The sequence below is a fragment of the Mytilus trossulus genome, unplaced genomic scaffold (assembly GCF_036588685.1).
Source record: "Mytilus trossulus isolate FHL-02 unplaced genomic scaffold, PNRI_Mtr1.1.1.hap1 h1tg000247l__unscaffolded, whole genome shotgun sequence".
Taxonomy (NCBI): domain Eukaryota; kingdom Metazoa; phylum Mollusca; class Bivalvia; order Mytilida; family Mytilidae; genus Mytilus; species Mytilus trossulus.
The window spans coordinates 2484365-2628543 of NW_026963318.1; the positions used below are offsets into that span (position 1 = coordinate 2484365).

The following is a 144179-nucleotide window of genomic DNA, read 5'->3' on the forward strand; positions in this document are numbered from 1 at the left end:
GGATTTCGGGACGAGGACCCCTCAAACCCTCATCCCCCTTTTTAACTATACATGTTTGAACAATATTATTTTTTTTATTTTAAACTAACATGGTTACAATGTCCTCATAGTTTTCCTATTTTATAAGTTTTCAAAAGAGATCAAGACTAACACATTTTGTTCCAGGAAAACGAAAAATATTTTAACGCAGAGCTGAGACTATCCTGGGAACTGTACAGCAGACTATATCAATATACTCTGTATCTGTATGGGTACGTCGTAGCTAACCAATTCTGGCTTTTATACAACTGAAGTGAAGGCGCCGTCAATTTATTGACGTTTCACGAGAGCATATTTAAAGCTCTCTACACTTGTTGCGTGAACAATAGTGTCTTCTAGATGGTTCCAATTTACTATTGTGGACACAAAAAATGAATTTGAAAGTTGCGGTGTTTTACTAGTAGGAATGTCAAAACACCTAGTATTGTTCCTCCATGATTTGTTTTTTCAACAATATTTGTGGCTTGATAGTTGTCAAACTTTTTAGCTGTGATGTTTCGTCTCGGTCTTGCTGATTTAAGAAAATCGTCTGGATCAATAGCAGGTACCAGCCCCTCAGCCACCTTGTACAAAAATATAAGCTTTTGGCTCGTGCGTCTCAATTGTAGTTCCTGTAGCTCTAATTTTGTTAGCATGTTTGTTATCTCTAGTTTTGTAATCGCCTGTTATAAAGCGTACTGCTTGTCTTTAAATTCGTTCTAGCTTGTTTGAGTCTGCAATACTGTAGGGGTCCCATACTGTTCCATTGTATAGATCTTACTAAGGAAATGTAAGCAGTTTTCTTACATTCCTGTGGGCAGTATCGTAAATTTCTTCTGAGGAAGCTTAGGGTTGAGTTTGCCCTTTTTGGCAACGTTTGTTATATGCGTGCTCCCCTTCAGATATCTGCACTCCTAGGTATGGGTTGCTCTGAACTTGTTGGAGTATGTGGCCATTGAGAGGATAGAATCTCAGGCTTTTGTTCTTAATCGTAGTATGCTTAGTATGCTCTGAGTTAGTATTATATCATACGTTAGCATTTCTTTGCGTTAAACGAGTTGATCGCATACCCCATTTATTTGCACAATCTTCTAGGCTAGCTAGGTCTTCTTGTAGAAGTGTGTGATCTTTCTCTGTTTTGAAGGTTCTGTATAATAAACATCAATCGGCGAACAGCCGTACTAATGATTTGACAGTGTCCAGGAGGTCATTTATATGAGAAAAGTAACGGTTCCCTGTGGAATTTGTATGTATACTTTTTGTTTTGTCAATCCAAGGATTTTTATAGTAGTCTAACTATAAAACTACTTGGTCGTGTTTTTAAGCCATCAGCACCCCTCATTTGTATGTATATGTAACGGTTTATTTCTTCCTCTGTGATATTTTCTCCTGAGGATAATTTGTCACGGTAAATTTTTTCCAGGCATGGTATTTCATAGGTAGAATTTTTCCAGAGGAGTGAAAATCTATCTGTGTTATGCGGATAGTATGTACCGGTATATCTTTGTCGTATCATATTTCACAGAACCTTGTGAAATATAGTCCCACTAACTAGTATGTAACTTACCCGCAATCAATATATACCTGACATTAATTATAAAATGTTTCACAAAGGTAAAACAAATTTGCATAATTTATCAAAGGGAGGTAATTATGAGCAATTTATATCTTAAAGATATTACAATGTAATATAATATATTCCTGAATCTTTTTCATAGTGAAATTTTTCCTTGAATCATATTTTTTATATATTCATTTATATAACAAGATGACTTACATGTACAACATGATTTTTTAATAAGACAGATAACATTTCACAGGTAAGTATACTATCCAGCTGTTAAAATTGCTTTTGTTCCAATATATTGTTATGCTATAATTTATCTGATTTCCATATAATCAGCAACAACATCTTTGTCTCCAGACTATTTAAATATTAAAAATATTATCATAATCAAATTCTTCCATTACTGTTAACAGTAGTAATGCAAGATCATGCAACTATATTTCTTTAGCACATACTCACAACTTCTCGTCCAATCAAATTGCTTGAATTTGCCTTCTAATTTTCATAGTACATACTTTTTCCGTGTACTAAGTAACTACGCATGAATGACCATAAGGGTAAGATTTCATTGTATTGTAATCAAGATATTAGAACAAAAATTGCTACTGGCTATTTTGAAATAAATTCTGTGTTCCAAATTAACTAAATAGTTTTCAAACAGATTTTTAACATCCTACTGATCAATCTTTTGATCTAAATTTTGTTTTGACGATTAAAAAAAGTTTCTTACATTAAAATAAAGAGTAATAACTATGGTGCTTTATACCTTGATTAAAGTACAACTCAATCTAAAATTTGTAATCCTTTATCTTCCATGCAATTACTTTGTACACAAAAAGAGTCAACCATGAATGTTTTGAAGGGAAATTATTAATAAAGCAATTTGATATATTTAGTCATAAATTGGTCGATAATTGCATGAATTAGTTGCCTAATGTCTAGTGACAAATATTTCATGCATATAAACTATTAACTAGACAACCTATGGGTACATACCAGGGGCAGATCCAGCCATTTTTAAAAGGTGTTTCAACCAAAGATGTGGGAGGGGGGAGGGGGTCCAACTGTTTGTACTCATTCAAAAGCATTTTCAAGATAGTTTTAGGTTTTATGTGAAATTTAAAAAAAAATCAAGAATGTAAAGCTTTCACTGCAATTTAAGAATTGTCTGCTCTTGGTCAATTCATTTTGTCATCTTTCCAAGTAAATAAGTTCCTGTATAGTAAAACAACGCTTTATATCAATAAACATACTTACACCAGCAGCTACCTTCTTTACATTCTAAAGTCAAGGGCCTTTTGAAATCCTATTTTTACAATGATATTAAAGTGAGTAGATTTACAAAACTATGTAAATGAGCTACATCCAGTCAGCCAAAAAATGCCAATAGACTAATTACAGGATTACTCAAGTTGTAAATATGTGCTAAATTGGATATTGTATAGAAAGGTATATACTATGAAAATAAGAGCTTGGGGCAAAGCCCCGCGCTCTAATTTTCATAGTATATACCTTTCTATACAATAACCGAGACTTAATCTTTGAAATTATTTCTGGTTTTCTTTCTTATGTTTAATGATAATTTTCTTTTTAAACGAATGATATTTACTAGATTTTTTTCAGGATTTTTTTCAATGATAATTGTGAAATAATTCCCATTATAATACATTTTTTTTTACAAAATAGGTTTAATTCAAATACACTATTATTATTTCATAGTATTTGTAAAGGATACGTCGTTTTTTCTAACAACTATTCAATAAGTGAACTACCCAGATGAATTTCACGGCAAAGGAAAAAATATCCCAGGGAAATATTTTCCTCCGGATAAAAAAATAACAACAACTACTGTGACATTTTTTCATCCGGATCAAATTTCACCCCGATATAATTAAGAAATAATTCATGGAAGCCATAGATTTGTTGGAAATTTACACATGGCCTGGGCCGTGATATTCGAATTTTATCCTGAGCGTTAGCGAGGGATAAAATTAACGAATATCACGGCCCAGGCCATGTGTAAATTTACAACAAATCTATGGCTTCCATGAATTATTTCGATTCTAATAGGACAAATAAGTTAATTTAAATACTGAAGCGAGGGTTGGTATGCCGTGTGTGGCGCTGTTATTTTTTACTCCTTGTTAGATAAAGCTCAAATATTCTCATACATCTTTAACTTGCATTAATTATTTCGTTAATAACCGCTAAAAAAAATATGTTTAATTCTCAAACCCAATATTTCCGATTTTTAATTTACATGTTTTCTCGTAAGCTACCGTCATATCCAAAATTGACATTTCATAAAGAAGGAGCTGCCATGTTGACTCGCTGAATCAAAGGCAATAGAATAGAAAACCTCAGAATTACATTTTAATACAATATTATACGAACTTCGTTGGTTACAAAAAAGTTTTTATTTTTGTGATATTGGCTAAATATTGTTTTTATACTGTAACTTAAATTAGTATATTGATATTTTTTTTAAATCGTGAATATCAAGCTTATTTCATCCCTTAATGAACCCCTCATTGTAGAGAAAGTGTTCCATGATGAAATTGACATTGCACAAAATATGTAGTGTTACTATATTTAGGAAATAAACAAAACTAGTTGCAATACATTAATTCTTTTTATTATGCATCTGAATAAGAATAAAAGTTCTGTAATGTTTTTTGTTTAATTAAAATTAGTAATACAATAAATTTGGCAAAGCGTTTGCAATATAGGTTCAAATACATGTGGATTTACGTGGGAGGTATATTGTAACATCCATTATTATGTATATCTCTGAGTCTGCGCTAAGTATAGATATATCGAGAATTTTCACACAGTGTTGTTTACAAAGCGAAAGAAGCACGTCATATTAGAATTTTGCTTTACATATACATGTATGATGTATAGCAGTACGTTTGGGTACAGGGGCACTTTTATTTTGTAAGCATGCGTCACCGGAAGTGAACTGTTTTGTTTACCGAAAGTACTTTGAACCGTTGTTTCAATGTGTTTATAACCAGCTTTAACGTTAATCTGATAAAGACAGTTATTACTAGTGGCCCACAGATATAAAATATGGAAAGTTTAACACCGACACAGCTGAAAAAGTTGAAAGAGCACAAGTATAGTGCCACTGGAACGTCCTTAGTGGAACCGTACATGCAGATCTTCTGGCGATGGCTCGTAGAACAAATTCCAACAACCTGGGCACCAAACACGTTGACAGTTGTTGGATTGATACTTAACATTGCCACATCTACGCTGTTGTTCATGTACAGTCCAGATGGGAAATCGGAGGTAAGTAAAATCGAAGTTATTACCAAAATTAAAAAGGGGCGGTTTCAAAATACATAAACAAATTTAACGATAAAATCATATGAGTAACGAAAGAGATATTAAACATTTCTTTGTGTGAACTGTTTATGCCTGGGTTTTTATTTCATATTCATATTATTTCATATAACAGAGGTTGTTAATATTGCTATAATACATTGATTGTCCACCTTGAAGAAACCTTTGAAAACTGCCCCAAGTCATGTTGTCATCTGATATATGACTTCCGGTTTCACTTTCCTTTAGCAATATTTGTTGATATCTTAATTATTAATATTTGTTACATTTGTAAATGATTTATTATAATTTTCCATTAAAACACAAAACAGGAATCCAGATCAAGTTTTAAGTTAGTCTAAATAATTATGCATCTTGAAAGGCTATAATTATATTTCTTTTCTTTGTCTTTGACGCATTACATCAACTGTCGCAGGAAAGCGTCAAAGCAAAAGATAAAAATAGCCTCCCAAGGCATAAAAATATTTTGACTACTATAAAGTATACTCCAATCTGTGATATTTTTTTTTAATGAGTTATTGACCCCAGGTCAATAGACATATTTACACAGCAAATTTGTTCGACATAGGCATTACGTAAAATCTCACAAGTTCCTGTAAACTTTGACATCACAATTCAGAATATTTGAAGTCACTATTTAAGAGTGATTGTTGCTTGACGTCAGAGGGTTATTTAGAGACGATCTAAGGTTATTCAGTGGCAAAATTTAGCTAAATACCAAAAAGTTTAAATACCTTTTTTGCTTAAGGATTGATTGTTAGTTATTTAAAGTCAAGTATCAAATATTCCATGCATTTTCAGGATGAGCAATCTGTGACATAATAACACAAGCTTGTGACATACATGAAAAGTATAATCATAAAAATACTGAACTGCGAGGAAAATTCAAAACGGAAAGACTCCCTTATCAAATTGCAAAATCAAATAATAAAAAACATCAAACGAATAGACAACAACTGTCATATTCCTGACTTGGTACAGGCATTTTCAAATGTAGTAAATGGTGGATTGAACCTGGTTTTATAGCACTAAACCTCTTAACTTGTATGACAGTCCCATCAAATTCCATTATATTGACAACCATGCGTGAACAAAATGTCACAAATAGGGGTACAACAACAACACGAACCCCATGGGAAAATTTTCCACTACAAAAGTCAAACATCGTGACACAACTTCACATGAAAAGGTTCATCATTGACTCAAAGATATATTTTTATTTTTCATGTTTTTCCTATTTCCCTGGTTTGAACGATCACTTTTTTTGCATCATAGTTTGACATCACACATGTTCCCATTAAATTTTGAGATCAAAAGAGAAATGTTTTTGCACTACAATGTACTAACAATAGATATAGGAAGATGTGGTGTGAGTGCTAATGAGACAACTCTCCATCCAAATAACAATTTAAAAATTAAACCATTATAGGTTAAAGTACGGCCTTCAACACGGAGCCTTGGCTCACACCGAACAACAAGCTATAAAGGGCCCCAAAATTACTAGTGTAAAACCATTCAAACGGGAAAAAAACAAGAATGCCATCATTATATATATAATTTATTTTTGCTTCAAATACTACTACATGTATGGTAATGAAAAGTTTGACCTTAAATCATGTCAATGGGATGGCAAAACTGATAAGACTTACATTTGGACACATACACAGACCTGAAATAAAATACCCCTTCTAACGAGGCTGGACATTAAAAGAAAAAAGACCTTAAACAATGAGCAAAGCTAAAGCCAATAAAAAGCTCATGAAAGATTTCAAAGGCAAGACATAATTGACATATTTTAACTGAATGGTCTTGTGTTTACATGTATTTTGAATTAACAACATATTTTACACAATCTTTTTACAGGCTCCAAGATTTGTTTACTTGCTTTGTGCAATAGGTTTATTTTTATACCAGTCCTTAGATGCTATTGACGGAAAGCAAGCAAGGAGAACAAACACAAGCTCACCTCTTGGTGAACTCTTTGATCATGGTTGTGACTCAGTTTCTACAGGTAAAATATTATGACAATAGACCACTCTCAATTATGTTCTTCACTTGAAAAGTTTATCAATTTATAACTTATGAAGGCCTTTGTGATATCATTTACCAGATAGTAAAAATTGCCTATATTCCTGCACTATTTTAATAAAATTCATCAAGCCTTTTTGTGATTGTCATTTTGCAGAATAAACTAGCAATTATCTAATGAAAGTAGTGCTGATTATCAATTATAAGAATTTAAATTGCCTAATACTTCTTGCAAAGATTACATACTAGCTTAAAAATATAAAATATATAATTTGTTAAGCTCTCAGTTTTCAAGAATTCCATAGAAACTGGAACTCCATGAATAATAGTGAATCCTCAGCATACATGTATATGTTTAAACAATAACAACAAAAGAAATTTGCTCTAGTCATATTTCTGTCTCTGTAATTTGGATTAAATCCTCATAGATACCAGGATTGATATTTTGTATGCCAGATGCTTAGGCAGATACTTTTTTTTCGGCTCCAGCGAAAGACAATCTATTTTTAGGCGACAAGTCGAAAACAGTTTTTTTCTTTCAATTTTAGCATTACATATAGTGGCAGCTGGGGGTGAAACAAACAATTTTTTTTTCTCAGGGTCAAAAACAAATTATTTTTTTTTCTCCTAAAACTGGAAACAAACTTTTTTTCCCAAAAAAAATCCATAGCCCCCCCCCCCCCCCCCCCCCCCCCCCCGAAAATCAAATGGTTGCTGCTTTATTTCATCTACGTAATACTCATTAGTGATGCTCGAATAAAAAAGTCTTAAAGGTAAAATAAAAAATGGAGTTGAAAATATTCCTAAAAGTTTTGCAAAACACAGCTAAGGTTATCTTTTTCTGATGTTGAAATTTAAGGTGATCTATATATTCCTGTGCTAGAAAATCCTTTAAAAGTATTTCAAAAATTCAAAGTTTTATAATTGTAAACAGTTTATTTATAATAATTACTACATCAATGGTAAATTCAGGTCAACAAAGAAGTGCTGACTTCCAGGCTGGTGACAAATTATTTCGTCCTGTTCTCTCTCATGCCATAAGTGTTTCTAACAATGTAAGCTACAAGGAATATGTTCTTTTTGTAAGAAAACCAAAATCAGCTTTTTGAAGGTCAATGCTCAATTGATATTTACAAGTCCATTTTATGTAAACAAATCAATATATAAAATATGATAGCTGTGTAACAGATGCTGACCTTAAATTGAAATTTGTACAAAATTGCTGAGTGATGTTATCAGGTCTTAAATGTCATTTACATCATGATTGTCATCAGAAACTACATAAACTAATGGATAAAACTTGAAAAGGCCACAGGAAGGGAGGGGACATGTTCTTAGGTTCAACATTTGGAAATCTTCTTAAACATGATAAAAGGGTGTATGTTCCTCTGTGGGTCCCAGTGCAAATTCCTTGTTTGTTATTTTCAATGTTAATATCTGAAAATTTCAGATAAAGTTTAAAAAAAGATTTTATTGTTTTAATGAAAAAAAATCAAATAAAGTACAACAGTAGATTTATTAAAATGATTACTATGAAAAGAATGGAAATTATATCATTTATATTATGTAATTTGATAACTTAAAATGCAAATAAACAATCAACTTTATTGTATATACCTGTATATGAGCTGATTAGGATAGAAATCGTAGTCTCAACCAAAAATATTTGTTAAGACTAGACAAATTACTTATAAAAAGAATGATGGCTTTTGTTTTTGATGCTGATTTTGTCAGCTTGCATGTCAGCTTGCATGCCAGCTTAATTACCTTTATGGGATCGCTTGATATTCTTGCTGATATCAGAAAAGTCAGAATCAAAAACAACTATGCATTTATCATATAATATTCCCTGCCCTACCCAGGGTAATGTGTTGTTATTTCACTTGAATATGATGCTCTCTGAAATGATTTGGTTATAGATTTATTGTATATTAGATGTGATATTATAACTACTAAAAACAAGATAGTATCTTAAAATTTCCTGTTTACATTGTCAATGTATATTTGTTCCACCTAACAGAAGTTCCAGTGGACACTTTGTTATAAACAATGCTATAATACCTGTACCTGATGGAACAAATATTCTATACTATTTATTCCGTTAGGAACATCTACTGTAATAGTTATTCCTGTGGAAATAATATTCTAGAATATTTGTTCCATTTGGAAATTATATTATAAAGGAACTTCTGTTCCGTGACAAATGCAATCTGATACACCTGTTGAACCCTTCAATACATGTATAATGAGGGGGGGATAGGACCTTTATTGGGACTCCTGGATCAGTTGTTTTTAAGCTCAGGATTTCGGGATTGACCCTTTCGGGATCCAGGAATTATTTTTTCGACTTCCGGAATGTCAGGATTTCAATTTATTCAAATAGGGGACCTCCGGATTGCGTGTTTTTAAGCCTGGGATTTCGGGATCAGGACCCCTCCTACCCTCCCTCTTTAATATATATTAAAAAGGGCCAGATTTAATTTTATTGCTTGTAATACAATGTAATATATATGTTAGATTAAGAAGTACATATTACATGTTATATTTTTGTCCTTTGGTGTACATAGTTTCAAGTGGACACGAGGATGTACGTAAGTCAGGAAGGGACTTATTCATGTTATTATCTATGTGTAATTGTCATAAGACTTAATGTTTACAAAATAAATATGTAAGAGCCTTAGGCTATGATAAAAATATTCCTGGTTTCACTTCCAAAATTTGTACAGATGTTTTGGCATGTCAATGTTCTATGTAATCTATAAATGATCTTGAAATGAGCTATTTTCAGTTCTTCTATAAATTGCAAATATTAAAATTAAACATGGAAAGCTTTGGTGTGTTGATTATTTACTCGAACACATATTACATGTGTATTAAGAATAAACAAAGTGTTTGTTAGTTCTAAGTTTCTATATTCATGATGTTGATATTACTGTGTATTGCATGTTTTGACAATTTGATTTTCTAAACATCAGATAAAATGTTTTAAAAATCTCCCCCCTTTTTTCCAGACTACTATTAAAGATTTATTTTCACAGGCTGGGTGAAGCTTAGCAAAAAGTAAAACAGCAATCAATATAATTAAAATTAAATCCTTTAATTGCTCCCGGTCTGTGTCCCTATGTCACATAACACATGTAACAACTGTAACTAAGAAGATGTGATAACATTACAACATAAAAAGACACACTATAAAATATGAATTGAAAAGGTTTAACTTGATCAAATAGACATTTAAACAAAAACAAGTAAACATACACTGAACTAATAAGTTTGATCTATGACACAATACTAACATTGATAAATACAATATTAATAAAAAAAAGGTGTTGGAACAGTGACAATAAGCATGATAACACAACTCACACCTGCAAGTCTGTAACCGTGAAATAAAATATATATTTTGTAATCTGCATGAAGCTACAAATTATTATTGTAATGGTGTCACTGGTTTCCTTATTATAGTTTTTTTGCTTTTCCAGTCTTTGTAGGCTTGGCAACTGTGGTGGCATTAAACATGGGAAAAGATTTAGACTGGATGATGTATGAATTATTTGCAGCTATATTTTTATTTTATATGGCCCACTGGCAGACATATGTAACAGGAACACTTAGATTTGGACAGTAAGTACTGGTATTCTGTTCTGTAATAATCCCAGGTAAAAAGTATTTTACAAATATAATGTTTCAAATACTCAACCATCAAACAAGAAGATTAAAATGGCATTTTAAGATAAAGGTGAAAAATACCAAAGGAACTTTCAAACTCATAAGTTGAAAATAAACTACCAACACCATGGCAAAAAACAAAAAAGATTTGAAGACGACAAACATATACAAAACACAAGATGAAAAACTGAAGACTATTATACAAACAAATTGACAACTTTCGAGTTCGATGCATTTCTGTTAAAAACTTTGGGAAATTTTGCTTTTTTGGGTTCTTATCTTGAATATTATTATAGATAGAGATAAACTGTAAAAAACAATAAATGTCGGCAAAGTTAGATCTACAAGTAAGTAAACATGACCGAAATTGTCAGTTGACCCCTTTAGGAGTAATTTCCCTATATAGTCAATTTTTAACCATTTTTTCGTAAATCTTAGTAATCTTTTACAAAAATCTTCTCCTCTGAAACTACTGGGCCAAGTTAATTATAGATAGAGATAATTGTAAGCAGCAAGGATGTTCAGTAAATTAAGATGTACAAACTCATCACCATCTCCAAAACACAATTTTGTCATGAATCCATCTGTGTCCTTAAAGGCTTTGTTTCATATTCACATAGACCAACGTGAGCGACACAAGCTTTTTAGAGCCTCTAGTTTGTTATATTAATCCAAAGATCTGTACATGTATACCTTTTGGTTTTGATTCAAAATTTTATTTCAGTGATATTTAGTTTTTTGTGAAAAAAAAAAAACAGGGTGGGGGGTTTCACATGTCTTGCCGTGTCTCAAAAACAATATATTGTTACATGTATTGCTTAAAACTTTCTCAAACTTTTTATGATTATTGCATAAAACTTCCTCAGACGTTGGGCGTATCATGGGCTCATGGCGCAGCTGTTTATTATTGGACAGTTTCATTCATTTTCAGTATTAAATTTATGAAATGTTTTTTTCTTATTTTCAGGTTTGATGTTACAGAATCCCAGTTAATGATAATAGCTGTTTATTTAACAAATTTTATATTTGGATCGACATTGTGGGATCTAACGGTAAGGTTGCAAATATATAGGTAAATGGTAGTTGTTGTAAACAGCAAGAAATTTGTAATGTATAAATTTGTGAATAATTGTCAGTGTGTTTACATAAGTACAAAAGCAATGAAAAAAAAATCAAAAAATCATCAAATACACAAATAAGATCTTTAAACATAATGTAAAAATCCTAATGTAAATGTTTTCAAAATATTTTTTCAAATTTGTTAATTTGTTTTTATATGATGTATATAAGAACTAGAGGCTCTAAAGAGCCTGTGTTGCTCACCTTGGTCTATGTGAATATTAAACAAAGGAAGCAGATTGATTCATGACAAAATTGTGTTTTGGTGATGGTGATTTGTTTGTAAATATTACTTTACTAAACAGTCTTGCTGCTTACAATTATCTCTATCTATAATGAACTTGGCCCAGTAGTTTTTACAAATTTTATGAAAATTGTTAAAAATTGACTATAAAGGACAATAATTCCTAAACGGGTCAACTGACCATTTCGGTGATATTGCCTTATTACTTTGCTGAACATTATCGCTGTAACAGTTTATCTCTATCTATAATAATATTCAAGATAAAACCAAAAACAGCAAAATTTCCTTAAAATTACAAATTCAGGGGCAGTGGAGAAGATTTTTGTAAAAGTTAATGACAGACCACGACAGACGACGGACGCCAAGTGATTGGAAAAGCTCACTTGGCCCTTCGGGCTAGGTGAGCTAAAAAGGTGACAGTACTTGTGTTAATTCACTGTTGCTACAATAACATTTTGACAACAAAATGTAGTCAAAATATAAACAGATTATAAGGGAAACCAAAATAGACATACCCTTATATTTTACAGTTAGGTTTTTTTTTGCTTGTGAGAGAGCTGTCTACTTATTATATTATCATGATTAATGATCTATTTCTTATACCATAATTTTCATTTTGGTCTTTTGTGGATAGTTGTCTCATTGGCAATCATACCACGTCTTCTTTTTAATAGATCTGCAAGTTAATCTGAACAAGTGAAGCAGAATATACTCAATGGAAATTCAAACTCTTTAGTCAGAGATAGACTGACAAACTCCTGAGAAAAAACCAATAGACAAACAACAGTCTATAAAACATAAACCATATAACATAGAAAATCAAAACTTAGAAAAACAAACCTAACAAAAATATTCCTGGGTGATCCTGCTCCACATTTTGTACCCTTTGTGTTGTTCCTGTAAGTTTATATAAAAAAGAAGATGTGGTATGATTGCCAATGAGACAACTATCCACAAAAGACCAAACTGACACAGACATAAACAATTATAGGTCACCGTACGGCCTTCAACAATCCGCATATAGTCAGCTATGAAAGGCCCCAATAAGACAATGTAAAAAAAATAAAATTTATCCATATAATATAATTGCAGATTATGTTCATTTGTTGGTGGGGTTCGTGGTGTTTATTCTTTAGTTTTCTATGTTGTGTCGTGTGTACTATTGTTTTTCTGTTTTTCTTTTTCATTTTTAGCCTTGGCGTTGTCAGTTTGTTTTTGATTTATGAGTTTGACTGTCCCTTTGGTAAATTTGCCAAATTTAATTTATTTTCTGTGAACAGGCTTTATTATTATTTTATTTTCTGTGAACAGGCTTTATTATTATTTAATTTCTGTGAACAGGCTTTATTATTATTTTATTTTCTGTGAACAGGCTTTATTATTATTTTATTTTCTGTGAACAGGCTTTATTATTATTTTATTTTCTGTGAACAGGCTTTATTATTATTGTCTGTGAACAGGCTTTATTATTATTTTTTTGATTGATGTTTGCTTAAACAGATTCTACTTGCACCAGATAATGAAAGCTGTCAGATTTAATGCTGTTTTCTGTATTTTTCAGATTCCCATTATAGGAATGACATTAAGAAAAGCAGTAATTTTATTAAGTATTTTGCCACAGATTGTACAGTTCGGATCAAATTTTTCCGTCATTATGCAGGGAGGAAGTGGTAAAAATAAATCAACAATAGCTGTAAGTCAAAGTTGTATGCTGTTTTTAACGCTGTTAACATACACTGCACTCAGAAAAGGTGCTTTAAAAATGGTGAAACCACTTGTAGAATAAATTTGAGAATTTTCCTTACAATTTAATTGTACCTGTACCAACTGGACAAATGTTTGACCCCCCACCTTTATATGAAATTTTGAAGTATTTTCCCTCTGTCCTATGTATGTTTTAACAGTTGTTTATTAACATTGATAATATTTATTTTAGAAAACATTATGAATCAAAGAAGATTGGAGTCTACATCAATGGAAATGCAACCCAACGACTTGAAATAAAAAAAAAAACCCAATTCAATATATATAGGAGATGTGGTATGATTGCCAATGAGACAACTCTTCACAAGAGAGCAAATGACACAGAAATTTTACTGTTTTGTCATGATATGGTCTCTGTCAATAAGCAAAGCCCATATTGCATAGTCCAGCAATGGACGTTTGCACTTTTTCATAGGACATTAGCGCTTTTTGTTTTGGACACTTGCAATTCAAATCATAAGACATTTGTGCTTTGAAAAAGGACATTTCACTTTTTAATAGTTTTTACATTAGGACATTTGCGCTTTTGCAATATTTGTTTTTTTATGACTTCCCTCGTGTATACACAGCTAAAGGTAAACATTATAAAGACATAAATCATGTACAGTCATTACAGGTCAGTAGTTTCCACTAGATAACTGAAGCCTAAGGAGTGAAATGATTTAGCTCTTGTTATCTGTTCCGACTGGTATTTGTCCACATTTTAAATACAAAAATCAGTTTCTTTTCTAAATTCTTGACTGGGGTGCCTGTTTATCAATAACAAATCTTAAATATAATATACCGACTGTTGTTCAATGATACTCTTTAAAAAGATGAAAATAGCAGGATGAGTCAAATAAAACTTCATTATAGTGGGCATGGAAGGATTCATGACCAATTGTTGTACGCTTACTGTTTGATGGCTGGAAATCGTGTTTCAATTGTCACATAATTTTCTGTCAAGTAGTCTGCAAATTTGGAACATCTATGTTCACTTATACATAGGTAAAAAGCGCAAATGTCCGATCACTTTATTACAGGTGAATTAAAATCTAAAGCACAAATGTCCTAACATTTTACAGGTAAAAAAAACAAACGTCCTGTGCCCGCATAGTCAACACCATTTCAAGTATACATGTTACAATCAGATGATTTGCTACATTGTCATGCTTCACTGAACATTTGTATGATTCCTTCTTTATTATGGTCTTTTCAAATATTTACAGATAACATTCCATTTATAACATAATAATTATACAAATCATTTTACTTTTTCAGGGAACAAGCACTATATTTCCAGGACTACCTATAGTGTTAGTTCTAGCACTAGGTGTAATAATATCACAGAAGTCAGAAACACAAATATATGAAAATCATCCATGTTTCTTTCTTCTCTGTTTTGGATTAGTAGCTGCTAAAATAACAAACAAGTTAGTCGTAAGTATACAGATTTATCGCTATTTTATGAAATATTTCTTTGATCTTACCGACTTATAATTTCCTTTTTCAGCACAGTAGAGGGATATGAAAAATTATTCCTGGAAACTATTAATGGGAGCATGTGCCATTGTCAATGAAATAAACATCTTAGGCCAAAATTAAAAATATATTTGTTTCCCCTCCCCCACCCGGGTAATAAATAAGCCCCCGGGTCAAAAAGTTATTTTCCACCAAAAAATCAAAATTAATTTTTTCCTGAACATAATTTGTTTCCATTTTTTGAAAGTGCTTGATAGCAGAAGGATTGATAATCTAAATAAATACACTCAAATTGAGCACAAACAACTGATAAGTGGCCTGGAATGGACAAATCAAACCATTCATGTGACCATGCAATGACAATCACATCCAGTAAAAAAAAAAAAAAAAAAAAAAAAAAAAAACTGCCTTCCTGGTCTGTTTAAAAGGGTAGATCCGGGGGAGGGGAAACAGACATTCTTTAAAATGTGGCCTTAGTCATAGCTAAAATAGCAATAAACAGACTAACATTGGTCATCTCAACTCGATTGCTTTTCTGGTTCAGATGACAATCGATTATCTGTAATTATCATACGTTTCTTTGCTTACATGTCTTGGGTCAGTTGATCTGTAATTTTTCTTATCACATTTTTTAAACTCAAGGATGTTTTTGTCTCTGTTTCAAAATAGGAAGTTTTTAAAGATTCTTATAAAGTATAAAAATAACAAAATTTAAAAATTTAAAAGACAGAAAAAATGAATGGGCTCTGTCTTTAATTTTGAGATATAAGCCTTTTTATATGACTGCAAAAATTATTTTGGGATCGTAAAATGGTATGATGTCGACTTCTGAAGACACTTTTGGTTTCTGGACTAAACTTTTTTTTAAGTGAGTGGATCTCTATGAAATTAAATAAGATGGTTCAATACCACAAAGGGAAGGTTGGGATTGATTTTTTGGGATGATGGATCCAACCATTTAGGAATAAGGGGCCTGAAAGGGGCCCAAAATAAGCATTTTTCTACTTTCAGGGACAAAAATTTGTGTATAAGTATTTCAATTGCTCTGAAATTATACAACAATGTTTAATACAACAAGTAGACGGTTTTGATTCATTTTGGGGGCTATGGTGCCAACAGTTTTGGAATTAAGGACCAAAAAGGGGCCAAAAACAAGTATTTTTGTAGTTTCTGGCCAATAACTTGTGTATAAGTGTATGGATCACTCTGACATTATACCACAAGATTCTAAATCACAAAAAGAAGGCTGGGATTGAGTTTGGGGTAATTGCCCAATTTATGCAGGAATAAGGGGCCCAAAAGGGCAAAAAACAAGCATTTTTATTCTAGTTTCCAGACACTAAATTGTTTAAGAGTATGGATCTCTCTGAAATTGTACTACAAGGTTCCATATTACAAAGGAAAGGCTGGGATTGAGTATGGGGGTCATTTCTCACAGGGGGGATTAAAAAAGTTTGGAGGGGTTCTTATTTTTGTAAGGAGTGAAACAAAATTTTTTAAATTTCTAATTTTTGAAAAATTTCAAGAAGAATCTTTAATTGCACGGTATTGTGCAATATATTTGTAAGATCTTGACATTTATTTTGTGTCACAAACCCATACTATGTAAAAAATTTGATCACAATCCAAATTCAGACACAATCAAGCTTGAATATTGTGTCCAAATTTGCCCCAGCTGTTCAGGGTTCAACCTCTGTGGTCGTTTCAGGCTGCGCTCAGCAAAGCAATTTATTTAAAATTTGGCAGGAAATTATTCTCTTTAGATTTTTCATAACTTTAACATTGGCACCTTTTTCTTTCAAATAATCTGAACTTATCAGGCTGTATTTTGATAGAAGTTACAAGCTTAAAAAATGTCAATTTTAAGAGGAAGAATGAACAAATATGTAAAACATATAGTCATGTTTTCTGTCAAATAGTAGTTATATATCTGCCACTTTACTTTACAAATGCTTTATGTCACTATGTAATTGAAGTACAATAAATATTTTTTCAGACTTGAAGACTGAGTAATTTTTGAACTTTTTTTGTAGGTAGCACAGATGACAAAAAGTGAAATGGATTTATTTGACACAGCATTATTGGGTCCTGGAATGTTGTTTCTTAATCAATATTTCAACTGCATATTAAATGAATATTTGGTTTTATGGCTTATGTTTGTGAGTATTTCTATTTTCCTATGTGAATATAGATAAGAGGATGTGGTACAAGTGCCAATGAGACAAGTCTAATTACAAGTCACAATGTTTAAAAAGTTGACACTTATAAGTCAAAGTATGGCCTTCAACACAAAGCCTTGTCTCACAACAAACAGCAAGCTAAAAAGAGCATTACAAATGACTAGTGTAAACAAATTCAAACAAGAAAACCAACATTCTAATCTATGAATCAGACTGGTTTGTGCAAGCATTTTTTTCAACCAAATGTTTAATCAAGAATTAAAGCAAACTTTTTATTTCAAATATATATAACATGAAACAAAATTAATTGTTTTGAATGTAGTTTTACAATTGGTTAAACAAGTGATTTACTAACACAAAACTTTCGGAGCAGAGAAAAGAAAATCTCAATACATAGAAATTGGTGAAAAATACCAGGTCTCTCATCCAATCAAAATACAGCATTATTACATAAAGGTGGAATTATAAACAGATGTTAAGGAGGGGTATTTGTGAAAAATACCAGTCGAGAGAATATTAAATTTCGCGAGCAGTAAGGCCAGAGAGATTCATTCTCAAGACTGGTATTTTTCTCAAATACCCCTCAAGAACATGTTATATCTGTTTAATTACACCGAATGTTAATGTTTCAAAACGCATTGATGATTGTGATGTGACAAACGTCCATTCGGATAGAGTATTTTTTGTCAAATACCACGGCAGAGAGGGTAAAGAAGGCAAATACTTTTGGCAAATACCCCGGCGGCGTTAAAGATAGACGATATTCATTAACAGTCAATTGGTGAAAAATACACTGGCAACAACCAATCAAAATCCAGGATTCTTACATAAGGTGTAATTATAACGAAAATACATATTTATTTTTACCACACCTAGGGTATTATGTTTTCCGTTAAAAGTATAAAAACATGGTATACATACCATGTTTTTATTATACCATGTTTTATGCTTTTACATTTTAATTTTCTCACTGATACACATAGTTAAAATGGCTTCTACTAACGAAAGCTTCATTTGGAGTTAATGTGTTTAGAGACTTCTTATGTCCCTACACCTTTCCTATATTGCCTATTATGTTTTTCTGTCTCAGCATGTGTTCATTTATCCGTTCAACTTTTTTCAGCCATCAATCCCAGGAAATGATAGTGCAAATGGGACATGCATGTACTATGGACACATTCTTGTTATTTAAATTATAGTATTAGGCACTTTCACATCTGTAAATATTAAATAATGTTTGAATAAAAAAAAACTTGATATTAATCATACATTTTTTTCTGTTTTCAGATATATGTAACACAAGATTTAATAAGATACTCCTCATCAGTGTGCCAACAGATTTGTCAATTCTTGGGAATTTATTGTTTTGATATCACTTCATCTCCAAAGAACGGAAAGGCATCATGAATTGTACCCGCTGCTTATTGCTCAACATTTTGTCTATCATATATTATTTATTTTAAGAGATGTTTTATTGGTATGAATGCTTAATCCACATTGTTTAGGAAATCAGCAATATTTTACATTCTCTCAAATTTTAGTTAGTGTTATTTGGTTAAACCAGTACATTAAGTAAAGAGTCCACAATTAATATTTTTTTATGAAAGTTGGCAAAGCATATAATTTTTGTCGTTGCAGAATGTTAGATAAAGGAATGCTAATTCAGCTGCAATGGTATTGATTGTTTATATGTCAGTTGGTAGGAAAGTCGTATAATCTATATTTAATTCAATGCATATGCTTAATGTTAAGTTTGCTATAGGTATTTTTTCTGAAAGAACCACTGTATATCAGTAACAGGTCTTCATGTCAGTCTGACGGGGATCATCTAACCTTTACCTCTTTTCGTGGTCGATAAGTGATTTATTTTGTAATAAGGTCTTTTTCATAGATACTATAGGTACAACTATATTTGGTTTATAGAATGGTTGTATATTGTTATCTTTTTCTGAGTGTTCATCTGACCTTGACATTGTTCAGATACTTTTACAAGAGGTCAATTACATTAGTTATATGAAATGATTGTAAGGTGTACATGTCATTGATGTCAATCTGACTGTTCATCTTTCCTTGACCTCATTTTTATTGATCGTTGATCAGTATTAGGTTTCGTGATGAGGTCTGGTTTAAGAGAGCTATAAGAAATAGATCAAATTTACTGTGTATGTTTGTAAGATGTATATGTCTGTTTGACATGGTCAACTGACCTCGACCTCATGTTCATGGACTGACCTCGACCTCATGTTCATGGTTGGTTGGTCATAGTTAGTTTTCATGATATTAGAAGTTATAGGTCAACTACATTTGGTGTATATAATGATTGTAAGGTGAACATTTCTGTTGGATAGGGTTTCTATGACATTGACCTATTTTTCATGGATCATTAATAATGTTTATAGGGTTTTGGGATACCTGTAGTAAACCTTGAAGACTTTCAGCATAAAATGTAATCATTAAAGCAGGTGGGCCATTTCTCTGCACTCTGCTAGAAAATCTTTCCTCCCTTCCAAATTCAGCAATGTCTTTTTAGTTTCTAAACTTTAGATGATTTTTGATTGAGACTGACAAATGTGTGTTTACAGTCTGTTAATGCTGCATACCCTTATTTTTTAAATGAAGATAAGGCGATGTTGTATGATTGCCAATGAGAGAACTATCTTTCAAAAATGAAAAAGACTAAAAGTCTGTTTTACATTAATTTTTGCAAGCACTTGCAAAATAATATCAAAGAGTCATGCTCAAACACAAGCAAACACATCCCTTATTCTTAAGTTCGTGCCAAGCATATCTGTAGAAATATTTAAAAAAAAAAAACATGGGTTAAAGATTGTGTAGTCATGACATTATTCATAAATAATCAGTTGTGTGCTTTAGGAATTCATTGTCCAAAACATGTATTAATTACTTCAGAAAAATTTAGTTGCAGAGATATTTTTATAAATATTTATGATAAACAAGATATTGCTATTCCTTTACATATGAATAATTGTAAATTATGCTATTTTTGTTTCTTTCCTTGATGGAAGTATGGCTTCATATGAAAATCCATTTCACTTTGTTATTTTGTAAAATCTTTTCATGTCAAAGACCTAGGCCATTTTACTTATGGTTAAAAATGTTTTTTTTGAAATATTTCAAGTATTCTGTCTATTTTAATTTTTCTTTATATGCAAAAAACAGGTTTTAATATTTTGTGGTTATTGTTTTAACGCAAAAGTTTTTTAATTCAAGTTTGTAAAAGTTACTTGAAAAAGAATATATACTGTAAATTCAAAAATTTTTGCCAGGTTTTTATCGTAAAAAATTAAAATCACATTGAAGTCTCAAATGACAAAATCGCAATAATAAATGCATGCAATAATGTCTGAATTTACAGTATTGCAAAGACCATGATGGTCTCACTATAAAAAAGATCATTAATAGAATATTTGAAAAAGAAAATTGTGTTGTAAGTTGCAGTATATAAGCATATAAACTGAATTTTAATAAAAAAAAAAAAAAAAAAGTGTTGCAAGATTATTATGAAAGTAAAATTTAAAAGTAAATTAGTGGATATTTAAAAACCAAACATCATTTTGAAACAACAATTTCACAGATATATTTCTTTTTAACACAATCAAAAGATGTTGTTCAGCATACCCTAATTTCCTTTTCATTTAAGAATTGCTAAGCTTGAGCCAGGTTGGTTTTGCTTGTAACTTATTGATTTACATTTTGATTAGTCGGCCATAAATTTATGCTTTTCCTTTTTCATTCCAATTTGCTAAGCTTCAGCCACATATTTTATGCTTTAACTTATTGCTACATGCTTTAAATATGTTTATTTCATGCTAAACTGCTGTACAGTTGTATATTATAATCATTTGCCCTTGTTTATGCAGTCTATATTATTTTAGAATAATAATGTGCCATAATTTTGAAGTTTGTGTGGTTACTTTACAATTATTTAAATTGATATTATTTTATTTTTTAACTTTAAATTCATTCAATTAGTATAAGACACCATTTGGATTTTTATATTGAACTCTTTGGCACTTAAAGCCTACAGTCATAAAACTTATCCAGAACTCCCACGTGCTTGAAACACCAAATCCAATATTTTGATTAGTTGAATTTGTAGTTGTGAGTACAATAATCATACTTACAAATTTTTCTGACCACAAAGCCTGGTTTTAAAAACCAGTATACTTATTTGTAAAAATGTAAACAAAGTTTCATTGAACCATCATTTATATAAACAAAAACAAAAACAAGTTTTGACTCATTAACATATGTGACATGTAAATTTTAATACAAACAATAGCAGATTTTGGGGGTATTTGGTTTTCATAGTGATCATGACACATTAAGGAAATTTACAGTGAGTTAATGGTTATTTTGTTTTTGGGAAAATCTTTTCCTCCTAATGCAAAACCCAAAAACCTTATCTCCATGCCTTCATACTGACTAAATTAGATTTTAATTTGAAACAGCAAGGAATAATTTCTGAAGTGTTGAGCAACAGTAAAAGCAGAAATATTACTTTATATTATAGTTTAAAGCAGATACTTTAAAGTGTATGAATTTACAAAAAGGTTTTGTACAGATATGTATTTGAGATGCATCAATTAAAATATATTGAGAGATGCAAATGTTGCTGGGCAATTTTTATAAATGATTGCATAGAGAATCGGTAGAGGGTATAGTCTTGTGATTTGAATATTTTACATGTATCTGTGTGTTTTCTATAATATATATGGAGCATAAGCATTGTACACATGCAGCAAAGGATTGCACATAAACCATTGCTAGGGCTTGTGTTGACTTTCAGTAAGGTGTTGGCTTTTGTTCTGTGTTGAAAGTCATGCTGTGACTAGGAAAAACAATACATGTATGTAGTTTGTGTTATGAATAATAAACAATATTTCGTCTTTTCTGTGACATTTTTCTTTGAAAATATTATGTTAAAGAACTGTAAAAGGAGGAGGGTGCATTCAAAACAATGACATCAAATTTAAAGCACAAATTTTATTTTTGGGGGGAAATTTCAGATATTACAGTACACTGTACTTTGATTTGGTACATGGTCTCTTGAAAAATATTGATTAAGTTAAAATCAAAATTTTGAATATGTCTCATTAAAAATGTATGCATATATTGTGACAGCATTTTATTGTTTTTATCTAAGAGTATATATTTTGTTACCAGTCATCGTTGTTAATTTTGATGTTTTCTGTTTTTCTGTTAAATTTTGTTTCTTTTGTGATATATTCTACGATATGTAATTGAAAATTTTGTAAAACTGATAATACATGTATTTTATATGATGACATCAAAATAAAATTATTCATCTTGTATTCCATTTGAAAAAGAACATATATTAAATCAGGATTTCAGTTATTCTTGCTTGTCGCTATTTCTCAAATTTTCTTTATTTACGAAAATTTTCAGTGAGTAATATGGCTTTTTCTCAGTCAATTTTCAGCATTCATATTTAACATATGTTGAATTTAATTATCCTATTGTATAAGAATAAGCTCAGGTTTATACAAGCTGATCAATGCAACACATTAGTTTTTTTTTCATACATCATCATGCGTTTTAAATGATATTTAATGATATTGTCAAATGCACAATTGTGGCTCTGTCTATTTAAGCTTTATCCATAAAGTCTTAAAGTTTTTATTTTTCGCCATGATATTTAATTATATTAGGTGTCAAAGATGAAAATGCCATGCAGTGTTAAAAACAAAATATATATAAACATATATTTGCATTTTATCCACTGATTGAAAACAAATCATTTAATTTTGGATTAAACACATCTTCTGATTGGCTGAAAGCTTATTGTCTATCAGCTCATAGACATAATTTTGTCATGTGACTGTAACGTCATTAATGGTGTATTTTTTACAATGTACTCCTTAAAAAATTATAAATAAATGGATTTCAAAGTTAAAACTATTATTATTTTGACAACTGTGAAATTTAATATCCTAAAAGACTTGTTTGTACATTTTGTTATGCTAGTGTTATGGTAAATGGGCATCATTATGAAATGTGGCAAAAAAGTATACCTCACATCTCTATTCATGTTTGTATGATAAAACTTTTGCTTTTTGTAATTGGATGGCCAGTCTGTTGCAGTAGGTGTTTGTTTCAAAGCTACTTAATACTCCATTTTCTTTATGACACAGTTCCCTATTTAAATATACTGTAAATTCAGAAATTATTGCGAGGTTTTTATTATTGCGAATTATGCGACTGAGTTGTTAACGCAATAATTAAAACTGCATTTTGTAATATTTTAACTGAATTAAGCATGACTTTTCTCAAAATCGTAAAAATTTAAATCGCATTCAAGTGTAAAAGGACAAAATCGCAATAATAAATGCACGCAATAATTACTGAATTTACAGTAATTAGGGAAACAATGTGAATTGGTTTTTTTTTGCATAAATTTAGTAAAATATTCATTGCTTAAATATATCATTGAGTGAGATGATGTAAATTCATTGGGAAGCAGGTCCTTTTCTTCAACTCATCTTGCCCTTTTCATTGACAGGATTTCTTCATAAAAAGTTTCAGCTCAAAATCTACTTCAGGTTTATTTTAACAAGATATATCTCGTTGGTATATTATGTTTTTAGGTGCGAAAAGAAGATCAAGAAAGAGAAGATAAAGAAAGATCTTCTCACTAAGCTTCATACAAATACTTATTCATCTTCTTACAAGGAAGCTGTTTCAGCGAAAAGAATGATCTCATTATGATTATTGCATGAAATTCAAATAACAAATTCATTTACATTGTTTTAACAAAAATCTGACCAAAATTCACCTTTTCTTCCCATTTAATATGAAGTTGGAATGAAAATTGATATTTTGTTGTTAATTTTTTCCCAGTATTTTGTGATGTGTTCAGAGTTGTTTGAAATTTGACCAAAAATCACCATTCAAATTCATCCAATTAGACATTTGGATTGAAATGTATTTTTTAATTCTCATATGTTGAGAAGTTTATAGTAATATGATAATATTACATAGTTGCTAGGTTTGGGATTCTAAAATATGCACAGTGATAGTAAATTCTCTTCAAAAAATGGCTTCCAAAATGGTTGATTTGTCTGAAAATCCCTGGAAATGATAGTCTCGACCAGTTTTACAATTCCCTTAACCTGATATCAAACAAAGTTTGCTATTTAAAAATAATTCAGAAAAAGAAAAAAAATACAGGACAAATAAAAAATAGAGCAATACAAGAATTTTCTTCTCCTTTGAATTGAACAGGATTTTTCTTTTTTGCTTTTTTGGATAATTTACTTTACACAAATATGATGATATTAAGCTGCAGTAGTCCATGTCTGTTTTCTTCAGTGCAGTAGTTTGTTTCAATGTTTGTGATCAACTGTATAATGTCACTATTAAACAAGATGCAAATAATATTTCTTCTTTTACAAGATAATTTCAAGCATTAGATTTCACAAGTGAAGCATTATGGAGTCTAAAACTTAGAAGAAATATGTGACTCTAAGTAAAGTATAGAGTCTTAATACTTGACAGATATATGTTAATTGCCTTTGAAATAAATTGCATTGATTTATATTTTTAATCTGTAGTTTGTATGGTATACTTACAGTATTAATCTTGTTAGACCCAGCTAGGGTGTTATGGTGTTTAGACAGATGAGGGCCCTCATGGGGTTTTTGATTATGTGATCACTTGGCCTATTTTTTAATGATTATTTGATTATTAAGCCAAATATTTCATGATTATTTGATTACCTAGGACTGTATTTTTAGTTTATGATTATTTGATTACTAAAGATAAGCAAATATTTAATGATTATGTGATTATATTGGCAAAAAAATGGTGATTATGTGATTACTAGGACCCCCCCATGAGGGGCCTCTCTTATGCTAGGCAGGGTACTGATATTTGCTTTCATTTCCGTGCTCTTTTTTTTTGTCTAGTGGATAATTGGTGTAATATTGTTTTATTTATTGTGATATTCCTTTTAAATTATGTCTTGATTTTAAAATAAAGAAATCATGAAATGTAAATGGATGATTATGTGTAACTGTGATTTAATATAAAAGTCATATTTACTGGTAGTTGGTTTTATGAATTTTGCCATTTATATAGAAATAAGTAGATGTGGTAGGATCACCAATGAGGCAACTCTTTATCCTCAGTGTTCAAATGATTTGGATATAGACAATTATAGGTCACCACACAGCCTTCCAAAATGAGAAAAAAAACATAATTATAAAACATTTGTTGATGACCTTTAGGGAGCTACCATTTGATTTTTATGGGGGGGGGGGGGGGGGGGGGGGGGTGGGGGCTAGGATGAAAAATTTTGTCCTGCCTTTTTTTTTTAGCTGAAATCTCTGTCCTGCCTTTTTATTTTTCACTCTATTCGGTCCTGCCTTTTTTTACCTAAATTGTCGTCCTGACTTTTTTTTTTTTGCAAGTGTCTCATCCTGCCTTTTTTTTTACTCAAAACTACTGTCCTGCCTATTTTTTTCAAATTTCATCCTAGCCCCCCCATAAAAATCAAATGGTAGCTCCCTTACTCATGATTCTGATTCTTTTGATTTTGTTAATTTTACAAAGCTATTAGTTCCAAGACAAGTATGGATGAAAGTTAATGAAACTAATTGCCAAGCAACTCTTATGTTTCTCAAAATATCTTTAAATGGATATAGGAAGATGTGGTGTGACCATGTGAGTGCCAATGAAACAACTCTCTATCCAAATAACAATTTATAAAAGTAGACCATTATAGGTCAATGTACGGCCTTCAACACAGAGCCTTGGCTCACACTGAATAACAAGCTATAACGGGCCCCCAAATTACTAGTGTAAAACCATTCAAACGGGAAAACCAACGGTCTTATCTATTTTAACTAGAGGCTCTAAAGAGCCGGTGTCGCTCACCTTGGTCTATGTGAATATTAAACAAAGGACTCGGATGGATTCATGACAAAATTGTGTTTTGGTGATGGTGATGTGTTTGTACATATTAATTTACTGAACATTCTAGCTGCTTACAATTATCTCTATCTATAATTAATTTGGCCCAGTAGTTTCAGAGGAGAAGATTTTTGTAAAAGATTACTAAGATTTACGAAAAAATGGTTAAACATGACAATAAAGGGCAATAACTCCTAAAGGGGTCAACTGACAATTTCGGTCATGTTGACTTATTTGTAGATCTTACTTTGCCAACATTTATTGTTTTTTACAGTTTATCTCTATAATAATATTCAAGATAATAACCAAAAACAGCAAAATTTCCTTAAAATTACCTGTTCAGGGGCAGCAGCCCAACAACGAGTTGTCTGATTCATCTGAAAATTTTCCTGGCAGATATATTTTGACCTGATGAAATTTTTTACTTCTTGTCAGATTTGCTTTAAATGCTTTGGTTTTTGAGTTATAAGCCAAAAACTGAATTTTACCCCTATGTTCTATTTTTAGCTTTGGCGGCCATCTTGGTTGGTTGACCGGGTCCCGCAACACATTTTTTAGACTAGATACCCAAATGATGATTGTAGCCAATTTTGGTTTAATTTGGCAATGTAGTATCAGAGGAGAAGATTTTTGTAAAAGATTACTAAGATTTAAAAAAAATTGTTAAAAATTGACTATAAAGGTCAATAACTCCTAAAGGGGTCAACTGACCGTTTCGGTCATGTTGACTTATTTGTAAATCTTACTTTGCTGAACATTATAGCTGTTTTACAGTTTATCTCTATCTATAATAATATTCAAGATAATAACCAAAAACTGCAAAATTTCCTTAAAATTACCTGTTCAGGGGCAGAAAAAATTGTTAGAGGACCCCTTAAGGAGTTATTGCCCTTTATAGTCAATATTGAACAACTTTTCGTCATTTTTGTAACTTGTAAAAAAATCTTCTTTTCTTAAACTACTTGGCCACATTCATAATACTAGGGTATCTATTTGACAAAAAGTGTCTAATGACCCAGCCTACCAACCAACATGGCAAACATCAGTAAATACAGTAACAGGTGAGCGAAACAGGCTCTTGAGAGCCTCTAGTTGTATTTGGCTACAAAAGGCCATACATAAAAAAACAACATAACAAGTTAGTCAACATGGAAAAATTGGTATATTTCCATTTGGTATGACTCATATAAAATGTTATTTAAGTGTAAGAGATGTAGGTATACAGATCTGATTTTCGTTTTTGCCATGGTATTTGCATTGTAAATTTACTTTACTTTCAATATAAGTAATAATTTCTCCATGGTATCTTCAATTTCTTTTTAGCCTAATTGACAATACGATCATGTGATCTATTCCCCTCATTTGGTCCCTGGTTTCATCTGAGACTACTATAACACAATACTGTGTTATAGTAGTCTCAGGTTTCATCAGGTCAGATTTGAATAATGTAAATAATAGAAAATCTGAAAGTGGCAAAAAAGCTTGGAAAAACTATCTATTGCACCAAAATCATCAAATGAATTCTTCAGGAGGTATTGCTCTTAAAGGGGTATTGGCTATGAGATATATACAAAAAAATGAATATTATTTTGTTTGGTTTAAAATGTTTAATAAAAGTAAAATAATGAAATAATAATTCGCTTTTAGCTGCCAAATTTGATATATCGCTGGTGAATCATTTATTTGCAAGAGAATAATTTGACCTCATTAAATCTGTATTAATGTGACCTGTAACTTAACCCAATAGCTATAAGGATTGATTATTCAGGAATTAGTCGTGGTCAGCAATTGGAAGGAAACATTTTTACACAGGTAAAAACGAAATTTAACTTAAATATGTTTTTAACCTAAACATGAAAGCAAACAAACCTGGAAAAATCCAATTGCATGAATTCGTTTCCTAATCATGTTTGTGTTTATCCCGGATATGTGACCTTCGGCAGTCTTTGGAGGTCATCAACCTCGATGGTGACATCCCATTAGTCCGACAACCATTATTCCGACAGCCCATTACTCCGACAGCCCACTATTCCGACAGCCCATTACTCCGACAGCCCACTATTCCGACAACCCATTACTCCGACGGCCCATTACTCCGACAATGCATTTTTCTAAATTTGTGTATGGACAAATTTTCCCTAAAAAGACCAACTCCGTTCTCTGTAATATTTGTGGTTGTCCGTTTTGATCCCAATTATTCTTTCCATGCGGGATATAAGTCTCAGTATATTGGAGTTGATACAAATGCTTATTGCAACTGCCCAGTCCTTACCCTAGTCCCTCTTTCGTTTCACGTGTCTGGGTATTTTATTTTTCTTTACATTTCGTCGTTTGTGTGTCGTCCACTGTCAGTCTGTGCTGTTCTAGTTCGCTGTGTTTTTTGTGTGTGTCTTGCTCTACCTTATTTCATTAGATCGTCGGTTATCCCCTTTCGCGTATCAGGGGAGTGAGGTTTCATGCCGTCAGTCAAATTGAGAAAAACAAAGAGACAAATACATACCCAGATCCTTAAAAAATAAGATAACAAATAGGACGAAATATGTGCTCAGAAAAGATTAGCAATTCCAATTACGAAGACGGTATCATGTTCGGGAATGTGAATCCACGACATACGGTGCCAGTGCACAGCACTTCTAATAGCGATCTATCAGACATAGTCTGAGATATGACACTCAATTTATTTGTAGTGGTACCAATTTTATATCCCGAGCTTATTTCAAAATCTAGAAAAATATGCCTCTTTTATAATGGTTGAAGGAAGTGCAGGACTGATTATTTACAACAAAACGTATTACGAAAAACAAAATTTAATATGACGGACATGAACATTTCGGCAATTTCTATTTTCAAAAATATTCATGAGGAAAAGTGATATCGGGTCGGTGACTGTTTATGACACAGAAATATACAGTCAACGTATTTTGACTGCTTAAATATAATGAGTGCCGTATAAAAGCCAATAACAATAAGAAATCTAAGACAATGTGTGACATTCTTGTCCTGCTTGTGTCTTTCTCAAAATTGTCTAATTGTAAAAACTTACTACATAATGTGTTTTGTGGCAAACTTGACACATATTTTTCATTTAAAGATTGTTTTCAAGGAGAACAAATATTTAGATATCATTGATTTTAAGAAAGGAAGTTCATATGTTAATTAAGAATCGGTGCTCACCCATTACAATATTCAAAAATCGTATTATACAGCTGATAAAGTTGAGGATGAGCGTCATTTTTCAATCGAATGCTCACATTATCAAAATTTGTGGGAGGAACTCTTTCAGCATATTCAGTCTAGCACATGTCAGAACTTTGAAAAGTTAGATAAATATGATAAATATGCTAGTTGTTTTTTTTCTATTTTGTTTTGGCTCCGATTGTGACTGAGGCTTACGGTGTTATAAAGATAATTATATCATATTACTATGATTTTAGTATTGTAAAGTCTTAATGTCTTAATCATTATACCGCCGCTTCGCAAAAGTGGGAACATACGGTTTTACCTCTGTCTGTCCGTCCATTCAACCGTCCTCCCGTCAGTTCGTCCGTCCGTCCCATGAATATTTTCGTTGCATCTTTTTCAGGAACGACATTACAAGTATTTCTGAAAGGTTTATTGAAGTCGGCTACATCGTGTGATACGTTTTCAGATTCATTACTCAACAAATCCTGTTCACCGAACACTTTTAACATGACAGCCAAGTTGAAAATTTTCGTCACCATATTTCGCAGGAACTACTAAAATGATTTCTGAAATTTTGTTTCAAGGTTTATTTAAGTCATCTATACGGTGTGAGGCTTTTTCAGATCACAACTCAACAACATAATATTTTCTGTTCTTTTCTATATACAGATTTCGAATTGAGTGTATAGAAAGTATTCGAACTACCTCAGCTTTATGTTATACATTTGTACGGAGTTATTTCTTAAAATATTTTATTACATATCTAAACGTAAGAATACAGACAGACAAGTTGTATTTTACCCTGATACCCTAATACTTGACTTTATAAGTGTCGGACTTATGGGTTGTCGAAGTATTGGGCTGTCGGAGCATTGGGTCGTCGGACTATTGGGTTGTCGGACTAATGGGTTGTCGGACTAATGGGTTGTCGGATCAATGGGCTGTCGGACTAATGGGCTGTCGGAATAATGGTGTGTAACCATGCATATTTGTATAGAGGCCAGCTAAAGGACGGCATTATGTGCGGGAGTTTCTCGCTACATTGAAGACCTATTAGTGGACTTCGGTCTGCTCTATGTTCAAGTTGTTGTCGCTTTAACTCATTCCCCCATTGCATTCTCAATTTTATTTAGTCTTGATGCCATCGTATTAACTATCGAGGTTACACACCATTTGCATACTAGTTCAGTGATAATGGACGTCATACTTTTCTCAAAAATATACACACGAAAGTAAAATTAAAAATCATACCAGACTAGCAAATGCCAGAGGCTCCTGACTTGGGACAGGTGCAAAATTGCGGCAGGGTTAAACATGTTTTTTGAGATCTCAACCCACCCCTATACCTCTAGCCAATTTAGAAAAACAAACGCAAAACAATACACATAGTAAAGCTCAGTTTAAGAGAAGTCATATTCCGATGTCGGAATATGAGGCTTAATTAAACTGATTGAAAGATTATGTCTACACGAAATTTTGATATATATAGTCTCGAGTACCTACATTGTTTACTGGTTTTTTTTCCAGACTGGTTGTATTTGGATATACGTATGTGTATGTTATAATTTTAATCTAATATCAGAATTTGAGGCAAATCGATGGACATGATTTGTTTCTGCAATAGAAGCAACCAATAATAACTTTGTTTCTATGTTGGAAATAACTATTCAAAGAACTGATTATGGTCCCACATAAAAGTCACAGATTCGGTGGATATTATATTGGATCATTATGTCTCTTCTATAGATGAACAGCTTACACCAATCTAAGAGTCATCTAATATAGTAATATATGTCTACATGTCTGTCACGGTCACGTTGCTTTTATACTATTCAACTTACGTTAACCCAACTTGGTATGGAGTTGCATCATGGGCTTCAAGGATGTGTCATATCCAAAAGTCAGTTTATTTGTACCATAGAACTTAGGTAGACCGTCCAATTCTGTGATGCTGATACTACATGGGATTGGGGTGTATCATACCAATTTTTGGAAGTAAGGTCACCATGACATTGAAATTGTCGTATGACCCCCATGATAGTGAAACGTTTTCTGTTTTGTGTTTGGTGTATAATATTCTTCTGTATCACTAAGAATGACAAAACTTTGTATGCAGGAACATTATTCTGATCTTAATATTGTTTTGTGAATTTTCAGTAAACAACAATGAGCTTTTGTCATCACTTGGAGTCTCTTGTTGTCTGATATCCTTTACACAAATGATCGGATTAATCTTTTCCTCTGGATGCTTAAACAAACATTTTAACAAACGAAGCAAGCAAGCAAGCCAACAAACCTTTAAACTAGATGCATAAGAAAAATAGCTGTAAAATATGCTGAATCTACTCTTGTATTCAGATTTTTTACCCTGTTTAAAATTGGACCAGTCATTGGGGTCTTAAGTGTCATCATTCAAACATTGCATTGTTAAAGTTTTTTTTAGCTGCGTTTTACCATGGGTAAACAAAAGGGACCAAAGGGGCCAAAATTAACTTTGTTCATATTGTAAAAAATTTGTAAGGGTTCCGCAGAACCAAGTGTCTCGCCTACTTTTGCTGTAAATCGCAGGCTCAACAAAAATGAGGAAAAAAATCAATAAAAATATTCCTCTTGATACTATCTTTTGCTTGTAAGAAGCTTCTGTCCAAGTTTGGTAAAAATCTAGGATAGTTAATGAATCTTATAAATGTTTTGAAAACTTTAACTGCAGACTGTATGTTATGTTAACTGGAAGAAAATCTAAGTCCATTTAAAAGTAAAATACAGAAAAAATGGAGTAATTTTTTTACAAAATTTACTTCTGGATACTATCTTATGACCAAAAATAAGCTTTTGTCCAAGATTGGTACAAACCCAGGATAGTTTAAGAAAGGTATTAAAATTTTAAAAACTTTAACCACAAAGTGAATGTTATGTTTCCCTGCAGAAAAACTAAGTCCATTTAAAAGTAAAATACAGAAAAAATGGATTTTTTTTTTACAAAATTTACTTCTGGATACTATCTTATGATCATAAACAAGCTTCTGTCCAAGTTTGGTACAAACCCAGGATAGTTTAAGAAAGTTATTAAAATTTTAAAAACTTTAACCACAGAGTGAATGTGATGTTTCCCCGCAGAAAAACTAAGTCCATTTAACTGTAAAATACGAAAAAAATGGATTTTTTTTTTTACAAAATTTACAGCTGGATACTACCTTATGATCATAAACAAGCTTCTGTTCAAGTTTGGTAGAAATGCAGTATTGGTTAAGAAAGTTATTAAAATTTCAAAAACTTTAACCACAGAGTGAATATTTGTGGACGCCGCCGACGACGACACCGACGACGACGGAATGTAGGATCGCTTAGTCTGGCTTTTTCGACAAAAGTCGAAGGCTCGACAAAAACGTTTTTATTTAACTTCAAGTTAACCAAATTATCAGTGTTTTATAGATATGTATTCATGTAAATGCAGTAGACAATATCATTCAATTTTTTCCAAAATTAGGCAGGTTATTGGAGTGGTCCAATTTTACTGTCCATTTGCCCTTTAGGCAGCAACCATTTGATTTTCTGGGGGGGGGGGGCTATGGTTTTTTTTTGGAAAAAAAAAAGTTTGTTTCAAGTTTTTGGAGGAAAAAAATAATTTGTTTTTGATTCTGAGAAAAAGAAATTGTTTGTTTCACCCTCAGCTGCCACTATATGTAATGCTAAAATTGAAAGAAAAAAATTGTTTTCGACTTGTCGCGAAAAAAACCAGATTGTTTTTTCGCAATAGGTGAAGAAAAAAAAATTCCAGAAAAAAACCCCATAGCCCCCCCCCCGAAATCTAATGGTTGCTGCCTTAGTGGAATACTTTATCATCTGAGCAAATTTCTGTTACATATTTTGTGAAACACCTTGTGTAAGGTTTCATTTTAGATTTCAAGTTAAAAGATTTTTACCTGTAGGTATGATCATGTGACTTACATGTTAGAATTTGAATTCAAATTAGTTTGATCTTTACATGGACAAAGACTTGCATTAGTTCCTAAAAAATTTTGAAGACATAAAAAAGTTTAAAGTTTCATGACAAGTTTAAGGTATTTAATGTAGTAAAAATTATTTTTTTAATGTATTCTGTTCTTGATTTCAAACTTTAGTTCAAGAAAAATTAGGAATTAAAGATTTCACAAATTTTTCATACATAAGGTTAGATGGAAACACAATGATAACTCAACCATTTCTTCATGTTGGTTTATTTATTTGAGAAGTGTAACATTTTTTACTTGTTTTAATATTAAATGTTCCTTTTCAGTTCTCTGATTCTAGGAACTTGGAGTCATTCTAATTGGTATTAGATGGGAAAACTATATAGCCATTATATAGATTTTCAACAATGCCAGACTCAGAGTATATACAGTCAGGACAAAAGTGAGTTCCCACTAAAAAAAAGTTATCATTTCAACTATTTAAAGTCGATATTTTCTAAAAGAAATTGTACCTTCAGTAGCTATTTAAAATGCCACAATGGTCAGTAAAAGACATTTAATTATATAAACAAGGTTATAAACATCATCTCCTCGAGTTTACTACTAGTATAATTAATTGGGACCATGGTATCGATTGTGAAAGCTTATTATATGTTATTTCCTTTGGTTTTATATAAAAAAATAAAGGAAGATGTGGTTTCATTGCAAATGAGACAACTCTCCACAAGAGACCAAATGACACACAAATTTTACCTATAGGTCCCCGTATTAGTTAATCATTTGGCAAAGTTGGCTGTGTTTACGTAACAAATGTAATTTTCATTTTCAGAATCTAAGGACTATGGGTAATCTGAGATCACCCCTTGTTTTTTGTGGGGTTCATGTTGCTTATTCAGTTTTCTATGTTGTGTCATGTGTACTATTGTTTTTCTGTTTGTCTTTTTCATTTTTAGCCATGGCGTTGTCATTTTATTTTAGATTTATGAGTTTGACTGTCCCTCTGGTATCTTTTGTCCCTCTTTTGTACACCAAAAAAACAACAACATTATATTATTGATTAATTTCCATTTTTAAGATTTTTTTATGGTAACCAATCATAATAATGTTTTTGTGTATGATTTTGAAAATATTACAAATTGATCACAGAAAAACCATTGCAGTTGAAAAAGGCATCTATATATGTATGGAAAAGTAAATTTAATTTTGTATTTCAGAGAATTTACAAGACTATCCACAACCCTCTCATCTTGATGAATTGTTAAACCACAGAAACTTAAAGAAGACCTACAGATAACCTAGGATGTACAGTATAAAGAACACCTACAGAAACCTAGGCTGCATAGTATATACCACAATGTAAAAGGATCGGCAAGTTGCGTTCATCTATTAGGTATATATTGGTTGAATAATACATTTCCTATCTTCACTTTTCAAAAATTGAAGATTTTTTTTTAAGTACAATATTAATTACCTTGCTTATTAAAAAGGCTTTGAAAGGCATAAACATGTTGAAAATATGTTGCACAGCCCTATGATATGAACTTTGTAAAGAATAATAGTGCATATGAACTTAAGAATCCAGGATATGATTTTTGTTGTCTCGTTTGACAGAGTAAAAAAGTGAGACTCCTTAAAAGGAGTTCCTTTTGGAAATTGCATTGTCTATATTATCAGAGGTTGGACCTATAAGCTATCAAATCTGAACAGAAAGAAAAAACAAATGTATAAACAATACTGGTATTAATAAGGTTATGTGGTATGATTGCTATTGAGACAATTTCCGTTTATCAACAGCCATTGGTCTTGAAACAATAACCATAATCAAAGTTAATGATACTTGCATGCACATTTTTTTTATCAGTTATGTTTACAGGACAATATTAATATCTTTTTGAGATAAATATAAATGTACTTTAAATTCAGAAATTGTTGCATGCATTTATTATTGCGAATTTGCCATTTTAGACAAAAATGCAATTTTATTTTTTGTGACATTGAGAAAATCCCAATACTTTCTTAATTTACAGTGAATTTAAGTGAAAAATAGCAATGATTAAAGGAGATGCATCAAAGAAAACATAGGACCATGATGACTGTCTTAGATTGAACTATTTTTTAAAGAACCAGAAATAATATATTAGTTTCCACTCTTTCAAATATTATATACAAAAACGATATTTTTCAGGAACCCAAAAATTGAGCAATGACCTTAAAGAGTAAGCCATGTGTACAGTAAGATATCCATCTTTGTAGTTACCAAAGAGTGGGGGTAAGAACCTAGTCTATCATTATACATGGTAAGTAATTTTTTGTTGGTTAAAAATTATGCATCAGGACACTATAATTTTTTTCTTTGATCCTCATTTGGAAAAAAAGGGGGATGCAGGTATACAACAATGAAGCAGCAACCCAACAAAAGTATTTTTTCATATCTGAAATCCCACCCTTAGAAATGAATTGAAGAATGCTGAAATATTTAGACCTGCTGATATTAAAACTAGTGCAATGCCTAAATCAAACATAATTTCAAGCAGAATTATTTTTTTGAACAGCTTCAAAGTTTAGATTTGTCTAAACAAAACTACCAGATGCAACTTAACATTTTTTAAAAATCTATGAGAGGACACCAAGAGAAAACTCTTTATCATTGGCCTTTAACTTTGTTAATTTTTCAATTGCTCTGGTACTTTAATTTATTTAAATTTTTACAAGTGAATGGAAGTTGTTTTGATGAAAATCACCTTTTATAAATGGGAGGTAACTTTGATATCTTTTTCTTATGTGTTTTTAAATGAAGCAAAATTTCATTTTTAAAAGAAACTGAATTTCTTCTCTCAGTTGTTCCTATTGGTAATGTCTTTTATATTCATAATTAATAACTGAAGAGTAAAATTACAGAAATTGGTTATAAAACAGAGGAGGTTTAGGGGTGGAAAAAAATTGGTTGGTTATATAGGGAATCACTGAAGTGTGGCTGGAGTGGGCCCCCTCATAGACAGTCAATGGGCCCCCACTTATGAAAATTTCTGGATTCGCCGCTGTATAACATGATCCTTTGCCTTGCTTTAATACTTCTACACTTTTTTTCTTTATTTTCCACAAAATTAAGGCAATGATGTAGGATACTATTCTAACAAAACATCACAGCATGGTGACCCTCATCATCACACTAACATGTCAAATATGTATCCTACTTCATAATATCATTTAATAATGTTAATATTCAAGTTTTAAAAAAGAATTTTTATTTAAAAAGAGATTTTACTTATTTCTATTCTGCAGAGACTATTTCACCAGCACTTTGACTGATGTACAGAGACTTCTGACAAATAATTACTGGTACTCAATAGAGTTTAATGCACCATTGGCGACCAGGTTTGAAGACGTGGAAAGCACTCTATCATTGTTGGTAGTTTTAAGTGCTTTGACCTCTTATATGAGGTCTCACATAGAAACTTATATTCCTATGTTTCATATAAATGTTCAGTGCTTTATAACTGTCAGACATCTGATTGACTTTGACTGAAGACTTATTTTTAGTGTCTGCAGAGTTAAAATGAGTTTGATCAAAACCCAGCTTATATTTCAATTTCCCATTAAGTTAATGTTTTTACTTTTGATAGCAAGGCTGAGGGTTTATGTTCTAGAGTAAACTTTTTGGACAAAGAGGTTGTCACTGTTTCTCAACAAAATTAACGAACAAATTAAAAATCTAAGCTATTATGACACCCTGAGGAAAGAATATCTGTTTCTTTGAGGTTGAACAGGTTATAAAAAAACAATTCATTATATTGTTTATTTTAGCCAGCTTCCACTCTTTTTTAAAGTTTGAAAAAAATATACATTTAAAATATCTATCCCTTAAAGGGTAACAGGATTTTTTTTTAACATTAACGAAAATGAAATTATGAAGTAATATTAATTTGATTTAAGCAGCCACTTAAGTAAATTTTGTAAGATTGAGGTAAAAAAACATGGCTGATATATTATTGTTTTCCAAGTAAAAAATTGAACCTCATTTTGGTCTGTATTGCATGCAACATTTAAATTGATCGAAAGTAGTGGATGGTTGTACATATATACAGCATGGTCAGATCTTTAAAGGAAAGAAAGGTCAAAATTTAATATAAAAAAGAAGTAACCACAAAAATCAGCATCCCTTACTAATTTGGTCCCTATAAAATATTCTTTCACAGGCAAAATCTAAAATTTTTATGCTTTCATTTTTCACAAGCTTAAGAGTTCCTCCAATCACGTAGCTGCATTTAAAATTCCGCAAAACATAATGAGGCTTGTGGTCAAATAGTTTCACCAAGGATTTGTATAGTTAGACTTACTATACAAATCCTTGGTTTCACCAGGTCCAATAGTTGGAAATATTTGACAAGTCCAATAGTTCAAAGCTTGTAATTTGAAAAATGGTGAAAATATTGTGTACTTATTTTATATAGAAAATGATAACTGAGGTATAAGAATGTATACTTATTAACTGTATAAAAATGTATACTTATTAACTGTGTATGAATGGAGAAAAGTAAGTTTATTGTTCCTCATGATGCAACTATTGTCCTGAGGCGTAGCCGAGGGCTGAGTAGTTGTATCTGAGGGGACAATAAACTTACTTTTCCACAAATTTCCAGTCTGTAAGTGTTTTGTTATATTGAAAAAGACAACAGACAACAAATGGCTGTGATAAATCAACTATCGCAATGGCAGAAACCCAACAATAACATTTACTTCATAAATATTCTGAAATTCTAAGGCTACGTCTTGCACTGATGTCAACCCTAGATACAATGGGTAAAAATTACTCCCGCTGGTATTTTCAAAATCCTCCATTATTGCTGCATCAGAAATCCAGCAAAATATGATGAAGCTTGCAGTCAAATAGTTTCAACGAGGTCCAATAGTTGGAAACTTTTGACTAGTCCAAGTGTTCAAAGCTTGTAAGTCAAAATATTGTGTACTTATTTTTATATAGAAAATGATAACTAAGGTAAAACAAATATTTATTTTTCATTTCAGGGGGTAAAGTGACTTCAAAGAATTGAAATAAGGTTGGTTGGTCCATTTTATTTTTTGTTTTCAACATGTAATGTTTTATATGTATTTCTATTTCATTTTAAGGTTAACCACAGACATTTAATTTATAAAGTTTCTTTTTGTTGCAGATGGAGCTAGGAGGATGTTTCAGTCACAGACCTTAGATGGACTCCGTTGTAGCAGACTAGGGAGGGTAGCGCATAGTTCTCGCAACGCTATACAATAGTAACAAGCTCATTCTACTCTGAGATTGTTAAAGGGCCTGTTTGATGGAAGTGACACCAACGTTCTCCAATTTTATTTTTGTTACAGATGCAGCCGGGAGGATGTTTCAGTCACAGACCTTGGATGGACTCCGTTGTAGCAGACTAGGGAGGGTAGCGCATAGTTCTCGCAACGCTATACAATAGTAACAAGCTCATTCTACTCTGAGATTGTTAAAGGGCCTGTTTGATGGAAGTGACACCAACGTTCTCCAATTTTATTTTTGTTACAGATGCAGCCGGGAGGATGTTTCAGTCACAGACCTTGGATGGACTCCGTTGTAGCAGACTAGGGAGGGTAGCGCATAGTTCTCGCAACGCTATACAATAGTAACAAACTCATTCTACTCTGAGATTGTTAAAGGGCCTGTTTGATGGAAGTGACACCAACGTTCTCCAAAACTACTAATTTATAAATTTTCTTTCTATTACAGATGGGGGCCAGAGGCAGATTCAGTCATAAACCTTGAATATGACTGATTAGAGATCTGCTCCAATTGAATTGACAAAAATTTCCTCTAACATATTACTAATCTTTATTATCTGTTTCCATTACAGAGTTTTTACAGAGGATATAGGTATACCGTATTTTTAATTTTTTTTGGTCCTGTTTGTAAGTTTGTCATAAAGAAGTGGGATGTGGTATTAATGTCAATGGGATAAAACACACAGATAAAAATAAGTTAAATACCTTTTTAAGTATGGATGAAGAAAGACAGACTACCCTATAACCAAAAGAAAGGACAGACAAAAGTATGCCAAACAATACACACACTAAAAAATGAACAACACCAATCAAATCAAAGACCAAGGATGAACTCAGGTGATCCAGGAAGTCGGCACCAAAAGAAAGGACAGACAAAAGTATACCAAACAATACACAAACTAAAAAATGTACAACACCAACCCAATCAAATACCAAGGATGAACTCAGTTGATCTAGGAAGTCGGAACCAAAAGAAATGACACACAAAAGTAACTAAAAAACGTACAACACCAACCCAATCAAAGAATAAGGATGAACTCAGGTGATCCATAAAGTTGGAACCACAAGAAATGACAAGACAAAATTTAACAAAACACTAAACTGATAACTAAAAATGTACAACACTTACACCCAACCAGAGGCCAGGGATGAACTTGGGTGACCCAGGACAGAAGTACTACAAGGATTGTTTTATTTACTACCAGGACAGGACAGAAGTGGGTGAGTAATTGATATGTTAACAAATTTACAAATTGATAAAGTTAAGGGTGTTTTTTTGTTCATTGTTTCTTCAATTTTAAATTTTAAATGTGACAAGATAAAGATGGCACATAATTTTCAAATATAGTTTTTGAAAAATATTTTTCTTTGTTTGTTATTTTGAAGTATCTTCATGTTTGGCAAAATTTTACTTGAAATAAATATACTCCAAAATTTATTAAATTGATAGACCTTTTTTCACGGAAAATATTGGTTATTTGACAATCATGTGAGTCAGGTTAAGACAATGATGACTCAGTCTTACTCAATGAAACACTGGTATCTTGCATTATGAGGGGCTTTAGCAAGGCATGCTACATTGTGTAAAAGAATAGAGCTTTCAATCACTATGTTAGAAACATTACTCATTAATTCCAGAGTTCTGATCAGGATAAATCAAATTCCCACAAAAAAATAGTCCTTATACTGAAATCCCTGTGGCTTAAAAAATAATTAACCTTGCGGTCTGTAAAAAATCCTTATGCCCCTTAATCATGATGATAAAAAAAATAATAATTTCAGAGTGAAGGGGAGGTAACTCAGATAAAATGAATTTACTAATTTGAAAGAACTTAAAAACTATATGATCCAATTGAGCTATACATTTGTAAAGTAAGACCCAGGGACCATGCTCAGAGAAGTCATTTGTATACATATTATTTTACATTAGGGAAGTTGAGTCCGTACAATGTGTGGTACACCCAAGTTAAAAATACTTTCTGAATTAGTTATCCTAATATGAAAAAGTCTTCTTTAATATTTCTTATAAATATTCACCATTAAAATTTCTAATATTTCTGCAGGGTTATGATGAGCAATTTTTAATTGTGAAAGTTTTCATATTATTTATTACAACAGTGGCCAACCCAATAATCATTTGCAGGCACGGATCCAGCCATTTTAAAAAGGGGGGTTCCCAACCCAGAGTAAAAGGGGAGGGGGGTCCAACTGTTTGCTCCCATTCAAATGCATTGACTGTCCAAAAAAAGGGGGGTTCCAACCCCTGGAATCGCCCCCCCCCCCCCCCCCTGGATCAGCCACTGATCCATGATAGCCAAGCACCTGTACTCAAAACATGTCTAACTTTTCTGTATGATTGCACTAAAAGATTTGTCCATAATTTTCAATAGTTAAATCTATTTATGTGCAACAACATAAGAAGCAAAATATAGAAGTTAGAGATTAACCCAGGGTATAACGCCTTCTTTATATTTTGGGTGTTAATTTAATATTAAAAGTTATCAATACAGAGATGATGATAGTTGCAATAACTTGAGATGAGGTTTATCCATCTTCGCTAGCCAAGGGTTACGATCTACTTCCGCTCTCTAGCGGAAGTGGATCGTAACCCTTGGCTAGCGAAGATGAGGTTTATCCTGGTTAAGATTATTTTCTCTGTATTTTCACCACTACAAACTGTCATTTGATCGAACGACTAAAATGTTTTTTTAACATTGTCTTAAACTTAAAGGTCTATCAGTACTTTTTTTGTGGTGAAAAAAAAGTAAACTCACAAAAAAAAAATTAAACGCTGAGGGAAAGTCAAAACGGGAAGTCCCTAATCAAATGGCAAAATCAAAAGATAATGGGTTTTAAAGTAAATGCATTTTTTTTTGTCCCTGTTTAAAAAAAAAGAATGTCAGTTAAATTAAAATTTCAGATTTATAAAGAAATAACTTTCCTAAGACATTTAAATTAAAATTTAAGATTTATAGTAAAATAATAATTTTCCTAAAATTTTTACATTTTCAATGCATTGTAGTTGTCCGATTATAGAATTACATTATTACTTGAAATTGATTTAAACTCATAGTCTAGAACATGCAAAGTTCAGAAGCAAAATATTTTTTTCTTCAGAGTTTTGGCGTAGACTTAACAAATATCAAATGATCATTTCAGAAATACATTATGCTTGGAGCGCTGCGTGTCTTTACTAACATATAACAAAGTTGCTTATTGGTGTTTTAGGAGTATGGTTGGTTATGTCTTCTGTTTGTTTCAGTTGTTCTTTGGATTGTTCTTTGGTTTTGAGGTGTTTAGGATGGTGTGTTTACCTTTCAATGGAATCTATATATGTAATTCTGAAATGAAAAATATTTGATATTTCTAGTCATAAAAACAAATAATTTAATGTTTGAGAATAAAGCTGATTGAACTTTGCATCTGTACAATTTTCATACTTTCTTTAATTTCTGATTTTCAAAATTTAGAAAAAATGAATATCTTCAATCAAAATCTAAATTGTAATTGACATACTATGATATATTGGAAATGGAAAACTAGAATAACATATTCTCATAAATCAATGGAAAATGATCCCAAATTTTTTTTTAAATAAACTTAATCTTCTTAAAAAAAATTTCTGGTTATCTTCATCTTAAACTTTAAAGCACTGATCGCTATCAAGATAATAAAGAAGTAAAAATACATTTTTATAACAGCCAAGCCATAACTAAATTCGGCCATACAAAAAAGAATTTGGAGGTTTTATCAACACTTATTATAGAGCTATAAACATAATCGCAGGGGTAATTAATTCTTAAAAAAGGGAAAGCTTGGACAAGTCTTAATATTTTGTGAACAATAATAAATTTCTATGATATATAGATTATTATCATAATTTTACTGAATTACTGATAATTTCCTTTCTCAGCTTAGTAGAAAGATATGGAAAGTATCTCTAGAAACTAAGGCTACACTTGCCATTGTCAATGTAAATTTCAAAGTCATCATAAGCAAAATAGCAATAAACAGATTATCATGGGTCATCTCAACTTGATAGTTTTTCTCACTTTTGCGGTACCAGCTCAAGGGAGATAATCAATCTCGTTGAGATAACCAACTAAATTTATGATGAATTTATTTTGAGTTATCTGAAAGTATCATCATCTCAAAGTGAAGAGTCATTTCCTATATCTTACAGTAGTTAATTCCCTTTGCTTCAAGCTTCTCAACCTTGGGTTAATTTTCATCTCTCACCTTCAACACTTAGTTTTCATTCACAGTTCCAGATATTTAGTGATAACTTCATTATTATGAGACCATAATTGACAACTGGTATCAATGTTTTAATTTTACTTGTTAGTCCCGTTTAACAATTGCTCATCGTAATTTGTAAAATAAAATTGTCTTGAGTTTAAGCATTTCTTTGTCCAGACAAAGAGTAATAGTGAGAGCTTTACTCTCTAACTGGGATCCAACTTGCCTCATTAGTTCAAAAGAGTTTTCCATTAGTCCATAATTGTTGCAAGCTATACTTTATTGTAGTTTTAACATGGGTAGGCATTATATATGTGATTATTTTTGCCTAAGCGACAGCATACAATCATTTCTGTTAACCAAGCAGTTTTAGATTTATATAAGACCCTGTTTCAGACTTTGGGGATTTAATCACTAAAAGTTAAAGATAATCAGACTACTTTAGATTTAACTAGTAATCTGTTTTCTTTTAATCCAAGTAGCACAAAAGAGCTGATTCCTGTAAGTCTGTTTATTGCCTGCTTCTGGTTTTTATCCATTTAAGGAACCACAGGGGCAGATCCAGCCATTAAATTATAATGCATTAAGGAACCAGTGATTCCGTAGGTGCAGTAACATTTATTGCCATTATTGCTTTAAGATATCAGTGTTTTTTTCTTTTTCTTTTTCTCTCACAAAAGTCATTGGAAGTAATCAAAATTACTCTCATAAATAATCCTAGAACAAAAAAAAATACTCTTCAATTGTACATTTTGCTACTATTTTTCTTTCAAGTATAAAACTTAAATAAAAAGTAAAAATCTATTTTATTGAAGTATTACGTGCCATTTGAATTTTGAAATTAATTTTAATAAATTATAAAGTATTAATTAATTTGAATTATAAAGTATTGAAATTAATTTTTATTATAAAGAATCAGTATTTATATCATTTTTTTTAGTTCTAAATTCTTTCTTTCTAATATTTTTATTAGATGTAAAGTTTTCATACTTGATGCATGTAATATCATTTTACATCATATTTGTATTTTTTCATTTCAGCTTCTTTTTCTTGTACCACTGAAACTTCACAGAATAATTGCGTCTATTTTGAAGTTGTGTACCTGCTTATATGGAATTGTTTGAGGAATTTCCCCCCATTTTTCCTTTAATTCTGATCTTGAAAACTGTTTTCCGAAATTTTTAAATATGGTACTGATTTTGTGTAATCAACTGCTGCAGTTTTCAATCTCATTATTTTTAACTTCACACAATGATTGTTCAAATATTTTAAAAGTTGTCCACTTTTTTCCCCGACTTGGGAACTAAGTAATTTTTCTTCAAAGGTAAAATAAATAATTGTTAACCCATACCTTTTGGAATTCACATCGAGTTTGCAAATTTATAGAGGCTTTTACAAATTTTGGCTACTATGTACATGAGTTAAGTAAACCTTAAAATGAGATATTATTGATTAAATATGCTTCAAATTCAAAATATTATAAAAATGTAGATTCAATGTGTTTGCTATTTTACTACACTGTACTTTTTTTCCTACATTTGTATAAATATTACTACACTGTACTTTTTTTCTGACATTTGTATAAATATTACTACACTGTACTTTTTTTCTTACATTTGTATAAATATTACTACACTGTACTTTTTTTCTGACATTTGTATAAATATTCCTACACTGTACTTTTTTCTGACATTTGTATAAATTTAAAAAAAAAAATGCATGTCTGGTACTTTTTAAATGAATTTCATAAATAATTTGTATTTTAAATTGAGAATTTCTCCAGTTTCCACCATTGTAAAAATAATGTGAGATGCCTTGGAACATTCTGGTGACTAATAATGATGTACAATGGAAATGACATTTCATTACTTAGATAAAATGGATTCAATGGACTGATTAGCATAAATAACTATGATGGAAAACCTTTGAAGGCAGGCAGGATAGCAGGTCTTGAAGGAAGATGGTCAAATAAATCTTCAACCAAGTCTGAGGCTTTACCAAGAAATTAAGAAGGTAAGTTTATTTAAGCCAAATATTTGTATACATTTTCTGGTAACATTTGACAAGAAGTGCATATTAAGACAACATGACAGCACCAGTCTGATCTTCTGCACGCAGAACACCATTGATGTATTAATTTTAACAAGTTTTATAATTTGAATTGCCATTTCTTGAACAAGATTTTCGATCAATATTTAAAATTTCTAGGGGAGACAAGTACAATAAACAGCAAGATTTGTTCATTCAATGGATAATTAACTGTTTAATTTGCACATCACTTTTGTATAGTTAAATTCCAAACAAAAAACTATGACTTGTTTTATTTTTTTTTGTCAAGTTATCTGCTTTATTGTCGAGCCTTCGCGATCCTACATTTCGGTGTCGTCCTTGTAGGCGGCGTCCACAAATATTCACTCTGTGGTTAAAGTTTTTGAAAATTTAATAACTTTCTTAAACTATACTGGATTTCTACCAAACTTGGACAGAAGCTTGTTTATGATCATAAGATAGTATCCAGAAGTAAATTTTGTAAAAATAAAATTCCATTTTTTCTGTATTATATTTATAAATGGACTTAGTTTTTTCTGCGGGGAAACATTACATTCACTCTGTGGTTAAAGTTTTTAAAATTTGAATATCTTTCTTAAACTATACTGGATTTCTACCAAACTTGGACAGAAGCTTGTTTATGATCATAAGATAGTATCCAGAAGTAAAGTTTACAGAAATAAAATTCCATTTTTTCTGTTTTTTACTTATAAATGGACTTAGTTTTTCTGCTGGGAAACATAATACATTCACTTTGTGGTTAAAGTTTTTAAAATTTTAATAATTTTCATTAACTATCCTGGGTTTGTACCAAACTTGAACAGAAGCTTGTTTATGGTCATAAGATCTAGATAGAATCCAGTAGTAAATTTTATAAAAAAATAAATTCGTTTTTTCCGTATTATACTTTTAAATGGACGTAGGTTTAATGCCAGGAAACAGTGGTTAAATTTAAAAAAAAATTAATGACTTTCTTTGACAATTTTAAATTTGTACCAAACTTCGACAGAAGCTTTTTTATGATCAAAAGCTAGTATCTAGAAAGGAAATTTTGTTAATATTTGGTACCTGTGTATCTGTATTTTACTTATACATGGACTTAGTTTTTCTTCCAGTTACATTTATACAGTCTGGAGTTAAAGTTTTTAAAAAATTTATTCCATTCATAAACTATCCTAGATTTTTACTAAACTTGGATAGAAGCTTCTTACAATCAAAAGATAGTATCAAGAGGAATATTTTTATTGATTGTTTTCCTCATTTTTGTTGAGCCTGGGAGTTACAGCAAAGTAGGCGAGACACTGGGTTCCATGGAACCCTTACAAATTTTTCATAGAGAACAATGACATTTTGTATTTATCTGGGTAACTAACAAATTATTGATTTAATTAGCAATGTTGCTAATCATCAGCTTTTTTCATTTTCCACTGCTAGGCGAGACATCTGTGTCAACAGTTTATCTTACAAGGTTGTGTTAATACTTATAATTTTGTACATTTTGTAAGAAATCATAAAGTCTTTTTAATTCTTTTTAGGTTCTTCTGTGATATGTGTTCATTGTGTGGGAATAAGACTTGGTGGTCTAATACAACTAATACGAAGGTATGAACCAGTATTTTAGTCCTGTTTTTAAAAAAGAAAAAGTATTATAAAATGTATTTGAGCATGTGCTCTAAGCATAAAGGTGTGTCAGAGTTTGGTTAGAATCTTTGCTTTCTTTAATTGCCTTTTTTAAAAGGAGTAAATTTAAATATCTGATTTGATTATGTAAACGTTTGTTGGGATGCTGGTTTGCTGTTTCCAACTTCTGTTACATTTTTATGCCCCACCTACGATAGTAGAGGGGCATTATGTTTTCTGGTCTGTGCCTCCGTTCGTTCGTCCGTTCGTCCGTTTGTTCGTCCCACTCCAGGTTAAAGTTTTTGGTCGAGGTAGTTTTTGATGAAGCTGAAGTCCAATCAATTTGAAACTTAGTACACTTGTTGCTTATGATATGATCTTTCTAATTTTAAAGCCAAATTGGACATTTGACCCCAATTTCACGGTCCACTGAACATAGAAAATGAAAGTGTGAGTTTCAGGTTAAAGTTTTTGGTCAAGGTAGTTTTTGATGAAGTTGAAGACCTAACAACTTGAAACTTAGTACACATGTTCCATACGGTATTATCTTTCTAATTTTGATGCCAAATTAGATTTTACCCAATTTCACGGTCCATTGAACATGGAAAATGATAGTGCGAGTGGGCATCCGTGTACTTAGAACACATTCTTGTTATAGACTTAATTTAATTTGCCACTGGACATTTATCAACCAAAAATCAAATGAATCAATCATTCAAAATATGGAATATACATACAGTATACCAAAAATTATCCTTTTAAACAATCTTGAATGACTAATTATTTTATTTTTCAGGTTAGCATCACACCTTGTCTGTAAGGATTGAAGCTGGGAGTGGGCATTAGAGCTGACTTTTATGGTAAGAACCAATACAAATATAACAAAATTCAAAATAAGAAATATGTTAGACATAAATCATTGACTTGTTTTTCATCCTTTTCTGCTAATAAAGACTGGAATTTAAATATTTCAGCAAATCACTTTAAGGGTGCTCGCGAGTCTAAATCAACTTTTTTTTCTTATATAGGATTTTGCTATTTCTTCTATGATTAAACTTTATATATCTTATACCTAATATAAATATAAAATAAAAAATGGGGTCACCATTCATTTAAGCTCACAATCTGCCTCCGTAAGAAGCATACATTTTTGTTAATGTCCTTTTAGTTCTGTTGAACTAAGAAATATTGGTAATATCGAAATAAAAAAAGAACTAAATTACAGAAATCGCTTAAATTTTACAATTATTTAGTTTATGTACAGCTTGTTTGAAAACAATAATAAAAATATAGGTCACTGATGAGTTAGATATTAAAGATATTTTAATTTAAACATAAAAAAATGACATGTTGGCACCAAAGGGAGATAATTTGGAGCTTTGTCAATGAAGTTAACATTTTTAAAGTCATCTGTGGCCAAACAAAATTTATTTTTCTGGGTGATTTTTGTACCAAATTATAAAGTAATAACTAATAGTGTAATAAATAAAAAATTTAATGAAAAAAATGTTTAATTTTTGCTGAATTTTTTATACCCGCAAGCCTCCTTAAACAAAGAGAAATGTTTTATGAATCATGATTTTAATGACCAGTTATTTATTATTTTACATTTGATATTGTTTCAAATTTTAGATATTACGATTAATTCTGTATATTTCTTTTTCAGGTAACTGTGACTGCATAAAAGGGCTATGTGATTTTACTGTAACAGCATAGAATGTAATTCAGACTATTTTTTGTATGTTTGAGAAAATGTATATAATTTTTACCATATAAAGAAAAAAAATATGTACAGGTTCTCCATTTTCAAAAAGATTGGAAGTTGTTGGTTGATAAATCTTTGAAATTTAAAAAAATACTATTTTTTGTTCATACTCATATCTGGAGAAAACACTTCAAGTAGTTTAAGAATGGAGAATCTAAAAAAAAAAAGAAAAAATGTTCAATTATTGAAAGGTTTTTGTTCAGCCTTCGACTTTAGTCCAAAAAGAGAGACATAGGGATCCTGCATTCTGTTATTGGCTTGGTATGCCGGCGTCAACATAGGAGGGGTCCTGATCCTGAAACCCATGATGCTTAAAAACATGGTCCTGAGGTCCCAAAATTGGAAAAAAATAATTCTTGGATGCTGAAAGGGTCAATCCCGAAATCCTTAGCTTAAAAACACCCGATCCCGTAGTCCTGATAAAGATTCTATCCCCCCTCAAATATATTTAGTAATTTACTTGCATAAGCTTGACTTAAGCTTTTTCCTCATTTTTGTTGAGTCTGCATTTAACAGCAAAAGTAGGAGAGACACTGGGTTCTGTGGAACCCTTACAAATTTATCAAGATTCAAAATATCTAAACATTTTTTTTCTGGTGTAATTTGAAAAGTCCCTCCTTCCCCTGGACAACCAATTATTTATTGCTTAAATTATTTGGAGGAATTTACTTTAAAAGGTTAAAAAAAAAATGATAGTAGTTAATACTGTATGCAGAGTGTGTGATATATTTTTCTGGTTCGTCAGGTCTATAAATGCATTTTTTTTCAATTTTCAGATCACACAAACATAAGCTAAAGGAACCTGCAAAATAAGATTTTTCTTTGTTTAATTTGTAATAATATGTTAAAGTGGAAAATGTGCCCTTCTTTGTCTTCCATCCAAAACTCCAATTACATATAGTAATCTGTAAAGTGGATCCAGGGATCATGTATGCAGGGAAGGGTTTCGATAAAACACAGAGTTAAATGTTTTATAAGAACAAGACTTTAGGGATTGCTACAGTGATTTAATAAGACATATTTTGGTTTGTATGGCACCTTCATCAGGATTGAAAATACAGGAGAGTACAGAATTCTGTAGTGATAATTTATATTTCACAATGTCACCACCAGAACAAATTATAAATAGGGTGTGAAGGTAGTTGTGAAAATTAACTAATCAAGAATGTTAAATAAAATATGTTTTTGTAAATTTGGACGACATTTGACTTGCAATTATGTACTATTTACTACACTGGATGTAGTACAGACTTGCTTAACGTACCATTTCAATACTGGGAAAAGTATGTTTGTCTGAGCGAAGCCAATTGGAAGCATGTACCTCTTAGTGAAGCTAATTGGGAGTACATACCCTCTGTCTTGTTGCGAAGCTGATTGGAAGCAGTACATATACACCTCTGTCTGCTTAACCTAATTAGAAGCAGTACCCTTGGCAGAGTGGTCCCAATTAGAGGCAGTAACTCTGAGCGAAGCCAATTGGAAGCATGTACCTCTGCAAAATTTGATTAAATACTATTCAACAAATTTTATTTAACATTCTTTTAAAGTTTACTTTCATTTCTTCTTTTATTTTTTTATTTATTATTATTCCCCCTGTTGACATTAATTATTAAGTGTAAATTATCACTTCACCATTTTGTACTCTTTTGTCACTATTTTTTATTCTGATGAAAGTGCTGTAGAAATTAAAACATGCCAATATAGTTTGATTACTCCAACAATCCCTGAAGTATTATTATAAGAATTATCATAAAGGAATCTTTTATAGACCATTGAAATAAAAATAAATACTATGCATTTTGCTGGTTATTTATTTCAGTTTTTGTCAAGCCTTCGAATGTAGTTGAAAAAGCAAGAAATAGCAATTCTTCATCCTTTTGGCTGCTGCGGCGGTCATAAATATTCACTCTGTGGTTTTTGAAATTTTAATTATTTTCTTAAACTATCCTGGATTTTTACAAAACTTGGACAGAAGCTTGTTTATGACCATAAGATAATATCTAGAAGTAAATTTTGTAATTTAAAAAAAAATTATCAATTTTTACTTAGAACTGGACGTTGCTTTACAATAAAATCTTGAAATCTTGAAATCTTGAGTTTTTCAATTTTTTGAAAGAAAATGTGTACCTGTTTATCTGTATTTTACTTATAAATGGACTTGGTTTTATTTCCAGTTAATATTATTTACAGTCTGCAAACATTTATTAAATTCAAAAGATCCAGAACTTTTCACAAAAAGGGGGGGGGGAGGGACTCTCTAGTCATGCTTCAATGATTCCCTATATAATCAACCAATTTTTTCACGGGAAAAGGGGAGGGGCTGTATTCCCCTTAGGTGGATTTCTACCAAACTTGGACAGAAGTTTCTTACAATCAAAAGATAGTATGGAGAGAAGGAATATTCTATTGATATTTTCCCTCTTTTTTGTTGAGCCTGAGATTAACAGCAGAAGTTGGCTAGACACTGTGTTCTACAGAACCTTTAAAAACTTCATTTTAGCAAACTGTAATATATTTTTCACCTTTGTCATGTTTAGCTGAGTTCATAACAAAGGGTATATTTTTTTAAGAATATTTTACAAGGAGCATAGTTGAAGAACTAAGGACAAAGGGGAGTTCTAACTATATGTCCCCATTCAAATGCATTGATAGGCCAAAAAAGGGGGAATTCCAACCCCCAGAACCCCCTGGTGGATCCTCCAACGAATGTGAGGGTTCAGAGAGTTGACAAACTAGTGAAACAGTAGTTGAACTACTTTGACCATTCAGCCACCATTACTCCATCTGCACTAAAAATGTTATTGAAATATGTTGAATATTTGTAATTTACTTATTTTTTTTATTTTGATTACCAGTACACTATTTTTGTTTTGTTTTGTTATGTAAAACAAAGATTTAGAGTTCTAACAGGGTGAAATTTATGTCAAAGGGAGGTAATTTATTGTACTGTGTTTAACTTCAAATACTTGAAATTCCCTCAATGTTAGATTTTTATTTATTGGAATACTCACGTTTATGCATATATTTTTTACATGTCAAATGTTTTCTAGATATAGAAATTTAGGGTAGGAAAAATTATGTATCACTTAAAATAATTACATGAATTTTTGTTTAAAAGTTTATTAATTGAAAGTACATCTGATACTTTTATGTATGTTATTTTATTTTCTAAAACCAAATGGACACAACATAGATTGACAATAAGGTATTGAAAAGAACTACCTTAACAGCCAGGATAGCAGCTCTTACGAAGATGGTCAATTAAATCTTCAACCAAGTCTGAGGCTTTACCAAGAAAATAGAAAAGGCAAGTCTATTTTAGCCAAATCTTTTAAGATAACAGACCCGTCTGAAATACTGCTTTTAAAACATCATTGATGAATTAATTTACCATTTTAGTATTTATAGATACAAGAAACATGAACAAGATTTACTATTAAAAATATCAATAGTAAATCCTTGAAATAGTCATTAAACTTCAAGAAAAGACCAGTACAATTTAAACACAATTTTGCATTTAATGGGAGATAACTGTAATTAAAATATTCAGAATTTTTTTTATGCAGTTAAATTTAAATGTAAGTTTTTTTTCTCACTTTTCTATCTTTACTATTGATTTAAAAAAAAATGATTTATAACAACTGCCTACCCGTTTTAAGATATCTGAACAATATTTTGTAAATTATAGGTTACAGATAAATTAATTTACAAAATGTATAATGTTTTGATTATGATTTCATTTAGGTTCTTCTGTGATATGTTTTCATGGTGTGGGAATAAGACTTGGTGGTTTAATACAGCTAATACAAAGGTATGTACCAGTATGTTAGTATATAAAAAAGAAGATGTGTTATGATTATCAATGAGACAACTGTCCAAAAGAGACCAAATGACAGACATTAACAACTATAGGTCACCTGGCATTCTTCAACAATGAGCAAAGCCCATACCGCATAATCACCTATAAAAGGCCCTGATAAGACAATGTAAAACAATTCAAACGAGAAAACTAACAACCTTATTTATTTTAAAAAAAAATGAAAAGAAAAACAAATTTGTAACACATAAACAAACAATAACCACTGAATTACAGGCTCCTAACTTGGGACAGGCACACAAAAAACCCTAGTCCTGTTTTGGAAAACTCTAAAATATTATAAATGTTTAATGGGAAAACAAGATTTGAACACTTTAAAGATGTTTTACAGGAATCTACTCTTATTACTATAACAGTAACCAAAAAAGAGTAAAGTTTAGGATCTGAATTGTTTACATAAAATCGTGTTGGCTTGTTGGCCTGCTGTCATCCATGTGTTCATGACATATATATATTTAACATTTAAGACCATTTCTATATAATGATTTGCCACCGGACCTTAAGCAACCAACGACCAATCATTCAATCTTTTCAATATACATACATATTACCAACAAAGAACCTTTTAAAAAGTTTTTAATGAATTATTTTATTTTTCAGGTTAGCATCACAGCTTGTCTGTAAGGATTGAAGCTGGGAGTGGGCATTGGAGCGGACTTTTATGGTAAGGATCAATACATAGATTTATGCACTTTTCATCCAAGAGCAATATAAAGCCCAATATTTTTGTCGGGCAAAGATGTAAATCTTGCATATTAATGTCAAATGTATAATGTGTAATCTTGGGATTTCAGTTTTTTTGTTATCTTCAGTTGTCCCCATATATGAAAACATATAAGTGTGGTATGTATGCCAATGAGACATCTATTGACCAGATACCAAATGATGTGGATGCAAGTAAATGTCAACCTATGCCTTCAACAATGAGTAAAACCTATATTGTGTAGTTCGTTTAAAAAGTTCACCACGACAAAATGTTTATTCAATCAAGTATGTTAAGGTAACACGATACCGAATGACGTTACGCCACGAGTTATCGTTCCTGACGTTATCGAATAACGTTCACACATTCAAGCCAATGCAACAGGCTATGTGACATTTTTAATGGTAACTTTTTCTGGATACTTGATGGAGTAGAGGAAAATAGTTCCGGAACGAAAACGATTACTGTACGGAGTTTGACTAATGTCCTGACAACCTGACAATGTCCTGACAGAAATGAAAATGCTAAGTTCTTTTTTTTTTATTGGAAGGATTAACTTGAAATTTGGAACCAAGCAAGATGAGAACTTATATTTAATAAATAAAAGGAAAAAAATTAAAAACATTTATAAGAGTAAGAAAACTTGACCTGACCAAATTGACTTTGAAACTTCTTATGTCCTGACAGCTATGAACCAGCGATAGACAAACTCAATACAATGGCAGATTTAAACATTTAATTCAATAATACAAGAAAAAAGAGAAAACGTGACCTGACCATCTACATCTTTCCCATAACTAATGTCCTGACCGATGTAAATTGTTTATAACTTTTTTTCTTTGAAGGATCGACTTCAAATTTGATGTAAAGGAGATTCTGACATAAAATATAGAGATTATAAGAAACGGATCATTTATAAAATAATAATTAAAGAGTTATAAAACTTGACCTTACCAACATCGACTCTGCCCAGACTTATGGACTGACCGATGACGAAAATGATAATAACTTTTTTTTATTATTGATCATTGTTAATCTTTAAAAATGTATTACTTTACTTTTAAATATTCTGTTTCTTTAAAATTTAAGCATCAGAACGATTTATCTACATATAATAGACTGAGTTTTATCACAAGTCTTCATTCTTGGTATATGTTTGCAATAAGTACTTTATCATGATGAACGCCGTATTCCCATGAAATTTTGTTTTGAAAGTAGAAATCTAATCTATAGAAACTTAGGATGATGTGTAAAAAGCACGAAGAATTGTTGGTACATCTGTTAATTCGTGTTAAAATGTTCGTCAAAAACACCGCTCGGGCAAAATGGAAAAAGGAAATTTATCTGGATGAGAATACGGATAAAATTAGGCGATGATGTACAATACAAGCAGACTTTGCAACTCATACAAAAATAGTTTGTTTGTATGGAATGTTAAGAAAGTGGTATACTTGGTTATTTTGCCGAATATCTTTCTCTATGTTCCAGTATAAACAGTCTCTGAAATTCATTCTCTGTACAGAGTAAATCCGACATAGTTCCTATAGTCCAAGTCTACACGGAATAGACAGAAACATCGGAATGAAGCCTGAAAAAGGTTAACGTAGGCTGAGAAATACTTGGGAACTTGATTCGGCAAAAATAAAATGAAAAAGCAGGTCCCGTGACAGTCTGATTCACGGGGGGCCAACTTCCTATTATTGGGTATACGGGGATGTGCCAAAAATATGGGTCATAATTTTGCGTGATTTTATATAAAAATTACCCTCCTTTTTAGTGTCATCCTATAATAAAATGCATTTACATTTGATAACTGTATATTGATTTGGGGTATGATCTACACACCAATCCAACAATCCATGCGGATTTATAACGATAAACTATACATATGTGCACCAAACGATGTCGATTCATATAAAAACTTATGGGTAGCTGGTATATTTATGAATTATGAGTGATGATGAGTTAGTGCTTATATAAGCATGGGTCATATTTAAAATATTGTATATAAGTATAGGTCATTCTTTTTTTAAAATATTTATATAACTATAGGTACTGAATTTTAGTGAATGTTATATTAAAATGGGTACGTTTTTATATGCAAAAATGGCACACCACTACAAAAAAAATATCGAAGTTATCCCCCCCGGTCTGATTAAAGCCATCCCCAAGTTGCCACTTGCGCCTTTAAACGCAAGTTGATAGTCGGGACTGGCTATAGTCACACTGGTTTCGTTAAAAAAAAATTCTCTCCAAATTTACAATCAAACGACTGACTAGTTATTATTCGATAGAATGAAATAGCTAGATCTTGAAATCATTTAGATTTTATTATCGTGTTAATTACGCTTGCATGGGTATTTGGTGGTAGTGTGTTTTTTGTGTGTGATTTGAGGTGGAAATAATGTACATGTACAAGCTCGGATACAACACATTTGGCTGTGCGGGATGTATTATTTATTGTTAACTGCGTCTTGAACATGCATAAAATATTTGCCACTGGAAGTAAAGTTACCATGCTGCAATCAATCCTACAAATTAAAATCGCCACTTGAAACTAATAGAGCACGCAGCATCATATTGTTTCACCCGTGTAAATTCGACCGTCAATCCCACACTTGATAGTCTTTTTGCTTCAGGTTAAAATTGTGTATCTGTTTTTTAAAGGTGCGCATATAGTCTGGATTTTCCTATTTTTTTTTGGTTCATGACATGTTGCTTGATTAGGCATTTTGATAAATTATAAAGGCCCGCAGAGTACAGACTCCGGGTAACATCTCCTACATTTGAAATTTCTTGAGCTTTTATGTTTCGTAGTTTGTTTTACTTATAAAGAATGCATATATGATCTCTACATTGGCTAGTGGTAAAGAAGGAGGGTTGAGATCTCACAAACATGTTTAACCCCGCCGCATTTTTGCGCCTGTCCCAAGTCAGGAGCCTCTGGCCTTTGTTAGTCTTGTATTATTTTATTTTAGTTTATTTCTTGTGTATAATTTGGAAATTAGTATGGCGTTCATTATCACTGTACTAGTATCTATTTGTTTAGTGGCCAGCTGAAGGGCTCCTCCGGGTGCGGGAATTTCTCGCTATATTGAAGACCTGTTGGTGACCTTCTGCTGTTGTTTTTTTTCTATTGTCGGGTTGTTGTCTCTTTGACATATTCCCAAATTCCATTCTCAATTTTATGATCTCAAGATTTGTTTTATATAAATTATTTTCCACAAATGACAGACTGTTGAACTAATAGTGAAATTCTGCATACAGTTTGCAGTGTTTGTCCGACTTGCACATTTACACCACGTAAAGTACACTATACTAATGTACAAATGTACGTAGCAAGTCAAGAATATAAGTTTTGAATTTTTCTTTGAGTTTTGTTTTTTATTTATCATGCATGAACTATTTGCCACTGAACGTCAAACAACCATCAAAAACAGAGCAATTATATCACTGTTAACTAAATCAAATTTTTAAAATACTATTTTTCTGCATGGATGAAGCAATGACACCACCATTGTCATAAAGGATGAAGTTAAAAACTCAGTAATTCAAATGAATCACACGTAAAAAAAATCATGTTATTTTCACTCGAAATTTACAAAAAATATGAATTTAAGTGTAAAAATTAGACGAGATTAATGTTAAATTCATGTTAGTGAAATTTCTATGTGCAGGACGAAATAAATTATATCAATAGAATCTCATATCACTAGGAAATTTACGGAAACCTGACAGGGGAAACGAAAATTAAATAAACACCCTTCAGATCCCGACACATTTTGTGTTTTCCATTTCTCCTATCTCTGAGGATAATAACGTTACATTCTGTATGCAATAACGTCACACGTTTTCGGTCAAATTCTAAGGGTATCAATCAATTTTGAAGCCATTTATCTCAAAAACAAGGATGGTGACATATGATTTTCTATACATGTATGAATTCAGTTGGTAATTCTGAATATTATGTTAGTTTTTTGTTGTTCTCCGTATATAAGAACATAGCCATTCATTGGAAAATCTAAAAAAGTAACCCGAAAAACAGGCATTTCCCCTATATACCTAAGTAAATTTGTCGCCCAAATCGACGTTTTCCAATGAAAATACCAAGAAAACAAAAATGGTGACCCCCATTTTTTATTACATATTTCGATGTTACTCGGTGCAAAGAAAGCGTATGCCAAAAAGTTTGGAAATCGGGAGATATGCCATTCGGTATCGTGTTACCTTAATAGCCTGATATACTTTAAAACAATGTTACAATGATAAAATGTATGTCAACAAATCACTTTATAACAAAAGAAAAAGAAATGTTCTATACATTATAATTGTTTTGCATTAAATATTATTTCAATGTTTATGAGTAATATATATTTCTTTTTCAGATAACTGTGGCTGCATAAGATGGTAGTGTTATATAACTGCAACAGTAAAGAATGTAATTCAGACTATTTTTGGGTATGCTCGAAAAAATGTTTAAAGAAAAAAAAATTGTAAAGATTCTCCATTTTCAACAAGATTGGAAGTAGATGGTTTACTTATGTATTTGGCATTACAAAAATTCTTTCTATTTTCCAGTTATACTCATATCTAGTCAAAACACTTCCAGCAGTTTAAGAGTGGAGAATCTAAAAAAGAAAAAAAAAAGAAAAAAAGAAAAAAAATGTTCAATTATTGAAATGTATTTTTTTTGTAAATTAATTGTAATGTATATAGTTTTGCCATATTTTTGTTATTTTAAGATTTGAGATACTTTCAAAATTTATAAGTTACTTTGTACATGTAGTTGATGCAATCAAATCTGCTGATGAAAATATTCTCACTAAATTTCATAGCAAAATTTTTATTTTTTGGGTTTTTTTTGGTAAAAAGTTTCAAATACCTTACCATAGCAGATGCCTCTCTAGTGTACACTTAGACGTCAAAATTTTACGGGAACCTGTGTGATATCCAGTAATGGCGGACAAATTGGAATAAGGTGTATGGTCTGCACTTCATGTATCCCCTTACAACCTTTTTTTCATGTTATTTTAATATCTTTAAGATATGTGACAAGGGTGCGCTAATGCAGAGGAATTTATGAAGTTAATAAGTTAGAAATATATTTTTTGCATTTTTTGTCATTTTAGCTGATTTTGGTTTGTAACCAAGGTGTTATTTTGAAAGAATAATTTTACAAAAGGTATTATTTGAAGAACATCTTGTTGAAATTGGATTGGTTGGTTTTTTTGGTGATAAACACCTTTTTAACATAACTTTTAGTATTATTTTGGCTGTAAATTTTTATTTGTGGAGACAGCCAGAGTACACGTTGTAGACGGATGAGCAAACAGATGATATATACTTGCTTACTATCAGTGGGGGATCCAGAACTTTTCATAAGGGGGGGGGGCACTGACTGACCTAAGGGGGGCCGCTCTAGTCATGCTTCAGGTGACCTATAATTGTTAATGTCTGTGTCATTTTGGTCAGTTGTCTCATTGGCAATCATACCACATCTTCTTTTTTATATTGTTAAATAACTATACTACTTTGATATAAAGAATTGACTTTGATTAGAAATTGGGAGGAATTATAAAGAAACTTTATATAAGAGCTAGGGGTTATTAATGTTGTATAAAATGCAGTTAACTATTTCCTTGGTGATCTAATAATTTTTGCACAGATCATGATATTAGTTTATTTAAATAACCCAGTAGATAAATTTAGTACACCTCATAAATGAAATTGATCCATGTATTTTTATGCATTTTTTATTTTAGTATTTACCACTGTATTCCTTGTTATATTTGTAAATTCCTATTTGTATGTGACAAACTGAGGATTCATATATTTTATGGAATTATATAAATTTATTTCAAGTTTGGTATTTTAAGTAATGGAAAGCACCAAGTTTAATATTGAACAAAAAAATATTCCTTTTAAGACCTTAGGATATTAAAATTGGAGACATGTATATTAAAACAGGATTGATTTTCGAAATTCTAAAACAGCTGGTCATGGGACTGGTATCAAGAAACTTAAAAGAATCCTCAGCGCTGTCAGTTATTTTGTATAATTGTAATATTTAACAAATGATACTTACCCATGATGCAGATCCTTTTCCTCCTTTAACTTTTAATGGGGACTAAAAAATTATTATTATCACAATTTTTTTTTGGTATTTGTACACGCTTGATGGAGCAGAATGGGTCTGGTTTCATTTGGGTTTTTTATATTATGATGCATGATAATGATGTTAAATAAATAGGTAAATAAAAATTGAATTGAGAAAACCTATCTTATATTTTATTTGAGTCTAAATGACAAATAAGGGGGGAATTTGATTCTGTGGTTGAGGGTATCAGTCACAGCTGATTTATTGTATGGTATGGACGAAGTTGAAAAAGGGAGACTGGCATGTTTTTTCCATAACAATGTATTTGATTGTGATAAATTCAAGTTAAAAGGAAACAACTAGTGGTAGGTCAAAGATATTTGGTATGCAGTTATATAAGCATTGAAACATCTTATTTCTAATGAGATTATTTTGCTTCTCTCTCTCAGTCATAGTAGACTTATAACTTTTAATTAGTTTATAGTACTATAAGTTTGTCATTAGGTCAATTAAAAGGGAACTATAAGTGGTAGGTCAATAATATTTGGTATACAGATGTACAGTAAAACCTGACTAAACCGAACCCCTTCGGGACTTGATATTTTGTTGGGTTTTGGCAGGTACTCGGTTTTATCAGGTTCACAATACATAAAATGTAGTATAATTGGTCTTCAGAACAAGTTTGGATTAGACGGGTTTCTGGTTTATTCAGGGTTCGGTTTTATCAGTTTTCACTGTATAATGATTGACAAATCTCTGTTCCATGGAGATTGTTCAGCTCCAGCCTTAGTCATGGTTTATTCCAGCCTCAGTCATGGTTTATTGACTGAATGGTTTGTATTATTTACATTGTGATGTGTGATTAGATCAGTTTTAAGATGAGTGACTATTATCTGATATTTGGTATGCAGTTGTATTGTCATTTGAAAGTCTCATTTTCATAGAGATTATTTGGTCCCACCCACTTATCATGATTCATGGACTTTGAAACTTTCACAGTTAAACAAGGAACCAATTGATAAGTCAATGGTGTTGGGTATACAGTTTTATAAACATTAGCATTTCCATGGTATTCTTATTTTGCCCTGATCTGTTAGTCTTGGTTCATTGCATAGATAACAAGTTTTAATATTGCAATTTAATTTCAACATTTACATTACTAGTATACCTTCTTGTCTCCCTATAAGCATCCTTTATAAGGATCACCACCATAAGTTATGGCGTATAAAGGAAGCATTTGGAGCCTGTATCGGTATAGATTAATGTGAGCACTTGCCTATCCAATTCCCCAGCCAGGCCGTGACGGGTCTTAATACCAGAAAGTTAACTGTCCCTAAACATAATAAAATAAAATATAACAAAATAAAACATACCAACTCTAACACTCACCATGATTCGCTCAGTCCTCAAAGTATAAAAAGTTAATTTTTAGCTCACCTGGTCCAAAGGGCCAAGTGAGCTTATGCCATCACTTGGCGTCCGTCGTCGTCCTCCGTCTGTTGTTGGCGGCGTCGTAAACTATTTCAAGAATCTTCTCCTCTGAAACTACTAGGCCAAATACTTCAAAACTTCAACTGAATGTTCCTTAGGGTATCTAGTTTATAAATTGTATCCAAAGTTTTGATCTATCAACAAACATGGCCGCCATGGCTAAAAATAGAACACAGGGTAAAATGCAGTTTTTGGCCTATATCTCAAAAACTCCAGCATTTAGAGCAAATAAGACAAGAAGTTAAAGTATTCATTAGGTCAAGGTCTACCTGTCCTGAAATTTTCAGCCAAATTGAGTAACTGGTTTTTTAGGTATAATGCCCCTGAATTGATGGTTTTAAAGAAATTTTGCAGTTTGATTGGTTATTATCTTGAATATTATTATAGATACAGAGAAATTGTTAATAGCAAGAATGTTAAACAGAGAAATTGTTAATAGCAAGAATGTTAAGCAAAGTAAGATCTACAAATAAGTCAATTTGACCAAAATTGTCAATTGACCCCTTAAGGAGTTATTGCCCTTTAAAGACTTTTTTCACAATTTGTTCATCATGTTGACTTACTTTAAAAAATCTTCTACTTTGAAACTGCTGTATCAATTTCAGCCAAACTTAGGCTAAATGAGTTTCAGAGTAATTATCTAGTATAAATTTTATATTTTATTTCCTTGTATGTCAAGAAACATAGCTCCTATGGCTAAAATAGAACATAGGAGAAAATGATTTTTTTTGCTTTGAAAAAAATAGGACGATTCAAAGAACATTTAAATAAATTGAAAAGCCAAAATAATCATTGATGAGAGATTTAACCAAAAAAATTAAGGTGAGCGATTCAGGCTCTTGAGAGCCTCTTGTTTAGACTAGATACCCAAATGATGATTGTAGCCAAGTTTGGTTTAATTTGGCAACGTAGTATCAGAGGAGAAGATTTTTGTAAAAGATTACTAAGATTTAAAAAAAATTGTTAAAAATTGACTATAAAGGTCAATAACTCCTTAAGGGGTCAACTGACTGTTTCGGTCATGTTGACTTATTTGTAAATCTTACTTTGCTGAACATTACAGCTTTTTACAGTTTATCTCTATCTATAATAATATTCAAGATAATAACCAAAAACAGCAAAATTTCCTTAAAATTACCAGTTCAGGGGCAGCAACCCAACAACAGGTTGTCCGATTCATCTGAAAATTTCAGGGCAGATAGATCTTGACCTGATGAACAATTTTTCCATGTGTCAGATTTGCACTAAAAGCTTTGGTTTTTGAGTTATAAGCCAAAAACTGCATTTTACCCCTATGTTCTATTTTTAGCTTTGGCAGCCGTCTTGGTTGGTTGGCCAGGTCCCGCCACACATTTTTTAAACTAGATACCCCAATGATAGTTGTGGCCAAGTTTGGTTTAATTTGGCCCAGTTGTTTCAGATGAGAAGATTTTTGTAAAAGATTACTAAGATTTATGAAAAATGGTTAAAAATTGACTAAAAAGGCTAATAACTCCTAAAGGGGTCAACTGACAATTTCGGTGATGTTGACTTATTTGTTAATCTTACTTTGCTGAACATTATAGATGTTTACAGTTTATCTCTATCAATAATAATATTCAAGATAATAACCAAAAACAGCAAAATTTCCTTAAAATTGCCAATTCAGGGGCAGCAATCCAACAACAGGTTGTCCAATTCATCTGAAAATTTCAGGGCAGATAGATCTTGACCTGATGAACAATTTACCTCATGTCAGATTTGCTCTAAATGCTTTGGTTTTTATTTATGAGCCAAAAACTGAATTTTACCCCTATGTTCTATTTTTAGCTTTGGCAGCCATCTTGGTTGGTTTGCCGGGTCACTCAACCAATTTTTAAACTAGATACTTCAATGATAGTTGTGGCCAAGTTTGGTTTAATTTGGCCCAGTTGTTTCAGAGGAGAAGATTTTTGTAAAAGATTACTAAGATTTACAAAAAATGGTTAAAAATTGACTAAAAAGGGCAATAACTCCTAAAGGGGTCAACTGACCATTTCGGTCATGTGACTTATTTGTAAATCTTACTTTGCTGAACATTATTGCTGTTTACAGTTTATCTCTATCTATAATAATATTCAAGATAATAACCAAAAACAGCAAAATTTCCTTAAAATTGCCAATTCAGGGGCAGCAACCCGACAACGGGTTGTCCGATTCATCTGAAAATTTCAGGGCGGATAGATCTTGACCTGATGAACAATTATAATTCATGTCAGATTTGCTCTAAATGCTTTGGTTTTTGAGTTATAAGCCAAAAATTGCATTTTACCCCTATGCTCTGTTTTTAGCCGTGGCGGCCATCTTGGTTGGTTGACCAGGTCATCAGACACATTTTTTAGCTCACCTGGCCCGAAGGGCCAAGTGAGCTTTTCCCATCACTTTGCGTCCGGCGTCCGGCGTCGTCCGGCGTCCGTCGTCGTTGTTAACTTTTACAAAAATCTTCTCCTCTGAAACTACTGGGCCAAGTTGAAGCAAACTTGGCCACAACTAAGCTAAAAAACGAGAAACACGTATAAATTACATAAACTAATGACAACTACTGTACACCAGATTCCTCACTTAGGACAGGTGCAAACATTTGCAGCAGGATTAAACGTTTTAATGGTACCAAACCTTCATCCTTTTCCTGTAACAATAGCATAACATCACAACATAGAAAAACACATGATAAAATATCAATTGGCAGGCTTAACTCATAAAAAATCGTAAATTAACACACTATGAACGAATAAATTTGATCTGCAATATCTGAATGCAAATGCAGTTAATAAAATATTAGGGACAAACAAAGCCATGGCAAGACACCACTGTGAAATATTAAACCCTTTGAAAACAATCACTTTTGAAAAAACGGTTTTAATAATATATACAGGTAAATGAAAATTAACTTTCAGTCGTTTTAGGTATGCATTTTAGTTATGCTGCTGATAATTTATTTGTATGACCTCTTTAGCAATTCCAATAGGCATATTATATATCTATCTATATGCAAAAGTAAAATCACAAATATTTGAAACTCAGAGGGAAATTCTAAACATAAATTCCCTTATCAAATTTATGCCAAATTAAAAGCTCAAACACATTATACTAATGGATAACAACTGTCATATACCTGATTTTGTACAGACATTTTCTTATATAGAAAATGGTGGATTAAAAACCTGGTTTTATAGCTAGCTTAACCTCTCACTTGTATGACAGTTGCAGAAAATTCATTATATTGACAACGATGTGTGAATAAAACAAACAGACATAGTAGGTAAAAACGTCAAAAATAGGGGTACAGTGGTTAACATTGTGTTCACTATAAAAACTAAACAAATATGTAACAAAGAAGCACAAAAGGGCATGTACATAGTACTTAGAAATCAAATATCAATGAAAACATGTGTCCTGCTATCCATGGAAATTGGTACTAAGAAAATAAATGACTTAAGACCAGAAACTTTAACAGTGTAGAAATATTTTATTTTTTTCAAAAATTATATAAATATCATATTTGTTCATAAAGACATATGTGTTGAAAACCCAACCATTGCTGTTTATATAAATAAAATAAAATCTAGCACTATGCTGTATCGTACAGTCAATAAGATTGTCAAAAAGTATGGCACTGTATAATACAATTATAGTTCTGTTTAGCTGAAACAGGTCACCACAAAGTTCATGACAATTTTGCTAACTCTTTGATATATGCTCCCAACACTTTAGCCTACAATAGAAAAGATTTTTTTTTAAACATTTGATTGAAGATACTGCTTTGCCATGTATTTTAATTGTGTTATAAAGTTGTGCAGTCTTTGAGTGCACTTGATATAAACTAGTCAGAATGTTAGTGGAAATGAAAACTTTTTTCAAATTTGTCCAAAGGGGGATGACATTAGTTTTTGTCATAAATATTCCTTTCTTGTTTAATAACTACAAGTATTTAATTTTGGGTGTTTAATTTAAATAAAATTTTAACAAAATATTTATATTATAAAATTTAAAAAAAATTGAATCTCACACTATATCAGAAATATTTATTGGATAAATATCAGATTGATGAACACTAATTTTGATCGTTGAGAAGATTTACATTTCTTTAACAATAAAACTTTATTAAAATGTTCAGCTGATTTTTACAGTTCTTTACAAAGTTATCTCCCTGTAGTGTTATGTCTCACCTTAAACATACATTTTCTATGAAATTATTGAAATCAAATTCTTCCATTAGCCATTATTTAAAACAACGCTAAAGACAAAATTTTAGAGCATTCAAATTTCAACCCTTTTTTTACTTACCCCATTTATATAATTTTTTCTGTCAATTTTCTCGTTTTGTGAATGAGCACCATCATCTGAGGCCCCAATAGGTAACAACATCACATTTTTGCCAGTTGCTTCTTGGAAGGTCAAGGTCACAGGTATGCTTCCACCTTCTCTTGTTAAATCAGGTTCAACTCCAAAAACTGAAACACATTCAGATAGCATAAAAGTCATATGATACTTAAAATTTAAAAAAAAGGTTGAATATGTTTTATTTACTTGAATAGCAAGTTTTACTATAATACAAATAAACACTGACTTTTGAGAAAAAAAAAATACTTCAGCTCAACAAAAGCTTCAAAAATGTATTGCTTTTGAATAATGTCTTCCTGTACACAAAATCACCTTTCTTTTTCTGAATGTAGTGACCTTAATTACAAGACCTCTCGTTTGAATTGGAAAATGATGTTGCTTAAATTAAGGCATTCATACATGTATGTTTTTAACTACACAAAAGCACAAAAAACTGCAAATTTCAATAAGAACAATGATAAGTTTTTCTTCTTTCTGAAATCCATTTTTTAAATGATGTTACCCTTCATTCGAGTGCAAACAAGTTTCCCTCCTAGTTTCATTGGGTTGTTGGTTTGCTGTATCATTACCATACTCCCAACATATCCACATTTGTATAATAAACAAGAATGTGTCCATGGTACACAGATGCCCCATCTGCACCATCATTTTCTATGTTCAGTGGACCGTGAAAATGGAGGGAAAAATCTCTAATTTGGCAATAAAATTTGAAAGATTATGTCATAAGGAACATGTGTTCTAAGTTTCAAGTTGATTGGACTTCAACTTCATCAAAAACCACCTCGACCAAAACCCAAAGCAGGACAGACAGACTTACAGACAAAAGAACGAACGGACCCATAGACCAAAAAAACATAATGCCCATAAACGGGGCATAAATGGGGCATAATATTAATGTAACATATGGTTTACCTGTTTTCATTGCATTTCTACCAGCTACATAGTTAGGATCGTTAAAGTCACTAACCCATGGCTTTCCTCCATGGCCCATTGATAGACTGAAAAGAGAATTACAATCTAATTATCATACAAGAAAGGATTTTGTGGGAATTTCAATAAGATAAATATCAAATGAGTACTCTGAAATAAAAAATAAAATCTGAATTATTGCTGTTTTATTGATGTATAGCAAGCATTTTGTAAATATACATGTATATGTGAAGACTATTTTCACCGTTTAATTCCAATTAAATGATATCCCATGAAATAAATCACTTTTTCTAATTTTTGTGCTATTTTCACATTTCCTGAGCAGTGTGTGAAAAATATTTCTCATCACTAGTGAAATATCTGTTCTCAGCAAATGATTGGTTGAAATTTAATTATGACATTTAATTTGTTTTTCTATCCTTCTTTTTAAAACATTTGCAGGAAGTTATGTGTCGTCATCAGGCATGGTCACCTTTTTTTCATGAGGTTACAATAAGAAAATAAGAAAAATTCTACCTCTATAACTTATGTATTACGATATATCTCCACTCTCAACAGTTAAATTTTAATTATCCAAAATACTAAACCTTTAAATATGTCTCAAGTGGAGAAATATTGTAACACACTTATCTACTGTAAATTCAGAAATTATTGCGAGGTTTTTATTATTGCGAATAATGCGACTGAGTTTTAAACGCAATAATTAAAACTCGCATTTTGTAATATTTTAACTGAGTTAAGCATGACTTTTCTCAAAATCGTAAAAATTAAAATCGCATTCAAGTGTAAAATTACAAAATCGCAATAATAAATGCACGCAATAATTTCTGAATTTACAGTATTATAGTTATGGAATCTATATGTATATTTTCAACAAACCTGACTTTGTTGGGACTTCCTTGTTTTTTAACAACATTATCAATATGTGCTTTAACTTTCTTTTCTACTTCCTCTGGTAACTGATCTGGTACAAGTCTGATAGAGAACTTTCCAATTACTTTACGTGGAATCACTGTCTTTGCTCCTGCTCCAGAAAAAGCTCCCTCAACTCCTAGAATTACAATGGATATTGAAAATTGTTAAAAATAATCGGTAAAAGAGTATTGCTGGTTTTCACAGTTCTATCTATTGCCCTCTTATTTCATTATTCTATTTTTGCAATGCACTTGTAATGAATCTCACAATAGGTCTTCAAATTGCAATAAAAATCAGTAGTAAGGGATTTGCAGTAATAAATATTCAAATCAAAGGGGATTACAGTAATAAATGAATTTACTGGTATGTTATCAACCATGCAAAGACATCTTGTACGTGCAGATCAACCTAGTACAAATTTTATTTATTCTGTACCCGTTTTGGTTTTTCAGGTCTTTTTTTATTTCAATATCACATATTTCTGAGCCCATCTTTTCATACTTTTGTGCCCGCTGTGTATAATGTGTATTCATTTACTTGAGTTGGTACCAATTTTTGCGGACTGAAGAAAAAATGTATTTTAAGGCAGTTCACTACTCAGTTTCAAAATAACAAGCTTTTCGTAACATTATTATATATTGATAGGACATTGGTAAAGGAACCAAAGAGCGAAAAAAATATATAGATCTGTATGCTTGTTTTCAAGATATTAGCCTTTGAAAGTTTGGCGGGAAAATGTTCTATCTTGATTTTTCATAGCTTTATCATTGACAAGTTTAAATTCTCAAAAACTATTAAAAAATAACAAGGATTTTATAAGGCTTGTACAGATGGTTTATAATTATATATGGAAAACATTTATAAAAAGAAAAGTTGAGGTCAATGAGCAATTTTTTTTTAAGTCATTCAAATAGATAAAACCAGAGGAATTTTGAAAATCTGACAAAAATCCAAAAACATGACAAGCGAACATCCTTAAGAAATTTGATTTGGTGAAGCCACCAAAGTTGCATATTAACCTATAAAGAATTTGTACTTAGTTGATTATCTAAATTTTGATTTACTCATACCCATGGAATTTACTGAAATTGTTATTGCATGGATAATAATGAATTTACTCTTTACCGTGAATTGACAAAGAGGGGAATCTCCATCTGTGCATCAATGCGTCTGGTTTATTGTCGTGGATCAATTTAGTCACACCAACATCTTTTCTGTATTCTTCCTAAAGACAAAAGTAAATTCATTAGGTACGATAAAGAGATCAATAAGATATTGAATATTTTTTTAAGTTTGTTATTCCTTGTGTCTATGGTTATTTTGGTTTAAACACTCCAGAATTGTGTTGGTCCTTGTCAGTCAGGAAGATGGTTTTCCAAACTTTAATCATAGGAATCCCATATTTTTCTTTAATATATATTCACCAGTCTTGTCAGTGCTGACTAAAGAGGTTGATGAATTCCAATTAAAGAAAAATATTTGGAAAACAAAATTAAAAGAAAGTTAGGGAGTTTCAAATCCATAAAGACCTAAACAGAGAAACAGAAACCAAAACTATTTTTCAATTTATAAACTTGTCCTGTACATCCCCATGCTTTCTTAGGTACCTGACTATGCAGAAGGTGATTTTTTTGTTATAAATAATATTTCCTTTTAAAACAGAAAGGAGCCCTGCATATATGATCATGAAGATAGAGATAATTTGTAGTTAAATTAACCTATCCCACTACCATGTTCATTAATTTTACTCACCCAGAATTCCAGGTCTAAACTAAATTTTGAACACTAATAGAACAAGAATTAGGTGATCTTGTAATCACAGAAACCACCACTTGGGAAAGTACCAAAACCAAAATTAAAATTGGATGTGACATACATATATTTTATTTCTCAAAATTTCGTGTTAGAAGCATCAAATGGTGATTTTATTATCAAAAACCATTTTCATTTTCATAAAGAAACCAAAAAAAAAAAAAAAGTAAAAGTAAATAAAGGGAATACCTTTATTAAGGTAAATTCTAGAATAGTCAAAGTAAACTACCGGTAGTTTGAATTGTTTTACATTAGTCATTTCATGGTCTTTTATAGCTGACTATGCAGTATGGGCTTAGCTCATGGTTGACGACCAAACTGTGGCCTATAGTTTTTTATTTCTGTGTCAATTGGTCTCTTGTGGAGAGTTGTCTTATTGGCAATCATACCACATCTTTTTTCTTTAATATAGACCTTTATTTCATAATCAATGATAAATATTGTGTTCAATCTGTTATTCTAAAATAAAATCTTATTTAAAAGATTAGTAAAGTGCCCTTGATTAATAAATGTCAAAAGTATTTAAAATCAAACTTGATCTATAATTCATGACATTGGGTTCAAATTTCAACAAATTGGGTCAAGTAGTACTAGACATATCATCTGGAAACTGAACTTGTGACAATAAAGGGATGGCAGAATGAAGTGTGCATAATAATATATTGCCCTTCTTAGATACAGGGTTAAAAATTTACTGTAATTACAAGATACTTACCAAATCAAAATCTATTGGACCGTATGACTTTCTTTCCTCATCTGTAACAGGTGCTACTGTATCATAGATACCTGGAATCAGTATTTTCCCATTTACATCCACTAATGATCCTAATATTGCTGTTAAATCTGTCATTGCCTCATGTCTATTTATAGAAAAAATATACGATTTTTTTCATTTTTCTTTGGTTATCTTTTCAAATAATAAGCAATGCACACATGTGTATGTGCATTTAATAAATGAAGTTCTGTTAAATTAATACAGCAAATAATTTCCCCATATTAACCAGATTCTGCTGTTTCTTTTTTTTGGGGGAAAAAACATCATTGCCGTGCAAATATGAGCACACAATTCTTAATGTTATGCAAAATAAACATATTTTCTTTCATTCTTTTTTTACATAAATCAGGCCTTTAGTTTTCTTGATTGAATTGTTTTACATTGTCATTTCAGGGCCTTTTATAGCTGACTATGCAGTATGGGCTTTGCTCATTGTTGTAGGCTGTACAGTGACCTATAGTTGTTAGTTTAAGTGTCATTTTGATCACTTGTGGAGAGTTTTCTCATTGGCAATCATACCACATCTTGTTTTTGTCGAGCCTTCGACTGTAGTCGAAAAAGCGAGACTAAGCGATCCTACATCCCGTCGTCATCGGCGTCAACAAATATTCACTCTGTGGTTAAAGTTTTTGAAATTTTAATAACTTTCTCCAACTATCCTGGGTTTGTACCAAACTTGGACAGAAGCTTGTTTATGATCATAAGATAGTATCCAGAAGTAAATTTTGTAAAAATAAAATTCCATTTTTTCCGTATTTTACTATAAATGGACTTAGTTTTTTCTGTGGGGAAACAAAACATTCACTCTGTGGTTAAAGTTTTTAGAATTTTAATAACTTTCTCAAACTATCCTGGGTTTGTACCAAACTTGGACAGAAGCTTGTTTATGATCATAAGATAATATCCAGAAGTAAATGTTGTAAATAAATAAATCCATTTTTTCCATATTTTACTTTTAAATGGACTTAGTTTTTCTGCGGGGAACCATTACATTCACTCTGTGGTTAAAGTTTTTAAAATTTTAATAACTTTCTTAAACTATCCTGGGTTTGTACCAAACTTGAACAGAAGCTTATTTATGATCATAAGATTGTATCCAGAAGTAAAGTTTGCAAAAAGATTTCTCCGTTTTTTCTGTAATTTACTTTTAAATGGACTTAGATTTTCTTACAATCATAAAATAGTAACAAGAGGAATATTTTTATTGATTTTTTTCCTCATTGTTGTTGAACCTGCGATTTACAGCAAAAATAGGCGAGACACTGGGTTCCGCAGAACCCTTACAAATTTTTTTATATATATATATATATATAGCTGTTCATTTTTTCTCAGTATGAAATATGACTATTTAAAGTCAAAAGAAACCTCAAATAAAAAAAAAACAAACATATGTTTATTTATAACTCAATGGATAGTTTTTCTTATAAAACTTATGTACATATACTTTTTTCTGGAGAAAATTCTTTAATTTATTCATATTAAGAAGAAGTAAACTTTATTTTAATTGCCTCCTTCCAGGAAGCAATTCTCCCATCATATTTTCCGTGTGCAAAGTGACCTCAGTGTGACCCATCTCGTTAAAATCTGGTGATCACAATACGCATGGATGTCCTTAAAATAAACTATTATCTGAATTTACATGTTAAAACACGTGTTTTTTCCATGCTTTTTTTATGATTTTTTGTCTATTGTTGACAAACAAGTGACAATCTTTAAACTTGGGCTTCAAAACACGAACTTTAATTACCTGCCATATTTTTACAACAACACTGTTGGATTTAAAAAAAATTGAGGATTATACGAAATTTACACGAAAAAATTGATAAATTTGTGCACAGAAGACTAAGTTTATGATGTTTGTATGCATTGGTTCAAGAATTGGAAGAACATTATTTTTCATCGGTCACTCGTTTCTTATGACTTTAATTTCTGCAATCGTTCTAGATACTTAGTGAGAGCATTTTTTTATCTTCGAAAAAATAATTATTCTGAAAGAGCTTCCTGTAATTAGATGATTTATTTATTTTGTACATTGATCATTTGTAATAAGTATTTTTTTTTTTTTAACCTTTAATGTTCGTCTGATTTTTTTATACTTCAATTGATATTTGTATAAAAATTAAAAATTAAATAATTTCTTTGACTAGCTTACACTGTTCCTCCAAATACACCAGAATGTAAATCCTTCGTAGAACACTCCACTTCCAGAAAAAAGTAACAAATTCCTCTGAAATCCAATAAGAAAACAATATTATTTGATGTACCAAGGAAGCAGAGTAAACAGTAAACAAACGCCTAATTTAAAATTTCAATGTTAAATTCTGATGGAAAATTTGACATACTGGTATGCAACAAATTAGAAGTTTTTGTTTAATGATAGACATGGATCCAGTAAATGAGGTTAATGGAGCGGAACTCTTAACAATTATGGAGAGTAAAGTTGGGTAAATGTTTTACAATTTTTTTCATCTCAATTTGAACTATTGTACCCTGCCTGAAACCATCCCTGTAAAATACATTTAATTTAGTTTTTAAATAAACATTCTTGATAAGGCAAGATGAAAACAGACATGTGCAAATTAAACAACTACCTACCAAAGGACAATGATATAAACAACTATAGTTGAATTCTACCTCACCATGCTTGTCCTAATTTAAAGTATTTCATCTCTAAATTCAATAGGCCATAAACAAAACAAAACAAACACAAACATAGGATAAGTTGCTTGCAGCAACATATTATTTTCTTTTGTGATGCAATATTTTTCTCTCACTTTATTGTACAGATTTCTTTGATTCAAACAACATATAAATACATGTTATAAACATAGCAGCAACTGTATATATACTAATGTGACAAACTTTGATTAAACAAGCACCTTTCGATACTACATGTAATACATTTTCAAAAATGCTGAACTTTGTATAGTACCGTAAAAACCCTACCGTAGAAACAGCAAAACTTTTCTCATGCTTTATACACCTAACATCAAACTTTATAAATAGTACGTACTGTTGCAGAACTAGCATCAGAACTAGTTATACATACTAGTTTCCATCTATATATAATTGCTAAAAATAGCAATTGGAAAAACTCAATTGTATACGAAATGAAATATATATGTCACTGTAGCTCTTTGAATAGAAATATTACAACAAAAGTTTTCTACCTAAATAAGGCTCGAAATTGCACTTTGTTGATACAGCTTTTTCACAAGCCAAGCCTCTTTTAGGGAGATTTATAACAATGTATAATAGTCATAGATATTTTAATTTGTTAACATAATGGTTCCCATATATGATTTCTATGTTTTTTCTAATTTAATCATTTTGCTAATAGAGAAATAGCTTGGGAATATTACCATTATAAAAACACAAGGTTACGGTGAAAAATGAATACTGAGGAAGACCAAAATGAAAGGTAGGTGTACTACAGAACTTTTGTATTATAAGTTTAAACTGCTGGAAGTTTGGGCATATAAATGTTGAAATTATGCCACACAGCCCTATGTTTTAACCTTTGAATTAAAAATTAGTGCATATTATCTTTCTGTTCTAGGAAATATTTTTTTTACCAAACTTTCAAAAAAAGTTGCACAGCTTTAGCCGCAAGGGGAGTTCCTACATTGTCCTATGGAAAATTGCATTGTCTATAAATACAGAAGTGCAACACAGGAGAACTTACCTCAATCCATATGTAAGGAGAACTTACCTCAATCCATATGTAAGGAGAACTTACCTCAATCCATATGTAAGGAGAACTTACCTCAATCCATATGTAAGGAGAACTTACCTCAATCCATATGTAAGGAGAACTTACCTCAATCCATATGTAAAGAGAACTTACTTCAATCCATATGTAAGGAGAACTTACCTCAATCCATATGTAAGGAGAACTTACCTCAATCCATATGTAAGGAGAACTTACCTCAATCCATATGTAAAGAGCACTTACTTCAATCCATATGTAAGGAGAACTTACCTCAATCCATATGTAAGGAGAACTTACCTCAATCCATATGTAAGGAGAACTTACCTCAATCCATATGTAATACAAGGTTTTGTCTTCCCAAGCCAGTAATTATCAGAGATACAGACATAATCCACATCCTAAAATGATTATAACAAAAAGATCAAATTTGGTTTTAGATTAAGATCTCCTTAATTACTGAAACATTTACAAAGTTGCAATGAAATTACCGTAACACTTATAAATTTGTGCATCTAACAAATAACACTAATTCTGACATTTAGGATTTATTTTACAGGTTTTAGTCAAATTATTAGGGCATTAAATTTATCAAGATGAAATCTTCAGCAAAATAAAAACAAATCGAATATACTTTAAAACATTTACAAATTTAAAACTTTTAAAATGTTAATTAGACAATTTTCCTTAACTTTTACAATATTATAAATTAACTTGATACATAACATTTTATCACATATGCACAAAAAAAATTGTTGATGTCTTAGCCAGAAACAGCAAATGTACAGAAATATAGTGTTGTCTCCCTTTAATCTAAGTACATGTGTATTATTCTTATTGATCCATATATGCTCAGATCAAACGAACAATGATGAATAAAAAATCAAATATAATTTAAGTTGAAAAAGAAGCTTCTGTAATATATGTTACAGTCAATTATTTCCCTGGTTAGTTCAATATATTATATATTTACCTTTAAGAATGTATCTTTCTTGGAAAAAACTAAATCATCTAGACCTTCTGATCCTGATTCTTCCATACCTTCTAGCATAAACTAAAATAAACCATCATTAAATTATAAATTTGAATAAAGTAGTGGTGTAAGAATCACAGATAGTCATGTTAAAACTAGATTGATTTTTGAATTTTGGTGTTTTAACGCTACTTTTAAGCACCACATCTAGGCTATTTCATGGCAGTCATTTTTAATTGGTGGAGGAAGCCAGAGTGCCTGGAGAAATACAATATCAATAACAAGGATGTTGGAACATAAAGTTAAAAAACAAACCACCTTGGCTGCGAAAATGAACTTGTTCTCTTATTTCTTGCTTATTATACTCTATAGTCCACACCCCTTCTGGAAGGTCCAATTTTGGAGATACAAGCCTTTCTACGGTAATTTATTTTTAAAATGTTGTTAAAAAATAAAATATTTTTTTATTTGAATAACAGCAGTAAATATCCTTTAATACTACCTTGATGTTGATAGGAATGTCCTGTTTCAGTTCTTGCATAGCTTCCAGTGTGTTTATCCAGTCTAATACAGGACCCTGAAAAAGTATCAGATTCAAAATATACTATAACCCTGCCACATTCTCTATGTATGTGCCTGTCCCATGTCAGGAGCCTGTTATTCAGTGGTTGTCGTTTGTTTATGTGTTACATAATTATTTTTCCTTCATCTTTTGTAAATAAATTGGGCCATTAGTTTTTTTCTTTGAATTGATTTACATTGTTAGTTCAGGGCCTTTTATAGCTGACTATGCTGTATGGGCTTTGCTCATTGTTGAGGGCCATACAGTGACCTATAATTGTTAATTTCTGTGTCATGTTGGTCTCTTGTGGAGAGTATCATTTAATTCTGATAATCTTGTCTTGCATGGAAATGAATAAATGGAGATTATAGGTTCAATACATCATTTGGACAATAGACATAGAAATCTACTTTCTAGATATATAGGTCAGTGTACAATCTTCAACAATTACCATTGTCTATATATACTCTCTTAATTGCTCTAAATCTACAAAAAGATGAATAATTTATCAAAAACTATCACACAATTGTTAATTCCATCAACACTTAATTTGGATAGTCCCAAATTGGGCAGTATCCAATTAAGTGGGCAGCTCAATACCTTCCTGTTAAATTTGATCAATTTAATACAGATACATGTTAACCTGAATTTTTATACAATATTTCTAAGAAATTTATCAAAGAAATTTAAAAAAACGGCCAAAAAATATCTATTCAAAGAGTATACATTTTATCAATTATAAAATAAGACAATACCATTGAGCAGTTATAGAACTTCTAACTACCGGTAGTATTTTTCATCTTTAGAGGCAGCATACAGCTTAGTGAGCTATTTAAACAGAAAAATAGGGAGGCCTTATTTTGTTGAGTATTTAAACTTGTGGTTACTTGCTGAAAACAATGAAAAAAATGGAAATTGATATTCCATGGATGAAAATAAATTCATAGTCCAAGCCATATGCCTTGAAGTTTTTCCGAAACCAGTGACATAAGCAGTCTTCATGATGTTTGAATCTACAGACCAAAGGCTGATTTTAACGAAATTTCAGCTATCTATTGGCCTGTACAGCTGATGTTTACAGACCTGGCAGCATATTTACAATCAATGGCTGGTGTGCCTGTGGTTTAGCACAAAGACTGCATAAGTTTTTCTAGAATATTTTAGTTAGGTCATATATTTGGAGACACAATTAACACATTTATCCTTAGTATACCTTATCATCTGTGGAACCTCTGCCATATAATTTCCCATCTACTTCTGTCAGTACAAATGGCTCTGTATCCCAGCCATCATCCTGAAAATTAAATAACAGTTATAAATATATTCATTGCACTGTTATGACTGTAAAATATCTTTATAAGTATATATAAATATAAAAGTTTATTTAAACAAGCTTATACAAGTTTTATGAAAATCAACTTTTATCAGTATAAGAATGAATATATCACAACATTAAGTCAGGAGCCTGTTGTTAGTGTAAACAATGTTGTTCAGTGGTTTTCCTGGTACTTTTGATAACTATTTTCATTTGTTTGTGTGGTTCATCATTTCATAAGTGTTTCTGGTTTCCTGTTTTTATATACTTTATTAGATAGACTGTTGGTTTTCCTGTTTGAATTGTTTTACACTAGTCACATATGGGGCACTTTAAAGTTTGCTGTTCGGTGTGAGCCAAGACTCTGTATTGAAGGCCCTATTTTGACATATAAATTGGTCTTATTTATATTAATAACTACTGCCATTTAAAATTGAAATAGAACAGTTTTGTCACATGAAATGATGAAGTAAACATGGTCAATTACATCTTATTGATTTAACCTATAACCTTGCAGTAAGAACACCAGTGGTTGAACAATGTATTCCTTAATTAAAACTAGAGGCTCAAAAGAGCCTGTGTCGCTCACCTTGGTCTATGTGAATATTCAACAAAGGACACAGATGGATTCATGACAAAATTGTGTTTTTGGTGATGGTGATGTCTTTGTAGATCTTACTTTACTGAACATTCTTGCTGTGTACAGTTATCTCTATCTATAATGATTGGTTTCAGTGGAAAATGTTAGTAAAAATTTACAAATTTTATGATTTTTTTTTAAAATTTACTATTGAGGGCAATAACACCTTAGGGGGTCAATCGACAACTTTGGTCATGTTGAATTATTTTTAAGTCTTACTTTGCTGTAAATTATTGCTGTTTACAGTTTATCTCTATCCATAATAATATTCAAGACAATAAAAAAAAACAGCAAAATTTCCTTAAAATTACCAATTCAGGGGTAGCAACCTAACAACCAGTTGTCCACTTCATCTGAAAATTTTAGAGCAGATAGATCTTGACCTGATAAACAATATATACCCCCATCAGATTTGCTCTAAATACTTTGGTTTTTGAGTTATAAGCCAAAAACTGCATTTTACCCATATGTTCTATTTTTAGCCATGGCCGCCATCTTGGTTGGTTTGGCGGGTCACGCCACACATTTTTTTAACTAGATACCCCAATGATGATTTTGGCCAAGTTTGGTTTAATTTGGCCCAGTAGTTTCAGAGGAGAAGATTTTTGTAAAAGATATATAAAATTTACGAAAAATGGTTAAAAATTGACTTTATAGGGCAATAATTCCTGAAGGGGTCAACTGACCATTTTGGTCATGTTGACTTATTTGTAAATCTTACTTTGCTGTAAATTATTGCTGTTTACAGTTTATCTCTATCTATAATAAGATTCAAGATAATAACCAAAAACAGCAAAATTTTCCTAAAATTACCAATTCAGGGGCAGCAACCCAACAACAGGTTGTCCAATTCATCTGAAAATTTTAGGGCAGATAGATCTTGTCCTGATAAACAATTTTACTCATATCAGATTTGCTCTAAATGCTTTGGTTTTTGAGTTATAAGCCAAAAACTGCATTTTACCCCTTTGTTCTATTTTTAGCCATGGCGGCCATCTTGGTTAGTTTGGCGGGTCACGCCACACATTTTTTAAACTAGATACTCCAATAATGATTGTGGCCGAGTTTGGATTAATTTGGCCCAGTAGCTTCAGAGGAGAAGATTTTTGTAAAAGTTACCGACGACGACGGACGCCAAGTGATGAGAAAAGCTCACTTGGCCCTTCGGGCCAGGTGAGCTAAAAAAGTAAAATGTCCCACTGGCTTAAATCTTTCTTCAAAACCCTGCAAGACATTTTTCTAAACTATATATATATATGAAAACTAAATGTAGACCTTGTGTGCTGGTTGCACATCTAAATGTCCATACACCAATAATGTCTTCTTTTTTGGATCTGTACCAAGTGTGGCAAGTAATACAGGAGGCAAGGGTAACTTTGTTCCATCAGGCATAACCTGGTCGCCTAATTCTTCTAACTGGGTGGTGGCTCCTAATGTTTCTAATTCCTGCACGAAGAGAAATTGAAAACTACAAAAAATTATAATTATCACAGATTGTTTCATGTGTTGTTTTTTTTTGTAAGAAAAGCATAACCCACCCACCAATAATTTTCCAGCTTGATATACAATCTATATGATACCTTGATTATTATTAACCAGACAGGATCATTCATAATAATTATTATAAATTTTATAAAGAATTCAGTTTACAGTTTTAACAGAAGATGAACATTTATGACCTAAACACAAATAATTTTCTACCCATTGTTACAAAATCTGTGTGAAATCGCACCCCATCATATTTGTCACATTTTATTGTATGGTATTCAAAATATGGTGCATTTTACAATAGTGAAAAATCAAACATAACTTTTTTCAAATTATTGCATATATGACTTCTTTCAGTCGACTATTTTAGTTGAGATTGCATCATCTTCTGTAGCAGGTAACTGTACACTAGTCTAGCTTCAAAGTTCTAGAAAGCATAAACTCTTAAATTATACTACAATGTTAACATAACATGACATAAATGATAAAACTGAAAGCAATGTTGTCCATACATGTATCTTCAAAAATTTTACCTTTTGAGTCCACTTGACCATTTTTACAATTTCAGGTCTTGTTTCTGGCCATGCTGATACACTTTTGATAGCAACTGTGTCCGCCAGTCTCTTGATATACTTTTCTTGTTTGGCATCTATTTGCCTGTGTACGAAAAAATCCCTTTGATTAAACATCTTGAACTGATAGTACTTTCAATAGTTTCTCCACAGATTTTTTTGGTGTACATATACTTGATTTGCATAGGTTTTTTTCAATAAAAAAAATCATCAGGTTTAAAGTATTATTGCATTGTGAAAACGAATATTTCATCAATAAAATTCCAGTCAGATATTCTCATGAATATTTTTTTTATATTAGATACAAATTTTATTAAGTCTATTACAGATTTTTTGTAGGCAAGATGTTTCAACTAAGCCTGAGGCACTATACAGACATCAAAAGGCGTCATTATGGAGTTTAGTGACAATGCCTACAATTTGGTCATGTGGTGATGGAAATCACAAGACAGATTCAACTAACAGACTAAGTACTGTATCCTGAAACTGGCATATAATTGACAGCTTGAAAGGCTACTTATTTTTTTCGCTAATGACTGAGAAGGGGTCAAAGTAAAAAATCATAATACTCATTAATTATAGCATTAGTTTAAACTTATTTATTTGCCATGTTTATAGTGGATTGGTAAATAAGTTATTGCAAAGTTCTTATATTAACCCCTCTCCATTTTGCTGGTGTGAGTGCTGCCTAAATGTAGCGGCATTAGCATCCACTTTTTCTAAATGTACATGGGTGTCTGTTATGTGCAAGAGATATGGCTCTCTCTTAACACGGGTCAGTCATTTATCATCCCCTTCCGATGGATTATCATCGTTTCTCAAGACCATACTCGCAAATGGTGTCGGGGGAGAGTCGAAAATTCAGTCCCTGAAATTTTCTCCCCGTAACGGAGATCGAACCAGGAACTTTAGTGTTAGTAGTTTGATGCACTAACCACTACACCACGGCTTTCATAAATAACTTATAGAAATAGAAGTATCAGCATCATTATCAGTAGTCCAAATAATTATGATGATTTAGAAGGCTATTTTGTATTTTTGTTTTGATGCCTGCTTGACGACGTAAGGCGTCAAAGAAAAAAATATAATAGACTTTCAAGATGTCATAATTCATTTAATTATTTGGACTAGTGCAACTGGGGATTAAGGTTCATCATAAGGAAATGAAAAATATGGCCGTGTTTACGCCTCAAAAATTACTATGAGTACAGACAAACTGGTACATCCAGGAAAGTTTTAAGGCATGGCAGGAACTAGATATATAAAAGATATATGAAGTCTACGTTTCAGAAAATTAAAAACTTACCTGCATTTTGATGTGCATTTTTTTCCAGTCTGCAGAAGATAGCAAAATAAACAAACACCCGAGTTTCATTTGATACGGTCCACTCAGTTACACAGTTTAAACCTGTTAAATCACCTATTGTCTACAGGTGTCTATTGTCCATCTATTGTCCATTTAAATCAATACTACTCACAACATTGATTATATGAGGGGAGCTTCTCAATCGTTTTCACTACTTAGTTAATTTTTGCACCTTCTGCAGGAACGAAAAAAAATGGATAGCAAAATCTAGAAAAGTTTATAATTTTCTGAAACATAAAATGCATTTAAAATTTATATATCTAGTTCCTGCCATCCCTCAAAACTGTTCCAGGTGTATAGGTTAGTCTGTGCTCAGAGTAAAATTTGGGGTGTAAATACGGTCATTTTAGCCAAAAGGTTATGATGAACCTTAAAAATGAAAGTGAAAATAGATGTTATAACTATCATGACTGTTGAATGACAATTTTTTTCATGCATCTGGATGTAACTTATTTGAGAATAATAAAAAAACAATATTAATCTTACTCAAAAAGTTTCTTTGTGTCTGTATCCATGATGACAGAAGGGATTGATACTGGGTGGGAAAGTGTTCTCACTATCTGCAGATTGACCACGTGATTTTTTGTACGGATCTGACTAATGACCAAAGTACAAGTTTTTTTAACTTGTGTGCGAGCACATCCATATAAGTGATTTAAGATCATTATGGTCTCTTCAGTAAAACAAATTTTATTGGAGGGAACTTTTAACTACATAATCACGAAAAGAAAGAATTCTATAGTTTCTTGCAGTTGCAGCTTTGCGCCGAAAACGTCATTTCCGCTCCCACATACGGGCACCTTGTAAAAGATGGTGGCCAACTTGTCGCAGCAAAGTTTGCGGCTTTGATAACAAAATTTTCCAAAATCTAGATTAGGTACACATGAATACATTGTTTTAAAACAAAAAAGTAAATATCTACGCACAGTAATCAAAAGGATTTCATCAAACATTACTTTACCAACCATTTTCGGTTGATTTCCCTGCACATTTTTTAGTGCTGCATGCATAAAATTTGTGTATATTCTCGTCAAAAAAGTGTGTAAATGCTATTAGATCATGTATTCAAAATATGTGGTGATAGTTGAATATTATAGGTCCTTGCAATTATATGATGCTCTGAAATCAAAATGAGCATCATGCATTCGTTGTAATGTATGAGTAATTGTAGAGTGTTAATTAATCTTCTTATTGTCATATTGGTGTGTCTTTGTCGATGGACAATATTGCCTTACTGGTAATCCAAATGACATCAACTTGGGTAGGAATGCCTTTTACCATTAAATGTCAAACAGTCATTTCTGCTATCGTAAGTGTCAAATTGGTTAATATTTTACTGTGTCAAATATCCTGATCGTGATTGTTCAGAGCCTGATCGAGGTCTCAAATATTAACGTAACCATCAGTTTTTTAATCCTTTCCTCTTAAAGAAAGCGTACATTTTATCCTCATACATCAAACTAAGTTAACGTCATTTACCGTTTTCTTCATGAAGGTACCCCCATTAAGACCCTCATCAATGAATACAAACAATAAATAGCTTTAGTAAAGGTGCATTGATAGCTTATCAATATTCTTGCTACTTTCATTTGTCATAGTGCATGTTTTACAAAAATATTTAAATGTGAAAAATATTTTCCTTAGTGGTCAATACAACCTTTAGCTATTTGTCCACCATTACTGAACATCACAAAAGTTCCTTTTAAATTTTGATGTCGTAATAGATATATCTAACAAGAATGGAAAAGTGATAGTTGTATAATGTCAAAAGTTTGAGCGGAACAGATTTCTAAATAGGGATGAGGTGTTTGATCATGATAATGACAATATATGTGCCAATTCACTTAAGGAGGCTCCAGGGTATAAAAATTTCAGAAAAAAATTAAACATTTGTTTTTTATTACAAATTTTATTCGTTACCTTTTGTAGTTGTTACTTTATCATATGGTACAAAAATCATTCAAAACAATCAATTCGTGTTGGTCCCAGATGACTTTTAAATGTATACATCATTAAAAAAGTTCAAAATTATCTCCCTTTGGTGGAAAAATGCCATTTTTTGGCTTTAAAATATAAATATCTTTTTCAACTCATCGGTGACCTATATTTTTTAATATCATTTCCATATAAGCTGTACTTAAACTAATTTATTGTAAAATTTGAGCGATTTTTGTAATAAATTTCTTTTTTTATTTCGATATTAACTTTATTTCTCCTATTACTTCAACAGAAAAAAAACACTTTTACAAAAATGTATGCTTCTTTCAAAGGCAGATTGTGAGCGCAAATGAACGGTGACCCCACTTTTTTATTTTATTTTTCTATTAACTATAAGATAAAGTTCATTTAAAATATAGAGAAATCCTATATAAATGATTAAGACCCGCGAACCCCCTTAAAGTAACTTTTTCATAGTCACACCCTTTATACATGTAAAGGGTTTGTGCTGAATAAGTGTTAAATTGTTATAAAGTTAATAGTGATTTACTATAAACATGATAAAGTAAAGAACATTTTGTCTGTTAAATTTTTTTTTTCAAATGTAAAATTTAATACAATTTGTTTCACGAGATGAAATTGTGACAATGTTAAAAAAAAAAGATGTGGTATGATTGCCAATGAGACAACTCTAAATCAAAGACCAAATTATGTAAAAGCTTAGCAGTTCACTGAATGACCTTCAAAAATTAGCAAAGCCTATTCTACATTGAAAGCATTAACAGACCCTGAAAAGACAATTGTAAATTTATTTAAAACAAGAAAAAAATGGTTTGATTTACATATAAGCCTACCTATAAAGGAGGAATGCGAAAACACAATTTCTTGCTGAAGAGTTTATACAATTGTAAATTTATTTAAAACAAGAAAAAAATGGTTTGATTTACATATAAGCCTACCTATAAAGGAGGAATGCGAAAACACAATTTCTTGCTAAAGAGTTTATAGTGTTCTGTCGAGGCCTTTTTAAAGCACCACAGACCCAGTGTCTGATTATTTTGATTAAATACAGGACAATCAATATACCTGAACATTGAAACCTATGGTAAAATTGGTGAATAAAGAGAGATAACTCTGATTGTTATATACATTTGTAATTAACATTTTCTATTATTGTAAGCGTAATAAGCATTGCTGAGTAAATAATCAGTAATGATTTTAATCCAGTACAATTGCGCTTAATCCTATCAGCAAATAAAGCTATAAATTTGCACAGTAAAGATAAAAATATGTTTTCTCCAGTTATCGTTATCAATATATATTTAAACAAGTACAGTCGATTCCACTTAATTGCATACCGCTTAATAGCATAATTCGGTTAATTGCATACTTTTCTCCTGCACAAAACCATTTCCCATTCACCTAATGTTAAATTGTCCGGTTATATGCATAGCCTTACAAGTGGCATTTCGGTTTATTGCATAGAAAATAATCGCCAGCTAGATATGCTCAGTTAAAACTGACGAGATTTTTGACCGGAAACGGCAATTTGGTAAGTATATTTTTCTTGAATGCATCATAATTTTCATTATTATTTCACATTTACTTGTGTGTTATTCAAATAAAGTTTTAAAACAGTATCTTTCGTGTTTATATGATTATAGAAAAGGCCTCGATGTGTACACAGGTAAAGTTTCCCATATTCTATTTTAAGCCTCGAGGTCATAAAAATGTCAATCAGCTGATTGTTGTAAAAACACAACCATTCTATGATCTTCTATCTCAAAAGGTGTTAATTATTGATTGGATTTCAAACATTGTTCATAGATTATATTTTGGGTGAATTTTTAAAACATTAACGCCTGCTAATTATCGATCATTATCCAATGTGTAATTTCGTAATTCAGCTTGGGTGATCTACATTTATGTTAAATATTACAGGGCATTTATATATGGTTGAAGAATTTTATATTTCAATCTTTCCTTTTTAATTATTTCTAAAAGAAAATTAACTTCTGATTATTATATTTTCTCACTTTCAACACTCGTGTCCAGCAAATAACCCGTGCATGGCCCCATCACCTGTTAACTGCTTTGCATAAACGAAACTAGCGGTGTTAAAGTAACAGTGTCACATCACTGTGTAATTGGTAAATACTAAATATCAAAGGCAGTTAATTACACAATCATTGTTTACAATGATTATAATCTGTGTAGTATTGTTAAACAGTTTGTTTTAAACAAAGCGTAACAATTTAATTTGTACATCCGGGTCATGGAAACAAATCTATTTTTAGAACAATTTTATTATCGTATCTCAGGTAAAGGAAAAGTCGGAACATAAATAAACTAAAACAAAATGTGTTTATAAACTTTATTGATAGAATACACAATGAAATAAAATGTATGACAGTAGACAAATAACTTTTATTAGAATAAATAAGCATTCATTATGTTGTAAGTGGACTATGGACGTACATCTTTCTTCTTTGCTGATCTGCACTATCGATGTCATTTGACTCCGTAATTTGTCATTTCGGATATAAGCATACTCCGCTTTATTGCATAATTTCGTCTGACAAATAGGCTATGCAAATAACCGGAATGTACTGTAATTGGTATTCTGGTATTTTACCTTCAGGAATTGGTTAATAACAACATGAGATAAAAAAAAGTTTTTCTTTTGTCATTATATTAAGGACATAGAAATAAAAAATGTACCTCCCCCTCTTCTTGATTTAATCTTAGGACTGGTTAGCAGCCTTCATGCTTAACTTTTGACGCTCATTTTTTTGAAAGTTTAAGTTGGATCCTGTTGGCTTGTAGAGAAGAATGTTACAAGCCCTAGAGCAATTTTATAACCAATGCTGTAGGACTTGTGGTTAAGCATGAAGGCTGGGTTAGGCTGTTCACAATTGGGTAAAAGTTCTAATTTTCAAATAGAGGTGTTTTTTTCTGTTGCAGTTTCCACCCTTACAAAATGATTACTTATTCTGATTTAAGAAATAATTGATGCAAGCTATACTTTATTTTTAGTTTTAACATGGGTAGGCATTAAATTCGTGATTATTTTCCTCGAGCGATAGTGAGGGCTAAAATAACACAAATATAATGCCTACCCATGTCAAAACTACAATAAAGTATAGCTTGCATCAATTAAGGTAATTTCTATGTCTGATAAGTATAAGTGTAAAAGCGTTTGTGTAGGCTCTTCCATGAACCTCCCTTTTTGTTTGTAAAGAAGCAAATGGCTGGCACTGTGATTTTTCAGAGGGAGGAGTTTGAACAGCCAGCATGAACGGTTGTACTATCTAGGTCAAATATGTCAATTTCTGAATGCAACACATTAGTCATAATAAATGAATTAGTAACATCATGTGCACCATTAAAGAGTTTTAAAGTTAAGGAAATATATTAAGTGCATGATAATTTGATAAAATTCATTATTCTTAAGAAGTCAATATACGCATGTGCAAACAAATATTATTGGATTTAGAGCATGGGTTTGTTCACAAAGGGAAAGAAGCACATCATATTAGAATTTCCAATTAGAATTTTTTTTATAATCTTACATAAAGTCTTTAAACATGTTTTACAAAACATATTGTATGGAAATATTAAACTACTGAAAATGTTCCTCCCAGAGATTATAAAAAAAAAATCCCTGGTGGTTCTTGAAAATGTTGGAAGAAATTTGCTGGTCCTAGCTATTTATCTCTATTGAAATGTCCTTGCAAAATTTTTGGTGCTCAAAACCTTTAATTTGGTCTCACTATTTCAGAACTCTGTAATTCATTATGTCATGATTATGATTGTTCTTTGTGCTGTCTCAAAGTATGTCATACATGTACATGTATGGAAGTCAATGTTGACAAATAGCAGGGCCTTTTCGACAAACTGAAAATAAAGATATGGAGTTGATATGGCTATTCCTTTTAAAAATTGTATATTCTTATATGTAGATTGAAGTTACCATGGATGCTTTTAAAGATTTGAGAGAATTCTCCCCTCCTGCAGAGGATCTAGACAAGGCTGCTGAAGAGGTGGATATGGAGGAGGAGGATGAAGACAATTCTGAAGAGGAAAGTGAAGATGGTGACGAAGAAGATGACGAAGAAGAAGGTGATGAAGAAGGAGGAGATGATGAGGAAGAGGAATTAGGAGAAGATGAAGGTATGGTGAAAGATTCAGTGTTTTGATTGTTGATAACATTTGACATTGGCTGTATGGTGTTGGAAAAAGATAAAACTGCAAGAATTAAAAATATTATAATAAAAGATGTGAACTGTGGTATGTGTTCCAATGAGACAACTCTCTATCCAAGTCACAGTTTGTAAAAGTGAACTATTATAGGTCAAAGTACAGTCTTCATTATAGAGCCTTGGCTCTCTCACAATAGATAGCAAGCTATAAAGGCCCCCCCCCCCCAAAAAAAAGCACATTTGCAGACAAAGAATATCAAATGCTTTCAGTTTCACTAAATCTTTGCACTCATAAAAAAAACAGTCTGTAGTTCCTTTTTTACTTTTGGATCAAAATAAGTTCCCCTTTTCAAAATAAAACATATTCAATAGCTGCTAAAATATCTTGTTATCAATTTAGAATATGTGGTGTGAGTGCAAATGAGACAAATCTCCCACCAAATAACAATCTAAAAGTAAACGTTCACATATATTGACCATGTTGACCTTTTTTCAGAATGGGAGACTGATGAAGAAGAAAATGAAGACAGTCAGGATGTTACCTTGGTGACCAGTGATGATGATGGTGAAGGGGAGAACTGCCCAATTTGTCTGAACAAGTTTCGTGACCAGGATATTGGGACACCTGAATCATGTGACCATTGCTTTTGCTTAGAGTGTATACAGGAATGGTCAAATGTATGTTAAATCTAAAAAAAACTTGTATTATAAGTTGTATAAAAATAAACAGATGTGGTATGATTGCCAGTGAGACAATATTCCGCCAATAGGTTCCAATGAAATGAATGTAAGCAGTTAAAATGCAACCGTACTGCCTTCAAAAATAATAAAATTACATACCATATAGTAAGCTATAAAAGATCTCGACATGAACTATGTAAAACAATTCAAATAAGAAAAGTCACAAAAAGGTTCCAATGAAATGAATGTAAGCAGTTAAAAGGCAACTGTACATGTACTGCCTTCAAAAATAATAAAATTACATACCATATAGTAAGTTATAAAAGATCTCGACATGAATAATGTAAAACAATTCAAATAAGAAAAGTCACACCTTAACCAACATTAATTACAATAAAACAAATATTCCTGAAGCTAATATGATGACATGAACCCACAACAACCACTGAACTACAGGTTTTGGACTTGGACAGTTAACATCCCTTTATACATAAATATATATAAACATTCAATAATGTAATACAAGAGAATTTAAAAAATGCAATTATTTATATATCAATGAATCAAACTAGATAAAAAAATATATATATGGAATATTCAATCTATGAAATTAGCAATTGAAATTTGTCCAAAGGGCAAGATATTTTATGTGTCATGATGAAATTTATTTGTAACAGATTATGGTTCAATCAATGTATGGAAGTTTACATACAACATTAATTTTGCAAATTATTGAAATATGGTAAAGTTGGAGACTATTTTTTCTTTGTAGAATGTTAATACATGTCCAGTGGATAGACAAGTTTTCCATTTGATTTTAGCAAAACATGCCTATGGAGACAAAGTCTATGAGAAGGTAAGATGGGTTTAGAATAGAGCTAGAAATACATTTTGATCTTCACAAACAGGGCACCACCAATCAAATTTTACTAAAAGTGCATTCTAATGCCCATTACAATTAAATCTGGAAAAGCCCTAACAACAGACAAATATAAGGAGTTTACAAGTAATAAGGGCCAAATTAATTAATTGGCTAAAGATCCACATGTACCTGTTGCGTTTGCTGGAGTCTGTCTTTAACAAATAATTTCAGCCATGTAACATTATAAGTTAAAGTCAGAAAACTGGGCATGGATACTCATCACTTATTTCAATGTGTTGTTTAAACAGAAGGAAACTGTACATTGAAAGTCATGGTCAAAAACTTAAAAATTTTAACAAATTTAGCAACACAAATGCATGTATAAGGCACACAAGTACACAAGTAGCTTTCACTTTCCAATATCACTTGTAGAAGTCAGTCTAAAGGATGTTCTTAGGTGAATTTAAAAAATCACGAAACTAAAATTATATAATACTACATCATGAACATGTTGGAAGAGCACCAATTAATTAAACAAAATAAGCTTAAAAAAATTTGGGTCTCTAATCGAAAGAACAAAAATCAAGAATCTTCTTAAATTTTGGAAAATAGCCTTTTATGAGCTACTGAAGTCAATTATGAAAAGAAAATTGGGTGTCATGGGGCAAAATATTTTAACCTGTATTGATGGTGAAAAAAACTAAGGGAGTCATTATATTGAAATCTAAGTTGTATTTGATGATAAAACATAACATATATAAAGGTTGAGGATGAACACTGGTGTGGCCACTTTCATTTTTGACAAAAACCATCTGAAAAGTGACGTTTTGGCATATTTGATAGATTTTTTATAATTAAGCTTGAATCTGAGCTTTTTTATTGACTGAATCAGTCAAAATCTTTCATATACAAGAATTGAATCAATTGGAATAGACACTTATGTGTTTAAAAAGTGTCCAAAATCTTTCTTTAGATGAACCTAAAATTTGAGGCCAAAATGGGTCCTTACCGGACAGGCCTGGGGTAATGGTAATTTGTAATTGTAATGCATTGTAATATTACATTTTTTTTTATGTAATGCAAAGTAATTTGTAATGCACATTTTCTGCATTACAATTACATGTAATGTAATGATTACTTTTGTTAAAAATCAATGTAATGCCTCCATTACTGTACATTACTTTTCATTACAAATTTGTAAAATACATGAAATTGAGGAATATTGTAAAATAGATATAAAATATTCACAAAAACAAAAGAAAGTATTGAATAAAAGTATTATCAAAGTTAATTACTGTATTAAATAAATTGCATCAAACATTAACACACATTATTAAGGTAAAGAAATATGAAATTGTTAAAATCATCAAGTCTTAATCTTGGTTTCTGATATTTGTATAAAAAGATATTGGGAATATTTTGGTGTTTGGTGGTCTATGAAAAAATCTTCTAAATAAAATATTAAACAAAACTATATATATGGATGGAAAAAATATGAAGATGAAACTTTTGTATTCTATACACACCTTACATGTATTGCAATGAAAGATTGAATATGTTAATCAACATTTTTACACCAAACTGGTGTTTGGGTCCTGTCTGTCATTTCACCTAATTGATATCAAAATGTTTTTATTGCAATCAAATCTTCTCAACTGATGTTTGTCTTCACGAAGCCCTTAGGCATTTAACAAGATAATCCTTTAATGACACATTTATTATATCTCTTTGAAATCCCTTTATGATGTCTTAATGATTAAGTGATCAATGATAAAAACAAAATCATATGATAATTTATTTATTTTTCACCACTGAAGAAACCTAAAAGTGACTTTTTCAGTTTCATGCCTCCTACTACCTAGTACATGATTTTGACAATTACTAGTCAGAGCCACGTGAAGAAATGTCAATCAATCCACTGGAATACTTGAAGTCAAATTCAGTGCATTTTTCTTAAGCTAATACAGCTATATCAAGTATTTAGCCATTTCCTCCACATCAGCTCCTGTTGAAAGGCTTTTTAGTATTAATTGCCGGAAAGGTGTACAGACCTGATCATTGTTTTCTTAATGAAAGCATGTTTGAAACACTTATAATAATAAAGAGCAATGGACATGTTAATTAACCAGTATTTGAAGTCTATGGCCGTGTTCACATTGACCTAAATTCGGTGTTGTGTTAGTGTAACTCACACGTAAACTAAACACAATTGCGTTCCCATTGATAAAACTCAATGTTTACATGTAGTTTAAATCATGTTTTACCTACACACAGTCGATAGTCAATGTAGGCCTTGTGTAGGTTAAGTGTACACAAAACTAGTCATTTAGGACATTAGTTTTATCGTGTATATATTTAAGGAGGAAACTTTTTTTGAGTAAAATTGATATTTTTGATAATTATTAGTTATTAGTTGTCTAAATTTTACAGATTTTTTTTTTGTTAAAAAAAAATAACGTACTTTATTAACCCCTAATCAAAACTCAAAGCAGCATCATTGCCGAACCCATAAGGCAGCAACGAAATGATTTTCGGGGGGGGGGGGGGGCTATTATATTTGAGAATAAACATAAAGGCAAAAAGGGGGGGGGGGGGGGTGAGCTATGGATTTTGTTTTGAAAACAAAATGTTTCCAGTTTTTGGCCCTGAAAAAAAAAATGTTTGTTTCACCCTCAGCTGCCACTATATATAATGCTAAAATTGATTTCGAATTGTCACCAAAATTTGTCCTGAAAAAAATCAACAGCTCACGCACCCTCCCCCTCCACAAAAAATCAAGTAAATAGTTACTGCCTAAGTTCATTTGAATAGGTCTTCCCGAATCGACTTGACGTACACAGAAATATTCGCCACTGGTCTTTACTCAAAAAACGATTCACGCATAAATGCATGACTAAAAAAAGTGTGAGGTAAATGATATGTTTGTCTAGTATCTCAGATCCGTTAAATAACACGTAAAATAAATTAAAAAAACCGTTACCCTATTCCTTTACTAAATACTCCTTGGAGAAGAAATACCATTTGAAACGAACAGGAAAGATAAAAATGAAGTAATCCCTAATATCTCAATCCTTTTTTTCGGATGTAAGCACGCTGTTGCAGCTAAAGTTTTCTAATGCGTTATCGAGACATCACTAGTATATTCAAACTACTGCAAATTATAAAAATGGCTTTCATAAAGTAGCTACCACTTAACTTAAAAAAGGGGGAGGGTTATTTTTTTTTATCTGAGTCAGATTTTTTTCGCGCGTACGCTTTTATTCGATGCTGGTGATCAAATTCTTTTTTTTTTTCAATATTTAACACTATAATGTATGGGGAAACTCTTGATTCAGAATTTTTTTTTTTTATTCTGTATGACCATTTTTTTTTTTTATCAAATTGGGGATTGGAATATTTCCATTTTCACCCCCACCCCCCTTTTGAAGTCAAATGGTTGTTCCCTTACCGCTAGAAAAATTTTCCAAAAATTTTGAACAAATCTTATGTACAGGTAGCTAAACAAGGTGTATAGATGTGAACAAATGTAATGTGAAACCAGTGTACACTACACTAAACTAATTGTAAACATGTTTACTCTACATGTCGTTTGGTGTGAACACGGCCTATGTCTATAACACTGTATATATATGTAGTATTATGTACATATACATGTACCCCAGTAATAATTTCTTATAAAAATCTGTTTTTGAAATGTTTTAGTTTTTATATTGAAAAAGTAATGTGTAATGTAATGCATTACACTGGCAAAGTAATTGTAATGTAATGCATTACATGTGAGAAAAAATATAATTGTAATTGTAATGGAAGAATCACAAAGTAATTGTAATGTAATGCATTACATTGCAATGCAATGACCCCAGGCCTGTTACCGGACCTACTCCTTTACATTATAGTATGTGGTTTTTTTTCTCATTGAAGGCTATATAATATCACATAGTTTTTAGCTCACCTGGCATAGCCATGTGAGCTTATGCCATCACTTGGCCTCCATCGTCGTCCGTCCTCGTCGTCATCCGTCGTCGTCGTAAACTATTTCAAGAATCTTCTCCTCTGAAACTACCAGGCCAAATACTTCCAAACTTTAACTGAATGTTCCTTAGGGTATCTAGTTTATAAATTGTATCAGAAGTTTTGATCCATCAACAAACATGGTCGCCATGGCTAAAAATAGAACATAGGGGTCAAATGCAGTTTTTGGTTTATATCTCAAAAACGAAAGCATTTAGAGCAAATCTGACATGGGGTAAAAATATTCATTAGGTCAAGATCTATCAGCCCTGAAATTTTCAGATGAATCGAACAATCCATTGTTGGGTTGCTGCCATTTGATTGGTAATTTTAAGGAAATTTTGCAGTTTTGGTTTATTATCTTGAATATTATTGAAGATAAAGATAAACTGTAAACAGCAAAAATGTTCAGTAAAGTAAGATCTACAAAAAGTTAACATGACCAATATTGTCAATTGACCGCTTCAGGAGTTATTGCCCTTTAAAGACAAATTTGCTCTATTTGTTCATCAAACTTGCTTAAATTAAAAAATCTTCTCCTCTGAAACAACTGGGCCAAATACTCTCAAACGTTAAATGAATGTTCGTTGGGGTATCTACTTTCTAAATTGTATCCGAAGTTTTGATCCATCAACAAACATGGCCACTACGGCTAAAAATAGAACATAGGGGTCAAATGCAGTTTTTGGCTTATATCTCAAAAACTACAGCATTAAAAGCAAATTTGTCATGGTTGAAAATGTTCAATAGGTCATGATCTATCAGCCCTGAAATTTTCAGACGAATCTAACAATCTATTGTTGGGTTGCTGCCACTAAATTGGTAATTTTAAGGAAATTTTGCAGTTTTTGGTTATTATCTTGAATATTATTGAATATAAAGATAAACTGTAAACAGCAGAAATGTTTGGCAAAGTTAGATCTACAAATAATCAATATGATCAACATTTAAATGGCATTTTAAAGCAAAAATAATAATTGTGAAAGGTTTAAGCAAAACGTTTCAGGTGAGCGAATCAGGCTCTTGAGAGCCTCTTGTTTACATCCTCCTCCTTTGTGGTCAAATTCTCATTGGCAAAACTACATTATTTTTGATGATCTTTTATTTTTAGATTCCCGTAAAAGATAAGAAGATTGATGATGAGGAAGATGAGGACCCTACATATTGTGAGATTTGTGGTCGTTGTGATAGAGAAGACCGTCTGCTACTATGTGATGGATGTGATCAAGGGTACATAAATACTTAAAGTCAAACTATTGTATAAATTATAAAATATTTGATGGCCTTATTAACTTGTTCTCTCTGTATTGAAGACCCATTTGTGTTCTTCAGCTGTTATCTGCTCTTTGGTCGGGTTATTGTCTCATTGACACATTCCCTATTTCCATTCTCAATTTTATAAATTATCTCAATGTTTAAATTAATAGAGCTTTGTGGTGTTCGTCAATGATAAAGTTAATCAATGAAAACTAAGAACAACAAAATATCTAAATTTCTTAAAGAGTACTTCCCTTGTAGGGCATTATTTGATATACAAAAAAAAAAGGAAGTCCAACTATTTGTATCAATCTTTAAGTTTAAATATTTGATGAGTTCAAAAGATCAAATGATGCGTCCACAACTCCATTAGTTTATTTGCAAGGTCATCTGGTTACACACTTTTAAAAAATAAATGACTTGACTCAAACAAATTCTATAAAAAGAAATCCTGGTATTTTTATATTTAGAAACTAATGATATGCCTGTATGTTGTAGATACCATTGTGAATGTCTTAACCCTCCACTTCAAGAAATACCAGTAGAAGAATGGTTTTGTCCAGATTGTGCTCAAACTGAAACAGGTATGACACATAATAACATGTGTGTTGTTTTTCATTTTGTGACTGCCCCTTTCAAAGGGAGGGAGAAGGATGTGGTTGTTAATTGTAATTATCTTAATTAATGCATTAGAGTTACTGAGGAATGTTTAGAATTTGTTTTGAGAGATAAATGCTTCATCAAAAGATTCTTCAGTTCTTTGTCAAAAGACCACTTTCAAATGTGTGCACTGTCTCACAATGCCTTTGTTATTACGTCAAGTAAGAACTGATTATTCAATTACAACATTTACACCAATTGACCTCTGGTCATTCATAAAAAAAACCTCCAGATTTGTGTACATTAGACTTCTCCGGTAGAATAGAACACCCATTTGTTTTATTTGTGCTTTTTTGCAAATCGAGAAGGTGTCATTGTGGAGGAAAAGGTTACTAGAACATGTAGAACACTTTTAGATCTATCAGACACCTATAATTTTTTTTTAATAATTTGAACTTTAAAAAATTGTCAATTTTTTTCCATAGAACCGAATGACTTAATAATTTGATAAGCAGCTTAGCAGTGAAGTGTAGGAAAGTTTAAGCTCCATTCTGATATGTTTAACACATACTTACTGACCCTGCAATAATAAACTTTTAATAATGAGTGGGGTATGAAAAAGCACAGTGACTTGTGTATTCTTCTTTAATTAGGGTAAATATACAAGTCAGCCAGGGTTAGTTGTTTTTTAGCTCACCTGGCCCGAAGGGCCAAGTGAGCTTTTCCCATCACTTGGCGTCCGTCGTCCGTCGTCGTCGTCGTCGTCCGTCGTCGTTAACTTTTACAAAAATCTTCTTCTCTGAAACTACTGGGCCAAATCAAACCAAACTTGGCCACAATCATCATTGGGGTATCTAGTTTAAAAAATGTGTGGCATGACCTGGTCAACCAACCAAGATGGCCGCCACGGCTAAAAATAGAACATAGGGGTAAAATGCAGTTTTTGGCTTATAACTCAAAAACCAAAGCATTTAGAGCAAATCTGACATGGGGTAAATATGTTTATCAGGTCAAGATCTATCTGCCCTGAAATTTTCAGATGAATTGGTCAATCGGTTGTTGAGTTGCTGCCCCTGAATTGGTAATTTTGAAGAAATTTTGCTGTTTTAGGTTATTATCTTGAATATTATTATAGTTAGAGATAAACTGTATACAGCAATAATGTTCAGCAAAGTAAGATCTACAAATAAATCAACATGACCAAAATGGTCAGATGACCCGTTTAGGAGTTATTGCCCTTTATAGTCAATTTTTAACCATTTTTCGTTAATTAAAGTTATCTTTTACAAAAATCTTCTCCTCTGAAACTACTTGGCCAAATTAATCCAAACTTGGCCACAATCATCTTTGGGGTATCTAGTTTAAAAAATGTGTGGCGTGACCTGGTCAACCAACCAAGATGGCCGCCACGGCTAAAAATAGAACAAAGGGGTAAAATGCAGTTTTTGGCCTATAACTCAAAAACCAAAGCATTTTGAGGAAATCTTACAGGGATAAAAATGTTTATCAGGTCAAGATCTATCTGCCCTAAAATTTTCAGATGAATCGGTCAATTGGTTGTTGGGTTGCTGCCCCTGAATTGGTAATTTTGAGGAAATTTTGCTGTTTTTGGTTATTATCTTGAATATTATTATAGATAGAGATAAACTGTAAACAGCAATAATGTTCAGCAAAGTAAGATCTACAAATAAGTCAACATGACCAAAATGGTCAGTTGACCCGTTTAGGAGTTATTGCCCTTTATAGTCAATTTTTAACCATTTTTCGTAAATTAAAGTAATCTTTTACAAAAATCTTCTCCTCTGAAACTACTTGGCCAAATTAATCCAAACTTGGCCACAATCATCTTTGGGGTATCTAGTTTAAAAAATGTGTGGCGTGACCTGGTCAACCAACCAAGATGGCCGCCACCGCTAAAAATAGAACATAGGGGTAAAATGCAGTTTTTGGCTTATAACTCAAAAACCAAAGCATTTTGAGGAAATCTGACATGGGATAAAAATGTTTATCAGGTCAAGAACTATCTGCCCTGAAATTTTCAGATGAATCGGTCAATCGGTTGTTGGTTTGCTGCCCCTGAATTGGTAATTTTGAGGAAATTTTGCTGTTTTTGGTTATTATCTTGAATATTATTATAGATAGAGATAAATTGTAAACAGCAATAATGTTCAGCAAAGTAAGATCTACAAATAAGTACCCCTTTAGGAGTTATTGCCCTTTATAGTCAATCTTTAACCATTTTTCATAAATCTAAGTAATCTTTTACAAAATCTCCACTGAAACTACTAGGCCACAATCATCTTTGGGGTATCTAGTTTGAAAAATGTGTCCGATGACCTGGCCATTCAACCAAGATGGCCGCCACGGCTAAAAATAGAACATAGGGGTTAAATGCAGTTTTTTGCTTATAACTATGAAACCAAAGCATCTAGAGCAAATCTGACAAGAAGTTAAATTGTTTATCAAGTCAATATCTATCTGCCCTGAATTTTTCAGATGAATTGGACAACTGGTTGTTGGGTTGCTGCCCTCCAATTGGTAATTTTTAAAGAAATTTTGCCGTTTTTGGTTATCTTGAATACTATTATAGATAGCGATAAACTGTAAACAGCAATAATGTTCAACAAAGTAAGATCTACAAATAAGTCAACATGACCTAAATGGTCAATTGACCCCTTAAGGAGTTATTGCCCTTTATAGTCAATTTTTAACAATTTTCATTAATTTGGTAAATTTATGTAAATTTTTACCAAATATAGTTCTCTGTTACTAATGGGCAAAGTTCATGATAGATATAATTGTAAGAAGCAAAATCGTTCAGTAAAGTAAGAACTTCAAACACATCACCATCACCAAAATACAATTTTGTCATGAATCCATTTGTGTCCTTTGTTTAATATGCACATAGACCAAGGTGAGCGACACAGGCTCTTTAGAGCCTCTAGTTACTAAAAAAAATCCTACATTTCGATGTAAAAAAAAAATTTTGGTGTCATAAGTAGTGTGTAACTAGGGTGTAGCAGCCTGTATGGCAGACATGGTTTTCCCTGTACCAATAATTAAAAAAAAAACACACCATTGCCGTACGTGTCATTTTTATGATACCTTTCTGGAATAGGCACTTTGCCGTACCAATATTTAAGTGTCTGCTACACCACCGGTAAAAAATATTTAGATATAGTTTGCTGTTATATTATAAATCAATTCCTTATGTAAATACCTTTTAAGTGTACAAAAGAGTAGATCCCAAAGAATTTATTATGTTTGGTAAGTTTTGAATTGGTTTTAGTTTCTTGATTTTTGCATGCAATTTTACTTCCACAAATTATTTATATATTATATTATTATAATGTTTTAATTTGAATTTTTTATAATCTTTCTTTTAGTTTTAAAAGTTAAAAATAATTAAATATGTTTTTCATGACCCAAATTTACGGACATGTATATAGATTATGCAAATGGTTTATATGTCCTTGTCTAATACATGTACATGTATTTTAAGTTTGTTCAGTAAACAATGGTGTGGTGTTGTTTGTTATTATTTCCTTTGCTCATTTTCCTGCATTTAAAAAATAAAGCATTTCCTGGTCATTTGATTCCAAATATTTTCATTGAAATGTGCCTTCAACATGTTCTATATATAACAAAAGCATCAAATAAAGTAAATGTGCTATGAAGGACTTATTATTATACTTCACTCCCAAAACTTGCTTTGGTGTGGACCTTAAAACATGGCTAACTGTCTGGAGCTTGTCGTTAAAATTGTATTCTGCTTTTCTTCTACATTGGTAGTTTATTATCTGATGTTGAATTTTTGGTTGATGTGGACGTCTTGTATACTTAATTTCATGGTTCTGAGGCACTTTGCATATAACATTTATAAACCTAAAAGAAATTTCTATTTTATTGAAAACACAAAAACAAGTTCCTGTCAAATTATTATGAAACCTCGATAAACATGATAAAAAGCTGCCTAGATGGTGTGTGGGAAGTGTGCTATAAGGATTAAACCAAATACTTTTAAATTGGAAGATGTAAACAAAATAAGTAGGCTGAGTTAAACCTGTGTATAGGTAAATTTATTAATTGATAATATCCAATCAATTAGATATAATAATAATGTATGCAAGTTTAAAACTGCCTTTAGAGCCCTGGTGTAGTGGTTAGTGCATCAGACTACTAACATTATGGGTCATGGTTTGATCCCCTTTCCAGCAAGAAAATTACAGGGACTTAATTTTCAGCTCTCCCTTCACACTATTTCGGAGTATGGTCTCAAGAAACAAAGATAATCTGTCAGAAGGGGACGATAAATGGCTGGCCTGTGTTAAGAGAGAGCAATATCTTTTGCACATAAAAGACACCCTTCTAGAAAAGGAGCAGGCTCATGCCACTACAAGGCAGCGCTCACACCCACAAAGTGGAAAGGGATTGATATAAGTTGTAATAAATTGTTTCCCAATTGACTTTTAAAAAAAAATGTTTAAACTAAATCAGCCTTTTTATATTGTCTTCAGATGTCAATCTTAATTTCAATGCTTGAGCAAACTTTTATACAAACAAAGCAAGAAAGTCAACCAGACCTTTGTCTTGCTAGCATTATGAAAAGACCTATTAAGTTCAATTTTTTAAATTTTATTTATCTAGTTGAAATGGGGGAAAGTTTATACATTAAACTCTTCGCTGAAAATCCTTTCCATAATATTTTGTTTTGCTTGATAAGAATTTGTTAGACATCTTGATGAGAAAGATAAGCACCGATATAAAACCTATTGTCTTAAAATATTCCTAAGAAATTTAACTAACAGTAAAACATAACTGATATATTTTTAGAAGCAATTACTGTAAACGATGATGAGGAAATAGCAGAGCTGATTTCTGAAAATACTGATGATCTTCCACCTCTGCGACCACAAAGAAGACAGATTGCTAGAACAAGAGCCTCAGAAAGAGTACGGGAGCAGATTATTGAAATAAGATTACAGAGAGCTGATAGTACTGCAAGATCAACAAGACAGAGGGCTATTATATCGTCAGATGAAGAAGAGGGTAGTGACAGGATGGAAGAGACTAGCCAGGTATAGTTAGAGTTCCAGTTCGAGAGAGTATTTCTTGACAGTAGCTTATTGTGTTTTCTTTATTACTGAATCATGTATACATTGAGTGGGTCTTAGTAAACCAGGAATTCAAATGTTAAACAAAATACAATTCTAACTCAACATTCCTTGTAACATTTATTTTGATTGTATAAACATCACCAATTTTGATGCAATCAATTCACAATTGATGCTATGAAAATGTACAAGCAAACCCATACAAGGTTTTGCAGATGAAGAATATATGATTTGATGTTGTTTTCTGTCAGTTTTAAAAGAAAGGATATATTAAACAATTTTGTTTTTTAAGCTCAGAAGGCATCAATTTGTGATTTTATGAGGTCAGAGCTTAAAATTCAATTCAGTAATCTTAAGTTATGGTGAATTTGTCAACCTGTATTTGGTATTCCTGAAATACAACTTCTCCTCAATCGATGGAATTGGTACTACTAAAAGATATAAAATCAACAACATTTCAGAACTGACCAAATAGGAGTAGTTAGGAGTAGCTTAAATGCAAAAAAATGTAGTTTGAAAGTTTTTTGATTTGCGGCCTCAGAAGATATTTGAGCAAATTGTTCTGTTTCTTATAAACTTAGGCATCTCTGAAATGTTAAAAGGGTTGTGATGTCAGACTTCAAATTTTTAATCAGACAAAATGATAGACATATTCATTGTAAAATGTCCATTTCAGGCTACCACAAGTGCAGCTGTGCCTAGAAAAACACCAGTCAAAAGGAAGACCACAAAGAGGAAGAAAAGGGTAGTCAGAAAAAAAGCTAAATCAACCACAGGGAAGAAAAAGACTACAAAAAGAAAAGGAAAGAAGAGGCGAAAAAGAAGAAAAACTACTAGAAAGACAAGTAAAAGGAAACAGATTATCAAGAAACTAGTGGTAATATTGATGTTTGAATATTATGAAGTTTTTGGTGTGGAGATGGGTACTTACACATCTGTTTCAGGATTTTTTAACTTTCAGTACACCAACTAATTTTATTTATTTTCATGACGGATTTATATTTGAAACTAGTGATTTTTTTCATTAAAAAGTTAAAAAAATTAGATTGGCAATTTAAGTTTTAAGAATTAGTTGTAAGATAGACCAGAGCCTCTTTTCTTTATGAGTTTATACATCTTTGCAGATCCTGGACACTTTAATCTGACTCCTTGTGAAACAGCATATTTACAAAATTTAAAGCCTATGGTTCAAAATCCTTAACTTCTGCCTTTATTTAGCCAAAGATAATGTCTTTGGTGAACTTTTGTAGTGAACATGGTGAAACAAACATGTACAAAAACAGATCTTTGGAGAATAACCTATGCATACACATGTTTTTTTTCAACAAAGTTTTTACATGATTGAAAGGCAGCATCTTTTGCAACCGAATTCACTGTACATGGTATAACTCTGACATTTTTCTTTCAGGGTAAAATGGTGAATAGGGAAGTCAGGAAGGAAGCTATACCTACTACATCATTCAAGTCGAGAATTGCTAAAAATTTAGGGCTTTCAAAACCACCAACTGGTACTACCATTCCATTACAGAAGGCACCAGGAGAAAGGACTGTTGATTTGATGAAGAGCAATGTTGGCATTTCATCATTATCTGTCTTGGGTGATCGAAATGAATTAATTGGATTCACAGAGTAAGAATTAGTTATTTTTTTGGCAAAAAAGTGACAAGTACTCACTTTTTGACAGTAAATTAAATTTCAATTTTCTTGGAAAGTTATGTAAAGTACAGTTTTTCTTGGAGAATTTAACTTGGATGTGTATACACTCTGCATACAAAGATTTGTATTTTTGCAATTTCCTGTCCCTTTTCAATTAACTAGAATTTATATGTTGCTTGCACCGGTTCTCTTTCATGCCTTGTTTTCGACCTCAGTTTCAAACATAGAGCTGGTATACCAATGAGTATAATGCATGAAATTAAGGTGGAACCAAACACCTCGATTAAAAATTATTTGGTTTGTTTAATTTTCTTAATATTTGTCAAAATATTTACTTTGACCCTTTTTCAAAAATTTGAAAACTTTCAAAACTTGAACCACACACTTTTTTGGGGAAAAAAAAATCATTGAATTTATAGCACTCTATAAACAAACAATAATGTTTCCTTTTAAACAATAGAACATGATTAAAATATTCATCTGAATTCTACAGAGTTATCTCCCTGTAGTGTAATGTACCACTTTATACCAAATTTTTAAGATGGATCAATTGTTGAGCAAACAAACACATTAGAATCTTATCATTGAAAACACAACTTTTCTATTATGAATATGATTCACATGGGGATTTTTTTTACATAATACTTGCAAATACTAACATTTAATAGAGAAGAAATAAGAATATGTATTCAACATTTCTATCATTTAAGACAGAAACATCTAGTGGACAAAGGTGGAAAAGCAAAATTTCACATGAGTTGTGGTACAAATATGTGACGTACATGACGTAGGTGGAGAAATATTAATAAAAAAATCTTCGCTTCTTTTTTTCAGTGAACCTGACGAGCATCCTAGTACATCTGCTGCAAAACCTACCAAAAAGTCCCGATATTCTACTTTATCATTATTTTCACACAGACCAGTAGGAAAACCAGTCATAAAGTAAGGGTTATTCCATTAAAATGTATGGGGGAGGGTAGGAAGGGAAGTTTAATTACTGAATGTGGTTCGTTGTTTTATTTCATTATGCATCTATTACCATTATGCAAAATTATCTAAAAAATGGTTCTCGGTTGAAGGGATACGTTTAAAGTCCTTCCCTACCCTCCCACGTACATTTTAATCCCTAAGCTATTTATATTTCGTTATATAGGGAACACCCTGTCTCTGTATCCATAGGCATTGTAAATACACCACCTCCTTACTTGGTGAATGGATATCAATGAAACTTTACACAGTTCTAGCACACTACGTGAGGATGTGAAGAAAGCAATATAATCTAAGGCCGTGTTCACACCAAACGCCGTGTAGAGTAAACATGTTTACAATTAGTTTAGTGTAGTGTGCACTGGTTTCACATTACATTTGTTCACATCTATACACCTTGTTTAGCTACCTGTACATAAGATTTGTTCTCACTTGTAAACTATGTGTCATTTAAATGTTCATTACGTAGAACTGAATTCAAAATTTTGGGACATTTTTTCTAGCGGTAAGGGAACAACCATTTGACTTCAAAAGGGGGGGGGGGGGGGGAATGGAAATATTCCGATCCACAATTTGATACAAAAAAAAATGATTATACAGATGATAAAAATAATATTCTGAATCAAAGAGTTTCCCCATACATTATAGTGTTAAATATTAAAAAAAAAATGTATTTGATCACCAGCATCGAAAAAAAAAGGATTAAAAACGTACGCGCGAAAAAAAATTTTTACTCAGATAAAAAAAAATAACCCTCCCCCTTTTTAAGTTAAGTGGTTACTACTTTATGAAAGCCATTTTTATAATTTGCAGTAGTTTGAATATACTAGATATGTCTCGATTACGCACTATAAAACGTTAGCTGCAGCAGCCTGCTTACAGCCGAAAAAAAGGATTGAGTTATTAGGGATCTCTAAATTTTTATCTTTTCTGTTTGTTTCAAATGGTATTTCTTCTCCAAGGAGTATTTGGTAAAAGAATAGGGTAACGTTTTTTTTAATTTATTTTAAGTGTTATTTAACGGATCTGAGATACTAGACAAACATATCATTTACCCACACTGTTTTTAGTCATGCATTTATGCGTGAATCGTTGTTTGAGTAAAGATCAGTGGCAAATATTTCTATGTACGTCAAGTCGATTCGGGAAGACCTTTTCAAATGAATTAGGCAGCAACTATTTACTTCATTTTTTAGGGAGGGAAAAAGGGGGGATAGAGGGGCGTGGGCTATTGATTTTCCAGGACAAATTTTGGTGACAAGTCGAATCAATTTTAGCATTATATATATATAGTGGCAGCTGAGGGTGAAACAAACAATTTTTTTTTCAGGGCCAAAAACTGGAAACAATTTTTGTTTCCAAAACAAAATCCATAGCTCACCCAGACCCCCCCCCCCCCCTTGCCTTTATGTTTTATACTCAACTATAATAGCCCCACCCCCATGCCTTTATGTTTTATACTCAACTATAATAGCTCCCCCCCGAAAATCAATTGGTTCCTGCCTTATGGGTTCGACAATGATGCTGCTTTGAGTTTTAATCAGGGGTTAATAAAGAAACAAAAAAAATCTGTAAAATTTAGACAACAATTTCTGTAAAGAACTATACTAATAATTATCAAAAATATCAATTTTACTCAAAAATAGTTTCCTCCTTAAATATATACACGGTAAAACTAATGTCCTAAATGCCTAGTTTTGTGTACACTTAACCTACACAAGGCTTACATTGACTATCGACTGTGTGTAGATAAAACATGATTTAAACTACATGTAAACATTGAGTTTTATAAATGGGAACGCAATTGTGTTTAGTTTACGTGTGAGTTACACTAACACAACACCGAATTTAGGTCAATGTGAACACGGCCTAAGTCCTTAGAGGTTTTATGGGCTCTTCAACATTTCTATTTGGTTTTGGGTTTTCAGAGCATGACTGAAGAGACATTTAATTCAACTGTAAATTAGTTTCCAACTAAATGCAGGAGTTTATCCATATGGGTACTAAAAAGTTGTTAACCACAGATATTGGAAATAATATCATTTTAAAATTTATGTATCTTGTGTTTATAGGGTTGCATGTCTCATTGACTAATACCTCCATTTTTTACAAATATAACATACATTTTTACTTATTACAGGATAGACGAAACACCCAGTTCTAGCTCAGGAGCTGCAGGCTTTGACCTTTTAGGCGGTATCATGGATAACCAAGCCATGTTGAGGAAAGATAGCAAAGATGTTACTATAAATAGGGATGGTAAGGTTACATACAGTAAAATAAAATCAAGGTTTAAATGAAATAAGTTTAATTCAGGGCTGTTCCATTAAGAAGAATAGGTGGAGTAGGATGAGACTACAAAAATCTCCCACAACTGCTTGACAAACTTTCTTTAAAGAATGTTGCACACGTCAGGTGTGGTATTGTTCTCCATGACCTAAATGAAAGTACCATCTGCTTAGCCTTATGATAGGATTCAATATTCTATAAATAGGCCCTTGGTCAATTTTCAAATTCAAAACATTCACTGCACTCCAATTCTAAATACAGAATAAAAAAAAATCATACTCAAATTAACTCATTCGCCAAAGCTGGAAGATAAAAGACTGGATTATACTAGGACAGCATCAAGTTAGCCTTATGATAAATTAATTGTATAGTATCCTATGATGATAATGAAAAAAAGTTGCAACCTTACAATGCAAAAATGCTTTTTGTTGTACAGAAATTGATAAATTGACAGATGGGAGGGAAACAACATACCAACCAGCTGTAGATCACAGCTTAATAGGGCTCTTCACAGTTAGTTCGGCCATATTTGATAGGGGGCATATTTTCATAATGGAGGTAAAAATGGTGTTAAAAATACGGGAACACATCAATAAACAAAGCAGTTGCTTAGAAACATACATATGATTTCCCACACTTTCATACTATTTCTACCTCTTTCAAAAAAATTATGCTCCCTATCCAATATGGCCGAACTAACCGTGGAGAGCCCTAATATGATTTTTGTAAGAAATACTCTAGATACATTAGTATTTTGTTGGATAATAATTTTCATTGATTCAACCACCAAATTATATGTTCAACAAAGGTCAAATTTTCTATAGACTTGTGTACAAAACTCACGAAATAAAACACTATCAAAATATGATTTTTTATCTCAATCCTCTGAATTTGGTATTTAACAACACAAATGAATCAACATTAGTGAAAAAAAAACTGATTAAAGATTTATAGATACTGCCTTGCATGCGTAGTAAATTTTGTTTGGCTTAAAATTGCTTGGCTCAAAATTTGCTAAATGGCTTTTGGAGTCTTAAATAAAAAAAAAAATGCATGTTATACGGCAAAATATTTTACCTTGTATCATAGGAGTCTTAACATTCCAACTAAAAATCCCTAAACCTGACCCAAGTACTCCTTAAAAATAAAAAATTATACAATGAAACAGGAAATGTATAAAATTAAAGTAACATTTCTTTGTAGGATCATTAACCAAAAAGAAAGAAGTGGAAAAGAAACCAGTTAGGAGACCATCAGGTCCTCTGTTGTCGCCAAAATCTAAAATAGCGTTATATGACGATTTACCTCCCCTGGAAGATTCAGGTACATTTGATGATGTCATGTTTTCTGAAATCAATCAGAATTCAAGTTTACCGTTAGATTCGTCATCCACTGTATTAGATACGACTTCAACACTCGATTCATCTGTAACTAGTCAGGGCTCTATTGTTATGGATGTGAAAGTATTAGATACGACTTCAACGCTCGATTCATCTGTAACTAGTCAGGGCACCGTTGTTATTGATGTGAAAGTTTTAGACAATACAACTGACAGTGAGAGAGAAATGAAGGGAGATAATAATGTCAAGGAATTATGTCTCCTTGATGATAGCTTTGGTGAAACTCTGATGGGTAAGAATGGGGCCAGGCAGAAAAAAATTGCGACAACAAGCAGGACTGGATTTTAAAATAAGTTGTATCTAGAAAGTGGTTGCTAGAAATGCTTACCTGGTATTCAGTAGATATATGAAGATGTGGTATGACTGCCAGATGAGATAACTCTCCATCCAAGTCCCAAAATATAAAAGTAAACAATTATAGGTCAGAGTGCATTCTTCAACTCAGAGCATTGGCTCACACCGAACAGCAAGCTGAAAAAGGCCCTAAAATGACTAGTGTAAAACCATTTAAACCGGAAAACCAAAGGACTTGTTGATAAAAATAATTAATTGGTATTAAAAACCGGGTTGCTTAAAATGAATTTCTCGTATCAGGGACTGGGTAGCTCAAAATGGTCAACTGGTAATTAGGACTTTGTTTTTCAAAATGTTTAACAAGCAACAAGATTTTAAGTATTAATCAATCTGCTAGATATATTCAGGGATTTATTGCTGATCAATAAGAATTTACAACCGAGTCTTAAACATTATTTAACCATCAGTTTCAGGAAGAAGATTTAAGATAAACAGGGTTACTTTTTACTGTTTATAGGAGCATTTTGCTTCTAAATTTACAACATGCAAAAATCTCACTGTCGAATTAAATTTATTATAGAGGTCAAGACCGTTTATTTATAAGCCTGTTTAGTGAGCAAAACCTAACAATAAATTAATCAGTTATACAGTTATGAATACCAAAAAAAAATAACAGTGCTAAGAAATAATTTAATAAATTTCTAGTTTTGAACAAAATGTCATCAATGAACACATATAAGAGTTGTAGGTATACCATTAATTTATAAATGTTCAACAAATATAAAAAAAGAAGATGTGGTATGAATGAGACAACTATCCACAAAAGACCAAATTGACACAAACATTTAAAACAATTATAGGTCACTGTACGGCCTTCAACAATGAGCAAAACCCATACCGCATATAGTCAGCTATAAAAGGCCCCGATACACATTTTCAAAAAACCTGCATGCAGATGTTGGCAAAAAAAAAAGAAATAAAATATCTACAAAAATACAATTTAATTCAATCCGTGAAGATTTGTACGAACCTAAAATAATGCATCTGCAGTATCATACAAAATAGTTTCATTAATTAAATGTGTTTTACCTACAACTTATCTCAATTTATTTCAGCTCCACAAGATACTGATGAGCTGGTTTCTCCTGATAAAGGTACACAGACTGGGAGTAGCCTCATCAGTGACGAATCTTTAACTCAGCTGAAATATTTAGATAGAAAAATAGATACTAATGTGATTAAGGAAACGTTGTTTGAGGACCTACCGAAAAGTATTTATAGTGATTCACAGTTAAAGAAAGGAAATAGTGAAAAAACTAAAGTTGATCCGTGTAACGAAAGTGAGAAAAGCGATGCAAATAATGAAATTAAGAAAATTAATACAAAGGACGGAAATTCAGATGCTAGTACTAAATTGCAAAAGGAAAATAGTGATTCAAATAAAAGTGGAAATAGTGATAAAACTTCTAAAAATATGGAAATAATTAGTAAGAAAGAAAAAAGCAAAGAGGAAAAAATTAGCAACAAAGAAAAAAGCAAAGAGGAAATAATTAGCAACAAAGAAAAAAGCAAAGAGAAAGTGAAAGTGAAACGACTTAGTATTGAGGAAAAAAATAAAGTAAAAAAATCTGTGGTTAATAAAGATAAAAATGACAAAGTTTCTGAAAGTGCATCGTCTAAAAAAAGGAGTGAAAATATTTCGCAGTTGGATGATATTTCTGATGAAAGTAATGGGTTTCATGAGGATCTTGAGGAGAAAGAACTTGAAGAAAAGTTGCAAATAGCGCAGGCTAAATTGAAAAAGTTAGAAAGTAAAGGCAAGAAAACAAGTAAGAAAGATTCTCATAAAGACAATAGGAAAGAAATACTGAAGGAAAGTACTAAAGAAAAAAACAAGCCTACTGCATTTTCTTCAGGCTCCTTGCTGAACGAAGGAAATTTGGAGTCAGAAAATGTGGGAAAATCGGAAAAAGATTCACATAAACATGATAAGGAGAGAAAGGATAAAAAGACAAAAGAAGTTGTTGAAAAAAGTGAAAAGAAAGTGAAAAAACACAAAGAAAGTGCTAGTGAGAAACAAAAAGTCAAAAAATCTAAAATGCCAAAAGAACAAACTGAGGAAGACGTCATTATTGCCACTCCGCCTCGTCAGGAAGTTGAAATAATTGAAATTCCTGACGATGACGACGAAACCGAATATGTTCAAAATTTAGATAAAAAGATTATAAAGTCCTATTCTGGATCTGACCATCAGAAACCTAGATCAAGACAAACTTTAGATCTCAAAAGTGTTGTAAAGAGGGAAAAATCAGATCGAGAGACAAGTGAAAAAGAAAATCGTAAAAGACGTGAAAGTGATAAAGACCATGAACGTGACAGAAGTAAGGAAAGAAAAAAGAGAAAATATAAATCACGTAGTAGATCCCGTGATCGTAGACATAGATCTAGATCTCACGAAAGATCACGTAGATCTCGTTCAAGGGACAAATATAGAAAAAGTCATAAAAGTAGGTCAAGATCGAGAGAAAAAAGCCGTAGATCCAAAGATCGTTGGTCTAAAGAAAGAGACAGATCAAGGGAAAGGGATCGATCAAGGGATAGAGATCGAGATAGATCAAGAGATAGAGATCGATCTAGAGAAAAGTCTAGAAAGCATAAAAGGAGAGACAGAAGTAGAGATAGAAGTTCAAGTAGAGAGAGGACAAAAATCAAAAGCAGAGAAAAAAGTAGAGATGGCAGTCGAGACAGAGATTATAATAGGTGGCGTGAAATCAGTCCAGAAGTGCCATTAAATATTTCAACTATTGACTCTGGTAGGTTAGATACAGGAAGGCTTATTGATTTGTTTGATGATAAGTGGAAGAAACGTGAAGACTTAAAGCAGGCTAAAAAGAAAAAGAAAAGTCGTGAATCTCCTGTTAAAAATTTACATCAATCACCAGCAAAACGACCTCTTGAGGATAAAGAGGAAGACAAAATAGACGTACTAATGAAAAAAGCAAAACCTCTAATTGAAAAAAGAGAAACGGAGGTTATAGAAGCAAGTCAACCTATCTCAAAAATCATTGACATTTTTACAGAAAAGAATGAGTTTGATATGTTTGCAGATGATAATTCTGATATGGACACGGAAATTCCTGAGCCAGCACAAGAATCTGTGATTGTAATTAATACTGTTGACAGTTTTCATAAACATCGTTCAAATCTTGTTTCATTACCTTCTGTACAAGATGATGACAAAACAAATATTCATGATACAATTATTGAAAAAGAGAAAAAATCTGACAATGACAATTCAAACAATTCTATACCTGTGATAAACAATACAGTTGAAAAAACAATGAATAGTCCTGAATATGATCCAGCATTTCCGACTGATGATATGGAAGAGTCACCATCACCTTTGCAAGATGAAAAAAGTCCACCAGGAACTCCCGTGGAATATACTGATGTTAATAATCAATCAATGCAAGGAAATCCTCAGATCATTATTGGTGAACCACCACCATGTTCAGTGCCGATTGACGAAAACTTCCCAGGACTAAGCTTATCACCTCTTCCTCACCTTCCACCTCAGTTAGGCAAAGGAATTCTTGGGGAAGGAGGACAATTTATTCTTCAGAGAGGTGAGGCACCAATTGTGCAGCCTGATGTTCCAGTTGGAATCAGAATTTTACAAGGATTACGACCTGGAATGTCACCCCAGCGAGCTATGCTGATGAATCCATTAATAATGAACAGACCACCCCATATGCAACCTCGATTTGCTCGTTTGCCTCCTGGACATATGCCTCCTTTTGGGCTCCAAGTAACAACTCAGGATGGTGTGACATTACCAGTACAAGGACATTTTCAACCTAGAATGGCACATTGTTCTCTGCCACCTCAGCCTGGTATGATAAACGGTAATTTTGAAGGCATTCATACAGATACTTCCCAACCTCCTCCTCCATTTCAGCTGCTGCAGGGATCACCTCGTTTATCTGGAGATCCTCGTTTACAGCTGCCACCACATGTGCTTGCTCAGGGTCCTCCACCTGGTCATGCTGGTTCCCCATTGCAGATTCATCCTGGAATGGAACCAAGAGTGTCTGTACCAAGTCCACTTGTATCAATTTCTGGTCCACTTGATGGACCTCATATGACATTATCAGGACCACCAATCTCATTAAGTGGACCACTGCCTCATTTGGCTTTATCCAGTCATCCAATGTCTGTTCCTAATTCTCAGATTGGAATACCTAGTCCGGAGTTAGCATTAGGAAATCCATTGACTAAATTGCCAGCACTGTTAACAAGAATGCAGGTACCTCTGTCTAATCCACAGGATACAATGGCTAGTCCAGTCAGTGATCCAGAACCTGTTTATACTCCGCCAACACCAACCAATGACGACACCCCCTTCATGAACTTAGCAGTAGAAGCGTCAACACTTGCTAAAATATCTCGATCTCAGTCACCACAGTTAACTTCAAGTGCAGCTTTCTCAAGAAATAAACCTTTAATTTCTATAGCAAATCTAAAAACTTCACTTAATAATAAAATTATTAAAAATCTTAATCCATTGTCTTCAACCAGAAGTTCAAAATCACCTATAGATGAATATCCATCGCCTGATGAAAATGAAGGGGATGACATTATTAAAAATAGTGATGAAGATTCGGAGAAAACACAACCAAATGCTTCGGACCAGTTGAATCAACTAACAAAACTTCTCAATGCACAAGCTCAACTTGCACAGTTAGTGAATAAAAACAAGCAGACTTCTGTGAAGTCGTCACACAAAAGTGCTAAAGGTAGATCAAAAGATCATCCATTCAAAGTTCCTCTGCCTCCACGGATTAAAACAAGCAACGGAAAAATTGTGAAAGAGGCAGAATCTACTGATGTGGTCGATATGGACGTTGCTTCTCCTCTGGATGAAAGTAGTATCGAAATTCCTGATTCTCCCGATGACTTCGACAAAGTTGTTTTCGGTTCAAAACAGAAAGAAAATAAAAAACGAAGAGATAGACATGACAAGAAAGAAAAACGTAAAGACAAAAAGGTGAGAGATTCGTCATCGAGTGTGAAATTTATTGATGCTAGAAAAAAACCTGTTATGACAGTTAATGATGAAAATTTAAAAGATGTGATTAGGGAACTTGAATTGGAAGATGAGCCTTCATCAGCTGTGGAGCTGACTAATAAAGCGAAGGTAATTTCCAGCAAAGGGAGGCAACTTCTCAGATAATCTCTTTTCAAGACAAAAATTTTAAGATTTAAATAGTATATGTGCACTAGTTTAAATTTGTTAGGTAAAATTTAGAAAATTGAACCTGAAACTAAATTTGGTGTTTTTTCTGGTCATTTGCTTTCAAATGTTTTCAGTATATAAAAAAAATGCATTTTAATTTAATTTAATATAAAAAAAAATATTGTTTTTATTTTAAAATAGATATCAGTCATAATTTCTATATTTTTTATAATAAAATTGGCAGTACACAAAAAAATGTTTACACCATTAAGTACAAAAAGAACAATTATTATGGTTATTTCAATAACAAATTTTACTCTAAGCACTAGCAATAAATAAAATAACTTCATGACAAAAACACGCTCTAGAATCTGGAAGTTTTAAGTATATTTTTTAAATATTTTAAAATCATTATTATCAAATAGTATGTATCTTAATTGAATCTCAAGTTACTTTGAACATATTTTATTTAAAAAAAATCATGTACATAACATACACATATAAATACAGTGATAACATATTACAGAAGGATTCAGAAACAAGGTTTCCCTTATATTAATATAATCCGTCTCCCTGTAGAAAAAAGATAAAGGGAAATAACTGCAAATAAAAAAGTTGATTTTTTTTTTCGTCAGATCTTTCCTATATATATATATGTACCGGCGGCGGAGTGTGTTTACAGGACTATGTCAAGACTGTCTCACCCAATTATGATCTTTATCATGCACGAAGGAGGCTATAAGCCAAAACGCTTTGAATCTACCAAAAATTGTTGCACTTGTTTAAACAGGAGTACATGTACGCAGCACAGACGGTGAAATTAATAAAAGAACAGCTACATTTACTATAGTCAACAAAATACTTTCAACGCTTCATCAACTAAGGCTGATCTCTCTTATTAAATATCTGTATAATATATATTGTTGCTTCTTTTTTAGTTCCTGAAGAAACTGCATTTACAAGAACGAGTTGTGGATGAAGTCAAACTGGCATTAAAACCATTTTATAGTCACGGAAGAATTGATAAAGATCAGTATAAAGAAATAATGAGAAAAGCTGTTCCCAAGGTAATAATTTAATAGTATTTATTATATACTTATAAATAGTAATACATGTATTTTGTTTGTGTTATTCCATCAAGAGCAATGATGCTTTATCAGCTATCCGTGATGATATAGCATGTATAGATAAGATAGAAAAAGTCTTTAACCTACACAGAAACACCTCAACCTTTGTGACATAATAGATCATTTAAAATGGAGAGACCTCAACACAGAAGAATAGATGTATGCCTGGTCATGTTTTATAAAATCACATATCACATTGCAATCACAAAAACAGACTGACGACTTCGATTCACACTTTCATACCAAATTTCATCCTGAAAAATTCATATAAGGCAACAATCATTTTTTACCATGAGCAATTAAAAAGTTGAACAGCCTTCTTCCGAGTATTGTGATGAGGAACTCTATAGAGTCGTTCAAAGCAACTGTCTTGACACACACCTACAGTCAGTAAATTTATCATGTGTAAAAAGTTAAATCTTGAAAGTAAAAAAATAAAAATATGCACTGCCATTTTGTAAAAATGTTATCAATATTTTTTGTTTGAACTGTGGATTCATTATTATTCGTTGGATACCAATTTTCGTGGATTTCATTGGAACAGGTGAACCACAATATTAAATGTTCAAGGAATACAAAATTTTCTATAGGCTTGTATGCAGATTTCACCAAAACCACGAAATCAAATATCCACAAGCATGTAAGTTTTCCTCAATTCATGAAAATTGGTACCCATGAAAATAAATGAATCCGCAGTAATTACAAATTTGTAAATTTCATAGTATATATATATTACATAGCAATGTGCAGTATGAATTACGTCACGGTTGCAAAGGCTTAATCTATATAACTTCACACCATTTATGTGGGTCACTGTTGAAAACACTTTATCAAACACTGAATCAATCTGTACAATGTCATGTCACATAAACAGCATCTACGCTAGGTATATTATACAAATATAGCCTTTGTATGAGGTCGATACAAGGATATATTGACCTGAAAGAAGTATATTGACTGAGGACGAAGTCCGAGGTCGATATACTTCTTTGGTTCGATATATCCTGTATTGACCTCATACAAAGGCTATATTTGTTATATTATTAATTTCCGACCATATTTGTATCAAAATCGTCATTTAGGTTTGTTGGAACTTTACAGATATTACATTGTCTCTTTGACAATAACAACATATTAGTTGTTATTTCATATACTTTTTTTTACATCTTTTTTATTTGAAGATTTTTTTCATCAAATAATCGATCACATATATCATGTGTTTCAAAAAATTAAACAATATCCTGAAATTTATTACATGACGTCACAAATTATATCGGTTTTTAGATATTCTAAAAATAACCGTGCGATATGCTTTTTGCTATCCGCCGTTTTCTCTCTACCTTCGAAAATATAGTTTAACATGTGACTATCCCTAAACGAATCAAATTTGTTAAAATATACGAATTAATAATATAAATATATACTTAAGTTTCTATGATTGACTTTTTATCCAAAACACACACCATGTTAACTCCTCAACCAATATGATCCCTCAAGCAGAGGTCTTAGGTTGATACAGATGTGATATTGAAAAAGCCATATGATATTCTCCATATATTAAACCCGCACCTCAGAAGTGGTGTCTATTTTATATCCTTGTTGTGTGAACAATGTACCAAATTGCAAAATCAATTATTTTGATTTCTGGAAATGGTGCATACAAACAATGATAAAAAAATCTTAAATGAGAGTTTCTATTTTTGCAAAAATCTATCCTAATGCAATTGTATAACATGTAATGATGATAATATGAAACATTCAATAATATTTTAAATATTTTTAAGATTATTTGTATTCTCTTTTAGGTTTGCCATAGTAAAAGTGGTGATATTAATCCTCAAAAGATAGCGGCTCTCGTAGAAGCCTATGTAAATAAATATGGAAAGAAAAAGAAGCAACCTGACTCATCTTGATAACTATCTTGTTATAGCCATTTGTGTTCTTTATTTAACTATTGCATAAACCATTCTTGTGTTAACCAATTAGTATTTGAATTTCAATTACTGTGGATTTATTTATTTTCGTACATACCAAATTACATTGATATAGGAATATATTGGAATTAGGGGGATATTTGATTGGGTTGCTGTTCTAACGTCTGGATGCTAGGCTATTGAAACTATACTAAGATCAACTTATAGATTCTATATTAACCTTTGTGTAGGAAATCAACAAAAATGTTGAACTTCATATGAAATATTGAATAAACAGTCTATTTCATTAATAATATTGAATAAACAGTCTGATTTCATTAAAAATATTGAATAAATAGTCCGATTTCGTTAAAAATATTGAATAAAGAGTCCGATTTCCTTAAAAATATTGAATAAATAGTCCGATTTCATTAAAAATATTGAATAATCAGTCTAATTTCGTTGAAAATATTTTAAAAAAAATGTTGGGTTTAGAAATCAATAGTTATGATAGTGCTCTATTGAATCCATCTATATTAATCAAGTAACACTATTCTCGATTTATCCAACTTTTATTATAGCATTTTTGGTGTCAGTTTTTGATATTATTTTGGTAAATAGCTCATGAGGAAAACAAATTTCTTTATCACCCTACAAGAAAATTAGATAATACATGCATGGCTTATGCTTTAATTGTGATTTTAAAAATCCTACTGCATTTTTGGTGCAGTTGCTGTCATGACTGCTGTTTATAAGTTTTATAAGAAAAAAAATTGTCTTAAGAAAATTGTTAATTGAAATTCTATTTAAGAAATATCTGGCAAAAATGAATGAGTTTTAATAGGGGCCACTTTCCCAAGAAATTTGTAGTTAACTAGTCAAGGTCTCTCCCTAAGCCAGGAAAATTTGTTTCCTACATGTTCAAGTTATCCTTATAAGTAGCCATGTTTTGTGGTAAAAAAAAAGTGCATGGATTCACTTTATATCTGTACAAATCACTTGCAATCAGGATACTTCAAAATTTGTTTGCAAAATTGGGATCGCTCAATAATTTCTCAAAATCATTGAACATAATTCTATGAATATATGTCTGACTTTCTTAGTTAATACATCTATGATACAAAAAAAACATAAAGAGGAAAAATTGGTTCTTGGATGGTGATGATTTGCATTTTTAGAAATATTTGAAATAGAGTATATATTAAAATTAACCAGACTATTTCTCTTATTTGTGTTTTATGATTATTCACCATCACAGTTTAAATGTAATGTTAATTCTGCTGTTATAAACCAATTTCTTGACATGAAATATTTGTCCTCAGTTGTTATGGATGTAATTATTAAACATTTTGGAGTAGGAGATAAATATAAGAATAGTATTTCAAATATTAAGTATTATAAGCCAAAAACATTATTGTACCCCTCATTTTACTTCATAGTACCCCATATTTTCAGTTATATTGTGACCATGAATGAAATGAATTTAGCTGAATTTAATTATGTTGACAATAATGATTTAAAGTCAATTTTATTTTGTGACTGAAATAGTGTATACGTTTTATGTATGTCTCATATGTCTGAAACCTAGATCAAAGAAAAATGAATTATTAGCCATTTTGCATATTGTATTTACATATCAAATTGAGATATCTGTCTCCAAGTTGTACCAGTCTTATTATAAAGTTATTTTCGAGAATAGTTTTAAAAATTATTTCAAACATGTTTTTTTTAATATAAATGAATTTATTGGGAAGCTTGTATATTTTTTGTTTTGTTAAATATTTTCATAAATATTTTTTGTAATAACTGATAAATATCCAAATTTATAACTACAGATATCTTGTTTTGGCCATTAGGTATTCAATAGGAAATTCTTGCAAATACACTTTCTAATAGTTATCAATTTAACAAAATTAATCACAAGCACTTTGATTATTTATTTCTAATGTACTATGATTTTTATTTTCTTTGTATTAGAAAACTGTGGATTTATTTACTTTTCATGGGTAATTTTCAGTGATCAAGTTTTTATGCCCCTCCTATGATAGTAGAAGGGCATTATGATTTCTGGTCTGTGCGTCCGTCCGTCTGTCCTGCTTCAGGTTAAAGTTTTTGGTTAAGAGAGTTTTTGATGAAGTTGAAGTCCAATCAACTTGAAACTTAGTACACATGTTCCCTATTATATGATCTTTCTAATTTTAATGACAAATTATAGTTTTTACCCCAATTTCACATTCCACTTGACATAGAAATGATAGTGTGAGTGGGGCATCCGTGTACTGGGGACACATTCTTGTTTTTTTATTATATAAAAGGATATTTAATTTCATAGTTTTGACAAAAGTCTGTTGAACATTTAAATTAAAGATATACCTTTGCCTACAAAATCCGCAAAATTAAGTATCCCTCATATAGTAATGAATCCACAGTAACTCGGACTATTCTCTCTTTTTAGTGCTGATTTTGTGATCATTAAGTATTTATTTTAATCTCAAATTGTTTTGTTTTGTTAATGATTGTGCTAAGAGTTGAAACAGAGGGAAAGTTATAGACAATTTTTAATTCCCTGCCCTGCTTGACGTTAGGGGCATGTAGTGTTATCCATGTTTATCCTGTCTGTCTGTCTGTCCCAAACATCCCCAAAATTGGTTTCCATTCTCTAATTTTAGTTTTAGTTATGAACCTTATACACACTGCTTATTATCACAAAACAGTCATAACTGCATTAATTCTGCATCTGTATGAGGAAGTTGACTCGTGCATATTTACAAAAAGGGGGGGGGGACGTTACTGTGACACATTCTACATTTATTTTGTGTGAGTAATTCAAGTTTTGAAATACAAGTTCTAAATGAAATTCTATTGAGTATTTTTATTTTTTTTAAATATTTTTTGGGATACTCTCCTTCCTTTAATGCTATGGAAACACTTGTATGCATCATTTGTTTGGATTGTATGCAAAAACAGGAGAAAAGTTTTCCTTAAACTCTAGAAGTACAAACTAATTTCATCAGTGAATATACATGTCTATTAAATAAATCTTGACCAATTATTCACAATATTAGAAGGGTTTGAATGTGTTTTGTTTAATGTCTGGTAATTTGAGGATTTAAGGATTCTTCTGATTATTAGTATTCAAGTTTCTACATTTGATACCCCTTAACCTTTGTTTTCCTATTAGATACAATTTATATACATGTAATAACCAGTTTTAAAGCTGATGCATTCAGATTTGCACATGAGTCAATCAATTAATGTCAGAATTCAAAATATATTTATTTTGATGTTTTCTATGATGTTGAACATTTTTTTTTGTTCTGTTTTAATTTTAAAGATTAAAGGGAGAATTACTTGTTAAAGTTAAAAGCAATACTAGATTGAAATGATTTAGAAATACTTCTGTTGCATTCACTGAACATTTTATTCTATTTTTTATTAGATAAGTAATTTTAATACAATCTTCCATATAAATGTAAAATAAGAAATCTTGTAAATTTGAAAAAAAAACTGTTCCATATTTTCTGTTAAAAGAACACATATGTATACAGCAATATTTTTGGGGTATGGGTTTATTTTTAACTATAATATACATTGACTTTTGTTATCTTAAATTTTTTAATACTAAAACTTTTTTAGTTTTCCTATTTTGGATGATATACAAGAAGATGGTATCGCTGTGAAAAGCTTAGAAATGAGGTTAGAATCTAGACCAATTAAAAGGCAGCTTTCACCATGATATAATGTATAATGGCAATCACTGTTTTATATAAACTAAATAAAATGTGAATTCATACTATATTTGCAATCATGAAGCATTTTTTAAATCCACAGTCATGGACAATTTTTCGTTTGTTTGTTTTGATACTAGCTTAAATAGAATTGTAAAATCTAGATAACAATACTGTAACTGTTGTACATTTACATATGTAAATTTTTAAGGTCATATCAGTGTGACCTCAAGGTTGTCACGGTCTTGTGTACATACCAGTTGTGTATTTTGTGGAATGTTATTTTGTATAAATGTACAGGTTGATACCAGTATGTACAATGCATTTTGTAAATAAACCAAGGAGGTTATTTACTCCTAAAATTGTAATATCTTGTTTGCTTTTCAATATCATCCATCCCAAAAACTTGAATAGTTATCAAAGATACCACTATTATTATTTAGTCACTACATAAGACTCATGAGTGATGCTCATATCAAAATATTTATAAAGCCAAACAAGTACAAAGTTGAAGAGCATTGAGGTCCAAAATTGTAAAAAGTTGTGCCAAATATGGCTTTGGTATTCTATGACTTGGATAAGAAAATCCTTAGAAAATTGGTACTGTGGATTAATATTGATTCATTGGATACCAATTTTTGTCAGTTTCATGGGAACAGGTGAACTTTGAATTCAAATGTTCAACGATTGGAAAAAAACACCAATAAAATATCAAACATAAATGCAAGTATTCCTCAACTCAAGAAAATTGATACCCACAAAAATATAGGAATCCACAGTATCAAGAGTTGAATGTCAAATTCGTCTGACTAACCTCTGTTAAAACTTCCACAAGCAAACGTTGACTTGATTAACAAAAGTAGGTTGCTTTTATCATATTGCACAGCTTGTTAAAATTCTTTAGAAATGTTTAAGTGTCTGTTTCCCTCTATTCTTGGCAGATTTATATATAGAGAAAAGGTATGATTCATATAAGGTCACTGCAGCATCTGTTTAAAAAATACTGATAACATCACTATTGATTAAGGCTGGTCCACAATCAAACACCTTGGCATAGTGAGGGACTTGAAAAAAATTAAATTTAAAGATTTGTGTTTTTTTTTTTTTAGTTGTAATTCTCTGTAAAAAAAACCACTTATTTGTTGTATGGAAATGATTTACTATATACATGAAAATCTGTCAGTTTTATTTGACCTTGACCTAAAATTCATGGTATATTGCTCAATGTTTATTTTTGGTGTTTTTGTCTTTTTCCTGGACTATAAGCAAAAGGTCAACTATATTTGTGTATGGAATGATTGTAAGGTGTATATGTCTGCATGTTAGGTATCATCTGACCGTGACATAATTTTCATGGTTCATTAGTCATGTCATGTTTTCCTGGTGAATTTTTTTTTAAAATACTTTAAGCAATAGGTCAACTATGTGGTGTATAGAAAGATTTTAAGGTTTACATGTCTGTCTGGCAGGGTCATTGGCGATTATAAAGTATTCATGATTTGGTCTATTTCTTGTATACTGTTAGCAATAAGTCAACTATATTCAACGTATGGAATGATTGTAAGGTTTTACATGCATTTCTAGCTAGATTTGTCTGACCTTGACCTCACTTTCTTGGATCTTTTTAAGTTATTTAGTTTATTTCACTAATCACTTGTCATAGAGAATAATAGATTGTAAGGCATATTATGTTATTTATTTTTGAAAAGGGATGGATTCAAATTCAAACATTGACCGGAACGACTTAAGCAGGATTAACTATGGGCTGGAACGACATGAAATGATATAATTGAAAGTCTTTGTAAAATCACAAACAAGACTACGCATGTGTGACCAATGTGACCAATGAGACTTTTAAAGGATTGTTTTGTTCTTTTGGTTGCTTTTTATTAGAGATTTACGGAAAGTCTCGAATCCGACTGTTGACCCCAACTCTGAGAGGTAAAATGAAGGGGATTATCTCAAAATAAAAAAAATACTAAATAATTATTTCTTTGAGAACAATTTAACAAGATTTGACACAAAGATTGAATTATTCAAATAAGTTGTGTCTTATGTTAACAAGTCTCCACAATCAGTCTGGGTTTTTTTCTTGGGTGCCTCCACAAAGTACCCATCACTTTATAATTTTTAAGGTTACCAATGGCATGTTCAACAAGAATTCTATTTCTGCAATGAATGTGTTAAATTTCTACTCTTGCGTTTCTGGTGATCTGGTTTTCTAGTAATTTGTTGTCGCAGAAATGGCGTAATGAAGGGATGCCTATTAGGACAGTTTTTATCTCCGAACAACACACATTCTTCTGGAAAATTTAGCGGTGCATGGGCTTAAATTTGTTAGCCTAAAAATTCGTTTTCAACATAGCAAAAGCTTTCACTACAAAAAATGCTGATATCATCCGGGAAACCGTGGATGCATACCCTGTTAGATTCAGCGGAAGAGTTAGAAGAAGCCCGAGTTGAAGCAAAACTAGAAGCGCCAAATGCGGTCGTCACAGTTGACAAAGAACCATCAAACACACCAACGAAACACAAGCGAAAGACCGTTGATGCATATCATCTGCGAAAACCAGATGGCATATAACCGATTTATTACAAAAAAAAAAAAAAAGTGATCGGATTAAGTTCTTCTTAGAACGATTCCGATTGATTGTAGATTAAGAAAAAAATAAAATCATTTCCTTCATTTTTTTTAATTTATATATGATATAGTTGGAACATTCACAAATCTTATTCACTGTTTCTTCGTTCAAAGGTATTTGTGAGTTATAGTCTGATCACTTGGCATCTGTAGTTTTTTCCGTCATCTTTTGCGACTGGAAAAAATAACGATTTTTGGCTTTACATTTCAAAAGGTAACGGTCTGCTGCGCAGTAAAACATGTCAACCTTCCGTAACGCAATATTATTGTGACTCAGGGCGGACCATGCTCTTAAACTAGAGGCTATAAAGAGCCTGTGTCGCTCACCTGATTCAACTTGGGTTTTTGAAATCATATGAAAAGATAAAATTCGAATACAAAGTAACAACACTTGGCCAGCACCTCATTAAGAATGGAACATTTATGCTATGTTTGCTTTCATTCAATTCAGTGGTTCTCTAAAAGGAGCCATTTGTATGTATTTCCAGTTGGGTCCTATGTTAAACCAAGTCCCCTGCTGGAAGCCACCTTGGTTGATGGATTGGCTACAACACTTGGTCAGGATGTCATAAGGAACATTCATGCTATGTTTGAATTCATTCAATTCAGTGGTTCTCTAAAAGAAGACATTTGTATGTATTTCCCATTGGGTCCTATGTTAAACTCTAAGTCACCCGCTGGCAGCCATCTTGAATAATGGATCGGCTACAAAGTAACAACACTTGGTCAGCACTTCATAAGGAACATTCATGCCATGTTTGGTTTTATTCCATTCAGTGGTTCTCTTTAAGAAGACATTTGTATGTATTTCCCATTGGGTCCTATGTTAAACTATAAGTCACCCACTGGCAGCCATCTTGAATAATGGATCGGCTACAAAGTAACAATACTTGGTCAGTACCTTATAAGGATCAATCATGTCATGTTTGGTTTCATTCCATTCATTCCATGTTTGGTTTCATTCCATTCAGTGGTTTTCTAAAAGAAGTCATTTGTTTTCCCAAATTTCCCAAAGGGTCCTATGTGGTAAAAACAAATACCTCTCTAGTGATAGTTGAAGCAAAAATATTTGAAAATCTTCAGCTTCTTAAAACAAACGAAGAGATTATAATCAAAACTGGACATATAAAATAAAGAGTTCAGTACGGAAGTACTTGCTTTGTGCTTGTGATACCATCGGGAACTAAGATTCCTCCAGTAGAGGTATTAACCTAGTGGAAGTTCTGATATTAATGGTACCAAGTGTTTTAAGTTTACAATTGCAACCTTCATATTGTGGTAGTCGATTATTTATTAATGTTAATACATGGAACAAACGCATCGTCAAATACTTATTATAAATCAATTCTACATGAATTAAATTTTATTAATTCATAATACGTTAAAAATAAATAACATAAAATCATCAAAGCCTATCAAAATTTGCATATATATTTTCTAAACATGTCAAACAAGTAAAATTTAATACTGATTATTCATCATTTGGGATGCACATTCCGAAAAATGATTTTGCCATGCAGTCACGAAAAACATGAAATACATAATAGTAAATATTTATGGTTATGATTTATATATTTATATATTTATAATACATATCACTACAATCTTAATTAGTTGGAAATTTTAATGTCATCGATTAAAAAATTTAGGCACGCTACTAAGCAATGTAGAATAACTTTTTCTTCATTTGAAATATATCACGTAGGCACTCAAAACACAGAAACTATTTACAATAATAATATACGGATGCATACAATCTCCTGGCCAATGGATTAAAAACGAATATTATGCTCCATCCTCATCAGTGGGTGTAAGTGGGTGGTATCATTAATATTTGTGATCATTAGTGTCATTGTTTGATTGTTGTTCGCTTGTCAGTTTTATAAACTGAAAATATGTTTTAGGGGAGCGGCTAGTCTGTGCTTCATCTACCAAACATCGGCGTTAATACCATACATTAGTTTCCTTTTTTTGCAATTATAAGATTTACTTTAAAAGTGTCGCCCATTGAAAAAGACAGATGACGCACAAATATGAAATTTCATATAAACAAATTCTTTCAGTTCTATCTCCGTCTTAAACAACAGTCACCTGCAAAAACCAGAATATAATTAATTGAAAAAGAACTCTTATATGAATGTTTGAAAACTATTTTTAATTTTGGATTGTAACTTAATAGAGGTAAAACAAAAAGAAATAATTAAACTCATAAGTCGGAAACAACCTGATATCTCTATGACAACGAAAAACAAACAAAAAACAAACAACAGTTAAGAAAACTAAAATACAAAAATCGATACTGAGCAACATGAAACCAACAACAACAAAAAAACGGGGGTAATCTAAGGAGATTTTTATGTTTAAGCAGATCCAGCACCATATGTGACCACCCCAATTTGTTTTTTTACCCTTTTTATTTTTTTTTATATTTCCTTTATTTTCAGTCTTCCTTATTCTGTTTCTTACAAGTAGTGAGGTGATTTAAAAAAGCTTCAACTGGTGCTTGTTAATAAGGTAGATGCATAGTATACCGGCATTTTTGATTGAATAATTTCAGTACACAATAGATCCAGTTTTTTGCCCAAATTTGCAAATTTGTAGCAAGTTTTTTTTTAAAATTTTCTTAAAACATGTTATAAAACCTATCTTCCCATATTTTATTTGAAATTCAATCTCCTAGAATTCTTTTTATGCATAAAAATATGTTGTTAAGTCCCAGTCCCACTAGACCACGATCGCACCACGCTCACCGCGATCTAAAATAAATTTAGATCGTGGTGAGGTCGAGGTATGAACGGCATGAAAATGTTAATTTTCGTTGCTTTCACGATGCTACTTCGTCTTAATTACTCTTCTACAACGATCCCGCTACGATTAAACCACGTTCTCACCGCGCTTATTCTGCGACCTCACTACGATTATAATGATCTTTCTGCGCTCTTCACGCTCTCACTACGACCATACCACGAGTTATCCGATTGCAACACGATCTTACTGCGATTATAGCACGTTCTTACCACGATTATACTACGTTCATATCGCGATCTTACTACGTTATCAGCAATACCGTCAATATCGTGTTTCATATCAATATAGTTCCATTCCTTCTTTTTTTTTTTTTTATTAAAACGGAGATTTCTCGGAAACAATACAGTCATGCCACCAAAATCTACTAGAACACATGGGCGTGGTGGTAGGGGTTGATAGAGGCAGAGGGAGCAAAGTATGAACGCCATACTAAACTCCAAGAAACTAAAATTAAAAATATAGTACAAGACTCCTGACTTGGGACAGGCGCAACATTTGTGGGGTTAAATATGTTTGTGAGATCTCAACCCTCCCCTATACCTCTAGCCAATGAAGAAAAGTAAACTCATAACAATACGCACATTTAAATTCAGTTCAAGAGAAGTCAGAGTCTGATGTCAGAAGATGTGACCAAAGAAAATATTAAACAAAATGACAATAATACATAAATAACAATAGACTACTAGCAGTTAACTGACATGCCGGCTCCAGACTCCAATTAAACTGATACTATACACATAAGTAGTATAATACTTGTCATCAAGAGATGACCAATCAAACCTAAATTACAACCTATTGCTGTTCCATAAAGCTCAAATGACGATATTTTAGTGAACGATAGCAGAGATGACACAGATGTGTCAATATATATAGGAAGATGTGATATGAGTGCCAATGAGACAACTCTCCATCAACGTAAAAATCTATAAAAGTAAACCATTATAGGCCAAGGTACGGCCTTCAATACGGAGCCTTGTCTCACACCGAACAGCACGCTATAAAGGGCCCCAAAAAATACTAATGTTAAACAATTTAAACGAGAAAAAAACAACGGTCTAATCTATATAAAAACGAGAAGCATGGTTGAGCCGTTAGAGCAAATGGATAAATACATTCAGACAAACAAAATCTAGGGAGTTTTTTTTTTATATATTTTATGTGAAAATGACAATAGAAATGATGGTCGTAGTGTGAACGTTGTAAGGTCGTGAGAAGAGCGTGATAAGGACGGCAAGGGCGTGCTAGAATCGTACTATGGTCGTGAACAGCGTGGTAAAGTCGTAGTGGAAGCGTAGTTGGGTCGCGGTGAGAACGTGATGGTCGTAGTAAGGTCGTCATAACGTCGCTGTGAGATCGTAGCGCAATCTCTCCGAATAGAATCACGCTTTCGCTACGCTCTCGCTACGATTGTACAGCGATCTTTGCGATCTTACTACGACCTGAATGCGCTCTAAATACGCTTCTACTACGACCTGATTTCGCCACGACCGTAACACGATTGTTTTGAACATGTTCAAAGTTGTCCACGCTCTTCACGATCTTGAAGACCTCACCACGACCGTGGTACGACCTTACTGCGATCTACACGATCGTACCACGATCATCAATATTTGCATTTTTTTCACAGATCGTAGTGCGATCGTGGCCTAGTGGGACTAAGGTATTACATGAAACATCTATGCAATGCAAATTTTGGCAATTCGGCAAACTAGTAGCTTAAAAAATAGGAAGGTGTTCCATACTTTTTTTTTTTATTATTTTCTTGAAAAAAGCATGGTAAATTCTTCATTTTGACAAAGTATAAGAATATTCCATATGAAGGAATGTATACCGATAATCCACCTTAAATCCCATTGAGTCCTCGACTTTGGTTTTTGTTAGTTGTAACGGGAGGTCTGAGTTGTGGGAGACTGAGTGTTCTATATGAAGGAATTGTATAGGGTAGTTCATTGCTAGCCTTTCAAAGTATAAAATCGATATACTTGGAGCGTCTGGCTCTTGTTAAACTTACCTATTTGATTAGGTTTTTAATGGTGGGAAATATTATTCAAAAAATATAATCTTATGATATGATATCTTGGATATGAAATCAAAATAATTACACTTATACTTACACAATTCTATATTCATATTCTTGCAATGGTAGACAGTATATAAAATAAAAACATTACAAACTTAACAAAAAAATTATATTCTATTTTAAGAAATGTATCTGTGACGTAACTTTTTGTTGCGTTGATACATTCGTGTGCCGAACAGTTCATAAATCTATTGTGGTGTACTGTATGAGAAAGTTGCCCGTTGTTATTGCGTGGTTAACATGTTGAAATGTACTATTATTTTATATATTTATGCATTTCTCTGTCCTTAGTGTTGTCATAAAAGCGGGAGGTTTGACTAGCCATAAAACCAGGTTCAATCCACCATTATTTTCTTAAAATGTTCTGTGTCAAGTCAGGAACATGGCAGTTGTTATCAATACGTTAGTTTCTATGTGTTTTTGTAGCAGTTCAGTGTTTCTGTTATTCTGTTGTTTTCCTCTTATAGTTGATGTGTTTCCCTCGGTTTTAGTTTGTGACCCGGATTTGATTTCACTTAATAGATTTATAACAATTGAACAGCGTCATGCTACTGTTGCCTTTATTAAATACTTCACAAATAATCAAGAAGACACAAATGCAATAAAACATTAATGAAGCCATTTAAGGACCCTTCAAAGGAGCAAGAACTGGCACGTCGACAGGATAAGTGTATTTTGCTGTGCATGTAACATCGGTCATGTGAATGATATTCAAAAAGAATGGTCAAATACGATAAAAAAAATCCTGCTATTCGAACCTGGCAAATTTCAGTGAAATGTCGCATTCCTGACATGAATACTGTTTAATACAACAGGTAAAATGTAACTGGTTTTTTTTTGTCTAATTTCATGTCTAGGTTGAATTTTCTTATTTGAAAAGTTTCCCTCATTTTTTTAGGATTTTACCCGGATTTGTTTTCTCTCAATCAATTTATGACTTTCGAACAGCGGTATACTACTAAAACATATAGATATGCTCTCATAGTAATATATCGTATCACTGTCGGAGTGGGTCACATATTGCTGATGTTTCTCTAATTTCTTTTCTTTTTGTCAACAAACTCACATCTCAGTTTTTTTTCTTCTTATTTCAGTGAAATAGACTTGACCACTGATGTTCAATCGAAGATATATCTCTAATGTCTGCATTTTTACACACATATACGTAAAGAGATGAAATGTCAGATTAAGTGCACACTACCTGGGATGGGATGCTACGAAAATTACTTAAGAATTAAACACTTACACAAATGTGGAGGGTTAAAGTCATATGAAACGAGTGACTGTTGAACAATAATGTTTAGCAAATTATTGACAATATGCATGTATATTTCATAAACTTAGTCTCCTGTTCACGATTTTATCATTTTTACGCAAATATATCATAAAATCGTCCTCTTGTTTCCCTCTCTGTTTGGTATGAGGTGAAAAATTGGCAGCTACTTGTCGTGTTTTGTAGCCATAGTTTACTAATTGTCACCTTATAGTAAACAATCAACAAAAACATGGATATTGAGCATTTATAATCTGATTATTTTGTTTATTTTAATGACAGATCAATGCATATTGCGATGACCGGATTTTTACGAAGAGGGTCACGCTAAGGTCACTCTGCATACGGAAAATATGTCGGCGAATTGTTTCCTGGAAACAAGCAATTAAAAAAAGTAAACTTATTCTAAATTTGGACGAATTAAAGAATTTTATTCAGAAAAAAATACATGTACATAAGTTTTATTATAAAATTATCCATTTGGTTATAAAAAAAACATGCATATTTTTTTCTAATTTGAGGTTTCATATGACTTTAACAATATGGAAATACGGATATATATTTTGACATTTAACATTTAGTTAATTACACATTCACAAATGTTCAAAGTTCATCCGGTTTCACATGTGATACATAGTTCATAGATGCAGATTTATACACGAATTTAAGTGTCTAAATGTTGCCAAAATCAATACATACAGAATGATACATGGCAAAATCCGTATCGCATGCTGTATCACCACGAGAATCCAATATCAGTCCCGAAGGTCGAAGGTCCCGAGGGCTGATATTGATCAAGTGGCGATTTAGCATGTGATGCGGATTTTGCCATGTATTAATCTGTTTATCATGTATTTTAATAGAATCAGATTCTTGGGATTTTTTTTAAATCGTCTGAAATTATTAAGCAAGAAAAGAACATTATGATTTTGCTGTAGGGTTCCAGCTGACTTTTTTTTTATAGACTTCCTTATTTGCCTAATATCCACACTGTAATGTCCTCTATAATCTTATTACGTTCTCAATAAATGTTTATGACCATGTATTAAAATGCATCCACTAACGATACTGTCCTATTATTTCAACTAAAATCAATATTTATCAAATAAATATCATAAGATGTAGAAATGTTTAAAGTATTATTGTTTATTTGGCGATGATGTTATTCATAATCATTTTGATTTTCTGACGAGCTGAACATCAAGAAAAAATATTTCTTTAAAAGTTTGCTATCTATTCTAACCAAATTAAAATTATATTTTTTTAAAAAATGTCGATTTTAGTTGAAATGATAGGACCTCTCATTTTTTACTCTGCCAGAGAATGCATCAACTGGACTTCATTGGTCATACGTTGATATCATTTCCATTATGACGTCATGCCAGGTATGCGATACGGGGTATGTAATACAGGGTAGGTGATACAGACTAGAAAAAGGTACCTTTATTAGATATATAAAAATGATGTATTTTGTACTAAATATATGATAAATGGAAATACCCCCATAACTGTAATTTGGACACATGGATACGGAATATGATCAACAAGCAAATACAATTTAACGATAGAGTACATATAAAACAAAATCTCCGGAACACCTCAGATCCCTCTAGATTTTGGTGGGGTTTGTGTTGCTCATTCCTTTGTCTTCTATATTGAGATTGTGCACTATTGTTTGCTTGCTTTTTTTTTAATTTATAGTCATGGCGTTGTCAATTTATTTTCGACTTATGAGTTTGGATATCCTTCTGATAACTTTGCCTCTCGTTCACGCCTAATAGGGCACAACAAAACAAAGAAACATTATCCTTAACCTCCAGAGCAAATATTTACTTTTTTTTTGCCTGACTATGTTCCCACATTGTCATGAGAAGACGACATGATTCAACACATTTCAAGGTGATATTTTGAGTCTATAATATATACTACTTAGAAGATGATGATGGATCTTGTATCCCAATAAGATTTCAAATAAAACAGTCAACCTCACGGAATACATTTCCTTTATTAGCACATATAACATAAAAAAACCATTTATGAACAGTTACATATGTGAAACTAACATATCTAATAAGATTTTAAGGAAAATACACGTATTTAAATTCATACATTAATGAAAAATATACATATTTGTTTTAAGACGCAAAATATAAAGACTATTTTATGTTTTTTTTTTTAGATATTCATAGAATATTGAACTTTTCTTTTTTTCAATCAAAAGCTTTTTTCTGATATGATTGGTTTTTTTTTTTTATCAAAAAATAATATTTATTATTACATGACATTCATCTTCACCACTTTTTTCTTAGCTGTTTGTAAAGTAGGTCAAATAAAATTATATAAAGAAAAAGACCAAGTTACTTGACTTAAATTTTGATTTAATATTTTGCAGTACTATTTAAAAAATCGATCTTTCCGGAAGTAGGGTAAAACTAGTAATGTTCTTTAGATGCACAACATACGATGACATATATAAAGAAATATTTACACATTTGTAGGTTAACATTTAATGAAGTGTTATATACATTTAGAAAAAATGAAATAAAAATGTAAAACAATGTTGGTTACGGAAGCATTAGTATAACAGTATTAGTATTAAACTTATCAATAACATTGCAAATATATAAGAAAAAAATTACCATTTAAATAGTACCCTTCATTAATTATTATTCGACTTCTCCAATATTCTATACATCAAACGTAGCAAGCTACACCACCTTACACGTTAAACATTGAAATGTCAACTTCATTTTTTCAGGTTAAAACTATCTATATTCACATGTATACATAATATTGAAGAAAACATATCCGGATACAGCTTTAAAGTCATAATTTGCAACTTTATTTTAACAAAATGTCACATCCGGTTAGAAATGATACATTGAAATTAAAAGTGTCTTTGTTATTGTTATTTATTCAAATATTTTTTTTTAACAAAAGCTATATAAAGAAAAATGGTAAACGGGGAGATAACTCCCAAATGGAAACATATCCTGTTCAAATTGGTGAGTTTCAAAAGTGCAACAATTTCATTTGCCTAATAACTCTACGGCATGTTGAAAAATTTCCGAAGCAAAAGTGGCGGGAAAAAAATAATCATAACAAAATCATTAGTCTTTTCAAGGAAAAACATAAATGTATATGTACAAAAAATTAAATCAATAGACGACACACGACAATGTTTGCCTCCTGATATCGAAAGTGGAAATACTTATAGGCTTATTTCAAAGCAAAATTCGAATAAAAAACAGACAACACACTATGAAAACACACATTAAAAACTGCAGTTCACACTATTTACAAAACTGTGATAAAGTGACTGAATCCAACAAAGCATGGTGATGATAAAGAATACGGATGAGTTATCACGTTCTACTCATACAATACCACAGCTCGTATTACTCATAAAGAGTAGGTCTCAAATTATTTGTTTTCTGTTAGAAGTAAAGAAAAAAGGAGTACTGTTATGAAGTCACAGCATATGAAACATATGCACGCTCATTTGTGAAACAGGTGTTCGATAACATTCAACCAATTTCAATTTAAATTATAGAGATCAATATAGTTATATCATTATTCAAGTTTGGAAATATATCATAATTTCGGAAATTTGCATGTAATATGCATATGTCACTGAAATAATGCATCTTACATCAAAAACTGTATACCGCAGTTTAAAATCATTTATGCTTGTAGTCTAGATCTACGTGCATACTATGAAAACTCAAATCTTCGAAGAGAAGATCTTTTATGGATTGTATCATATTTACAATCAAAAGCTTTTATCTCATCTGATATTTTTAATAAAACAAATAACAATGATTATAAAATGACACTGATTTCCACAACATTTCCCGTAGCAGTTTGTAATGTAGCTCAAATAAAAATGTTAAACTAAAAAAATGCAAGTCACTTGACTTCAATTTTTATTTATCATTTTGCAGTACTATTTAAAAAAATCGATACTTCTTGATGTAGGGAAAACCATTAATGTGTTTTGGACGCACAAACATACACGAACTATTTACATGTGTAGGTTAAAATAATAATAAAGTGTTTTATATATATATCTTAAAAATGAAACACAATGTAAAACATTTCAAGTTACGAAAGCAGCAATATAAAAGTATCAGAATTAAACTTATCATTTAAAGGACACAATGCAAGAGAAAAAAATGTGACCCAACATTAAATAGTATTCGACTTATGCAATATTCTATACATCAAACGAAGCAAGCTAAATAGCCTTTCCGCCTTACTTACTAAAAAAAGTATATTTTTGCATATCTTATAAAAGCCCGAAGTCGAATTTAGTTATTTGTCCTCGGTGGGCCAACATTGATATTTTTTTAATTTAAAATTCAAATACTTTTATCGACGCACCAAATCTAACTTCTACTAAACCTATCAATTGAAAACACTAAATAAAATATGTGATGATTAAATCATTAAATATCACATACTAAATGTTGCCTTGGTTTCTGCTCTCGACTGATATCAGCCCTCTGGATTGATAAATATATATTGAAAAAATCAAATTTACATTAAAGATATTTTAGTCACAGTTGTGCTATTTTTGTAATAACAAGTTTTCATTTTACAACTCAGATATAACTAACAATATTTTATATTAATCAAACTATATAATTATATGCCACATACAAAAGCCATTTCTACCTCAAACAAACAAACAACAAACAAAAATCAACAAGTAGAGAAACAAAATGGAAAATAACAGGGGAAACCAATCGATCCAAGACAGTGTTCGTGTTCATTCTATAGTAAAAAATATGTTTCATCATCATATTGAATAATTAAGTTTGGTAATTTTTCATCGGATGATTCATCAATGATCGATTTTTAAAATACTGTTTAATTATGAACTAGCAAAGATAATGATACGGTGACGAAATCATATATATTAATCATGTCTTTTGATTGAGTTAAGTCTGCCAATTGATATTTTATCGTATGTTTTTCTATGTTGTGATGTTATGCTATTGTTTCAGAAAAAGGGAGAAGGTTTGGGCCCATTAAAACGTTTAATCCCGCTGCAAATGTTTGCACCTGTCCTAAGTCAGGAATCTGATGTACAGTAGTTGTCGTTTGTTTATGTAATATATACGTGTTTCTCGTTTCTCGTTTTGTTTATATAGATTAGACCGTTGGTTTTCCCGTTTGAATGGTTTTACACTAGTAATTTTGGGGCCCTTTATAGCTTGTTGTTCGGTGTGAGCCAAGGGTCCGTGTTGAAGGCCGTACTTTAACCTATAATGGTTTAATTTTTAAATTGTTATTTGGATGGAGAGTTGTCTCATTGGCACTCACACCACATCTTCCTATATCTATATGAATTTTTTCTTGATACATTTTGTAAACATATAACAGCAATTGAATCTACGCATTTAACATTTTACTTATTTGAAAGAAAAAAAACCAAAAATACAAATCTTTGGTTATTGATATTATTTAACATGTTAAATTTCAAAACTGATAAACCGATAGCCGAAACCAATACATTCTTCGACGGTTTAATTAAAACATATTTGTTTTGTTTGGTTGATTGATATCTAACCTATAAACTTTATCAAAAAGGGAACTTAGAGTTCACTCTTACTGGTCGGTTTATTTTTGTACTTATATAACGTAGAGTTAATATATAAAAAAAACCTAAACGATGAAAACAATACCTATGTTCATGTTCTTTAAACATAATTTAAAACTTTATTGATCATGTTGTGTCATTCAAAAACCTACAAAACAGTCTGTTATAGCATCTCATCTTTCCTAGTAAAGTTAAGGATATACTTAGACTACAAGGTTTTGGAATTATTTTATATTGACAGAAAGACAACTTCACAATTAGAAAAAAAAAACACAAAAAAACAAAACAACAGCGCGATGATTTCAGTATACCCACAACTAACTTCCCATTGCCCTGCAATAACACTGTACTTCTTCGTGATATACTGACTTATCTCAATTGAAATAATTTACGAGCATACATATTCACATTATGCGGGTTTCATTGAAAGAGTTATGCCCTTGATGTAAAATCTTTTGCAGCAAGGATTCGAAGGAAATAAGTACACGGAGCCGTTTAACCCTGTCTAACCACACGATTTCGATTTGTGAAATTGCATATAAATTTAATTTTATTTTTGTTTTTTTCTAAATAGATTCACTATCTTCGATCATCGCTAATTTACAACTGTCTTTAAATTCCAAATAATAAGTTTATGCAAATAATTAAAAAAAAAAATCAAATGATATCGTTATCAAGGACTGTTTTCTTCTCAATTAGTCATCTAGAAATAACACCCAAGACAGGCAGTTTTCCCGTTGAAACATTTACTGTAGAATGTCCATCCGGCTTCAATGTGATATGGTATGTCTGTCACAACGTCTGATCCAAACCAGAGAAGTTCACATCTAAAATGTATACAATGGACTGCTGTTTTAAAAAAAATATTTGCAATTTGATTTTGATAAAATTGAGCTCTAAAGGAAATTTCAAACTAATGGAAAACAACTATCATATTCCTGACTAAGGTAATTACTTATGTATCACATAGTAAATTAAATCTGCTTTTAAACCTTTCACTTGTAATAATCATGCCAACAAAGAACACAAAATTATACGCATGCAGTCACCTTATTGAATACCAAAAAAGGTGCTTCAAATACACAGAAAACTATTTATGAGCCTTGTTAACAATATTTTCTGTAACAAATGTAGTGTATAGTAAGGATGTACTTAGGTGAGGTTTTGGAATTTGTGTCAAATGTTCAGACTCCTCGGTTTTTTCTCCTACAATACTGGGTAAAATATTTTGTGTAACAACACCAACTTATCTTTTCATATAAGACTTAAATAAATGGCTCATATAAGGTCATAATCAAGAATTAAAGCTGATTCTTGATATACTTTCTTTTAATTTGAGACCCACACTTTACCAATGCAAATATAAAGTAAAAGTCCGAGTCAGCCATTTCCTGTCATATTTTAAAAATTAGAATTAATCCTTGAAAAGGAGCGCCATGTCTTATCATTATTTATAGTTTATATTTTTTCTTTAACAAATGGTCTTCCGACTTATAGTAACAATTTAAATTCTTGATTAAAAAACATCCTTAAAAGATACATTACTAAAATTGAGAATGGAAATGGAAAATGTGTCAAAAAGACAACAACCCGACCACACAAGAGACAACAGCATAAGGTCACCAACAGGTCTTCAATTACTGTATGCTTTTTCTGTATAATATTCATCTTTAATTGTCACCATTGTATACCAATATGACACTATAGAATGTCTTTTATCAAATGAGACATCCAATTAACATTAGCTTGTTCGTTCTTCCTTAAGTATGTCCGTTATTTTCTATTTTCAAAACCAAAAGAGCGGGTTTCTTGCTTCAAATAAAAGTCCAGTTTTAAAAAGTGAAGCAAACGACTAGAATGAAATTACTATGTTTTTCATAATTCCGAATTCACGACTTATAAACACATAAATGACCTTTAAAAACATAATATATGTAACCGAACTAAACAAATAAATGTCTTTAAAAAAGGGGGGGATGTAAGTGTAAAAAAACAAACCTATTCATGGCGCTGTTGAAATTGTAACCCATACAAGTCTTTGACATTCCACAACTAGTAGTACATCTCATTTCTGAACATTTAATGTCATCAATAACAACCATGTCAGACTTGGTATTATCCATACTACAACTGTCAAAATATCCTGTAAAGTTGTCGAAAACTGTAAAAAAAAATGTTCTATCTATTTATTCGAAAGCATTATTCAAAATCCGATAGCATATGATGAAGTTTTATACTTAGGTATGCATGAAACTATTTATACTATACTGTTTAAAACATTGACGTTCCCGTTGCTATAACAAACATAATCCTAAGTCAGGAATCTGATGTACAGTAGTTGTCGTTTGTTTATGTAATTTATACGTGTTTCTCGTTTCTCGTTTATTATATAAATAAGACCGTTGGTTTTCACGTTTGGATGGTTTTAGACTAGTAGTGTTGGAGCATTTTATAGCTTTTTGTTCGGTGTGGGCCAAGGCACCGTGTTGAAGGCCGTACATTGACCTATAATGGTTTACTTTTTTACAATTTGGATGGAAAGTTGTCTCATTGGCACCCACACAACATCTTCTAATAACTATAATAAAATATCGCAAAACTGATAAATGCATTGACTTTCGTGATTTAAACCATATATACTCCGCACGCGACATGAACCGGTTTTATATGTATATCTGGTGATGGTTTCCTATGAAATACTTTGATTATACTGTCAAATAATGATTTATCTTGACAAATCTTGTCGTGAGATTCAACTTCTTTACATCCACCATCACACCGTTCTGGTCGTTCACTTTGCGATCTCATATCACTATTTGTTTAAATTAATACCCTATCAATGTTGATAAAGGAGTAGGTCCGGTAAGACCCTTTTTTGAACCCAAAATATGGCAGTTTTACAAAATTGTTAAAATGTAAATTTTTAGTTATTTATTGGATAGTAAAATGGTTCTGCTACATAAATATGGGATGTTTTTGACAATACAATGCACATATATTTGGTACTAGCACCATAAAGTCATGCTAAATTACTGAAATCTTAACAATTCCAGCATTTTACTTAAATTTTAGACGGTTTCATTGTAAAACCAAAGTGGCCGCATTCGTGTTCATCCAAAATATTGAAAAGGAAGTTGTATTTGATGATAATACATAACATATATAAAGGTTGAGGATGAACACGGATGCGGCCACTTTCGTTTTTGACAAAAACCATCCGAAAAGTGACATTTTTTCGCATATCTGGTAGATTTTTCAAATTTGAGCTTGAATCGGATCGTTTTTAATGACATAATAATTTTATAACTTTCACATAAATTAATCGAGACATATAAAATAGACAATTAAGTGTTTGAAAAGTGGTCAAAATCTTTCGACAGATGAAACTGAAATTTGAGGCCAAAATCGGTCCTCACCTGACCTACTCCTTTAGTATTTATTATATTTGTTCCTCACTTTCCATTAACATTGTCTTTATTTATGATAGAATATATAGAATTGTCCTAGGTTTATTTGTTTAAAAAAAATTCGGACAAGAAGGACCAAGTAATGACCGCTCAATAACGTTTCTTTATTCAAGAATAACGAAATCTGTTTGTTTTTCTATACGCAACTAACCAAAAGACGTAAGAATACACTCATCATAGATACCAGGATCAAAAGAAACGTTCCTTTTGATTGGATGATATGACGTTTTCTTTTACGTCTTCGTTAGTACAATAATACATGGATAGGAGTCTGCAGAATACCATGTCAGTCTGAATCAATTCTTTTGAACTGTCAACTACATTTTATATTGACCACCCGTTGCATTGTTTTATCTGTTGAATGCTGAATGTGCATTTGTTGTCATTAAAATAAGAAGCAAAAAAACCTGCTGAAATGAAAAACTCGTTTATAAAGATATCGCTCTGCCATTGAGGTAAAGGATTATTTCTCTCCTCCTGATTGAGTTAAAGAGTGGTATATCAACCTTTCCAAGTTCTTCATTTCTTAATACCCAAAATGAAATTAAGTTTGGAGGAAATTAAATCAGACATACTGTAGTAAGTACGCGATTTGTGAAAAATTTCCTAAAAATGCCATTGAAATCGGTATTTCTCAAACAACTATTCAAACACTAAATGTATAAACAAATCAATCTCTTGTAACCAGAATTAAGATTGATCTGCCAAATAGGTACAACCTCTCTAAATATAACTCCGTGTGATAGGACACAACGATTTTTTTAATAAATATTTTTTTAAATTCCACAATAATCATGATAATGTCAAGATTGAAAATAATAGGAATGCTGGATTTAGTAAACATGTTTGTGAACCCTTACTTTGATATTATGTGTCAATGTTCCGAACGAAAAAATCAAAATAAAACAAATAAAAGGGCAGCTTTCGTTCGCAGTTGCATCGTAGTTTTAGAATTGTATGACAATTGCTAAAAACGAGCAAAAGTTATCATTCGATGTATCGACGGTCGAACGAAAGGAGAGATGAACTAGTAACGGACGAACGGTCTGGCACTAGTTTATTATATTTATCAAGTGTGTGTATTACCGTTAAAATATAATATGCTGTGGATTCATTTATTTTCGTGGGTATCAATTTTCGTGGATAGAGAAAAAAAGATGTTTAGTGGTATACGTAAATTCGTGGATCGCTGATTACAAAAGAAAAAAATCAGATGCGTAATTCGTGGATTTCTTTTTGATTTAGGAGATCATATAACCTCCTTGGTTTGATCAATAATAAAACAAACAAAAAAGAAGGAATTCATTGAAAAAGTTTTGAATTGTCAAAATCCTCGCTTTGTCATTTTAGGGTAAAGTGTTCATTGAAAACTTCTATTACAATAATGGACAAAGACAACTAATTATTTGTTTGTTTTACAATTTATAAAATGCTTGTCGGGATTCTATAAGACAATCAAAACTTTATGATTGAAAGCTCATTTCCCTAATCACGATATAATAAACAGTCATATAAGTAAAAGGTGTGAAAATAAATGTTCTTGTCATAAACAGTATCACGGTGGGTATGGTTGTCCTGCGAGAGAACGTACTGTGCTGGTGATTTGGTCCTGACGGGTGCTGGTGGGTCCTGATTCTGTGCTGGTGGGTTTGTTTACATTGTATCAGAACGGCAATAAAACGACTGTTTTGTTGCTTAATTTTTCTCAGATGTAATATAAGTACCATGCTAAGTATATTACAACAATATTATATTGCAAAAGTCGTGCAAGTTCGTTAAACGGAATTGTCCTGACGCTGTGCTGGTGATGAGAAAAACGGTCCTGGTTCTGTGCCCCTATGTCCTGGTTCTGTGCTTTTTTATTTAAGTTAAAAGTGGCATATATTCAAGATCATTGATACTGTACTGTTATTGACTTATTAGCTGTTGTCTGCTTTCTTGAAATTGACAGTGTTGTGAATCTGTTTACTGTTATTATGAGAGAAAAAATACCCATATTAATAAAAAAAAAATTAAAACTAACTGTAATCTTATTTATTGGCCTGTTAAAGGACCCTTCTTGTCCTCTTTTAAGATAAGAAAATATGTTTACGATTTTCGGGATTAGTACGATCATTTTGCAAGATCAAAAATATAGAACAAAGGACTTTCTGAGCATTTGAATCATGTCTTTAGCAGCTTAAAACACATTTGTTTGTGAACAATTGAGTGCTGACTATAAGAATGACAATAGTATTGCGGGTTTGTTTGTTTGATGGTGTTTTTTTTTGTGGGGGGGGGGAAGGATGGGCCAGGGGATAAGTTAGAGCGAGGTTACCGTGAGTGAAAGCTTGGAATAGTTTCCCGTATAGCTATTAAGAATCACTTGCTGTAAGATTTTTCCAACAATTTTTTTTTGTCTAAACGGTTATCAGGTGTTTTTTTTTTTTAAAGTTCGATAGAACACTTAAAAAAATCACTATTTTATGAAAGGGCAGGCTAGAATATGTCAGAGAATGAAGACGAGATAACCTAGAGAACACTAATAAAATTAAGATTTCTTAGCTTTTTTCATTTCAAAATAGATATTATTGTTTAAAGGATTACGGGGGAGGAAGTGAACAAAGTGTCCTTCTTTTCTATATATGAATATTTTTCATGAATAAAGATAAAATGTGTCTTGATTATAATTGAAAATGAGTAAATGGAAAAAAATACCCAACTAAAATACACTTTTATTTTAATATTGGTAATATCACTAAGCTTTTAAGTTTTGTGTGTCAAAGACACCATCTCTGTAGTAATGACTCCTTACTAAGATATTTCACTTCATTCATTTTTTTTCTGCATTGTTTTATATTGTGAATTCATAGAATTATTATATTAAATGTAGCCTCAATTTATATTAAAAAAAAACAGAATCTAAAGCCAGATATATCAAACATTTTTGTTTCCATCTATCCGTTTTCAGGACTTTAACAATCAACAATATCACGCCTGGAAAGTAAAATGCGTACTCGGCTGTCTGTAATCGACCATTTTTAGACACCCCAGGCTCCTAAAAAAAACAAGCCGGGGTGGGGGTTCAAAGATGCAAATTAAGTACTTATATCAATATATTATCTTTTCGTGTACGGTTTATGATCCCTCCCGTGGCCTGTCAATTCCGAAATGTGCAAACTGCAATAGTATCAAAACAGCACAGACAATGAATAATAGAAATATAATTTTGTACATATCTTGCAAAGCATTATTATTTATAGTTCATTATTATATTTAGTAGAAAAAGAGAATTTAGTGAAAATAAAATCACTTTTTTTGTAGAAAATTCGCAGACCTTTGTACAGAGATTTTTGTTATGTTTAGCATGGGATCAACACAATGGTTCATTACCGAGTAAAAAAAATCAAAATGTCTATCTACCTTGCACATTTCAGAAAATTCAGATCAGATAACGAAACTGGTTCCAGCAACATTTATAAGCAATTTAAGATTGTGACCCTCACAGTTTCCATTCACCACAAATATTCTCGTTACAACGAATCATTTTAAATACAAAAATACGTGTTGCATGCAGCCTTTTGTTTATCTATTAATATATGTATACGGATAAAGTTATGAAAGGCAGCAGGGTCCTCAGGGTGAGGAGTCCATGTCATCTGAAATAAATGCTAAGCATATATCTAGAAAGCGACATATAATCATGACATTGAAAAAAGTCTCTTCTTTTCGACTTTTTTCGAACAAATTGACACATAAAATGAATTATATAGTATTGTGGAATTTTTAACTTATTTTAGATACTATATATTGTTATCTGATATTGGACGAAAGATGTTGCCCTTTTATGTTATTATGTAATACAAGTTGAGATCATTTGAAAACACATATTAAACAGCCAAATGGATGCACAAAAGCTAAAATAGGAGTCATAGATCCTGTTGGCAACAATTATCTGGCTAATTTTATTGAATTTGTAACATTTGTTTCAAATATGACCAACTTCTTATCCAAAATCACCAGCACCGTATCAGGACCCACCAGCACAATGACAGGACCCACCAGCACAGTATCAGGACATGAATAAATTGATAAAATGCTAAATTTTAATAAATTGCAATGTTTTTTTTCTCAAAATTGTTTTGTCGTGTGGATTGCGGTATAGAAAGCGGACTCTATGAGCATTTTTGTTTAATTTTTTCAGTTCGAGATTTTCTGAAAATGAACATTTTTGTGTTACGCTTACTGAAACAGTTGAGAGGGTCATTTTTTTAACGGTTTATATATGAACCCATAAGAAACGAAATTGAAAAATCTCAGCTGTTTTCTTCCATTTTTTATGAGTGAAAACGTCAAAAATCATCATTTTCGTCTTTGTTTACATTTTTTCATTGATCACCAGCACCCGTCAGGACCGAATCACCAGCACAGTACGTTCTCTCGCAGGACAACCATACCCACCGTGAGTATTACCTACGGGCAATATCCCCGTACTTAATCCTATTGATTTTTAATCACTAGTTAACCAAACTATGACACGGTAATTAACAATTTGCAGTTATTTTCCATGAACAGTTTTAATCAATTTTAAAAAGTAAATTATCACTGATATTCGATATATTTTTTATTTACTTAATTAAAACACTTGTATCTTCTTTTAATAAAGAACACGTTTTATGTTACAATGTTTATCGCTAGTCAACACTATACTAAAACTGCATATCATAACCGGAAGTAAACATCCGACTTCATACACATTTATCGGGATTATTCTTCGTTGAATTTATAAATTCGTGGTTCGCTGTGACCCACAAAAACCACGAAAATTGGTATACCACGAATAAAAATGAATCCACAGTAATAAGGATTTACAAATGAATAACAATGTCTCTAACCAGAATTAAGCAACATTTTTATGAGCTTTTACTGATATGGGCAAACATTTATTGGTTGCTAGTGTAGCTCAATGATAAACCGATAAATTAAGTAAAATGGTGTTTCATTTCGTAATCCCCACAATGATGTTTGGGGGAAATCATTTCAGATATATTGGAGTCAGTGCGCGATAATGGAAAAATTGTCTAAAATATTACAGTTAAAATCTGTAACTCTGTAACAACTTATAAAAAAAGTTGATAAAAAATAAATAAATAAATTGTCAAATAGATAAAAACCCTCTATATATAATTCCATATGATAGGAAGCAATTGTTTTTTTAATATAATCAGTCATCAGTCTTTTTACAGAATTATATAAATAAATGCGGTGACATTTTTAGAAGCAACGTTTATTTCAAAGAAACAACTTTTTTAGAAGATAGAAACAAATCAAATCAAATTCTCATTTCTCAAATTTTATGATACTTCCAAATACCTTATGTCATTGAAAAGATTTAAGTATTGTTATACAATTTTGCGATAAAAGCATAGCCACTCAAACAGTTTTCTTCATACATGGGCAACATTCCGGCACGGAAATCACTCTGCACGGAAATCACTCGAGCAGAACGTAATTTTAACTGAATCACATATTTGAAATGACCGGTCACCATTATCTTTATCGTATATTCAATCAAATGATGTTGAAATATAGAATATATCAGTAATATACCGAAGACAGCAAAAGAGTATAAACGAAATAACAAATATATCGCTGGTTTAAATTCATTTGTTTTATTTTACAAAAAGTATGGCCCAATGATTAAAGCTCATTATTTGCTTCATTATTTATAACAGGACAATTTACATGTATCTTCTGATTTAAAACACATTATTGTCTACTTTATATGTGCTATAACTATTTCCATACCTTTGAAACACCATATATTTAAATTTAGGAAAGCCGTACACATGGAAACATGTTGTCATTCGAAAGGTGAAATACTAATGCAATTATTGGCAAATAATGGTAACATATAGTTAAATGTATTTCTACTAGTCATATATTTCAATATCTATCATACAACTTTTCTTCTAGACTGATTGATATTATTGCGTTACAGTGGTGTTAAATACAGTCACAATTTCGTTTCCGGAGTTAGTTTAACAAAATGAAGCCTTATTTGTGGAGTTCAATGACCTCTAGCCAAAATTACTCATATTCTAAAATTTTAAGAACGTAAATATGTATAGAGACTTTATTTTTATGCATCTTTTACGATTAATCTCTTTCTATTATCCCTGTAGATATTGATGATTAAATCTCGGAATATAACTAGCATCAATTACAAAATAGTGTATTGTTCATTTATTCAAGGTGTTATCAGTATATTATTGGAAATAAACATCTATATATATTATAGTCAGATATTCATTGATTAATTTATCAGGAAAGTATGAAGAGATCCGATTCTTATTACTATTTTTAAAATTTCAACGAAAAATGATACAATTGCAATTTTAACATACCAAAGTGAGTACAAAATCGGTGTACTGAGTGACCATCTCACAAAGTCAATTTAATCGAACAAAACAAAATGATTCCCTGTCCCTCAAATATTCTTTCAAATTAAAAAAAAAAAAGTTGTGACAATAACAAATGTTCGGAGCAAAACTTTTTTGCGTATTCGATCGTAAAAAAAAAGTGAAGAATAAAGCAGAACACTAATTATCCATGTAGTCAATTGAAATATAATCAAAATTTCAAACAATGCACAGAAATGCTATATTTATATGTATTTTTTGCTTGTATGTTTTGGTGAGCAGATACATATTACTTTTTGCCGCCATCGTTGCAAAAAAGAAAACCGTTTGATAACAATGTTTCAGAAAATAAAATAGAAGTTGTGAAAAATGAATCAGTTAATCAAAAGCAAACATAAAAAACTAATATTAGAAACCTCTCATTAAATTTATCCTACGAGTTTGATAATATAAAAAAGAAGATGTGGCATGATTGCCAATGAGACAACTATCCACAAAAGACCAAAATGACACAAACAATAACAACTACAGGTCACTGTATGGCCTTCAACAATGAGCAAAGCCCATACCGCATAGTCAGCTATAAAAGGCCCCGATAAGACAATGTAAAACAATTCAAACGAAAAAAATAACGGCCTTATTTATGTAAAAGAATGTCCGAAAAACAAATACGTAACACATAAACAAACGACTTCCACTGAATTACAGGCTCCTGACTTGGAACAGGCACATACATAAATAATGTGGCGGGGTTAAAGATGTTAGCGGGATTGCAACCCTCCCCCTAACCTGGGACAAGTAAGTTCTTTTATTCTGATATATAACTTATTTGTGAATATAAACCATGAAGAGAACTTAGTCGAATGTACCTTACATTGATATAGACGTGAAAGTTTTGCTCCTGCTGAGTATAGTGAAATGAGAAATTAGACATGTAAATTTAGACACCGAAATCGGACTTTGAAAACGCAATGTATTGCGTAAATAAATTTAACGACGACAGAAAATGGGATACTTGTGACATTGATTGTTACTTTCGTGATATTCAAAGGATGGAAAGAAATGCAGAGAAATGTAGACTGTGTTTATAATGCTTCGATGAATAAACAGTTCAGATTGAAAACAATATATGCTTATACGCGTTAAATAATTTGTGTGATGAACCAAAACTCTGGTCTCCAAACCAGCCGTTTTTTTATGTATAAAATGGAACATGAATCAAAATAGAGAAAACATTTGCGTATGTAAACATTTAGTATAAAAAAGAAGATGTGGTATGATTTCCAATGAGACAACTATCCACAAAAGACCAAAATGACATAGTCAGCTACAAAAGGCCCCGATAAGACAATGTAAAACAATTCGAACGAGAATAGTAACGGCCTTATTTATGTAAAAAAATGAATTAAAAACAAATATGTAACACATAAATAAACGACAACCACTGAATTACAGACTCCTGACTTTGGACAGGCACATACATAAATAATGTGGCGGGGTAAAACATGTTGAACATTTAGGTGGTTTTTTTTCTTAAATTGTTACAAGTGTTGTTTCATTTTATTGTTTTATATAAAAAAGAGAAAAAACTTTTAAAAATGAATACGATACATGTATACACAATTTTTCAAACTGATAGTAATTTTAGTGAAAAGTATTCAACGCAATACTGTTATGAAAAATTTTGAATGTTATCATTTCAGAGGCAAGACAATAAGTTATATGATTGTTTTCATTTATATGTGTATTTCAAACTGTGATATGTATATATGAAGTCTGATCATAATAAAGAAAAAGAAAACATAAAAAGAATGTGCATGTATATATAAAACTTATATAAGTTTCGAAAACCAATATCATTTATTTATTTTAATTGAACAAAAGATATTCATCTCACATTTTATTTGTATTTTGTAACAAATTTTTTTTTTGTATATTTTCATAACACCTCGACTGAAATAAAATTGAGAATGGAAATGGAATGTATCAAAGAGAAAAAGAGACAACAACCCGAATTCGATATAACGAGAAATTCCCGCACCCGGAGGCGTCCTTTAGCTGGCCCCTAAATAATTATATACTAGTTCAGTGATAATGAACGCCATACTAATTTCCAAATTGTACACAAGAAACTAAAATTAAAATAATACAAGACTAACAAAGACCAGAGGCTCCTGACTTGGGACAGGTCAAAAATGCGGCGGGGTTAAACATGTTTGTGAGATCTCAAACCACCCCCTATACCTCTAGCCAATGTAGAAAAGTAAACGCATAACAATACGTACATTAAAAAATCAATTCAAGAGAAGTCCGAGTCTGATGTCAGAAGATGTAACCAAAGAAAATTAACAAAATGACAATAATACATAAATAACATCAGACTACTAGCAGTTAACTGACATGCCAGCTCCAGACTTCAATTAAACCGATTGAAAGATTATAATGCAGGTATCAAAATTGTAACAACTTATTATTTAATGTTATGTACAACTGTATTCGAAGTCATAAGAAACCTCAAATTAAAAAAAATATAACTTAATTGAGAGTTCTCGTTATAAAACTTATGTACAT

At 31.6% G+C, this 144179-nt stretch overlaps 3 protein-coding genes and 3 long non-coding RNA genes across 7 annotated transcripts; 5 read left to right on the forward strand and 1 right to left on the reverse strand.

Annotated features, from left to right (window-relative positions):
• Window positions 1-4233: 4233 nt before the first annotated feature.
• LOC134701633 (cholinephosphotransferase 1-like) lies at window positions 4234-25488 on the forward strand. Its single transcript, XM_063562767.1, has 8 exons — window positions 4234-4879; window positions 6797-6944; window positions 10444-10585; window positions 11598-11682; window positions 13555-13686; window positions 15018-15176; window positions 17252-17377; window positions 18686-25488. Exons 1-8 carry the CDS (start codon window positions 4658-4660, stop codon window positions 18803-18805), a joined length of 1134 nt encoding a protein of 377 aa, XP_063418837.1. The 5' UTR covers window positions 4234-4657; the 3' UTR covers window positions 18806-25488.
• An 8379-nt stretch (window positions 25489-33867) lies between these two features.
• On the forward strand, window positions 33868-44664 carry LOC134701625 (uncharacterized). Its single transcript, XR_010104165.1, has 6 exons — window positions 33868-33928; window positions 34701-34876; window positions 35672-35783; window positions 38512-38543; window positions 39351-39999; window positions 44058-44664. It is a non-coding gene; the product is annotated as an uncharacterized LOC134701625 (long non-coding RNA).
• A 67-nt stretch (window positions 44665-44731) lies between these two features.
• LOC134701611 (uncharacterized) lies at window positions 44732-49161 on the forward strand. Its single transcript, XR_010104158.1, has 4 exons — window positions 44732-45030; window positions 46602-46668; window positions 47483-47546; window positions 48353-49161. It is a non-coding gene; the product is annotated as an uncharacterized LOC134701611 (long non-coding RNA).
• Window positions 49162-52193: 3032 nt separating this feature from the next.
• Window positions 52194-57520, forward strand: LOC134701612 (uncharacterized). Its single transcript, XR_010104160.1, has 3 exons — window positions 52194-52262; window positions 52929-52992; window positions 57417-57520. It is a non-coding gene; the product is annotated as an uncharacterized LOC134701612 (long non-coding RNA).
• Window positions 57521-64086: 6566 nt separating this feature from the next.
• On the reverse strand, window positions 64087-80773 carry LOC134701576 (cytosolic non-specific dipeptidase-like). Its single transcript, XM_063562708.1, has 14 exons — window positions 80525-80773; window positions 78634-78757; window positions 77888-78058; window positions 75871-75951; window positions 74598-74672; window positions 74096-74176; window positions 73450-73523; window positions 71566-71640; window positions 69354-69498; window positions 67952-68051; window positions 66791-66962; window positions 65894-65979; window positions 64925-65091; window positions 64087-64352 (listed from the first exon to the last, which is right to left on the reverse strand). The coding sequence occupies exons 1-14, from the start codon at window positions 80701-80703 to the stop codon at window positions 64305-64307; spliced, it is 1578 nt and encodes a 525-aa protein (XP_063418778.1). The 5' UTR covers window positions 80704-80773; the 3' UTR covers window positions 64087-64304.
• Window positions 80774-80779: 6 nt separating this feature from the next.
• LOC134701575 (remodeling and spacing factor 1-like) lies at window positions 80780-116062 on the forward strand. Of its 2 annotated transcripts, XM_063562706.1 has the most exons (16): window positions 80780-80915; window positions 85939-86149; window positions 86675-86856; window positions 87632-87715; window positions 92844-92962; window positions 93488-93573; window positions 96818-96856; window positions 98423-98667; window positions 99380-99580; window positions 100112-100332; window positions 101194-101301; window positions 103487-103605; window positions 104839-104958; window positions 106445-110526; window positions 111504-111632; window positions 113498-116062. In XM_063562706.1, exons 2-16 carry the CDS (start codon window positions 85951-85953, stop codon window positions 113603-113605), a joined length of 6042 nt encoding a protein of 2013 aa, XP_063418776.1. In that variant the 5' UTR covers window positions 80780-80915; window positions 85939-85950; the 3' UTR covers window positions 113606-116062. The 2 variants fall into 2 exon arrangements, with proteins under 2 accessions (XP_063418776.1, XP_063418777.1); XM_063562707.1 differs by lacking the exon at window positions 96818-96856 and having other exon boundaries at window positions 80781-80915.
• Window positions 116063-144179: the final 28117 nt, after the last annotated feature.

What these genes read in the sequence shown, in the direction of transcription:
- LOC134701633 (XM_063562767.1), top strand. Translation starts at nt 4,658, where the DNA reads ATGGAAAGTTTAACACCGACACAGCTGAAAAAGTTGAAAGAGCACAAG. An exon ending in GTCCAGATGGGAAATCGGAG is followed by an intron (nt 4,880 to 6,796) that starts GTAAGTAAAATC and finishes ATCTTTTTACAG; the next exon opens with GCTCCAAGATTTGTTTACTT. An exon ending in TTGTGACTCAGTTTCTACAG is followed by an intron (nt 6,945 to 10,443) that starts GTAAAATATTAT and finishes TTGCTTTTCCAG; the next exon opens with TCTTTGTAGGCTTGGCAACT.
- LOC134701576 (XM_063562708.1), bottom strand. Translation starts at nt 80,703, where the DNA reads ATGATCTTAAATCACTTATATGGATGTGCTCGCACACAAGTTAAAAAA. An exon ending in ACATTCCTATCAACATCAAG is followed by an intron (nt 74,177 to 74,597) that starts GTAGTATTAAAG and finishes GGTTTATTTTAG; the next exon opens with TTTATGCTAGAAGGTATGGA. An exon ending in AGAAAGATACATTCTTAAAG is followed by an intron (nt 73,524 to 74,095) that starts GTAAATATATAA and finishes TAATCATTTTAG; the next exon opens with GATGTGGATTATGTCTGTAT.
- LOC134701575 (XM_063562706.1), top strand. Translation starts at nt 85,951, where the DNA reads ATGGATGCTTTTAAAGATTTGAGAGAATTCTCCCCTCCTGCAGAGGAT. An exon ending in GTAGGAAAACCAGTCATAAA is followed by an intron (nt 101,302 to 103,486) that starts GTAAGGGTTATT and finishes TACTTATTACAG; the next exon opens with GATAGACGAAACACCCAGTT. An exon ending in TGTTACTATAAATAGGGATG is followed by an intron (nt 103,606 to 104,838) that starts GTAAGGTTACAT and finishes ATTTCTTTGTAG; the next exon opens with GATCATTAACCAAAAAGAAA.